Below are 144,179 nucleotides of genomic sequence, written 5' to 3'. Positions count from 1 at the left end.
GGACTTCAAAAAAGGGAGCCAGCACACAACAGGCCCTTGGAGATTCCTTCAAGTCAGGGGACAAAGCAACAACATAGTCCTTCACCTCTCCTAGGTAGCAAAGCAACTGCAGGTCAGTCCAGCATCATACAGCAGGGCAGTCCTTCTTCTTCAGTCTTCCAGCTTTCTCCTTGGCAGAGGTTCCTTCTTGTTTCCAGGATGATCTAATTTTCTGTAGTCAGGGGTACTGTACTTATACCCCTAAAAGTATTTGTTCCCTTTGTGCAGGAGGGCTCTGAGCCCGGTCTGAACCAGTTCTGGGTGTTCCTTGAGCACTATGTTTTCCGGGCTTCTTCTTTCCTTTCAGAGAGAGGGGCAGGGTCGTCAGCTGCCCAGCAGGAGGTGGAGCTAACATTGTTGAAGGCAGACACAGCCCTATTCAGGCCCAGGTGCTATCTCCTCCCACCACTCAAGATGCAGATGCAGTCATTCAGCCTAGGGCTGACTCAGCCAGCCTCCTGGGGGCTCCCCAGCCCCTGTCACTCTCAAACCAGACAGTCAATTCACAAATAGGCCCAGGCACACAGAAAGGTCAGACAAAAGAACAACTTTCTTAAAGTGCTGTTCTCAAACACAGGATTTAAAAACCACCTTTCCTAAAAGATGTGTTATTAAATTCTGAGTTCAAGGATACCAGACTTTTATGTCCTATCTTGCTCCTATGGGAAGATATCCTGGTAGCCACTGTAGCCAGCATTCCCCAGGATAGCCTATGGGACAAGATAGCCTTACAATAGTGAAACACGAAAATGGCTTTATTCACTACCAGAGCATGTCACCTGCACTAGTACATTCTCTACCTTTCCCATGCACAGCACCCTGCCCAAGGGGTGACCGTGGGCCTTAGATAGGAGTGACCAATTTGTACAAAAAGGGAAGGGTTAGGCCTGGCCAGTGGGGACACTGACCAGGAGGACATGGCAGTTCACAGACTTCACACAGGCACTGCAGTGGCAGGCATGAGACACCATTTTAAGGCTACTCATGCGGATGGCACAATCAGTGCTGCAGGCCCACTAGTAGCATTTGAATCACTGCCCTGGGACACCCAGTGCACTTTACTAGGGACTTCTTGGTGATACAAATATGCCAATCATGGATAACCAATTATAATCACAATTTGTACAGAGAGCATATGCACTTTAGCACTGATCAGCAGTGGTAAAGTGCCCAGAGTCCTATTGCCACCCACCACAGGTCAGGGAAAAAAAGGGAGGAAGAAGCAAAAAGTTTGGGGATAACCCTGCAAAAAGGGCCATTTCCAACAGTGGCCTGCTCACAAACTGCATTGTGTAGTACATTTAGTAGTACTACTTACTACAAAATACTACTCACAAGCCTGAAAGTGCAATATCTCCTCTCCTACCTTTTCTAAGGGGAGAACCTCATATGTAATGTTACTGTTTAGGGCCCGATTCCAATGTCGGACGGACCGGAGTCTATCCATCGGTTTGGAACTGGATCCAAAAAACCTCCTGCCTTCGGTTTCAGCCCAGGAAGTAGGATACGACTAAACCCTGTTCAGCTGCATGCCTATTCTTTACAATGGGAGAATGCATTCCGAACAGAATTCATGCTCTCATTGCAAAGAGCAGAGATGCAGTCCTTCCCTGCACTCTGTGGCAGGCACCTCAATGTGCCTGCCACCGGGTGCAGAGATTAACAGGGGGGCGCTATAGGTGCCCCCTAGGCGACAATTGGGCAGCCTTGCACCCATTGGTGCCCTGCTAATGGCCCCCAAAGACAGAATCCCACTGCCTTTCTGTGTCGGAAAGGCTGGCACAGAAAGGCAGTGGGAAGCTCTCATGCTATTCCCTTGGCAGCAAAGAGCTGAGGGATTACTGCAGGCTTTCAGAATGGTGGACGGGCTCTCTGAGCCCGTCGGAGACCATTCAGAAAACCAATTCAGATTCCCTTCCGACCGAGCCCTTTGAAATGGTTGGAAAGGAATTCCGATGAGGTCAGAAAGGCTCTGATGGTCGGTCGGAGACGTTTCCAACCACATCCGAATCAGGCCCTAACAAGTAAATATGCCAGAAATCAGAGTGATTGACTGGAAAAAGAGCATTCTTACTACAAAGCGTAGGGGATTAGGAAGGAGGAAGGAGAAGTTTAGGAAGGTTCAGGGAGGGGCTCAGGGAGGGATATGCACCCATCTACAACAGAGTAAGCCCATTGCTATTCACTGCACTTCTAAAGAAACTGTAGCCAACAAGTAGGGGCATATTTGTCATTGTGTCACGTCACCCTAGCACTACACAAGGGGTTCAAGGGCAAAGCAACAACTAAGTCAGATTTATCAGGCCATGTAAATCTTGAGTAAGGCAAGGCAGTGCAAATCGCTGCCTGCGTTACTTTGCCCTGAGGAAGCGTTCCATGGGTGGAGAGTGGGTGTTCCCACTCCACCCAGGGATTTTTTCACTTTCCCAGATTTAAATACTTAGCAAGTGCCACTATACTTTGATACCTGACCACAGAGCACTAAAATTCATTGAACAATCTCAAAAATATTTTGTATTGTACAATATTTTCAAATAATCAAGATAAAGGTCATAATTATACTTTGTTTATTGAAGTAGAGATTATTCCATATGTGTTACTCTCTCTTAATCAGGCAACAGATACAAATACATTCTTGTATAAAGCAACAGAAAGTTCTTTCTCAGGACAATATAAACAAAATATCTTGCTTGTGCACTGTGAAGAAATTCCTTGAACATTCCATTGAGGATACCCAATGCATTTCGGGATTAAAAGTCTCTTCTTCAGGGACCACTATAAGTGCAAAATCCTAAACATCCTATTGAAAGTTATCCTATGAACATGCAGGGAGGAATAAGACCAACAAAATTCCTAACCTTAGATAATTCTCAAAATCAACGGAATTGTTATCAAATATTATGAAAGAACATAAAAGTTCACTGAAAGGCACTTGTGACTATAAACCCAAACGCGACCCGTGACCTATACCGAAAACAAAAGTTTTTTAAAATAAATTCCTTTATTGCCATTTTCATAGAAATATATTACATATCGTGAACAACAACAAACCAACTCGGGTGTATGGCTTCCATTATATAACAATGGTGAGCGTGTATTCTTCACATATGTCCGCAGGTGTCCATCCAAGCGATATGTCTTTTGTACATGCTACGAGCATATATGGAAAAATATATCAATAAACATAAGAATATTAAAATTCGACAGCATTACACTTTAATTGATTCGCATTTCCCCAATCAGATATCCTTCCATTTACACATATTGAGGAGTTTACACATCTCCAGTTTTGGCCGCCTCATCCCCGGCATCCGCTAATACAGTTGTTCTTTTCTGAACCCAGGCAATGAATGGTTCCCAAATCTCTCTCGACCTGGAGATGGGTGGCATTAATTCCCAGAATGTAGCAAGCTGGACGTGGCGATAGGTAACCTCCCTTATCCATTCCGTAATCCTAGGTTTCCTCTTCCTCCTCCAATGGATAGCTATTTGGTATTTTGCAAACAGTAACAATAGGGCATGCAGTTCGTGCTTTTTTACATCTGTATCCTTGACATATCCTAACAATCCCACTATTGGAGAGGGTAAGAGTTGTAAACTTAGGATCTGATTAATGGACGTAAAAATTGTAGTCCAATAAACAGTAAGTGCCCAACACTCCTACGCCATATGCAAGAAGGAGGCTGAGTGCCGTCCACAGCGCCAATAGCGGTCATCATCTCTAAGCCCCATACGATGTAGACTTAAGGGCGTTCTGTAATACCTGTGCAAAAACTTGAAGTGAATCAGGCGGAGTCTGTAATTGGGGGATAATTCAGTCAGTTGGGTACAACAGTATGACCATTGTTCCTCAGTCAGGGGGGCAATAATTCTGTATTCCATTTATGTCGAGCACTTGGCTCCGTCACTGGGGCGTCAGATTGCATGCGTGTGTAAAGTCTAGTGATAAGCTTACGCGGCGATGGCGTACAGAGCAAATTCTCCAGGGCCGCCAAGGGGGGTGGCTGGGTGGGGAATTCTCCATGCAATGAGCGACAGGCGGCACGTATCTTATGATAAAGAAAAGTCTCCCCAAAGGAAACCCTCTGTCTGTCCTCCGCTGTCGGAGGTTCCCTAAACACCCCTCCTGGGTAGAGATCCTCAAAGGTATGAAGTGTCATCGTCTCAGCAACTTTTTTGTTGATTTCATCCCTTATGTTAGGCAACATTGGATTTTGCACCAGTGGAATGGAGGGTCGTATAAATACCTGCGCGCCTTCCCGCCCCCACAGCCCTTCCCAAGCCCATCTCAGAGTTTCAGAGGTGTCAATGCCACCTGTGGGTCGCCTATAGGTCTGATACACCGCCACCTGTAGAGGAACCGGTGCCACTGCATCCTTCTCCACTGCCACGTGTGGCTGAAACGGCATTGGGTGAACTCAATAGTGTAAGAATTGTGCCTGTGCACATAATGCATATAACTTCATATCAGGGGCACCTAATCCCCCTGCTTAGGCGGAAGAGTCAACAACTCCCATGATACTCGGCATGACTTCCTGCTCAAACCAAAGAGATCAGCAGGGAGCATAAAGGTTTAAAGAAAGACTGTGTAAGTATAATCAGCAGATTTACAAAGAGATATAAAAATGTAGGTAGCACAACCATCTTTATCAATGCTATCCTTCCTGCTAAGGACAGTGGAAGTTTAGCCCACACTGCAATTTTCTCTTCCAACCAAATAATGGCCCTGCCATAATTCAGGTTCCACAGGTCTTGTACCTCCCTGCTAATCCAAATACTTAGATATTTCACCTTCTCATCTTCCCAGTGCAGTGGGAACTCAGAAATCACTTTCGCAGTGTTATCTGTTAAGGGGAACACTACTGATTTATCCCAATTTATGAATATGCCAGCCAGACCACCAACTTTGACAAATTCTCATAATACTGTGTCTAGATTCTGAGCTGGGGTTAAGATATAAAGGGTGACGTCATATGCGGTCATTGATATTAGGAGGCTCCTAGCACTAAACCCTATCCCTTTGTCAGTATGGTGTTGTCGTATGCGTGCGGCCAGCGGTTCCATTGCAATAGCCAACAAAAGGAGGGACAGCGGGCATCTCTGCCTTGTGCCCCGCGTAATCTGGATTGGACTGGATATCAGACCGTTCACGCGTATCCTAGCTGACTGGCCTTTGTATAACAGTTTTATCCATTTGACAAAAAGGGGACGGAGCCCCATTCGTTCTAGAATTTTAAACAAATAGGGCCACTCAAGCGAATCAAATGCTTCCATCGCATCTAAAAACACCGCTGCCACCTGCACATCTGGATGCAAATAGTACAAGGTGGAGAAAACAGTTCTTAAGTTGTGGGATGTGGATCTCCCGGGTATGAAATCCAATGTGTCTGGCAAGGCTATGCTGGTAAGTAAAGGCTGCAGTCTGTTGCCTATTAATTTTGCAAGGATTTTGACATCCACGTTTATAAGTGACAGAGGCAGATATGAATCTAGGTCAGTGTCATATTTCCCTGGCTTCAGCAAAGTTATAATTATAACTTCACGCATTGTTTGTGGTAGTATACCCAGCTCATGAGCTTCCTCATAAACCGCCAGGAGTCTGGGCGAAAACTCCTCCGCATAGGCTTTGTAAAAGTCTGTTGTGAACCCATCCGACCCAGGGGTCTTACCTAGTGGTGAGCTTTTAATAACTGCAGCCACATCCTGCACCGTAAATGTTAGATGTATATATTTCCTGTGACGATCGTTAAACCAGACTAATGCCACGGAGTCCAAAAATGCCTGCACTCCCGACGTACATTCGGTTTGTGTGGCCTACCAAAAACAAAAGTTGACAAAAGGAAAACAAAAATATCCAAATTGTGCACAAGTTATTTAACGTTAAGAAATAAGCACCTTGGTGCTGTTACGCTAACCACTGCAAAACTCAAATGAGTGTGTAATGCAAATCTCCATTCTGTGATGTATACGACAACCACACTTACTAAAGGTCAAAAGAACTCCTATTGCAAATTGTAGTACACTTCACTTGGTAAATAAGCGCGATCATAATCTAAAAGGCAAACAGTGAGAGCTCCAAATTCATAATCCATGTATAATAAACTAATCAAATCTCATGTACCACGCATCAACAAGTATAAATTACCTTGTGTTTTTTCCATGTGGCAACCACAGAGAATCCCAAGACGAATGCACAAAAACCAATATCGAGGCACATAATATTCTGAAATGTAAAATATGGGTAGTTGTAAACCGGGAAACACTAGGCTTAAAAATCTGTCACCAAATCACTAACATGATGCCGTTACGTACATTAAATTAAAGCTACACATAAAGCTCTCGAAACTGGTCCGCATAATGAAACGCTGCGCTGGTTAATCTCAGTTTTAACTGACCTAAAAGAAGGAAGAAGGACTAATTTCCTATGCATCTGCCTGTAAGAAGAACTCATTAAAGGTTGCCATCTTGAAATATATCCCGGACAATTAAACAAATGCAGAAAAATAAAAAATAGGCTGAAAATGCTTGTCATTAGACCAAACTAGCACCTTATTTTTAAGTATGTCATCACTCAGGTGCCAAAAGGCAAATATCAAACAGTGGTCATACTGATAAAACTCAATCAATGAAAACAAACTGAGAAACACTATATGTGAAATACAGTGGAAATGCTCTTGGGGTGTTTGTAGAGGGTGAAAGTGGTGCTCAATAAACAAATTTGAAGACAGAGTGCACGAAGACAGGTGAAAGTTATAAGTGATCATGTATCTCACAGTCACCATACTTAAGAGCAGTGGAAAATGGGAATTAGACACAAAGTAACAGCCTCAAGACGAATCTTGTGAACCAATGTATTCAGTAACCACAGATAACAGGAACGTTTTTTTACAAGTGCCTTCCAACAATGCATTGTACAGTGGTGTCTCACTAGTTACTATATTCAAATATGCTACAATTGACATGTCACATTATGAACTAAATGAATAAAAAAAATTCCAGACAGTTCCACTCAAGATCTTGAACAACAGTTACATAAAACAGATCATGTCCATTTTATCATTCAACCCATTTGGAGTGATTGGGCCCGATTCACAGAATGAACTTAAGACTCAATCCTAAACTTACTACTATTTTGGTATTCACAGAATGCACTTACTACTTTTGGCATTCACAGAGTGAACTTACTACTTTTGGTATTCACAGAAGATAGGATTTTGTCTTAAGTTTGTCTTAAGACGAACATAAGACAGACTTAAAATAGACTTAAGACAGACTTAAGACAAAATTAAGACAGACTTAAGACAAAATCCTAACTTAAGTCTGTCTTAAGCCTGTCTTAAGTCTGTCTTAAGTATGTCTTAAGACAAACTCTAAGACAGAATCCTAACTTCTGTGAATACCAAAAGTAGTAAGTGCATTCTTTTAATACCAAAATAGTAGTACATTTAGGACTTAGTCATAAGTTCATTCTGTGAATGCCAAAAGTAGTAAGTGCATTCTGTGAATACCAAAATAGTAGTAAATTTAGGATTGAGTCTTAAATTCATTCTGTGAATCGGGCCCAAAGTATTGAACTTCTTTATCCACCAGATCTACCTCTGTGATAATAATTTGGAATTGTCTCTGTCTAGACTAGTTTATAAAATCTCCAAAATGAGTAATCTTAATAGAGCTACATTGTGTTGGTGTTCTAACCAATGTGCAACTAAATTGGAAACAATGTTCTTATTTCGTATCATGCTTTTGTGCTCTGGTATTCTAATCTTGATTTTATGTTCTGTTTTTCCTATATACATCAGACTGCATGTATACCAGGAATATTGAATTACAATGTCCTGAATACCATAATTTATTCAATTTACCCATCTGTGGATGGGTGATGGTGTTCCCAAGTATTATGTTATTGCAATGTATGCAATTATAACATTTCAGTGTGCCGTTTTCAGTGATGCTGCATATTGGTTTCAATTGGGTTAGCATTTCTTTAAGGTTTCGACTTCTTGTGAATGCAAATAATGGGTGTTCTGAGAACAGATTGTTAAAATCCGACTAATACTGGAGTAGTTCCTACCATTTCTTAATAATCCTTTTTATAGCTGCCGATTTGGTGGAATATTTAGATACAAATACCATGCAATTCTGAGGTGTTTTCTCCCTAGTTACTAGCATATCTGGAAAGGGGCGACCACTCGGTCCCCCCGAACGTATGGTGGAGTACCCCGATCCCCCCGGGAGGCCATCTTGGGCGGGAGGCGAGTCTCGGCTGGTATGCCCGAAGCGGCGTAGCCGGGGCGCGCCTTTTCCCGCCCTGGAGTGGGTTGTCCTAGACGCTGACGCCGCCGGCCACGCCCCCGGGGGGCAGGCGGAGGCGGGTTTACGCCCGCCCGAAGATGGATAAAAGGAGCAACAAGCCAAGGAAGCATCCTCTTGTTCCTGTGCTCTGAAGCTGCACCTCCCCGCTGCACGTGAGCTCGAGACGGAACGAAGAGCCAAGTTTGAGCGTTGTAATTTTGTTCTTGTTTTACAGATATCTGCATTGGAGAATGCCGGGCAAGAAGGTCGGAAAGCGGGTCGGTACCGATCAGATGCTCCGCATGCTCATAAAGGAGGTTGCTGATTTGAAGAAACAGATGGCGGAAAAGAACGGGGAGGGAGGCCCGAAGCGAATCGTCGGACCAGCTTTGCCGGGAGTAGTCCCTAGCGGGAGAGGCAAGAGGTCCAAGAGGGGGGCACCTGGGGGGGAAACCCCGGTTCCCGATACACCGATAGAGGAGCCAATCCTGGTTCCGAAGGAGGGGCACCCGATCCCCGTGGTAGTCACCCCCGTGAACGGAGACAATATGCCTCCAGAGTTGGCTGCACAACTGGCAGCATGGTTGGGAAAGGATAGCGAGGGCGTGATGAGGCAATTGCAGGAATCTAGACAGGCTGCGAAGGCACCATCTTTTGTTCCCCCGCAGGCTCCGGTGGCTGAGAGCGCGGCAGACGCAAGTTCGGCAGCAAGTACAGCACCTAATTCAGGTAAGCGGCTACTGCCGATTGCGGGGGAGGGGTCTGTACCCTCGCGAAGGGAGAAAGTGGCCCAGCATGTTCCACTCGAAATTAAAGAAAAGATTTGGGCTAATAAGTATGTGAACATGTTTTCTTTGCTTACTGACCATTACGAGATTGAGCATGTGAAGGCCCAAAAAGAGCTGATGCATCCGAGTGTTTGGCGCGCAAAAATGGCCGCCTTTAAAGTCGATGAGAACATAGGTACTTGGGGCAGAGCATTTGGCATTTTCACCTCCATTATGGGTGAGCGAAGGCCTGAGTTGTTGACAGAATTGCCTATTTATCAGACACGTATTATGGAGTTTTCTCAGGCTTATGAGGGCAATCATTGGTTTTGTTATGACAATATTTTTAGGAAGGCTAAGGAGCACGATCCAGCTCTAACCTGGGATTGTTATGACTCCATTTCTTGGCAAAAAATGGAGAACTCGGGCATGTTAAAGGTACCATTGTCGGGGGGTAGTGGGGGGGAGTCTTCCCGCCAAACCTCTGGGACACCCTTTCGGACGGGTGCAGGTAACGAGCACCACTCGAAGTCGAGTGGCAACACAGGGAAAAAGGGGATTTGTTGGAATTTTAACAGGGGAAAATGTACGAGGCCTCAGGGGTCATGCAAATTTAGACACGAGTGTGGTGGTTGTGGACAGTCCTCTCATCCCGAGACCATGTGCAGAGCCAAAACGGGTGATAACGGAGGTAGGGGAAGCGCCAAACAGGTCTGAAATAGTCCGAGGGGCGCCTTTACCTACCCCGGTTGATACCATGGCAATGATTCCTTGGCTCAATGAATACCCGGATCATGTCTCCGCAGGGGTGTTGCGGGATGGGTTTTCGTATGGTTTCCGCATTCCGGTGGGGGACTTTCAGGGTAAAACAAGTAGTAAGAACCAACTGTCGGTCCTGCAGCATACGGCGGTGGTACAGGTAAAGATTGGGAAAGAGGTGACTCGTGGGCGGGTTGCCGGTCCATTCGATCTACCACCAGTTGCTAACTTTGTTTGTTCCCCTTTAGGGGTGGTCCCCAAGAAGGACCCGGGTGAGTTTAGGCTAATACATAATTTGTCAGCTCCACGAGGTCTTTCCGTGAATGATGCGATAGACCCGGAAGTGTGTTCGGTGCGGTATGCATCCTTCGATGAAGCCGTCGCCATGTTGAATCGCCTGGGGCCCGGAGTGCTGATGGCAAAATCAGACATCGAGTCAGCGTTCCGGTTGCTCCCGGTACACCCAGACGATCAGCGTCTCCTTGGTTTCACGTTTCAGGGTCGCTATTACATGGATAAATGTATGCCAATGGGTTGCTCCATATCTTGTGCCTATTTTGAGAAGTTCAGTTGTTTTCTGCAATGGGTATTCACAAGAAAGACGGGTTTTCAGCATATGATGCATTATCTCGATGACTTTCTGTTCCTGGGGGCAGCCGGGGATCCAGAATGTGGGCAGGCTTTATCAGAGTTTTGTGTCTTAATGAATCACTTCGGCGTGCCATTGGCACCAGGTAAGACTGTGGGTCCCTCGACTTCACTTGAGTTCCTCGGGATCGAGCTCGACTCGGAGGAAGGTTGTTTTCGGTTGCCCAAAGAGAAGGTGTTGAAATTCAGGGCATCCCTTGAAACATGTATTCGTGAGACTAAGTTGAACCTGCATCAATTGCAACAAACGGTGGGCCAGTTGAATTTTGCCCTTAGAGTAATCCCGATGGCCCGCCCCTTTTCCCGCTCGATTGCACAAGCCATGGTCGGCCTTAGAGAGGGACATCACCGCACAAGGCTCTCGGCAGAGATTCGCCAGGACATGCGCATTTGGTTGGCATTTCTGGCGGATTTCAATGGTCGAATTGTCTGGAACAAGCCGGCGGTGTCATCCGAGGAGCTGGGGCTGTGGACTGATTCGGCTAGGAGTATAGGTTTTGGCGCCATATTTGGTAATCAATGGTCGGCTCAAAAATGGCCGTCATCGTGGCACGAGAGGGGGCTGACGAGTAACATTGCTTTTCTCGAACTTTTCCCTATTTTGGTGGCCTTGAAAACATGGCCCGAGGGGTTCCGAGATCACTCTGTCGTGTTCTGGTCTGATAACATGACTGTGGTAGAGTGTATCAATAGTCAGGCAGCACGTTGCAAATGGATTCTGAGACTGCTTAAAGAAATTGTATTGTTGTGTATGCAGTTGAATGTGATCTTTAGGGCGCGACATGTCCCAGGGGTGCTGAACCAAGCGGCTGATGCGCTTTCTCGTTTCCGTATGCAGGCCTTTTGGGGTTTTCTGCCCACAGCGGACCCGGTGGCGGCACCCTTTCCCGAAGCTCTCTGGTCTCTCGGTGCCCCGAACTACGAAACCTCGTGGGAGAGAGTTTAGCACCCAGGACAAGGAAGGCATATGAAGGGGCGTTCCGTTCCTATTGGTCCTTTTTGGGTTCAGCTAAGGGGGAGCTTTGGGGTCAGGAAGAGCTTGTTGTAAAATTCTTGCTGTCTTTACATCAGGCAGGCAAGTCAGTAGCTACGGCCCAGAGGCATCGGGCCGCCATTTCCTTTATGGCAAGGGCTCATGGGATCCAGGACCCAACAGCGTCCTTTGCGGTACGGTGGCAACGCCTGGAGGGTCGCAGAGTAGATGAGAGGCACCCGATAGGTCTGGATAGGTTGGCCCTGTTATTATCCGTACTCCCTGCGACATGTTCATCCCAGTATGAAACAGTGTTATTCCGGGCCGCCTTTGCGTTAGCATTCCATGGGGCAATGCGGGTAAGCGAACTGGTGGCGAGGAACAAACGGGATACGGCGGGGGGACTGTGCCAAGAGCACATTCAGGTAAAGAGGGAGACGATGACTGTCTCGTTTGTCAGGTCCAAGGCCGATCAGGGTGCGATAGGGGATTGTGTAGTTATACATCGGATTCCCGGATCTCCCATGTGCCCTGTTGTTTGCTTAGAGGAATATTTAGCGCAGAGGGCGTCATCATGGGGGGGGACCTTGTTGAGGCACGCTGATGCCACCCCACTGACGAGGTTTCAGTTCCAGCGGGTGCTTGCAATGGCGCTTTCGGCCGCGGGCTTGAACCCCGGCGAGTTTGGGACCCATTCCTTTCGGATAGGGGCTGCTACTGAGGCTACAGCCAGGGGTCTGAGTGTAGAAAAAGTGAAACGTTTGGGGCGTTGGTCCTCGAATTGTTACAAAAGGTATGTGCGGTTGCACATGTTGTGAAGCTGCTATCATGTACTCACGCTTCTTGTTTTTGTTTGGTTTACAGTTTCGCAAGCTTACGAGGCGGGGCGGGCTGTGCAGTCGACCCGACACCTGGGAACCAGCGGTCAAACATCGCCGGCTGCGGAAAAAGTGGTGTGGGTCGTGGGCCACTCATACGTGAGGCGCGCCGCGGACGTATTCAAAGCAGGTGACATGATTCACGTGGCTGGGGAATACGGGTACAGGGTGACCTTCTACGGAAGGGGCGGGCTCTGTATTGACCAGTTTCAAAATTTTATGGAGGGTTTGTTAGGGCGGACAAGGTCACCGCCATCTATAATCATAGTCCATCTTGGGGGTAATGATTTGGTCACCACTGGTAGACGACTGCTTCTCGAGGCAATGCTTTCCACTGTAAGTTGGTTGGCGAGAAGAGTTCCAGGGTGCACAATTGCATGGTCCCATATGATTCCACGAAAAGTGTGGCGGGGGGCGATTTCGGTTTCTGCTCTGAATCACTCAGTGAAGAAAATAAATAACAAGTTGGGTAGATTGTTTCGTTCAAGTACACTGCATTCTATCCCGCATGGTGGTATCAAAGGGGACAGTATGTATTTGGAAGATGGGATCCATTTGTCCCGTGTGGGGAATGAGTTACTCATAGGAGACCTCATAGCTTGGCTAAGGAGTTTAAAACATGACCTTTAGGCAGGAGTTGTTGTGGGGGGTCCGGATAGCCGGTCAACTATCCGGCCTGTGGCGGTAAGGTCATGATCGGTGAGCAGTAATTGGAAGATCCCTATGGGGGGGCGTCACCCATTACGGATGGGAGCGCCCGGGGGAGGTGGCCATTGGCCCCTCAACGGGGAGGCGGTCCCGTCTAAGGACGGGCCGCCGAAAGTAAAGGAAAGGCGGTCAAGGCCCCTTCCTTGATAGGAGGGGCTACGGGCCCCTCCTGGGGAATTTCCCGGGGCCAGGACACCTGCGACGGCAGATGTGGTAAGTTGTGTGGGGTGGGGAGGGGGTTTACGCTACCTTCTAGACACCTCACACGAGTCCTCGGACGACCTTTAAATGGCGTCGAGTTCATTTGGGGCCCCCGTCAAGTCAAGGGAAATTTGTAGATGCATTTGAGGTACAGCCTCTGTGCGGTCGCCCCTCCCAAGTGGGGGGGGGGTAATTCTGGTTTAGGGATCTGACACCGGTTACGACCTTGCCGTTGGCCCTTAACGTTAGGATGTACAATTTCAAGTTAAATGTTTTGTAGGATGTTAGTTCGGCTAGGAGAACCTTTGTATTAGAAATATGTTAAGGTTAGCCAAACATCGTAATGTGGAAATGAAATTGTACATAATATGAAACTGTTATTTTAATGTTTTGATTTTGTTTCATATTTTAATAAATACGGCCGGGAGGGTCACTCCCTCCCGCCTTCCAAAAGTTCAGAACCGTTTCCGTTTTCCCATCCTTGGGGATTGCGTCGAGAGGGGGTGGCGGGTATCTCAGCCATATGGAAAGGGGCGACCACTCGGTCCCCCCGAACGTATGGTGGAGTACCCCGATCCCCCCGGGAGGCCATCTTGGGCGAGAGGCGAGTCTCGGCTGGTATGCCCGAAGCGGCGTAGCCGGGGCGCGCCTTTTCCCGCCCTGGAGTGGGTTGTCCTAGACGCTGACGCCGCCGGCCACGCCCCCGGGGGGCAGGCAGAGGCGGGTTTACGCCCGCCCGAAGATGGATAAAAGGAGCAACAAGCCAAGGAAGCATCCTCTTGTTCCTGTGCTCTGAAGCTGCACCTCCCCGCTGCACGTGAGCTCGAGACGGAACGAAGAGCCAAGTTTGACCCACCCACCAGCCCCTGAGGACAGCAAGTAGTTTTGTAAATAAAGTTTTGATGTGGTAACTCTATTTCTTACAGGTTGTGATGATGGACGTGTTTTTTGTGTATGCAATAAAGAGAATGATCGTCTAGAGTATGTTTTTTCGAATAAAGTTTTGCAATAGTGTTGATCAGTAATCATACGTGAAGTAGTTATGGTTGTCTTTTAATTTAGTAATTTAGTTAATTGTCGTATTTATTTTGGTCGGGCGGTAAGGTCATGATCGGTGAGCAGTAATTGGAAGATCCCTATGGGGGGGCGTCACCCATTACGGATGGGAGCGCCCGGGGGAGGTGGCCATTGGCCCCTCAACGTGGAGGCGGTCCCGTCTAAGGATGGGCCGCCGAAAGTAAAGGAAAGGCGGTCAAGGCCCCTTCCTTGATAGGAGGGGCTACGGGCCTCTCCTGGGGAATTTCCCGGGGCCAGGACACCTGCGACGGCAGATGTGGTAAGTTGTGTGGGGTGGGGAGGGGGTTTACGCTACCTTCTAGACACCTCACACGAGTCCTCGGACGACCTTTAAATGGCGTCGAGTTCATTTGGGGCCCCCGTCAAGTCAAGGGAAATTTGTAGATGCATTTGAGGTACAGCCTCTGTGCGGTCGCCCCTCCCAAGTGGGGGGGGTAATTCTGGTTTAGGGATCTGACACCGGTTACGACCTTGCCGTTGGCCCTTAAAGTTAGGATGTACAATTTCAAGTTAAATGTTTTGTAGGATGTCAGTTCGGCTAGGAGAACCTTTGTATTAGAAATATGTTAAGGTTAGCCAAACATCGTAATGTGGAAATGAAATTGTACATAATATGAAACTGTTATTTTAATGTTTTGATTTTGTTTCATATTTTAATAAATACGGCCGGGAGGGTCACTCCCTCCCGCCTTCTAAAAGTTCAGAACCGTTTCCGTTTTCCCATCCTTGGGGATTGCGTCGAGAGGGGGTGGCAGGTATCTCAGCCATAATGTCTTTGAACGGAGGATGTTCTTGCTTCAGCTTTAGTTAATATGAAATGACGATATCCCCTTTGCTTTAAATTATGTTTGGTTGGTCTTATTCCTCCCTGTATATTCATGAGAAAACTTACAATATGATGTTTATGATATAGTATTAATAGTGGCCCTTGAAGAAGGGAAATTTAATCCAGAAAAGCATTGGGCATCTTCAATGGAATGTTCGGGGAATTTCTTCACAGTGCACAAACAAGATATTTTGTTTATATTGTCCTGAGAAAGAACTTTATGTTGCGGTAAACCAGAATGTATTTGTATCTGTTGTCTGACTAAGGGAGAGTAACACATATGGAATAATCTCTACTTCAATAAACAAAGTAGAATTATGACCTTTATCTTGATTATTTGAAAATATTGTACAATGCAAAATATGTTTGAAATTGTTCAATAAATTTGAGTGCTGTGCGGACAGGTATCAAGTGTTGTGACACTTGTTAAGTGTTTGGATTGTTAGTAAAGGGAGGCAGTCTCTTCCCTGACCAGCACGCGAATAAGTGATAACTTTGGCAAAAAGCACAGATTTTGCTATTTTAAATCATATTCAATGTATATGTAACAAAGGATGTGCACAACACATTTAATTTATTCAATACTTTCCCAGATTTGCCACTAGTGGTAGACTTGGGAATGTGTCAAAATGCTACACCTCCCCAGGTGAGGCTTAACACGGAGAAATGTTTTTATTTCTCCTCATTTGTTCCTCTTTCTATGTGTGCTGAAAGAGGACAGCACACATAGAAAAAGGAAAATTCCTCAGATTATATTTTTTGTGCAGGAAGGTATCCCTTCCTGCACAAAAACTATACTGCTTACAACGCAGGCACCCTTGTGCAAGGGTGACCGCATTGGAGCTAGGCAGCACTTTGTGTGCCAGCGCAAGGAAAGGACAGGAATGAGCTGTATAAGGTAAATATGGCACATTCCTTCCATTTCCTTTAAACACAGCGTAGCAAGGTGACTTGCTGCGTTACGCTACGTGAAAGTTTGTTAAATGTGCTCCCTAATGTTAAAAAAAATTGAAAAATAGAACATGTTAGTTATTTAAGCATAAAATATTGCTTTGAATGTTTAAATTACTGTAACATTAATTTAATTACTACTTTTACTTAATTCCACACATCTATTTTAATAATTATTAATGCATAATGTTGTTTCACTTTAGATGGGAATGCATTTTATAATTTGAACTTCAGAAATGTTTTTAATCTATTTTAATATATTTTGTTCAATTAAAAATGTTATTCATAATTAAGTTACTAATGTTGTTGCATGTTTTATTGTGTTCTACATGTAAAATAAATATGTGAAATTAATGTACATTATTTAAAGTATAAATATTTTTACTATTTTTGAGTCTTTTTTTATTCCTTGCTTATTTACGTTTGCCTATTCTTTACCATGGGGAGACTCCATAGACAAGTATTGTAAAAGGTTGTATCAAAATAAATAACAAAAAGATATTATATTCTGAATATGTGTTTACAGAATGTGTGCATTATGACAACGTTTCAATTTTTTGTTCAGGACCAAACTACTTTATTTGGTTTACAGGCTCAAGTTAGGGCACATTGTAATTGGACAATTGCTGGCACTTTTGACATGTGAAGTCCTCATCTCTCCTCTCCTCTTCTGCCCTTCCGTTCCGTTCCCTCCCTGCCCCTCCTCTCCACTTCCTTTCCCTTCTCTCCTCTCCTCTCCCCTCACCTCCCCTCACTTCTCCTCTTCTCTCCTCACCTCCCCTCCCATCCACACCCTTCCACTCTTTTCCTTTCCTTTCCTTTCCTTTCCTTTCCTTTCCTTTCCTTTCCTTTCCTTTCCTTTCCTTTCCTTTCCTTTCCTTTCCTTTCCTTTCCTTTCCTTTCCTTTCCTTTCCTTTCCTTCCCTTCCCTTCCCTCCCATCCCCTTCCTTTCCCTTCCCTTTCCTTCTCACCTCTTCTCTACCCTCACCTCACCTTCCCTCTCTTCTCCCCTCCCTTACCCTACCCTATGAATTCAGCCCTCTGGAAGCAGACAATCATGTGTTGGGAGGAAGAAATTGAAAGGATGTATTTTGTTCTTTGAACACGCATTCCCATCTCACAGAAATTGGGCACTTTAGGAAAAATAATATCTAAATGATAAAAAAAAAGCATGTTCAAATCCCGCAATTGGCAAGGAATGTGCTTTGTATGAGTGGTGTGTTCCTGGCCATAACCTGACTCCCATTGCAAGGACAACCTGCTGCCTGCATACAACGCTGACCTTTCGCGACACCCGCTTCGCGGGTGCCGCTCATCACCTGCCTGCCTCCGTTCTCCCTGGTGTGAGCGTCCACAGTCGGTGGAAAGCCATCTTCGCTCCCAGGTTGAGTACAGCGGAGGTCAAGAGAGCGGCAAGCCTACCGGGGGACTGCGAGTACCAGCAGCCTTAGCTCACCACAGCTGCTGCCCCTTCCCCCGGCGGCCACGCCCCCAGCCTTCTAGCGTAAAGGAAGAGGGGCCCATCCCGCAACGCGGGACGCACGCGGGACGCAGGCCGGGGCGAAGACCGGGCAAAGAGCGGGCCGTTTGAGGCCGTTCGAGATCGTGAGAGTCCGGTCCGGCCCATATCCCTAACCACTACATACTGGTCATCCCGACACAGATAACCATCATCTCTCTGACCTCTACAATAACCCTGTCAGACAGCTTAGAAAGATCTCCTAGCAACATATCACGGAAAAATGAATACGAGATCTAGCAAGCAGAAAAAATCTAAAAAGAACGGGATAGGAGAAAAACTGTTAGGTCCAATGGATGACTTTCTAGCTAAAGCAAATTCCTTCATAGACCAAAGCATAAGTCTAATGGAGGGAAGAGTTTCATCCGAACTTGCAATAGCACGCCGCTCCTCAATGGGGCTACTAGCAACCGCAAGAACCCCAGAACTACAGTCAGCGCCAAACCAAACCTCGGCGACCGCAAATAGACTCAGCCTTCCAAATAATGTAAACCTTTCAGCTTCTCAACTATCCATAACTTTTACAGAGAGCGACTTAGAGAAAACCCCTGACATCTTCCCTGACCCAACCCCAGAAGAAATAAGGCAAAAGAGAGGGAAGCGGGAGGGCGCCATAAAGAAAAGGAAAACTAGGAAAACTCCAGAGCACACCGAAAATCTCAAACCGTTCGAACACATAGTTTTGGTCGGTGATACAAACCCGGCAACTTTATCCCACCCCACGGTTCCCCAAAACAATAATATTGTAACAATCCATCATGTACCACAAGATTTCCAAGACTCCTTAATACCAGAACTCCTTATACCACACCAATCAGGTAGAGACAGGGAATCAGCGAGGCTAATTAAGGAGATAGCCTCCCTCCTAAATTCCTACATTCGCCCTTTGGAAACCAGACTCAGCAATATTGAGAGCCAATTAATAAAAATCTCTGGCTCCCTCAAACCTATACTCCCACAACCAGCCTAAACCAGCCCTAAATCCCACGATCACACTTCCCATACATAAGAAACCCGCAACTTTACCTCCACCACAGACCAAAAAACAAATTGCAGTAAAAGTTCCCACAGTAACAAACCCTCCCACTGCACAAAAAACAATCCCAAAGCCTCTGACCATTCCCTCACAAACCAATTCCCACCCAACACCAACAGTAAATACCCCAACAATAAATACAACTGTTCATAAAACTCCCGCTACAACAAATGCAAATGCTCCAAAAACAAAAGGTCAACAAGGGAGGATTACTGACCACAGACCTATTTTAAACTTGCCCCCTGAGGCATCCCCATTTGTGGTAGTTATGACGGGGGTCCCCGAACTTACAGGTGAGGGGACAGAACCTAACTGGTCGTTAAAGAACAAAGTCCAGTATTGGTTGAATACAAATCGCCCCGTCCCGCCACCCTGGAAAAGCAAAATAGCATCAGTATCCCGTACCTCGTGGGTAGGTCACAGGAAAAAAACCACCCGGGGGGATTGCATAGTTATCACGTTTGAGGACCCCAGCATAGCCGATTATATCTGCTCCAGGGAATACAATAACTCCTCAGGAGGGATTGCAACAAGATCTCTGTCGTATTTTTATCCAAAAAGGTTTAACAATAACAACTACCTACGTGATAATGATAACATCTGGCGGAAACCAATCCCACAGCCATGGGAGCTAGACTTTACTGGTCCCAAACTACCATCACAACTTAATGACCCGAATAACTCCTGGTGGCCAGTAAATCAGAACCATCAGCAGAGAGAGGCCCCATGGCAGCTCATCGGCCCACAAAATAGATTCAGAAACTGGGAACAATGGGAGAGACCACCCCACCAACCTTATGGACCCAGTTACAGAGATAACATCTACGGACAAAATTGGATGGGCATACCAACCTCGAACAGGTTTAGCGGCCTGGAAATGGTCGATTGACCAACAATTATACCCCCGGAGCCCCCACAAACAACTGTGACCTCCCCCGTCCTTATCACAGTCCCCCCACAAATGGAAAACACAGCTTCAGAAAATATGTCCACCCAGCTTTCTGTGATCTTCTGGAACGTGGCCGGCCTCCGAAACAAGATCGAGGATGGTACGGCCGCTGGCTTCCTAAAGGACACTCAAATCATTTGCCTACAAGAAACCTGGGCAACGGCGTCCCTCCACCTTGTAGGGTACAGGACCTTTACATCCCCCGCCCTTCCCAGCATTTCAGGCAGACCAAAAGGGGGCTTGGTAATCTACCTGGCAAACACAATCCCAGATATGAAGATTCTCAAGGTAGACTTACTATCGAATTTCCAGATCCTCACTGTCATGCTGGGGAAAAAACTCTCTATTTCTATAATCAACATATACAATAATTTGGAGGACGAAAACTTTTTGCGTATTCTTTCTATAATTCAGGAAAAAATAACTGAACACTGTCACTCTAAACAGAAAACGGAAAATGCCCACATATTATGGGGAGGAGATTTTAATCTACATCCGTGCCCCAACAACGATACCTGTGGTCTGGTGGACGAGCACGACAACCCCTTAGTCCACTTTATCCACTCAGGAGCAGGGACAGCCATGAATAAAATACTGTCTGATTTGGATTTGCAAATTTTAAATCCTATCCATCAGCCAAATAACACACTGGAACCAACGTATAGAGGAAGGGGCCATAAGACTACCGTGGACTATGTAATAGGCACAGAAGCTTTGAAAGCCCAAATTAACAATTTCAAAATGTTGGAAAATAACCTCAGCGACCATTCCGCCATAAGCCTAAACCTAGGAACAAACCAACCAATAACATTGATGACAACCATGGCATCCGCACTAACCCAGAATCGGCTTGAATTGGGCAAAAGGAACGGATTTACCATCAGATGGGAAAAAGTGGACCCTAATATCTTGACAAAGCAATTGATAACATCTGCATATGATAACATAATGATTTGTCTCGATCCCTGTGCGGAACCAAAACAAATATTGGAAAACTTCAACATTATAATAGAACAAATTAAAAACTTTTTAACTAAAACATCTAACCGAAATAGTTCCACAGGATGGTTTAACCAAGACTGTACCAAAGCGCATACTAATCTGAGGAAAGCTCTCGGAAAACCAAACAGAGACAAGTTAAATATCCAATCACTTCGACGGGAGTATAACTCCGTCAGAAAAACAAGGAAAAAAGAGCTTAAACAATCCTTGTGGAATGCTTTGCATCGGAGTGCACTCACGAAAGACAGCCAGGCATTCTGGAAAATAGTTAAAACCCCATTCCTAACCGATTCCAACGGCCCAAAAATCGACGTGGCTATTGATGAGGACACGTGGGTGAATTATTTCTCGAAAATCTAGCACTGAAGAATCCCAGTATACCACCACTGTAGTAACCTATCCTATACCACTGGAAGTGGATTTGCAGGACTTTGAACTGGCGCTATCCCTAAGCAAGAGCAAGAAAGCCCCCGGCCCTGATGGGGTCCCAGTCGATCTATTCAAACATCTTCCTGACCTCTGGGTACCAATAATTACAAGAGTTTGCATGGCAACAACCAAACTTGGTCTGTTAGATTCGTGGTCCTCCTCTACCATGGTACCAATTTTTAAGAAGGGGGACCGACAAGATCCTAAATGCTATCGACCAATATCGCTTCTTGACTCTTTGGGTCCTCCTTGAAAAACTACAAGACTGGGCAGAAGATAAAAAGATCCTCTCGGACCTGCAGTTCGGGTTCAGAGAGGGTTTTGGAACCATCGAACAGGCCTTAAATCTAAGCTTGTTAATATCAAAGTACACCCACGCCAAACCAGGTGCCATCTACATGGTTTACGTAGATTTGTCCTCCGCATTCGACTGTGTCTCGCATGCTAAGCTTTGGTCACTGCTGAGCGAAATGGGGGTAGATCCCCCTCTTCTGGACTTTTTAAGAGAGCTGTACAGTGAAGCCACGGGGAAAGTGAGGTTTGGGACAAGAGGCGAACTGACGAGGCCATTCAAAATAGGGAGTGAGGCAAGGCTGTGTTTTGGCCCCCTTCCTCTTCTCCTTGTACACCAATGGATTAGAAGAGACCATGTTGAGAGGAGGAAGGGACCTCCCTAGAACAAAAGACCGCCTGATCCCCGCCCTATTATACGCGGACGACGCTGTTATACTAGCGCGTACCCCCATTGAACTGCAGAAGTCCTTATCTAAATATGCAGATTTCATGGGTGCTCTGGACTTGCACATCAACATTAAAAAAACTTTTGTCATGGTGGTCGGTGGACCAAGAAAAGCTCCTAAATCCATTTACTTGAAAGAACAAAAAATAGAAAAGACCTCACAATATCCCTATCTAGGGGTTATGATTGATGACGCCCAAAATTGGAAAGCGGCGGTTGAGGCTAGGAGACATTTATTTAAACGTGCAATTATGGCATTAATGAAATTCTCAAACAAACTTGGGAAAAAACCCCAGGTAGAACTACTACAGATCTATGCTGCGAAATGCCAATCCATCGCACTATACGGCGCAGGGATCTGGGGTCATACTCCTACTGGCTCTATTCAAAAAGAGGAAAACACTTTCATAAGATTCCTTCTATCAACACCACGAGGCACCTCCACCTATGCCTCACACATAGAACTGGGAATATCATACATTGAGGATTTAATTAAAATCCAACCTCTCTTACTTTGGAGGCGAGTCTGGCTGTCGGAAAAGAATTCTCTGACCAAAAACATCGTACAGGACATTATGGAGTTGGACCACGCCTACTAAATAGCTTGGCTCTCCTATGTAAGACACTTCTTTTCCGACATGGGTCTACAACAATATTATCATAAACCAGAAGACCTAAAAGACATATCCAAAAAAGAACTGAAACAGACTGCATTGAGCCATTTGGAATCTTTGAGACTGTCTTCATTGATCTCAAAAAAATCTACCATGCATGCGATTTTAACACAGCAGTCTCCAAAAATCCAGCTCTATTTGACTTTAGAGATCACCGCATACGAAAAAATGCTTTTAACAAGGTTCAGAATGAACCTCTTCTTCAGACTTGTGACATTTCCGGAAAAAAATAACTGGAAAACTCAGCTGGACCTGTGTCCTTGCGATGATCTTTCTCAACAGTCCACCATGCATACAATATTGTTTTGCAAGTTCTTCCACACCCACCGAAAAATATGGATTATCCTCTTACTAAAAAAATGGGATTATAGACAATGTCGTCCAGCTATGCTAGCACTTCAATCTCTGGACTCTGAAACCATTGTGTATCATGTGTTGAACTTTTTAAAGTGCATTATGAGACACAGAAACAATCTTTAAACTAAAAAGATAATTCTATATGTCACGTAAACTCTAGGCACTTTCTCTTCTTTTAAATGTATATTCAACTGCAAATTTTTACTGTGAATGTTTGAATGTCATCTTTTATGGTTTTGCAAATGCTAAAAAACCGAATAAAGATTATTATTATTATTATTGTATGAGTGGAAATATTATAATGCACCTGCTAATGGGTAATAGCACGAAGAACTTGGCAGCCTTTGTAGGGGAACCATTCTGGTCAAGAAACTTGGCTCTTGTTACAAAATACATAATTGTGTACTTTACAAAACCTCCCACTGAATTATATTTTCATCTGCTAAATAGTAAGGTAGCCCACATAAAAATATCCAACCCCCTGTATCAGAATAGAGTGACTGATAGCGTTTCATATCAAAGCAGACAGTTTTTAGAAAGTAATAATTTGGGAATAACCCCATCACTGTATTTATAAATGCTACTCCTTCACCTGAAAGCATGCACAGTCCTGTGTTCGTTTTCAAACGGAGGAGGAAAGGATTATACCAAGGGAGGGGGTGAGAGGTCAAGAGGGTATAGAAAAAAAGGAGGAGGCAGCCGCTTGAAAGAGGAAGGTTATTGGAAACAATTGGGCAAAAGGAGGATATGGGGATGGAAGGGGGACAGGAGTAGGAAGATATAGGACATAGGAAGTGAATATAGAAGAAGTTGAACAAGCAATTGCAAAAACAATGAACTTGTGAAATGAACTATAGAAGAAGACAAACTAAGATAACACAGAGATGTAGAAAGCAGAGGTGAAGGAAAAAGATGAAAAGCAGTAAATGAAGGTGAAATATAAATGCAGATTTGCTTTGGTCTCTGGGGGCCTCATTTACAACATTTTGGCACAGGGCAGCACCACAAGGCTTCTTGCTGTGCTGCCGTGCATCACAGGAAAAGGGCAGGAATGTGCCGCATCTATGAGATACGGTGCATTCCTGTCCTATTTCACAGCATTGGTGCACAAATGGCTGCCATGTGCCAATGCAGTCACCCTTGCACCACGGTGCAAGCGTGACTGCAATGAAATCGTGTGTGTGCTGTAAGGGACACCTTCCTTTGCAAAAACAACCAGTGCACCTGCCCATGGCAGGTGCATGGTTTTGACGCATTCCCAGATTTACGCTATGTTGAAAATCTGGGAAAGTGTAAAAAATTATGGGCGTTGAGTGGGAAAATGCACTGCAAAGCCCATAGCACGCCTTCACCACACAGTGTGAGGCAATACTGAGACTTGCAATGCGTTGCCTTACAATAAGGTAATGAAAAAACATAAAGGGTGGCATTCAATGGCCTCAGATATGGGTAAGTCCAGTGTGTCGCTGGAACGTCAAGAAAAGTGACGTACCGGTGGAACACTGGGTAAGTGCCTGAGTTTCTAGTGGTAACTGTTCTGTTGTCCCTGTGCTATCATCGACTATATTGAGTCAGAGGCATCCATTTCTTATTACCTTTGGCATTCAGGGTGAAACTGGTCTTTGGTTACTTGTGTCCAAATTCAGGGAAGACCTGGTTTGGCAGATTGTGAGGGACTTTTACTACTGGAGCAGGGTCAAGACTGATTTTCATATGGCTGGGTCCAAACTGAGGTAGCATGGTGAGCATAAAAAGTGTTTGGACAAAATATCAGGGAAAATATTGTGATAAAAAAAATATTGTGCCAAGAAGATCTGGATGTCAGAAATATCATCGACAGGAATATCAAAGGTACATTTTTTAATTTTAAGCATTGTTTTTAATAGTGTTCCAACAAATATTGATTTAGAAAATATCATTTTATGTAATATTCTTTGTGTTATTTTGTAAGTAATTTATTGTAGTGTGTTTTATTCAATATGTTTATAATTTTTTAATTCTCTTTTTAGTAAAAGAATGTATTAGTTATGAAAATGTTGAAATGTGTGTCTTTTGTTGTATTAATGTATACAAATAATGGATTTATCATTTTTTACAGAAGCGGGATATTGGGTCTTTAGGAATCAGTTTGGGGAGATTTTTAAATGTGGTATTTTAAAGTCAATTTAATGTTAAATATTTAAATGATATGCAAATTAATATTGTAAAAATGTTCAAACATTTTGTTACAACCAATGAATGTATAATTAATGAAAATATACACTCATTCTAATAAAAGCAGAAATTATTATTTTATTTTAAATAAAAAATACATATTTCAATTATTTTTGTAATTTTAAAATATATGAAAATAAAAGTTGAATATATAAATTATTTTTAGGAATGTTTTAACACAGACTGCAACTTTCACATTTTGAAAGAAAATATTATAATTGAACATATTTTGGATGTTTTTGTGGAAAATAATAAGGTTATTGTAAATATACATTTTTAATATTTCCATTTTAAAACATTGTGTTATATTTCTTAATTGTTATGATTGGTAATGTTGGATTATTAGTTAAAAATGTTATTTTATGATTCTGAGTTTAGGAATGGCAGTTAATAATTAATACTTTATATTATTGTTAAAAACATTATTTTATTATTACATTTTTAAATATAAATATATGTGTTTGTAGTTTTGGTTAGTGTGTTTTCTAAGTGAATTTTACTTTATATTTTATATTCTAACTTTTGTGTGAGTATGGAGTAATGATTGTGTATAAAATATTTTTAGTCCGTAGCATTTTGCAGAAAATGTTTTAGATTGTAGTGAAAATGGCACATTTCACCCCTTTAGTTTGCAACTCCTTCCTCAACCCCTTCCATGCTGGGCCGTTTCCGCCGCTGTGCGGTAAACAAAAGAACAGGGCGGGGCCGTGACGAACCCCAGCCGTCATCAGCACACGAGCGCCGCAGAGCGTGACGGCTGGGGTTCGTCACCAGCATGGAGGGGGTTAAATTGACTTATATTGGATTGAGAAAACTAAATGTCACATCTTTCCCCAGTTGGGGTAGATTGGAGTGGGAATAGTAAATATAACTCCTTTAATGTCCAACACCTTCCTCAAATAAGTATAGATTTTGAAGGGAAAAGTAAATGTTACCCTTACGCTCTCATTAAGATGTCAGGCGAACTTGCACCTGCCCAAAACCGTTTTGGTGAGGGAACTGCTTGACCAGAGGTTGGCACTTCCGCTCACTGAATTAAGAGGCGGCCGCACATGGTGCAGTTGCAAACTCCCATTTCTGTAAGGAAACTGCCCACAGCACATGCTCACATTGAGAAATGGGATTTTGTGAAATTCCCTACATCATGCCAGATACCTCACAGTGCCTTCCATATGGTGCAGGAATTTTCATGGGGGCACCACAGGTGCCCCGCAGGGCCACAACCAAAGGGCTAGGAGGCCCTGCTAGGGGCCCCAAAGTCACTTTCTGACAGCCTTTCCACATCAGAAAGGATGGTATAGAAAGGCTGTAGGAAATCAACATCATAATCCCGGTGGCTGAAACACCATCCTTAATGGATTATGAGACCATTCCGACTGGCCGACGGGCTCCTTGAGCCAGTTTCCCCCAGCCGGTATACACTTCAACTGCCGTCATTGTAATACGGCGGCCGTAGTGTAAACCTACAAGGTCACTTGGAAAGGCTCCGAATAGTGGTCGGAGGCTTTCAACCGACATTGTAAGCAGGCCCTTAGTGTCCTACACCTTCCCGAAATTGGTAATAATTGAAGTGGGAATTGTAACTGTCACCCCTTTAGTGTCCAACAACTTACTCAAATTGTATTAGATTGGAGTGGGAATAGTAAATGTCACCCCCTTCAGTGTCCAACACCTTCCACAAATTGGTATAGATTGGAATGGGAATAGAAAATGTCATCACCTTATGGTCCAACACTTTCCCCATATTCTTTCAGATTGGAGTTGGAATAGGAAATGTTAACCTTTTATTGCCTGATTAAGACCTTGGCAGTCGGACCACCCGGCCAAACTTTGGAGGTCGGGAGAACGCTGCCAAGCCGCGGGGCATCCTGACCACAGCATTATGAGACTACCGTTGGTTGACCATGTGTCGGCGGTGGTGAAAGGGCAACAGCATGCTTTAGCTAATAAATAGAGCCTGAGGCACATGCCGCCACAGTGTAGCACCTCTTGCAAGTCGATACCATGCACCATGTCCTGCATGGAACACAGTGCACTCACAACAGTGCAAACTGTGCCCCCATGTACAGTCAACAATGTGGGAAAACACCAATGGGCCCTGTTTGGGGCCCGTTCCCAACCTTTCTGACTTCCTTTTTATGGCTGGGTCCCAACAAGAAAAGGGCAGTAGAAAGGCAGGTCATAATTGCCACCTCGGTGCCAGCATTGGAACTCATCCTTAGCCCACCGCTTTTCTGACTGCTGCGGGATCCAATATCCTGGCAGTTGCGATGGTCTTGTGGCAATCCTACAACCCTTCTTGTAATTGGGCAGTTGTACCACTGAGGAGGCGGCAGTCAACCCTCCACCAATGGTTTAGTGGTCTCAAGACCGCTGTGTGCATAATCAGGGTCTTCATGTCAAACACTTTTCCCAAATTGTTAAAGATTGGAGTGGGAATAGTAAATGTCAGCCCTTTAGTATCCAACACTTCCCCTTAATTAGTTTGAATGGGAGTAGGAATAGTAAATGCTACCCTTTTAGTATCCAACACCTTCCCCAAATTAGTATACATTGGAGTGGAGACGGTAAATGGCACTCCTTTAGTGAGCAACATTTTCTTTAAAATGGATTATGTTGGAGTGTGATTGCTTCATTTTATAAATGTAGTGAAAATAGTTTGTGTTATTTAAGAAGTAATGTGTCTATTTGGAAATATAGCAAAACAATAGTTTGTTGTATGTTTGTAATAAATACTATTATGTATTACATATTTGTTATATTATATAGACAAGTAACACAGTTTTTTTAAATGTTTTTATACATTCAAAGTTTATTTTATTTATATTGTTACATTTTTAAACCTATGTATTTCAAATTCAAAATAAACATTTATATAGAGATCAATAAAATATTGTAATACATTTTTATTATTAATAATATAAAAATATCAGTCACATTTATAGTGTATTCATGTTGTACATTTTCCACTTTTTTCCATTGTTTGAAATTTTTTAACTTTTCCTTCATGCTTTCTATACATATTTTCGACATACATTTTAACAATATATATTAAATAATTGTATATATATATTTTATACCAATTCATACTTTACAATTCTTTTAACCCTTTTGGTGTGTGTGTTGGTCAATGGCCGACACACGCATATCCTCCATGGTGTGGGGAATGACCATTGGCTGACACCAGGGAGGGTGGACCAAAATCCTGCTTTAACAAAAAAAAAGGGGAGAAGCGAAATTGCTACAATGACTCTCCCCAACCTCTCTCTCCCATTTGTGATCCCAGAGCACTGCCCTGCGTTCCAACGAACTGCTCGCAGTCAAGTTCACAGAAAGGCGTGATGTGTAAGTGCTCACTACAATTCATGATGAGAGTAATTCCCCCATCATGGTTAAGGGTCAGATGGTCACCTGTATACTTGATAACAACAAGAACATGGTCAGAGTGGACAAGGAGTACCAGGTTCTGCAGCTATACAATGCAAGTGGTAAAACACATACTTGGTATAAGAAACTGTCTACCCACCTGATCCAGATGGCAACGTACAATTTGTATGTTATCATCAGACAACCACAGGAAGACTCATGTCTTTTCTTGACTTTCAGTTGTCTGTAATTGAAAGTCTCACTGCAGCAGAAGCAGGAGCCTCCACTTCATATGTTCTGGAGGACGTGACAAGGCTGCATGAGCAACACTTTCCTGATAAAAGTTCTGCAAAACCCAAAATGGAGCGACCATGTCATTGTTGTAGGTGTGCTGGATGCAGAGAAAGAGGCAGGAGAATCATGTTCAGTGCCCATCTCAGTCAACCTTGTGTTTCCTACTTGCTTTATGTTGTATCATACTAAAGCAAAGTACTGGGAAATTGACTGAGGTGGAGCTGCTGTTTGGTAAACATTTCAATTGCTGTGAATGGACGCCTACCGTCTATGAGCCACTACTTCGCTGGGCAAGCAGATGCATAATTTTAGTTCCTCTTCTTCAGGAAATCATGGACTTCTCAACACCTTTATCTGCTCTCAGAATGTGGTATGTGTTCCATTCGCCGATCGACAAGTGCATTATAGTCCATACACTGCACATACTTGTGGACAGAAAATACGCCACACTGTCATGGAGTACCTTGTTTGGCAAAATGTTTAAGGATTGTCTGAATTTTGCAGTGTTTGTTATGGAATTTATGTATACTACACAAGTACCACCCTGATTGCCTTCGAGAACCAGAGTAAGGGCCTCATTATGATGGAGGATTTTCCGCCTCCCCCGGGCCGGGGGAAGCCACCTCCGGCCCGGAGGAGGCGGAAAATCCTCTGCGGACTCACCAAAGACCCACCGCCGCATTATGATGGCTGGTGGGTCTTGGTTACTGTCTGCTGCTTTTCCGCCGCGGTCAGATTACAACCGCGGCGGAAAAGCTCTCATTTGGCTGGCAGTGTCTATCAGACACCGCCAGCCAAATTAGGAAGCATTTGTAAACATGCTTTTCCGCTGCGGTTTTTCCGCCGTGGAAAAGCATGTGTACTTTTGATTTTGGGGGCCCGTTGTGGACCCACAGGGTATTGGCGGGTGGGGGGTGCACATGGGGGGTACCTATGGTACCCCCCAGCATTTACTTGCACAAAGCGGCAGGCACCGCGTGGTGCCTGCCGCTTTGTGCATGTAAATGTTAAACATGCACTTTTAACATTGCGGCGGGTGCTGCTTGAAGCAGCACCCGCCGCAATGTTAAATATCCAGGATGTGACCGCCAGGGTGGCGGTCACATCCTAATCGCACATGAGGGAACGCGCAGCCCATGCAGACATTCCCTCATCCTCTGGGGTCGCGGACGGACGCAAGTCCGTCTGCGATCCTAATGAGGCCCTAAGTGTTATAAGTCAAACAAATGTACAATGGGACTTTTTCACCAACATTTCTACTTGCTTTAAAAGTGTGCAAACTCAATCAGTAATTTTTATAATAGCCATTTTTTTTTAAAAAGGGTACAGAACACAATATCTGCTATGATGATTGTTTTCACATCTTTATTATAAGATGTGAAAACAATAATCATACAAGATATTGTGTCCCGTACCCTTTTTCAGTAACATTGGATATTATGCAAGCTAGTAATTGAGTTTTCACCCTGTCAAAGTAAAAGTGTTGGTGAGTGATTCACACAGGATATTTAATTGGCTTATTACCTTAGGGAATTTAGTCAATATCCTCCAGCATGTTTGCCTTATTTTCAAAGGTAGATATGCTCGCTCAGTTTGGGGAATTAGCCATGGGTAATACTCGGACACTCCCCAACTTGGATCTACAAACTGGTAGGAGTTGGATTTAGCACAGTGAGCACGCTTAAGGCACATGAAAGACATCACTTTGTGAGCCTCATGTGGCTGTCTGTCATGGGAGCCGTTAGTAAAGGTACCCTAGGCATGTGTTCAGTAATGGTCAGAAAGAAGAAGGCAGTTACTTGACAGGTTGTAAAATGTAGTCAAATTTATTACATCTTGTGGCATTTGAATGTGATGGGCCCTTGCATGGAGGCAGTAAATTGATTTGATGGAAATGATCTATTAGATTGGGTAGGAAAGTCTTGTGTGTGGTGTATGAATGGAGCGTGAATGGGCCATAATGCAGTTGGTGACGTGAGGTGGCGTTATGGTTCACCTTCAGAGGGCTTGGTTTCACTATTTAGATAATTTGATAAAGTATTTGTGCTTTAAAGCCAGCATTTCTGGAGGTACTAAAACAGTGGTGGATTAACTTTATCAAATTGGGACCAGATTTATATTTGTGGGGGTAAGATGACCTTTACTAAGAACTCTGTTTTTTCGTGTCATTATGGGTAGCTGTGGATTTTGGGCCCTGGCTCAGCCATCACCTTTGGCAAACCCTCACTTTTAAAAAAGTAGACAGTGAGGGAAGTACAGGTGTACATGACTTGTGTGGCTCTCAACAGTTTTTTTTACCCAGAATCCCCTGCAAACCTCAAATTTTGCTAAAAAAATATAATTCTGCTCACATTTAAGTGATGGAAAGAGCCACAATATGTGGGGACCCACCAACTTCTGTCCACCCAGCATTCCCTCAAGTCTCCAGATAAAAATGGTATTTCATTTGTGTGCGTGGCCCAACTGCCTGTGGCAGGGAAGGCCCCAAAACATATTGTGGAGACATCAAAATGATCGATCTCAAAACGAATCGTTTTTACGAGTGGGTTGTCTGCGTTTTTGGTCCTGAGCTTGGTAGCAATCTAGGGACACCTTTCCAAACCCAGACATTTATGAATACCAGACACTTTGGGGAGTCCATAGAGGTGTGACTTGCGTGGATCCCCCAACATGTTCTTACCCAGAATCCCCTGCAAACCACAAATTTAGCTAAAAAATAGACTTTTCTACATATTTAAGCGATGGAAAGTAATAGAATCTGTGGGGACCCACAAACGTCAATCCATCCAGCGTTCTCCCAGTTCTCCTGACAAAAATGGTACCTCACTTGTGTGGGTGGCCAAAGTGCCTGCAATAGGGAAGGGCCCAAAACATATTGAAAATAGACAAATGGATCTATCTCAAAACAGCCTATTTTTACAAGGGGATTACCTGCGTTTTTGGTCCTAGGTCCTGCAGAAAACTAGAGAAACGCACGAAATCCAGATGTTTCTGAAAACTAGACACTTGGCGGAGTCCATAGAGGTGTGGCTTGTGTGGCTTCCCCAATGTTTTCTTAAACAGAATCCTCTGCAAACCTTAAATATAGATAAAAAATAAAACTTGCCACACATTTAATTGCTAGAAAGTTGCGGAATCTGCAGGGATCCACAAACATTCATCCACCCAGAGTTTCCCTAAGTCTCCTGATAAAAATGGTACTTCACTTGTGTGGGTGGCCCAAGTGCCTGCGACAGGGAAGAAGGTAGGGTTTTGGCCCGTTTCCTGTCACAGCACTAAGCATCCCACACAAATGAGGTACCATTTATATCGGGAGACAAAGCAGAACACAGAACAGTAGAACAAGTATTACTACCCATTGGCTTTTAATGCATTTCTGTCTGGCAAATGTAAGACAGTGTGTAAAAAAGTAGTAATTTTAAAAAATTCCCTCTAATTCACATGCTAGTATGGGTACCCACAAATTTGGAGATGTGCAAATAACCAATGCTTCAAAACTCAATATGTTGCTCCCATTTTGGAAATACATAGTCTTCCTTGATACATATTTTCACTTTTTATATTTTACCAAATTAATTGCTGTAGTGTCTAGTACACAATGAAATTCCATTGCAAGGGGCAGCCCAGTTATTGGTTTTGGTTACCTCGGGTTATTGGTGAAGTTACAAATCCTATATATCCCCATAACCAGAAGGGTCCACACATGCAATAGTATATTGCTATCAAAATCTACAATACTTAGAAGAAGTTGCAAGTGAAAAGGTAGGCACAAATGGTTGGGTTTTTTCAACTTGATTTCAATATTATTTTTATTTTGTTACTTTCTATAGCAAAACCTTGAAAGATCTACACAAATGACCTCTTGCTGAATTAAAAATGTTGTCTTCTTTTCAGAACTGTCTAGCTTTCCAGTATCCATTATTGGTTTCACACCGATTTCTACCACTAACTGGAAGGAAGTTGAAAGCTCAAAAAGTAGAAAATAGTCTATGCCCCACTAAAATGCCAAACTATGTAGAAAATGTTGGTTTTCTGACAAAAGTGTGCCTGTTCATGAAATCTGGGCAGATGGTGATTTTAGCATCATAAGCCCGTTAATTGATACCATTTGCAGGTAAAAAACACAGATGCTGTCTCCTGCAGTACTTCTTTCCCATTTTTCTCCAAAAAAGCAAAATGCAGGTGTATTTTGACAAATTTATTGGTCCCCTCCAGGGAAATCTGGAAACCATGACTATCTTTTCAATCCTCAAGATATTGGGGGGAAAAGGACCCACATTTGGTGTAGATACCCTATGTGAAATAAAGGTTATGGAGCCCTACGCACAACCTACCCCAAAACACCAAAGATGGCTCAGCACGGGGAGCAGCAGTTAAGGGGTTAATTCTTAGACGGATGTAATAAAATATAATATTAATTATTTATATAAAAAATGATTTGTTATCTTGGTATAGATTTTGTGACAGGTTTTTGGGACTTGTGCAGAATACTATTTATTTTGTGCTGTGCTTTTGGGTATTATTTCTAAGTCATCTACTCTTTTGTTGTTTATGAACATATTGAATGTACATTGTAGCATGGCTTACAGTCTCCTGGTTTATTTTTCAAGTTTAGGTGCAATTTGGGCTACAGATTGCTCCATTCATAGTTTTTGGTAGCTTTGCTTTGTTTGTAATACTTCTATACATTTATAAAGTGCAGGTGGGTTCTGCCTAGTGTGGATTTGAAGGCATTGTGCCATCCTCCCACTGTTGTTTTTGTTTTGGCTTCCTGTGCCATGGTGCTCTTACAGACATTCTATCATGGTATTTGGGTTGCCATCTGTGTCGAGGGCAATGCAGTCTGTCAACCTAAGTGTCTTTGAAATAATCCATTAGAGGGCTTAGTTTGTCTTTGTTTGTTGGAGGAAAGGGCTTTCTATTAGTACAGTGAAGTGCGTAACTCCCTCTGTGACATGGACATAGGCTACTGCTATTGTGTTTTTATATCAAAGGTGAATTGGCTGTTTGTATCATATTCTACATTTAAGGCCTTATTAGGAGTTTTAGGGTCCGACGCCTGAAGAGCAGAGCCACAGGTGTGGCTGCAGTGGTGTTACAGTGATAGTGAGTACTTCTCCATATGTATCGATGCAGGTGTTGCGTTCTAATCTAGGACCCTGATCGATACTGTGACCTTATGCCCCTATACGGCTATAATCCCCTTATACCCCTATATTGTCATAACCGATCAAATGCAATATTCAGAAACTCGTCTCTGGCCTCACACGAACAGAGCCACATTTCAGAATCGCTTCCTCTGCAACTTCCTTTGCAGCTAATTAGTGCAATGACATAGCAGAAGTTACTATCTAAGATTCCTAGATTAACACTCCAAGTTCTTCAACAAGATACAAACTCAGCAACCAGGGAAAGCCCCGCTTGCTATGTTTTGATTAGTAATAGAACTCTAATGAGCACTGATAGACGATCACTTCCTGGTGACATCTTTATTGACGTCTTATGTCCAAAAACTTACGTCAAACAAGGCACCTTTCAGGTATAAATATTACCAACGTTGCCTTAAGCAAACGCTGAAGTTGCTGCTGTTATGCTGATGATACCATCGCTGCTATCGCTACTGCTATCGCTGCTAACGAGCGAACGATGGTGTGGTGAACTTAGGAGCTGAACAGTCGTCCCCTGCAAGAGACCAGCAGATGCAAGCTGCCCGCGGACGCTGCCCCTCCTCTTCCTCGACGCGCTGAGAGAGACGCTGTCTTTTCTCCTGCAGAGAAATCTAGCTCCAGCGTTTCCAGCCCACTCTTGCGAGTGACTGGGATATCGAGTTCCCTGAAGGAGATACCAGACCTCCATCATTCTATTCCAGAGGTATGGTGTTGACTAAACCCTTAGAGAGAATTCTTGAAGCAAACCTTGGCAAAACCAACTTAACTTAAAGCTACTTACTTACTCCCCTCCCAAGTATTAGGCTTAGGTCAGGTACACTGGGGTAGGCGTAGTTAGAAGCACCAGTTGAGTATTTTAGCCTAATGTATATATGAATGTATATATGTTTTATTCATTTTAAACCATTGTATGGCTAAGAAACCATATCAATGCTTTTACAGTATTATTTCGTAATACTCATTTTACTGCACATACTTTTTATAATAACAAGTCTTGCAATTGGGCAATTCATTTCTCTTGTACGAGAAGAAAGACTGTTCAATAAATGTTACCCTTTATTGACAACGCCTGTCTCTCTATTCTCTACATATTGTTAAAGTAATCTGCACAACAACTGACTGAGTAAAATAACTGTCTATTGTTTCACACGACCCTAGAGATTGACTCTTATCTGAGGAGCAAGGTTGTCATGTTGCACGGTTGTTGGAAAACTGAATCCCTTCTTGGCTGTGCCAGGGAAGCTGATCACTTCCTATTCAGTCAAGAAAGTTTCCAGTGACCTCTGAGCTAGTTGGTAACAAACCCAATTAAGTTTAGCATAGTCAGTGGAGGCCTGAAAGATCCGCACTTCTACGTCGATACTACTGTTTATGTTATTCCAATGCGCAGGGCCTATTGGGAAAATAGGAACTACACTACATGGCGCCCAAACGTTTGGTAAGGTGATAAACTAACGCAAGACGTTAGAGTAACTCAGTCGTGCATTTTTCACACAAACCCCTTTCTCCCGTAAATATTCCAATAGACGTCTGGAGTGGGTGAAAGGTTAAAATCCGCCCGACCTTAGTAGGAAGAGATTCTTATGTAAAGCTCTGGTTTATTCAACGTTGTAGGATACAGTGTTCCAAAATATTGTGCACCCAATCTTTGTCTCCTTGGAGACCTGCTCTGCAAAAACCTTTCTGACAATAAAATGTCAGACTTAGAAAACGGAACCACTGGGGGTGCAGCAGATGCGACTCAGCAGGGTCCCGACGGGACTGAACCGGGTGCAATAATCATCCCGGCACATTTAAGAAAATCTATAACGTTAAAACTTATAGAAAATGGACTGACCACACAAGGTGGCACAGTCGTCTTCGTGATAGAGGCACACGAATATCGGCAGACAGAGGTATTCTATTCATGGATAAAATTTCCAGCGGCAAACGCTGCAACACATGAGTTCCACTATTATAAAATAGAGGATCCACCGGAAGAGTACGCTCCTTTCGAGGAGACTGAAATCCCATTAAAATACCAAGAACATTTACTTTGGTTTAAAGGCGCCCTAAAACATAATGATCATATTACCAGGCTCGGTCCACTAGGTAGACCAGGAGCAACATGGCCAGTTCTAGCCAGCTACACACCACATCCGGACATTGAAAAAATGTCGAAAGAAGAGCTGTTCGTACAGCTAAAAACATTAATTAAAATACATAGGCAATTAGTCCAATATGTAATGCGGTCTGCTAAAGTCCAAACAGCTGTTAATACACCGCAGCTGACCCCTCATCAGGGGAACACTAATAAAATTACACCACAGAACATACAGTCATGTCTTGGTAAAACACCCGTAAAACGGGAACAAATTCCTTTCTGATTAGCGCAGAAAATCACTCAAATAGAGGCAGTATTTCCGAATACTACCCCTATTGAGAAACACAGGATCCTGACCATCTGCCTTCCTATGGGGGGGTCGCACCACACATAGAGGACTGTGACACTTGGGGTACGGTCTTTGCTTCCATTTACACAAAAACACATGGTGTTCCGTCTATGGTGGTAATACCGGAAGTGCTAAAACAGATTCAAAATGAATACGGTCCAGAACCTGCTTTAACTCTTGATATGAAATTAGTGAAAGACTTCAAGCAGGTCTCGGCTATATTATTAGCCAATATAAAAGGAGAAGCAGCATCTGTGGCGATCCGCCAGAAGTTGAGGGAAACAGATATAACAGATCAACCAATTGAGCTTGCCAGAATCATAGAGAGTTAGTTAAATTATTTATTAAAAATAATTCAAACACTCCTAAAAAGAGCTGGGAGGGAAATAAACAATCCACTCCCAAGGAAAAAGTTTTCCAGTCCAGAGGAAGGTCTCCTCTACGGAGGGAAAGAACTCCGACTCGAGAACACCAGTCTCCCCAGAGGGAGCCCTCTGAGAAAATATATAATCTTAGAAATAGGGATAATTTGAAGAAGCCTGATAGATATCAAAGTATTGATACACGCCCCTCTCGATCTTTTTCGCAGAAATCGGAAAGAAGAGGACGGTCAGACCCAGGAGAGCACACCAAGTCCAAAGACAAGGAACCTGCTCAGAGTAAAAAATCTCAATTTCCAAAAAAGAAGGTAGCCAGTATTAGAGTAATCAACCATGCCGAGAATACTGAGGACACAGTTGAAAAACGGGGAGTGGGCACAGACAATGCTAGACAGTGCAGCAGAAATCACTATAGCCCGCAAGATCTTGATGAGTCATCTGGAGACAGTGGACACGAATGAATACATTCAGGTTGAAACTGCCGACACCAGACTTAGCGAGCCCCATAAGATTTACGAAATAACATTGCGTATAGAAGGTGATAAGACTAGGAAAATAAAGGGTCTATTTTGGGATAAACTCTCAAAAGGCTATGATATTCTGTTAGCTGAAAAGGATTGGCCCCCAGAGTTTGTCAGGGAGTGTCCTCGTGGCGAAGAAATGATTATGCCTACCTTCTCGGATAACATTCCGATTTACAAAAAATATACGTATGCAAGGAAATGGGCAGTAGCCCAGGCACCAGCATTATATAAAAATCATGTAGGATGGGATGGGACTCTCCTCCTCACAAAATCCAGTTAAAAAATGAACCAACTGCCCAACGGCAGTATCCCATAAAGCAAGAAGCTAAAAAACAAGTCAGGGAGATCTTAGATCAACTTGAATACCAGGGGGTGATTGAAACATGCACCTCTCAAGTGAACAATCCTTTGTTTCCTGTCTCCAAGCCAGACAATTCATATCGTCTAGTTTTGGACTACAGACACCTTAATGCATGTTGCAAAACATTTGCAGTACAAAATTCGCATAGTGCTGCACTAATGAACAACATAGTTAGGAAAAAATATAAAACGACACTAGACATATCTAATGGTTTCTTTTGTCAAAACATTGCACCAGAAAGCAGATACTTGACCGCTTTCTCCGTAATGGGGTCTCAGAAAAATTTCTGTAGGCTCCCACAGGGGTTCAAGAACAGCCCAGGACTATTCTCAGCCAGAGTAACAGAGTTACTACAAATATATGATGATGAGGCATTATCTTACGTAGATGATATCTATCTCACAGACGACGACTTGGATACTCACTTGAAAAGAGTGAACACCATTATACTTGGGTTCGCAGCAGAGGGTTACAAATTCAACTTTAAAAAGTCTCGAATTGCCCATCTGACAGTATTATTTTTAGGATACGAATTATCAAGTGAAGGAAAAAGCCTAGCAGACAACTTCTTAGAGAAGTGCGCTGTACTCCAAGCTCCAAAAACGCTGAAGAGCTTACAATCGATTCTAGGCTTTCTGAATATCGGTAGAACTTACATTCTGAATTACGCAGAGAGGGTTAAACCTCTCTACGAACTGATTAAACCTGATTTTAAACAAATCAATTGGACTCAAAAACACACAGAAATTTTGAGATCACTGCAAACAGACATGTTAGCAAAAACAAAATTAGATACACGTGACAACACACGCGATCTTGTAATCCGAGTCATCCCAGGAAGATGCGGATTCACGTACCTGACCTCTAATGAGGGAGAAAAGGTACCAAATTCAATTAAATCTCACTTGTACACACAAGCAGAAAAAACATTTAGTCACACAGAAAATACTGTGAAAGCAGTGCAAATTGCATTAGCAAATGAACGAGAACTAGCACATGGTAAAAGGATTAATATCCTCACAGCGGAATCCGCCTTCGAGGCGCTATTCAGCCCAGTAAACCTGCCTACAGTATCACTGGATCCGAAATGGATACAGTGTGTAGATTCTCTTGGAGCGGAAGATGTGAAATACTCTTTCGCCCCGCAATTCAAAAAACTGAATGATTTAGATTATGAAGAAGAATATCCTCTGCCAATCAAACTTCTGCCTCTCCCACAGTACGCCTGTATAATCTATACAGATAGATTTGTACAGCATTTCAACGTAGAGAACAAATCCTACGATACAGCCTCTGCGATTGTTAAAGGTCGTTGGCTGTGCGGTAAATTCAGACCGAAAATAACAAAAACTGAATCAGTGAAGTACTGTTCGGCTCAGAGAGCTGAAATCAGATCTTTAAAGATGGTGCTTGAAAATACAGAACATGAATTCCCAACACTTATCGTGTGCGATTCTCATTTATGCGTCAACTCTTACAATAATAAGCTGCAGAGCTGGATTGAAAACGATTACAAAGATGACACAGGTGCCACAATAAAGCATAAATTGCTCTGGAAACAGGTAGCTCTTTTTCAGAAAGAACTACAAAAGTCTCACGTGATACACGCACAGAGTCTTCAACGTGATGGCGTTCACGTTGCAGGGAATTCATTGGCTAATACAGCCACAGCGGAAGCAACTAAACCGGCTTCCGTAGCCACAAAAAAGCATGCAGAAAAATACATAGACGGGGAAACCATGCTGGCAGTAAAAACGACCGTAAAAGGCGACTGTGCAGCACTACCCGTGAACTATCCACTCAATTATGCATACGTAATCGATGCAAACTCCGTTCCTTTTGCTCGAATCCCTGGAGTAGGGGATAGGGTAATTCCAAACATGAACAGGAGAATATTTTTAATAGCAGACGCAAACATGGGTTTGGGTCCTAGGCACAGAAAGATCAAGGAATCCCTGACTGAATTACAATCAGTATACTGGTGGCCGGGAATGAGTGTGCAACACCAAATATATGCAAATAACTGTGAAAACTGCAACAGGGATCGCAGTAGTGAACTATGCTACCGGCTACCAATCAGAACCAGCGTAACGCTGTCTACATCCCAACCTGCGTCCTATTAATCATTAAGGCTAAACACACTTAAAAAATGTGGCCCCCAGCGCTCGGCTGACGCCAGAACGGTTATAAAAGATCTGCGAGTTTTTATCGGCACATACGCAATTGCCATGTTCCATTCTGACCAGGTTCCTGCTTTCAGCTCTCGAGCTTATAAGGAGGCCATGGCCAGCATGGGAGTTAGGTTGCGGTATTCTTGTCCGTCACACCCCGAAGGGAACAGTGTGGTAGAAAGAAAAAACCGGGACATAAATCAATCTATAACAGCGAAAGTATTAGGTTTGGGTGCTGGGTGGGTCAAACATTTAATAAGTGTCCAAATCAGTCTTAATAATTTGCCAAGAAATTCTCTAAAAGGTTTCAGCCCATACGAACTATTGTTCGGAATTAGAATGCGAGTTCAGGACCTAGATAGTCAAGTATCAGTGGTACAGGATAAGAAAACAGACTTTGACATCAAAGATCGTTTGGCTGTTATACAGGACTTGAATGAAACAAAAAAAATCCTTAAGCAACATAAAGTTAAAGCAACAGCCAGCTACCACTGACGAGGCACCACCAACAACAGCCCCAGCAAGGCCTGTCTGGATTCCAAAGATTGGGGATCTAGTCAGAAAAAAATAGCGGTGAAGAAGGAATTTGGGCCTTCTTACAGAAAAGCAGTACCTGTCTTGGCAGTCACCGGAACAAGATCAGTAGTACAACCGCCCCTTGCTGGTAAAAAGGAGAACAGAGTTGTATCAATCGACCTGGTAAAACCACAAGCATGTGGCCTATAATCAACAGTAGGCCCAGTGGACTCCCGAGAAACAACAGAATACCCAAACTTGCAACAATCCAAGAGGTTCAAACTGAAAGACTGATCACATTCGATCAGCCTGCAGTACACAGAGAGGAACTATGCAATAATGCCATGGAACTCGTGCCTCTTGAGACACAGATTGAAACAGTTCGTCAAGAAACACCAGTCTACAATGATGTGGCATCAGAATGTGCTACCGAACGACAAATTGAAAGAACCATTTCAACAATTGACAAACTGCCTCTGGTTATTTCATCGACTTCGACAACTTTTCCGAGGATCAAAGCAACCCCGAAGTGATGCCAGAAACAAAAAAGACTTTTAAAGAAAAAGCAACAGAACTCTTTCAACAAATCAAAGAAGTATATCAGGATGCATCGTTGATTGAGCATTGGATTATTTCATGGGTATTCACACTCCTACTATGCCTAATTTTAGTCTTAATTTTAGCAAAGTTTATTACAATACAATGGACACAGCAAGTCAGAACATCAACTTAGTCCTCAAACCACACAGATCATCCCACGTGAAGAAAAGAGAACTGTCAACAGTAAATGTCACAGCAATTCCAATACCCGGTGGGGTAGTATGGGAGAAAACTGACTATGAGATCTATGGTCCGGTCGAGATCCTGAAGTATCCTCATCACATCAAGGTTTCCTTAAGTGACTTTGTAAAACCTAGTAAATTCTCTGATGATTGGGACTTTGACAGCATTAATAACATGATGTCTGATTTAGTAATGTCAGCCAGATTCACAGAACATGATTATTTACAAGGTTCGTCTAGTTATGAACAGATGTTCTGTTTTACACATTATGGCAATCATTATTTGCATAAATCTGCATAGCTGAGAAATGTTTTTAAGTATAATCAATGGGAACATTGTTCTACACCACCTAAAAGCAGTTCTAAAACATTCTTTGAGAAATTCAAGGACTTCTCATGGTTTAACACCAGTGATGCAGAAACGTTTTATTACAAACTGTTAGATAAAACAGGATTGAAAACAATGCTGACACACACTAAATTGATATATTCAGAAGCATTTTATGAAAAAATTATGACATTTGGTTTTGATTATTGGAAAAATAACATTGAAACGAAAACAATCTGGGGTACAAAAGAGTGGCAGGTACAAGGCCTAGAAGCATTATTCAGAACCTGCATGATACCAGAACAAATGATGTTTTTAAATGACACAATTCACCAAACATCCTGTCTTGGCCTAGCTAAGATTAAAGACCTTAACAAACCGTCTATTCCAAAGCCAATACCTGAAAATGCAACAACAGATATTGAGATAGACGTATCTAAAATTTTACATTTAAACAGAACACATCCTGATTGGAAAAAGTGGTTAATCTGGCCTACTGACACAAACAACTGTCAAGATAGATTCCTGAACAAAACACAACGGTTAAAAATGACCAGACAAGACCCTAGATACTCCCAGAGACAACATCCAGGGATAGTAACAACATACAGTGTAGGGAAACTCTGCCTTGAATGGCTAGGATCATCCACACTGGCTGAAATTAAGCAACACTTATCTTTACTTAAAGAGGGTGCTGATTTGCGCGATTTCATTCTTGGACCACGCAAACAGCGTCAAAAGCGTTTCATAGCGACCAGTATGTATGCGGCATACAACGAGGCTTGGAAAGTCACACAAATTGAAACAGCAGAAAAAATACGAGAAATTGATCGTATTAATTTGGAAAAATCACTTTCTGTAGTGGACAATGGGTTAATGACTCTGTCCTCCAGAATATATTCGTTGGACAATATTGTATCCTCTGCCTTTGATATAATAGACAGAGACTTGCTAATGTTACAGCATGGCCAGTGGCAATTACGTTCTAGTGTACAATTAGGCTGGACGCTGCAAAATCTTCGTTCAGGCTATGTGCCTTGGCGTTTAATCAACACAACGTCATTGTTTTCCGTTTTTAACCTTACTGATAAACAAATCAGCTTGGCACAGAAAGGAGCAGACTATACAATCCTGAGCATCGAAAAACTTGAGAGATTACCATTGACAATGTCAGAAAGTCCTGTCATTGAATGGATAATACACGGGATTATCACAATTCCGATAACAACTTTCCGATTTAAAAAGTGCCTTGAATACATACCTACTGGCCAGTATGAACGATTAGGTAAAGGATATGTTAAGTCAGCATGGAAATTACCATACACACATTCATGCTACAGTGACAGCGACAAAAATGTATTTCTTAGTGGTGAAAACTATAAACGTTCACTAAGCGGTATACTTTTGTGCCAGGGTATTAATTTACACGGAGCCTGTGAAGGTAATTCTAACAACCTCTCATGCCACCAGCTTGTCACACCTGCAACGCAGATAGAGCCTTTCTTTATGCAACTCGCGAATGGGAGTTACATTCTAAGAACGGATCACAGATGTTGTGGCCTTTTGCCAGGGAAAGCGTATCTCGTAAGCGTAACTTCCATGGTTAAATTCTGTATGCAAGCATTGTTTCAGAGCGGCCCTGGAGACATAGAGACTCCCATCTGGCCTAGTCAGCATTTCTCTTCTGTACGAATTGATACTTTAAGCAAAATGAAGTCTGTGCTTTTGCGGACAACAGTGCCCATCACGTCATCAAAAGAGACGTATGGTCTCCTAGTTGCAAGGACAGCTAGGGAGGTTCATGACCTTTTATCAACAAATTGCCCTGCGCATTTCGTAAAAATGCTTAGCCAACTCCTTAACATGTCTAGTGCCACAGGCATCCCAGGCATATTTAAGACGATTTTTACGGGACTGCTAACACCATTTCAAGCAATTCTGGGAATCGTTCCTAATTTTGTCCATTCAGTCTTTGGCGGCATACTCCTATTTTTGGGACTTGTAGCAGGGATTTTATTTTTGACCCTCCTGCTCCGATATGGCAAGCCACAGCTCAGACATGACTCCTATGGGAATGGAAGAAACAATCCTAGCAGTGCGCTACCGGGACAGAATAACTAGAGTCCTTGGATTGACCTGGCTGAGAGATCTAAACATGACCTGGTTCCTTTCATTCAGACCTATATGGCAAAACTGCATCTTACCTGTACTACGATGTATGCTATGCGGTAATGAGTGCGTGTTGGACACCTGTCTTGCACTTCCATCAGCAGTACCAATGGATATCTATACTTTGCTCAGTCCGATAACGGCTCACGCATTGTGTTGTCCCCAGGGGCTACCAATCCTGATGACGGCATTCGTTGAGACTCCTGTACTACGACTAGGTGGTAACAGTGGAGCGAGTGACAAAAGCAACATCACCCAGGTACGACCTTCTGTGAACATTGCTGATCCAGCCTTTGATGACAGCAATCATTCTCACACCTGCCAAGTTACAGCACTATCGAATTTGGTCGAACTGTCACCTGATTTTGTAGACCAATTCTTTGAGAGCCTGTCTGATATGATGTTCTCACCTGAACAGAAACAATAACTTTAGAGAAGCATTCCGACACACAGCGTTCCCATGAACTCTGAATTCAGCCTTCAGTTTTGAACAACAAAAACTGCTAAAAGCGTTGTAACTCTATTTTCCCCGTTCAGCAAGAATTCTTTTGAATTGAACACTTTTTAATATTCACCCTTTTTTTTGGCACGGAAATTCTTTGCTTAAGGTAGAACTATTCATAGAGAACAGAAGTTTCTACTTCTATTTTTAGATAAATCTAGAGACATGATAACTTTACGCCAGCCTCTAGCACACTTTACTGCAATGCATTTATATGTGATGAAATTATCTCGCCCTTCTTTTCTGTATCCAGAGATATTTCATGTGTAATTTTTTTTGCAAAATCGTTCATTGATTGCATATGCTATAATTTGAATGATTTCTATGCTTCAAAAACGTACAGTACCTGTATTTTCACGTATTACAAATACGCCTATTTCAAATGCAGATATGTATTTTGGGGTGGGCAATGTTACACATGCATCTTATTGCTCTAGTTTTAGTAATTTGATGGACATGAATGGAGTGGGTGTTGCATTCTAATCTAGGACCCTGATCGATACTGTGACCTTATGCCCCTATACGGCTATAATCCCCTTATACCCCTATATTGGCATAACTGATCAAATGCAATATTCAGAAACTCGTCTCTGGCCTCACACGAACAGAGCCACATTTCAGAATCGCTTCCTCTGCAACTTCCTTTGCAGCTAATTAGTGCAATGACATAGCAGAAGTTACTATCTAAGATTCCTAGATTAACACTCCGAGTTCTTCAACAAGATAAAAACTCAGCAACCTGGGAAAGCACTGCTTGCTATGTTTTGATTAGTAATAGAACTCAAATGAGCACTGATAGACGATCACTTCCTAGTGACATCTTTATTGACGTCTTATGTCCAAAACTTACGTCAAACAAGGCACCTTTCAGGTATAAATATTACCAACGTTGCCTTAAGCAAACGCTGAAGTTGCTGCTGTTATGCTGATGATACCATCGCTGCTATCGCTACTGCTATCGCTGCTAACGAGCGAACGATGGTGTGGTGAACTTAGGAGCTGAACAGCCGTACCCTGCAAGAGCCCAGCAGATGCAAGCTGCCCGCGGACGCTGCCCCTCCTCTTCCTCGACGCGCTGAGAGAGACGCTGTCTTTTCTCCTGCAGAGAAATCCAGCTCCAGCGTTTCCAGCCCACTCTTGCGAGTGACTGGGATATCGAGTTCCCTGAAGGAGATACCAGACCTCCATCATTCTATTCCAGAGGTATGGTGTTGACTAAACCCTTAGAGAGAATTCTTGAAGCAAACCTTGGCAAAACCAACTTAACTTAAAGCTACTTACTTACTCCCCTCCCAAGTATTAGGCTTAGGTCAGGTACACTGGGGTAGGCGTAGTTAGAAGCACCAGTTGAGTATTTTAGCCTAATGTATATATGAATGTATATATGTTTTATTCATTTTAAACCATTGTATGGCTAAGAAACCATATCAATGCTTTTACAGTATTATTTCATAATACTCATTTTACTGTACGTACTTTTTATAATAACAAGTCTTGCAATTGTGGCAATTCATTTCTCTTGTACAAGAAGAAAGACTGTTCAATAACTGTTACCCTTTATTGACAACGCCCGTCTCTCTATTCTCTACATATTGTGAAAGTAATCTGCACAACAACTGCCTGAGTAAAATAACTGTCTATTGTTTCACACGACCCTAGAGATTGACTCTTTTCTGAGGAGCAAAGTTGTCATGTTGCACGGTTGTTGGAAAACTGAATCCCTTCTTGGCTGTGCCAGGGAAGCTGATCACTTCCTATTCAGTCAAGAAAGTTTCCAGTGATCTCTGTGCTAGTTGGTAACAAACCCAATTAAGTTTAGCATAGTCAGTGGAGGCCTGGAGGATCCGCACTTCTACGTCGATACTACTGTTTATGTTATTCCAATGCGCAGCGCCTATTGGGAAAATAGGAACTACGCAACACAGGTGTATTTCAACTGCATATGTGTTGAATGCACATTAATGCATGATACATATGGAAACTACCACCTACCCATTGCTGGATTCTGGCCCATACGTGGGCAATCCTGGCAATGGGTATATGGTAAAAAAAGGACTTACCAGTAATTCGCCTCAGACAGGGTCCTATACCTTGGGTTGAAGATGCTGTTGTGAAGGGGGAACTGGAGAAAGGGATCCATATCAACTGATGCTGGACAGTGCTTAATTTGTGCCGGTGCTTTCCGGTGCTTAGCACCGGCACTTACTTTGCAGGGTTGGGTCTACACGAGTCTGCTGCACGTTATGTCTCATATGATAGTATGTACCTCACTGACTCGGCGCACAGTGTTGTTCTCCTCTCCCGATTCCCTGTGAAGAACGTTGAGGTTGTGCGAGCCTGAGCCAACAAGATTCGATGGCATTACTCCTTTGGTGGCCCTTAGTTCAGTGTTGCCGCTGGGCGAGACACTGAATGGGCAATTTGGGCTGGATTTGGCCCAGAAGGTGTAGGATCTGTGCGGCAGCCAGGCAGCGCGCGCAGATTTTGTTCCAGATTGCCACGCCCCGGCAGGCCACGAGTCTTCAGAAGCACTCAAGTGAGCTCGGCGTTGAGAGCAGCAGAAGCACCACACCAGGCATATTTGAGTGAATTACGGCAGTGCCAGGGCCTACTACGTAACAGTGAGTAATAGCCGTTAGGCATGTCCGTTGCCAAACCAACGCTGTTTTTTTTATTTGTTTTTTAGCGCGGTGATGTGACGCTCGTGTTTTGATGATAATATTGTGCTGCGCCACAAGCCTGCGCTACTGCCTCTGCCTGGCCTACTGTAGCGGCGGCCATACACATTGAGATATATTTATGCATCATGATGAAGGGGCCGGGCCGGCCGGGGTTAAGTGAATGGCCCTGCCCAGCACCTGAAGTTTCCTCCAGGCTCCCGCTCCCCTAACAGTTAGCAGCTTCAGGGTTCTATTTATCAGTAGTTAGTTATGGCAGTGCACCTGCCCCCAGCCTACCACGTACCCGTAATAACCTTAAAGTACTGCTAGCAGTGCACTGACCGAGCCATGCTCAACCAATGCTGCATTTTTTTGGGGTGGGACGGTGATGATGATGCTGCCCCACTACCTCTGCCTCACCTAGTAGCCGACGCCGGCCACACACACAAATATCATTTAAGGATGAAGGGACCGGCCGGCCGGAGTTTAGTTAAAGTCCCCAGTCCTCTTCCAACAGGATGAACTGGAGTGTTGGTCCATTCGGGGGACGCAGGTCACTCCTAGGGGCTGTGAAGGAGCCTGTATGAGAGTGCTGGCTGAGCACAGCTTAGAATGAAAACAGTGCACTAGGGGTCCCCAGCTGCAGGAGTCGCTGAGTGAGCGAGAGGTAGCAAGGGGAAGCGCCTGCTCACTCAAGGCTCAGGAAGGCATGCAAAGGGTCAGCATATAAACAGATTTCTCAGAACTCTGGTAACTTTCCTGTCGTTTTTACACTGCCTGCTTACATACTCGTGCTTCAGGAGCAAACAGAAGTATGTTGACGGACTAAGGATGAGTAAAGGAGTCAACCCTGCGATGACACTGGAGATCAGAGGGGGTATGATTTTACTTTCGCTAACACTGACATGTTGGTTAATCAACTTCCATTGCTCCTGGGCCCCTCTACCTGCAATTGTCTAGTCTTGTGCTGATGTAGCCCCTGCCCGGCCCATGCCCTGGGCCTGAAGTATCCTCCAGGCTCCGGCTCCCTGAAACAGTTTACTGCTTCGAAATGGCTAAATCCCTGAAGTTTCAACCTTTGCAAATTAAAATACAATTGATTGCGTTCCGAAATTGTGCAGCGGTGCATCACAAGTTGCCACATGGATGTGTCTCCACCTGGGGTCAGGCCAGGGAAGCCGCATTTGAGGTGTTTTCTGATGGAGTCAGTAAGCAGAAACTTGAAACTTTGGAAACCTCGCTTTCTAATGGCAGATTTAGCACAGGGTGCATGATCTGGGGCCACTCCCCCTTATTCTAAATATTCGATTCTTTGGTGGCAAGCAGAATTTCTATTTTAATGATTTATCACTTCAAGAAGTTATTGGTAATCCATATATGGGATCTGGTCAGCAAATATATTTTTTGTCCTTTAGTTACCCTCCCGCACTCACTCTGTGCCTCACTGCATGACTCTCTCCATTCTCTTCATGTTTATATCTCTATTTATCTATACTTCCCTCTATTCCCCACCGGATTCCTCCCGCCTTCCTCTCTCACTCTTATTCATTGACTCTCTCTTTTCTCTACCTCTCTCGCTGTATATATTTATTTTTTTGTAGTTTTTTATACCGTGGACCAGTCCCCCAAAGTAACAAAATATGAAAATCTATAAAAGGTTCTCTTTCTTCTATTGTCCCTCTGTTTTACATTCGTCTTACACTGGTGCTCCTCTCATACTCCATACATGTGCTGTGATTGTGCACTGTATTCCCATCCGTGGTAGCTTACGTTTCCTTATATCTTTATTAGCTTGAATGGTTGGTTCTGGAAATTGTAGTGTCTCAAGGCAGACTCTTTCGTCTCGGGAAAACATGCTGAGCTAAAAATTGCTTGCGCACTTAGGTAGAGTTGGTATTTATTCCTAACTCTTGTCCAGTAAGGCTGGTGCAGCTCTCGATCTGAGTAACCAGCAGTTTCTTGCCAGGGAAGGATCCCTCCTCTCCCCCACAAAATTGGTTCCTCACCATGTCTGGCCTGCAAAGGGTTAATTTTCTGTGCTTCTTTCCTCACCTCAGTGCTCACTGGGACTCTGACTGTATGATGATAGTAGTGTACTTGAAGGGGATGGCTGCATAATTATTACAATTCAGGGCCTCTGAGTTTTCACTAGCCTTCTGTGTACCATTTGGATGTTTGCAGTTTCCGTGTGAAGTATACAAATAAATAAAGCTCATCACTCCCTTCGTGAATGGCATATTCTGAGTATCTGTTATGTTGTTATATGGAGAAATTATATATGTTAGTCTGTAAAAAGAACAAAAACATTAGCAAGGCTTGTGATTAGGTCATAATGCTTGAGAGTGCATTCCTCTGCTCTGCCTATTAGTGCAGATTAATCCACAGCCAGTAGTGGCTTTACATTGAAGCATCTTTTTGTTGTTTGGGATCTGGCATTAGTAGATGGATTTCAACAATCTTTAACACACAGCCATATGCAGTGTCTAGGTGCGTTCCGTTCACTTGTGATTGAGAAAGCAGCCAGGCGCTTTTATCTACCACTTTTAATATACCTGGAAGTGCAGCCATAGTGAGTTGCTGAACTCCCCTCTTTAATTTCAGACAGTGCAGCTACTCTTTCTAGTGCCTACAATTACTGCTATATCTACTGTATGGCAATGTTTGGCTTTTCACATGGTTCTCCATTTAACCAAAACCGACTTTTACGGAGTATGTGTTATGAGCGCTGTCACATTCTGGGTATATGTGAATATAAGTACTGGTGAGTGTGGACTAAACCTAGTTGGGAAGTTGGTGCCTGTGACCACGATGGAAAGGTAGATTATATATGCTTTCCCAGTGCTTAATTTGAACTGGCTGTTGCAGGTGGGGCTCACCAGCACTTATTTTGGGGACCGCTACCTATTTTTCTTAATCAGACTTTCACCCAAAGCAGAGAGACAAAAACGTAAAAAGGGGAAAGAAAGAGGGAGAACAATATGGACAACAGTGACACAGGAAGAAAGCAGTAATGAAAAAAAATGTGCACGATTTAAGGGAAAGGGTTGGCTGGAGCTGTTCAAAGGAGATCTACATGAAGTGCTGACATTCTGTGAAACAAAGAGATAGACCTTTTCAAGTGGGGATAGCATGTAATCCTGACCTAAAAAAGTTAAAAGGCATCTCCCTTTAAACATTGTCTCTCTTACATTCCTTTGAGATAGGGACTGTAGAGCACCCAATATTTGTAACTGTCATGCTGCTTCACTTCAGCCACCATTTTGCATGGAAGCTCCCATATTGCATCTATCCAAGGTCCACTAAATGAACCTTTGCCACCATGTGCTAGTTTTCTGAAACTTGAGAGTCAGAAGTGCCCGTTGAGGATGTGGGTGGGGCTTCTAGAGTAAGTGGGTGGAGTCGAGGGAAGTGGGTGGGCCTCCTAAAATAAATTTGAGCACCTGCACTTCATAGTTTACAAATTAAGCACTGATGCTGGAAGGACCAGGAAAGCAATGTGTATGCACCCAGAATCCTTTGTTTCTGCCTACCTTTAGGCCACGGTCAGCTTGTGAAAAAGCCATCTCATAATACAGACGGTGGCATAGCTCCTCTGTCCTGCCCTACAGCATTGCTTTCCCCCGACTGTGAGCCTGGCGGTCAGCGGTGTACTGGTACTGTCAACTGCTCTGCCGCTGTATTGCAAAGACAATCAAAACAACTCATAGTGCAGTGGTTGGACCGCCGAGCTCACTGCGTTTGGACCATGGGCTGCCGAAATGGTAATAAGGCCCTTAGTGCAGATTGTTGGAGGTGTCTCCATATGCTTTGACTGAATCCCCGGAAGCTTGTTTCCTTCCCAGTGTAAGAATTGGCTTGGTAGTTTGGTTTGCCCTGTTCCCATCATGCACTGGGACAGGAACAGACTAATTTGCATATAGCCAGGTTCTGAGCTGGGATGGTGCAGTGAGCTAAAAACCGGTGTTAGATCTAGCCCTGATCTCTTGACTGGGTTAGAGTATTCTGTCCATCATCACCCCTTGTTGTTAAATGAAATGATTTTATGGCAGTGTGAGGGTGATTTTTAAAAGAAGTCTGAATCATGACTTGTTCAAAGTAATGATACTTTTTGTGAGTAGCAGTTATTTGTTTTCATGTTTAATGTGGTTTAAGAGTTCATAGTAAGTAGTGTTTTGTTTATTTGGTAGTGGGCATTATATAAAATGATATTTGTGTTTTGATAGTCACTATGTATGGTTATCACTGAGTAAAGGATTTGGGGGACATTTTGTAGGTCCCATCCATCATCCAGGTTTAACTTTGGCTTAGGTAGTAAGCTATTTGCTGTAGAGAATATTAGGATTAATTTCTCATTGTTTAGGTTGTCATATAAAAGGAAAGATTCCTCATTATGTGTCATTAGTAAATGGTCAGGTATTTCTGTTTTGGTATATTTTAGGAGCAGGAAGAGTTTCGCTGGTGTTTTTTTTTGTTAGTGCATTTTAACATTTTAAAATTGCCATAGGTAGTAGTTGCCCTGTGATGTGCTCTGGGACTCTAAGCACTATATTAATAATGGGCTGAAAATTTGTTCGCTCGCGGAATTTGAGGATTTTCGGCGATTTCGCGATCCGCGAATCTCACGAAATCGCGGTAGACTCCGCGAATCTGCAGGGACGAATTTTCAGCCAAGCACTTACAGGGTTACAGCAGCACGTGCAAAAGTTGAAGCTAACTTTTTGTAACCTTTTACAAAAGGGTTACAAAGAAATTAACTTGAACTTGGGCACCTGCTGCTGTAAGCCTGTAAGTGCTTCCTGGCGCCTCGTTGCCTACTTGCAACTATTCTCTGACCCTGCTCTGACCCTTGAAGCAGGGTCAGAGAATAGTTACAAGTAGGCAATGATGTGCCTGTCACGAAAATTAAACCTCAATAGGAAGCACTGACAGATATAAAAACAAGGATTTGCAATGCAATAGGTCTCGCATTAGGAAAAGTTTGAGCTATTGGTCTTGTAAATGACAATTTTTTTTATTTATGTGTTGGTTTTGAAAATAGGTAAATTAATAGCTTTGTCATTTACAATGCCAATAGTTATAACTTTCGCAAATGTGACACCTATAGCATTTGTAATGCAACATGTTTTGTATTTACGTGACTTAGATGTATTGATATTACAAATTACAATGGCTTTTAATTTTTTTAAATAATTAATACTTAAATAAAAGTGATTTTAATTTATAATGGCAATAGCTTAAACTTTTGTAAATAACTTTTGTGAAGATTATGTTCAGTGTATTTTATTGTGACGAAAATCCAAGAATAGAAGTGAAATATTAACATCTTTTTGTGACATTTGTAATAAAGCTTGAAACATTGGGAGAACATATTTGAACCGGTTGTTGTTGAATGGTTGCGCAGATTGATGCTGGGGTGGCGCTGAGTGGTGCTGTGGTGGTGCTGAGTGGTGCTGTGGTGATGCTGAGTGGTGCTGTGGTGGTGCTGAGTGATACTGGGATGGTGCTGAGTGATGCTGGAGTGGTGGTGAGTGGTGCTGTGGTAGTGCTGAGTGATGCTGTGGTGGCGCTGAGTGATGCTGTGGTGGCACTGAGTGGTGCTGTGGTGCTGCTGAGTGATGCTGCGGTGGTGCTGAGTGGTGCTGTGGTGGTGCTGAGAGATGCTGTGGTGGTGCTTAGTGATGCTGTGGTGGTGCTGAGTGATAATGTGATGGTGCTGAGTGATACTGGGGTAGCGCTGAGTGATGATGTGGTGATGCAGTGGGCAGAAAGGCACAAAAAGCAGTCTAACAAAGGGCAGAAGGGCAGAAAAACAAGGGAAAAACGAGTCTATCAGAGGGCAGAAGGGCACAAAAAACAGTCTAACAGAGGACAGAATTCAGAAAAACAAGGGAAAAACAAGTCTAATAGAGGGCAGAAGGGCACAAAAACGAGTCTAACAGGGGGCAGAAAGGTACAAAAATGAGTCTAACAGAGAGCAGAAGGGCACAAAAAACGAGTCTAACAGAGGGCAGAAGGGCAGAAAAACAAGGGGAAAATGAGTTTAACAGAGGGGAGAAGGGCACAAAAAATGAGTATAACAGTGGGCAGAAGGGCACAAAAAACGAGCCTAACAGAGGGCAGAAGGGCAGAAAAACAAGAGAAAAACGAGTCTAACAGAGGTCAGAAGGGCAGAAAAACAAGGGAAAAACGAGTCTAACAGAGGACAGAAGGGCACAAAAAACGAGTCTAACAGGGGGCAGAATGAATCCCGCCCTGTGTGTTTGTCCACGAAGATGCCAACTTTTTGTGCAATACCTCTACTCAACTGGAGAACCTTCTACTGTCTAATCAGTAAGTGCTCCCTCATTGGCTAGATTTTACAATAACTGGTGCACCCCAGGGGTGCGCCAGTTATTGTGCGCCGCAGCTCAGCCACCCATGGTGCGCCACATTTGCAATGCGACGCACCATGTGGCAAAAACGGCACAGATGCGTCACACATCTGTGCTGTAAAAGCAGCGCATTGCTGGAGCTGTATCGCAAGCGCGACGCAGCTCCAGCAATGCTCTGGGGGGGCCCTATCTCCCCAATGCTGCGTCAAGCCTTGCGCAGGGTTTTGACGCAGCATTGGCCTAAAAGTGACTGAGTGAAATCTTGTAGATTTCACTCAGCCACTTTTAGGAGGCGTTCCTGCGCAGGAACGCCCTCCCCTGCGCCGGAACGCCTCCTGATGGCGCAGGGCTTTACAACGTGACGCATCTCTCAGATGCATCAAGTTGTTAATACCCAGCACCATGGCGCATCTTTTGTGCTGCCGCTGCATCACAAAAGTGACGCAACTGCGGCGCAAAAGAGGCGCAAACAGCCTGTAAATCTGCCCCACAGTGCTTTTACTACACTGTAGCTGCGTAAAGCGCCAGAAGATGTGTCTCCAGTGACCATGTGTGCCTGTGCCTGTGTTACAGGCACACATGGTCACTGGGGACACATCTTCTGGCCCTTCACGCAGCTGCAGTGTAGTAAAAGCACTATACATTTACCCAATGAGGGAGCACTTACTGGATTAGCCAGTAGAAAGTACTCCAGGGCAAATCGCAAAAAAATCTGCAATTTCGCTGGAAAATTCTCGAATTCGCAGATTTTTTTTTGCGATTTCCCACGGAAATCCGTGAATTCACAGAAAGCGAATTCGCAAATTTCGCCCATGCTTACACTATATCATTTAGTATTTTGGTTGTGGGTCCCTGAGAGGTAGTGCTTGCCTCTCTTTTATCCTGCAATGCCTCCCTTTCTTCTATTTCTGTCAAATTTGGAGGGTGGCCGTGCTCTCTTACATGAAGTACAACATCATCTTTTGTAGTGACGCTCTCAGCATGCATTAAAATATTATTTGGTACATTTCCAAGTCACATTTTCAGTTGATGCATTTTCTTGATCACAGGTGTAATCTATGTGACTTAGTAATTGCTTTCCTCTGTGGGATGTTATATATTTGGCTTGCTGTGTCATTGTATCTGAAAGTAGTATAATAGTATAAATAAATATAATTTTGTAATTTGTTATTTACATATAAAAGTTTCAGACTACTCTGTTTTTTAAACTTACAGCCTACTTTGCAGCTTTTCCGTTGAAGGGTGTTGCAATATAGAGCATTTGTTTCTCTTTCTCTTGGACGGGAAAAAAGTGATAGTTTAATATTAACGGGGTCATTAGGATGGAGGATTTTCCGCATCCTCCGGGCCGGCGGAAGCCACCGCCGGCCCGGAGGATGCGGAAAATCCTCTGCAGACCCACCAGGACCCACCGCCACATTAGGATGGCTGGTGGGTCATGGTTTAGGTCCGCAGCTTTTCCGCCGCGGCTGGCTTACAACCGTGGCGGAAAAGCACTAAAATGGTGAAGGTGTCTCTTAGACACCGTCAGCCAGATTAGGATGTGCTTGGGAACATGCTTTTCCGCGGCGGCTTTTCCGCCGTGGAAAAGCATGTGTAACTGCACTGCAGGGGCCCGTTGCTGGCCCCCTAGGTGTAGTGGGAGGTGGGGGGTGCACATGGGGGGTACCTATGGTACCCCCCTGCATTTGCGTGCACAATGCAGCAGGCACCGCGCGGTGCCTGCCGCTTTGTGCACGCAAATGCTGTGCATGCATTTTTAACATTGCTGCGGGTGCAGCTTGAAGCTCCACCCGCAGCAATGTTAAAAATAGAGGATGTGACCGCCACCCTGGCGGTCACATCCTAATCTGCACAGAGGGAACGCCGCAGCCCATGCGGACGTTCCCTCATGCTCTGGGGTCGCGGACGGACTCAAGTCCGTCCGCGATCCTAATGACCCCTTAAATATTTATTTGCTGGTAGTGTAGAGGCTGAGTTCATTTGTTTTATTTTTACTTGCTACTATACCGAGTTTATATCTCTAATAATTTCTTTATGCTTTTTGTGTTATTTTTTTGCTGGTTTGTGCTAGTTTTTTTTTTCTTGAGGCTTATCATTTTTTGAAGTTTTTTTACTTTCTTTTAGGAACTATATATAAAGAGATAGAGGTTGAGTGTTTTATTAATTAGTTTCTACTTTTCATATTTAAGTTTATTTATGAGTTAGTTTTAGTTTAAATATAATTGTACATACTTGGTTAGGTAATTGTCGAATTCTGTGTATTTCTTTCTTTATGGGTCTGGTTAGAGAATGCAGCAGAGTTTCCTCTTATTGCAGTGTTTGTCATTTTAGAAATATTGAGCTGGTAAAATTAGTGTACCTTTTATATTGAAGATACAATTGTTTGTCTAATTGTATGTGTTAAGGTTGTTTATAGTTCGATGTTATTGGCTTGATTAGTTGTAATTTGAATTTTCTTTTATCAGTTATGATCTATGTTAAATGCAAATTTAAATGGCATTTATTAATGTTCATTTATAGTTTGATAGTTCTGAATATAATGTTATTTTTATACAGAAATGTATTCATATTTAAGTTTATTTAAAATGTTCGTATTTATTGGAATTTGTTTTTATATTGTTATAAATTTAGTTTCTTGTGGTTAATTATAATTATTTTGGTGATATAATATGTTTCTTTTTAATATAAACATGTATAACTTGTTTATGTACATTTTAGGTAATTATTTTCTGTGACAAGTGTTCTAAAAAATATTTATTAATGATATCATAATAATTTTGGCAATATTATAGTAGCCGATATTGTGTAAATCGATATTTTTGTTATATTATATGTTTATTTAAAGATGAAGATAGTTTTGTTTCTGATACTAGTGTTTTCGAGATTTATAAAAATGAATATTTGTTTTCTGGCTTTGTGATTTTATTAGTTAAGTATAGGAATGCAATATTTTTCTTAATGATATTTATTTTAATATTTTTGTGATTCAATATTGTATCTATTGATATTATGTCAGTGCTTCAAAAGAACAATATGTTGGAATGCTACTTTGAGTGATTGCCAGTGGTTAGACTTTTGTGCATTCCATAAATGTGTTTTATAAAATGTACTAGGAGTATAGGAGGAGAGGGAGATAATCATATAATCATAAAAGAAGGTGTAATTAGAGGCAAGAAAAGTCTGAAAATTAAAATGGTGACATGAGAAGATGTGGAAGCAATGAAAAGGAAGGGTGTACCTATATATGAGTACAAATGTAGAGTAAATGGGGTTTGGTAAGAACAGTCATAATGAGAAGGGAATATGTAAGTAGCGAAAGGAGAAGTAAAAATTGGTTGGGAGATGGGAGGTGATAGAGGCAATCAGAATAAAGTGTTCAATGAGTCACAAGAGAACAAGAGGACAAGGGAACTGAAAATTACAATTATGTGGAGATGGAAAAAGCAATAAACAGCAACAAAAGAGCATATGATTTGGAATAAGAGAACCAAAGAAGAAAAACTAGAGGAACCAGGAAGTAGAGAAGATATTTGATATATTTTGCTATAGTAAAAGGAGGCAAGGGAGGAGACCATGGAAGCAAGAGGAAGAAAAGTGCATGATAAAAGAGAGGATAGACCATGGCAAGAGAAATGTTAAAACTGATCTTGAAAGAGGGAGAACAATGAAATTAGAATGTGTAATAGAGTGCTGATTGTCATGTTTGAGCCCTAAGAATTTTCAATATTTTTGGCAGTCCAAATGACCTACCATCCGTTCTAAGTAGTTGCATCTTAGGATGGTCATTAATAAGAGCTTTATCCTTGATTGACTTTTGCCTGAGGTGTTTTTAACCATGACCTGATGAGCCAGAGTCACTCTGATATATTATTCCAGTCTACTTGTGAATAGGATTGACCTGTCTGCACCTACCCAATTCTACTTCTACTTCTACTCCATCATCCAGTTGTTCTCATATCTGGTAATTTCGACATTACTGTCACTTCTGAAAGTGATTCTGTGTCCCTGTTTCCCAGGTTCTCATATCTCTCCTGTGGTGTTTCTATGTGAGTCCATAATCTTCACTGATTTTGCCTGCTAGTTTATTGGTCTTCTCTCCATTAGTATTCATGTCTTCTTGGCTCTTGTTTCATACTCCTTAATCTAGGATTTCAGGATCTTTCTCCACCTGGTTCTCTAAATCTGTCAATCATCAAATTCAAAAAGAGATGAGGACTACTATGTCCAGGAGTTACACGCCTAGCCAAACAACAGGGACCACTTAACCTGAGTGTAAGCTTGTATCCACTCTTATTTTCTTCTCCAGCTGCACTTCTATAACCCACCTCCTTTGGAGAATGCAATGGACTTTGCATCCAGGCACGCTCCACCTTGTACAATGTTGTATGGTATGATCTTGTGGTATAATTAGGGATGGATGAAACAGTTAATTTTTAAATTTAAAATACACTTAATTCCAGTGACAATAACACACAATAGGGGGTATATTTACAAGAAAAGGCGCTCTGCTCTTTTTCCGCAGCGGAGCGTAAAATGTTTTACCACTGCAGTACCACAGTTTCTAATGGCATGTTAGCATCTTATTTAAAAAATGGCACTTCATGGTGTTAGGAAGAGGCCAGCGTTGAAAAAACTGACACTGATCTCTGTGCCGAGTTGCTAAAAAAGTGACGTTTGACCTATTAGCGGCCTGAAAAATAGATACTAGCCGCCCTAGGGTCACTTTTATGTGCCTAGCAGGCAAAAAAAATACAAACACGACGCCAAGTGAAAAAAGAAAGTAACACTTACCTGATAGCAGCTGTGAAGCAACCAGAATTAAGCACAGCACAGGACAACAGCCCCCACCAGCTCCACTATCAGCCAGGATGAGCAGCCAGAGTCCCATGGAAAGAAGATGAAGAAGGGCAAGTTCATTCAGTAGGAGAATGAGAGCTTGATCACCGAGGTAACAAAGCACCAACACCAGCTGTTCTTCAAATCCAAAGTGTCACTGGAGAAGAAAGAGAACATATTGCAGTCCATAGTGGACAAGGTGAACAGTGTTGCTGAAGTCAAGAGGATAGTCACTGACTGTAAGAAGCGATGGCATGATGCTGAGCGCAAAACTAAGGAGAAACTGGCAACAAATCTCCAAGCAGCACTGCAGACCGGAGGTTATAGTCCAGTACCCCAGGAGGAGCTGGATCCCTTGGAGTAGTAGGTGTCTTCAGTCATCTCAGAAGTGTTGGGAGTTTGAGTTACCGAACATGTCAGTGCTGCCTATGATGAACTACATCAGCAAAAGTGTAAGTTCTAATAAGGGCCAAAGTGGGTAACATCGTAAAGTTGTGCAGTCCAGGCAGCTATGACCCAGCACTTTGCTGCACTGTCTTCAGGCCAAATGGTAGGCAACTAGCTCATCTCTGGTTAGACATGACTACAGGGGAAGGCTCATGGGCATTTTGATCATATGTTGGCATAGGGAAGCATCACAAGCCTTCTACCTGTGCTATCCTATGTCAAAATGAAAGTGCAGCAATGTGCTATTTCTACAAGATACGGCGCATTCCTGTCTTAACTGCATACGCTGACACACAAACTGCGGATTTTCATCAAAGCAGGCACCATTGTGAAGGGTACATGCATTGGTGCTAGCCAGTTGAATGTACACCAGTGTAAAGGAAAGCACTGGTATGTGATGCATTGTCATAAACACAGCGCAAGCCTGCTCTTTCCTATTCACACAGCTTGGTGCAGTGAGATGGTTTCTTGCACTGCACCACATTTCTATGAAATATGCCCATCTGTCTCACCTGGATCAATGCACATTAACCCAGCTGCCACATCCCTAGCACACAATTGGTATCTCCCTCGAGAGAAACAACATACCTGAGAGGTAGAGGATATGTGGGCCTAGGGCAGTATCCACAGATAGGGACATTTCAAGAGTCACGTCCATATTCCCCAAGATTGAACTACATAATAAGCAGATGTTCTGGTGTGCAGGCTCAGATCAAACAGGTATCAGTAGCCATGGTAGGGACCGCCTGACCTCTTCTCATCCTCCTATATATGACTCAGTGGGGGGTGAATGCGAGTTATGCACACCAGCGTGATATCACTGTGTGGCAGTCAGTTGGCTGCCAGGACCAAATTTGGAACAGCCAGAGGAGGCATGTAATCATACAAGTGCATCGCTCTGATTAAAATGATGTGTGACAACCTGCTGATAACCAACTCTGGGAGAGTCAGCAGCATCATGGGTGGCGGCAACAAACACCAACTTCCACCCCTCCCAGACCCTGGACTCAGGTGACCCACAGATTACCTTCCAGTTCCAAAATATTGCGGTACGAGTCCAGTGGGAGTTGGCAGAGCAGCTGTGGGCGGGGATGGAGACCTAGGTGGCCACCCTAGAGGGTGTCTGTGGGTGCCTCAGCCCCAATAGAGACAATACTGCTGCAAGTAGAGGCACCTACTCTCTGCTCCGTGGCCTCCATCAGTCCCTGACTGTCATCGCTGGTGTCATGAGGCTACGCATCAAGAACTACCCTGCCAAAGTGGCCCCAGCAAAGTGGCCAACCAGCTGGGGGCAATCAGAACCATCTTGGAGTCCATGGAGTGGAAGCAGGACTCCTACTTTGCTGTCATGGCCGCCTACCACCACACTGCTGCCGACTACAAAACCAGAAGATGCTCCTCGCTGCTTTGCTGTATCATGTGTTGGCACAGATGAATGCTGCTGCCGGCACGGGGTCCACATATTCTGCCCCTGATGTGTATGGTTTTCCCTCAACTGTTGCATCTACAACACAACACAACACCACAATCATGGGATACCCCACACACATCAAAGGAGGAAGATGCAGACGGTACCTCTTTCCATTAAAGAAGTCTGTAGTAGCACACATCTGTGCCACATACCTAGTTTGTCCTTAGCCCTGTTCTGATTAACATGCGAGGGGAAATCTGCTGTCACTGTCCTCATTTTGACGTCACCCTGTTCACCTTAACCAGTTGTGGACTGTAAATGTGGCCTATCCTCCCTATTCCCTAATGACATTGTGGTCATCCTCCTAACTGAAGCACTCTTGTCCTCAAACATGTACCATGACATGCTCCCCACATAGACTCTGTCTGGATATCTACTGGCTCTAAACATCCTTTGGGGTTGTTGTCCAATGAACTTTTCATGTGAACCCCAATAACATTTGCACATGTAAATACATGCATTTATGACTACATGTGTGTTTTCTGTCTCTAGGAGTCAGGACCAGGTTGACCATTGGCCATTCAGGGAGGCAACTACACCAACTACTTGACAAAGAGACATGTATTTTTAGGAGTCCGGGACAATGCTAGGCAGGGAGAGTTTAATATATTTTTTAATCACTAATTGCATGATGAATAGTAAGTGACTAATCAAGGTTGCATGCATTAAGTTCAACTGGTGTGATGCAGTCAATGTGAAAAATGAATTAAGTAACCCTAAAAGTGCTGGATCCACTCATGGTTACTAGCAAGCATAAGCTGACAAGTAAATGCTGCAAGTGTGAGTGGGTACAGGGCAGCCATTAGTGTATGAGTACAAATACCCAATAATTGGGGAAATGATTTTGATCACAAATTCTCTCCAAGGCATGTTGCATTAGCAACCCATGCATAGACATTGCATGTGAACACCTGATTAGCACTGTGTCATAATTCAATCATGATTTTCACATCCACTGCTCAACAATGTCTGGTGGAAGATGATGTAAAGTCATGGGTAGCCTGACAGATCCCTGTCCATAGGTGAGACACCTACTCACACATGTTGCCAAAAACTGTGAGCAAAGCCATATACATGTAAAATACTTTACCTGAGCACACATGCTAACTCCCACATAGTAAATCATGACGTAGACCTGCATGTAGCAAGCAATGACAATTAAGGTCAAAAGAAACGTTAAATAAGAAAAATGTACATACCCTACACTAACTACCTATCCTAACCTATCTTACAATATTTTAGCCAACTTACTATCTTAAACTCCCTTAACTTAACCCCTTCTATGCTGCGCGTATTTTGCCCCGGTGCTGAACGTTCCATTGGGCCTATGGAACCATGACCGAACGGTTCCGTCATAAGCACAAGCCACCTTACGCTCATGACGGAACCGTTCCGTCATGAGCATGGAAGGGGTTAACTTATTCTTCACATTTAGCACAACATGATATTCCCATGCCCCCTTAAGACACGTCTGCACACATGGACAACAGAAACTACACCTAAACGTCAACTACCTACACATAGAAACCTAAACAAATATATTTTTTGTATGCTATTTAAAAATTACAATGTATTTTGTTTTTTTAATACATATAAGCACATCAGCTCCCCACCCCCAAATACCCCAAAGTACCCTGAACCACTAATAACCTAACCCATCCCTAACCCCTAAAACCACTATCCCTACACTATCACTACATTAAGGTAAAACAAGTAATGAAAACCTTATATAAAGCATTGAACATGATATACGGGGGAAGGGCAGAAAGGGTCCCCCGTGGCTATTTGTACTTTGGTCTGGCACCTGCAGGCTTTAGATCATGCAGCATGGATAACGCCTGGTTCATTTTGTTTTCCAGGACTGCCACACATAATTTGAGGTTGGATATGTCCTTTCCTAAGTCCTTTTCAAAAGTGATGGGCCCTCCTGTCACCTGAGGTGTGGGTCCAGGTGTTAACGATGGCCCGCTGGTGGAGGTACTGGGTACGGGTGGGCTGGAGTTACCTTTCCCAGAATGACCATTCTCCCAGCGTTTTACTTGTCAATGGTTGGTGGTTCTATGGAAAGCTACACCACTTACCCTGGGCCTTATTGTCCTCATACCTGATTTTCATATCTATGTGTGTCTTTGTCACACGTCTGAGGTGGTGGTAGCGCTCCTTGCATTTGTTGCGCTGGCTGAGCTGCTCTAGCGCCATGTTGTCTGTTGAAGCAATAAGGATAACTGTCAGTCAGAGGGTGACTAGGAAGAGGTAACAACATAATGAGACATCAGTGTATAAAGTAGCAAACACTACAGCCTTAATACTCCTTGCAGCTTAAAGTGACAATACACATGCCCTTTATCTACCATATCAGGCGTACTAAGTCCTAATTACAAAGGCTGGGCAATTGTTGCACAATAGAATTGCAAAACCATGGCACATCTAGGTATGACCATGTTAGTACTTGCTATGCTTGGAAACAATGTTCTTTTGTACCCATGGAATGGTACACACGTCACCTTCACTGTATATAACTGCATTTTCCTTCCTGCAATGCCCTTTGTATTGTTTCACAATGTAGTATAACTTAAATGGCAAGGACCCATTTCAGGACACATTGCAAACTATACTGGACACTCGGCTAGAATGACAGTTAGCAATGGAGGCTGGATAAGTACTTCAAATTACACAGAGGCGTATGACACCTCCCCTATCTGAACTGTTGTATGTCCGATGGTGGACCAAGCCACTGCTCATTACATGCTCACAATATCATAGGGCGTGCAACTGACATGCTTTTCGAAATCTTCACAACCACATCCAGGTTCTAATGTGTATCAACAAATATTTGCCTAGTCTACCACTGTGGTCATGGATCCCATGTCAAGCATCTATGATGTGGTCCATTCCAGATTGGCAATGTGTTCTCCGTGACAGAAGTCAAAGGATGATAGACATGCAACACATAACAGCAACTTTCCCTGACCTAGTAATCGTCTTATAAATGTTCATTTGTTATAGGCATGCACATAGCTTCTGTCAGGTCACACAGCATCTGACATCACACTCAATCCTTGCACTGTCCAATTAGCATTGATGAAGACACTCGCCAGTAAAGATTGGGTCCTTGAGGTATGTGTGTATGATGATGGTCCATCTACAGGATATAACAAGTAAAAAACATCAGTATACTTATCACACATAATTGATATGCAAATGAAGCTCAGAACATATGCAGACCTATTGGCTATATAACCTTCGGGTTATAAATTATTATAGGCACAGTCAACATGCTTTAATACATTGGTAAGGATGGCTGAAGTGCACATACATGTGAACAGCCAAAACATGCACCTATTGGCCAATGTGTGGAACCAGGTCATGAACCTCATCACTACCAATTCTCTCTATGGTAGCTCACTTTGAGGAATCTCTGCATCTACATTAATCACAAACCATACTCATAAAGCTACTGCAATGCCCAGGTCCTCTTAAATGCACCAGGAAATGGAAAGGGGCGACCACTCGGTCCCCCCGAACGTATGGTTGGGTGCCCCGACCCCCCCGGGAAACCATTTTGGGCGGGAGGCGTGTCTCGGCTGGTATGCCCGAAGTGGCGTAGCCGGGGCGCGCCTTTTCCCGCCCAAGAGGGGTTGTCCTAGACACCTACACCGTTGGACACGCCCCCGTAGGCAGTTGGAGGAGGGTCCACGCCCTCCCGAGGAAGAATAAAAGGAGCAACAATCCAAGGAAGCATCCTCTTGTTCCTGTGCTTGGAAGCTGCACCTCCTCATTGCACGTGAGCCCGAGACGGAACAAGGAGCCAATTTTGAGGACTTGTAATTTTTGTGTTTCTCTTTCAGTGAGTCCGAAGCTTTGGATCCAGGACTTCGAATCGAATAAACCGTGAACGATGCCTGGCAAGAAGGTCGGAAAGAAGGTTGGGACCGAACAAATGCTTCGCATGCTGGTGAAGGACATGGCAAACATGAAGAAGCAGATGGCGGCAATGAATGGCACGGGTAGACCGAAGAAAGTCATTGGACCAGCATTGCCAGGAATAGTCCCTGCCGGGAGAGGTAAAAGGGCCAGGAATAGGGCGGCAGGAGGGGAGGCCCCGGTTCCCGAGTCACCTCCAGCGAGCCCGGTCAGTCCGGTGGAGGCCCCAGTTCCGATCCCGAACGCGGGACAGCCGATCCCTGTGGTAGTTACACCTGTTAGCGAGGGGGATATGCCTCCCGAACTGGCCGCCCAGTTGGCGGCGTGGTTAGGCAAGAACAACGAGAGTACTGTGGCACCAGGAGACACGGCCGAAGAGGCCAGGTTAATAATGAAGCAGTTGCGGCAATCGAGAGATGCTGCAAAGGCACCTTGTCCTCTTGTTTCCCCGCAGGTTCCCTTGGAAAAGCCCGCGTCGAGCGTTGGAACAGCAGCAACAACAGATCCAGCTACTGGTTCGGGTAAGCAGCCGTTGCCAATAGCGGGGGAGGGATCGTTACCCTCGAGGAGGGAAAAGGTGGTTCAACATATCCCGATGGATGTGAAGGAAAGGATTTGGGCTGATAAATATGTGAACATGTTTTCACTGTTGACCGATCACTATGAGATAGAGCACGTTAAAAATCAGAAGGAGTTGTTGCATCCGAGTGTATGGCGTGCAAAAATGGCGGGTTTCAGAGTAGATGAAACGATCGCTAATTGGGCCAGGGCGTTCGGAATGTTCACAGCAATCATGGGGGAACGTAGGCCTGAAGTGTTGTCGGAATTAGCCTGTTACCAAACACGTATTATGGAATTTTATGAATCATATGAAGGCAATCAATGGATGGGTTATGATAAAAAAATTTCGTAAGGCCAAGGAGCACGACTCATCCCTGACGTGGGATTGTTTCGACTCCATTTCATGGCAGAAGCAGGTTATGCCGAACACAGCGAAATCGTCTTCTCTTGGCGGGAATGGGGCAGAGCCTTCCCGCCATTTTTTGGCGGCGCCCTTTCGGGCAGGCGCCAACGGGGATCAGCACACAAAGAATAATGGGAACTCGGGTAAAAAAGGGGTCTGCTGGAGCTTTAACAGAGGCAAGTGCACTAGGCCACTAGGGACATGTAAGTTCAGGCATGAGTGTGCAGGGTGCGGACAGTCTTCACACCCCGAGAGTTCGTGCAGAGCCAAGAAGGGTGATACAGGAAGTAGAGGAGGGGCCAAACAGGTCTAACATCGACCGAGGGGCACCGTTACCTACTCCCGTCGATATCATGGCAATGATCCCTTGGCTGAACGAATACCCTGATCATGTCTCCGCTGGGGTGTTGCGAGACGGTTTCTCATATGGTTTCCACATCCCGGCGGGGGATTTTCGGGGGGAAGCACAGTGTAAAAACCAACTATCTGTTCAACAAAATACGGCGGTGGTACAGGCAAAGATTGCAAAGGAGGTGACCCGAGGTCGGGTTGCGGGACCGTATGTGAACCCGCCTGTTGTTAACTTTGTTTGTTCACCGTTGGGAGTAGTCCCCAAGAAGGACCCAGGTGAGTTTCGGTTAATCCATAATTTGTCTGCTCCTAGGGGTCTTTCGGTGAACGATGCGATTGACCCGGGAGTTTGTTCGGTGCGGTACGCATCCTTTGATGAGGCCGTCGCCATGTTGAATCGCCTGGGGCCCGGGGCGCTGATGGCTAAATCAGATATCGAGTCAGCGTTCCGGTTGCTCCCGGTACACCCACAGGATCAGCGTCTCTTAGGTTTTGTGTTTCAAGGACGCTACTACATGGATAAATGTATGCCGATGGGCTGCTCCATCTCTTGTGCGTATTTTGAGAAGTTCAGTACTTTTTTGCAATGGGCGTTCACCAGAGCCACGGGCTTCGCACAGGTTATGCATTACCTTGATGATTTTCTGTTTTTGGGGGCAGCCGGGGGCACGGAATGTGAACAAGCTTTGATGGAATTCTGTAATCTCATGAAAAGATTTGGCGTGCCACTGGCACCAGGCAAGACAGTGGGGCCATCTACTTCACTCGAGTTTCTGGGAATTGAGCTCGATTCAGTGGAGGGGTGCTTCCGTTTGCCCAAGGAGAAGGTAATGAAATTTAAGGCCTCGCTTGAAATATGCCTTGGTGAGAAAAAAGTAACTCTCCATCAGTTGCAACAAACTGTGGGTCAGCTTAACTTTGCCCTTAGAGTGATACCGATGGCTCGCCCCTTTTCCCGCTCTATCGCACAAGCCATGGCTGGCCTCAAGGAAGGGCACCACTGCACAAGACTGTCAGCAGAGGTTCGCCAGGATATGCGCATTTGGCTGGCATTTCTGGCGGACTTCAGCGGTCGCGTCGTGTGGAACAAACCGTCAGCTTCCTCCGAAGAGCTGGGGTGGTGGACCGACTCAGCAGGAAGTGTGGGTTTTGGCGCCATCTTTGGTAATCGATGGTCGGCACGAACATGGCCGGCGTGGTGGCACGATAGTGAGCTCACAGGTAAATTGGGTTTCTTGAGCTGTTCCCAATTCTGGTGGCCTTGACAACATGGCCAGAGGGGGTTCGTGATCGCGCTGTGGTGTTCTGGTCTGATAATATGAGTGTTGTGGAATGTATCAATAATCAGGCAGCACGCTGCAAGTGGATTTTGAGATTGCTGAAAGAAATTGTCCTGCTATGTATGAGACTAAACGTCCACTTTAGGGCAAGACACGTGCCGGGGGTACTGAACCAGGCAGCTGATGCACTCTCTCGTTCCCATATGCAGGCCTTCCGGGGTTTTCTGCCCTCAGCGGACTGGGTGGCGGCACCATTTCCCGAAGCTCTCTGGTCTCTCGGTGCCCCGGATTACAAAACCTCGTGGGAGAGAGTCTAGCACCCAGGACAAGGAAGGCATATGAAGGAGCGTTCCGTTCCTATTGGTCATTTTTGAGTTCAGCTAGGGGGGAGCATTGGGGGCAGGAGGAGTATGTCCTGAAATTTCTGGTATCACTACATCGGACAGGCCGATCACTGGCAACAGCCAATAGGCACAGGGCCGCCATTGCCTTCATGGCACAGGCGCATGGCATCCAGGACCCCACATCGTCCTTTCTCGTAAAGAAGGCACTGCGTGGGTGGCAACGCCTTGAGGGCCGTAGAGTGGATGAGAGGCACCCGATAGGTCTAGCAAGGTTGTCCCTGTTAATGTCCATACTCCCTGCGACTTGTTCATCTCAATCAGAGACGGTGCTGTTCCGGGCCGCTTTTGCATTAGCATTCCATGGGGCTATGCGGGTAAGCGAGCTGGTAGCGAGGAATAAGCAGGATACGGGGGGAGGTCTGTGTCGAGAACACATTCAGATCAAGGGTGACACAATGGTAGTCACAATAGCCAGGTCCAAGACCGATCAGGGAGCGATCGGGGACAGTGTGGTAGTCCAGCGGATCCCGGGGTCTCCCATGTGCCCGGTAAAATGCGTGGAGGAGTATTTAGCGCAGAGGGCGGCATCATGGGGGGGGAGCTTGCTGAGGCACACCGACGCCACCCCACTGACTAGGTTTCAGTTTCAGCGGGTGTTAACAATGGCAATCGCGGCAGCGGGCTTGGACCCGAGCGATTTTGGGACCCATTCCTTCCGGATAGGGGCTGCTACAGAAGCTACAGCCAGGGGTCTGAGTGTTGAAAAGGTGAAACAGTTGGGGCGTTGGTCCTCGAATTGTTATAAAAGGTATGTGCGGTTGCACATGTTGTGAAGCTAATGTCATGCACTCACGCTTCTTGTTTTCTGTTTGGTTTTCAGTTTCGCGAGCAGGCTTTGCGGGGCGGACTGTGTAGTTGACCTGACACCTGGGGACCAGCGGTCAAAGATCACCGGCTGAGGGAAGAGTGGTGTGGGTCGTTCGCCACTCATACGTGAGGCGCGCCGCAGACGTATTCAAAGCAGGTGACATGATTCACGTGGCTGGGGAATACGGGTACAGGGTGACCTTCCACGCAAGGGGCGGGCTCTGTATTGACCAGTTTCAAGGTTTTATTCAGGGACTGTTAGGGCGGACAAGGTCACCGCCGTCTGTAATCATAGTGCATCTTGGGGGCAATGATTTGGTGACCATTGGTCGACGAGTACTTCTCGAGTTAATCTTATCTTCAGTAAGTTGGTTGGCGAGAAGGGTTCCGGGGTGCACGATTGCATGGTCACACATGATTCCTCGGATGGGGTGGCGGGGGGCCCTCTCTGTGTCAGCCTTGAATCAATCGGTAAAGAAGGTTAATAACAAACTGGGTAGGTTGTTTCGTACAGGAAAATTGCATTGTGTTCCACATGGATGTATCCGGGGGGACCATATGTATCTGGAAGATGGGGTCCATTTGTCCCGGGAGGGAAATGTCTTACTCATAGGGGACTTCATAGCTTGGTTAAAGAGTTTGTGTAGTCATGACCTTTAGTAGGAGTTTTGTGGGGGGTCCGGATAGCCGGTCAACTATCTGGCCTGTGGCGGTAAGGTCATGATCGGTGAGCAGTAATTGGAAGATCCCTAGAGGTGGGGCGCCACCCATTATGGATGGGAGCGCCCGGGGGGAGGCGGCCATTGGCCCCTCACACGGGGAGGCGGTACCCTCTAAGGATGGGGCCGCCGAAAGGGAAGGCGGTCATAGGCCCCTCCCTGGGGAGGAGGGGCTACGGGCCCCTCCTGGGAATTTCCCGGGGCCAGGACATCCGCGACGGCGGATGTGGTAAGCAGTGTGGGGTGGGAGGGGGGTCTACGCTACCTTCTAGACACCTCACACGAGTCCTCGGACGACCACCAAGATGGCGTCGAGTAAATATGGGGCCCCCGTTAAGACAAGGGAAATTGGAAGTTGGCACAGAGGTACAGTCCTCTGTGCGCCCGCCCCTCACAAGTAAGGGGGGGAGTTCTGGTATTAGGGATCTGACACCGGTTACGACCTTGCCGTTGGCCCGTAATGTTAGGATGTACAATTTGAATTTCGAGAAATGCATTTACAGGATGTTTTAGAATCGGCTAGGAGAACCTTTGTATTAGAGATATGTTAAGGTTAGCCAATAAACATCATAATGTGTAAATGAAATTGTACATGATATGAAACTGTTATTTTAATGTTTTAATTTTGTTTCATATTTTAATAAATACGGCCCGGAGGGTAACTCCCTCCCGCCTTCCAAAAGTTCAAGAACCGTTTCCGTCTTCCCATTCTTGGGGATTGTGTTGGGAGGGGGTGATGGGTATTCCGGCCATATGGAAAGGGGCAACCACTCGGTCCCCCAGAACGTATGGTTGGGTGCCCCGATCCCCCCGGGAAACCATTTTGGGCGGGAGGCGTGTCTCGGCTGGTATGCCCGAAGTGGCGTAGCCCGGGCGCGCCTTTTCCCGCCCAAGAGGGGTTGTCCTAGACACCTACACCGTTGGACACGCCCCCGTAGGCGGTTGGAGGAGGGTCCACGCCCTCCGGAGGAAGAATAAAAGGAGCAACAATCCAAGGAAGCATCCTCTTGTTCCTGTGCTTGGAAGCTGCACTTCCTCGTTGCACGTGAGCCCGAGACGGAACAAGGAGCCAATTTTGACCCACCCACCAGCCCCTGATGGCAGCGATTTGTATTGCAATAAAGTCGATTAATGAGGATATTATCTCTTTTCAGGTTGTTTTGAATAAAGTTTGGATTGTTTTGATGTGACAATTAAATGGTTGTTCTGCTTAGGCGAAGTATCGCAGCTGAGTTGAAAGAGGTGTTAGCGCATAGGTTAGAAGTTTATGTTTTAAAATGCCCAGTATAACTGTTATTCCGTCCTCATTAGGTTAAAAAATGTCGTATTTATTTTTTGGTCGGGCGGTAAGGTCATGATCGGTGAGCAGTAATTGGAAGATCCCTAGAGGTGGGGCGCCACACATTATGGATGGGAGCGCCGGGGGGAGGCGGCCATTGGCCCCTCACACAGGGAGGCGGTACCCTCTAAGGATGGGGCCGCCGAAAGGGAAGGCGGTCATAGGCCCCTCCCTGGGGAGGAGGGGCTACGGGCCCCTCCTGGGAATTTCCCGGGGCCAGGACATCCGCGACGGCGGATGTGGTAAGCAGTGTGGGGTGGGAGGGGGGTCTACGCTACCTTCTAGACACCTCACACGAGTCCTCGGACGACCACCAAGATGGCGTCGAGTAAATATGGGGCCCCCGTTAAGACAAGGGAAATTGGAAGTTGGCACAGAGGTACAGTCCTCTGTGCGCCCGCCCCTCACAAGTAAGGGGGGGAGTTCTGGTATTAGGGATCTGACACCGGTAACGACCTTGCCGTTGGCCCGTAATGTTAGGATGTACAATTTGAATTTCGAGAAATGCATTTACAGGATGTTTTAGAATCGGCTAGGAGAACCTTTGTATTAGAGATATGTTAAGGTTAGCCAATAAACATCGTAATGTGTAAATGAAATTGTACATGATATGAAACTGTTATTTTAATGTTTTAATTTTGTTTCATATTTTAATAAATACGGCCGGGAGGGTAACTCCCTCCCGCCTTCCAAAAGTTCAAGAACCGTTTCCGTCTTCCCATTCTTGGGGATTGTGTTGGGAGGGGGTGATGGGTATCCCGGCCATATGAGTATGCTACATACATCCCACATCATGCATACTTGTTCTCTACTTTAGGTGAGTTCTGTACCTGTCAGTGTTGCTCAGTGCAAGATATTGTTCACACTTGTTCCATGCATCCCTAAGTTTGAACTAGCATATTTGAACAATGGCAGGTTTGGGATAGGCTGAGCTGTGTCATATCAGGCTACCATGCCCTTGGAAATAGTACGATGTGAGTGAGCTCCCATCTGACATACATTGGATCTTACATACTAGAGGCATGAACTATGAGAGGCTCATATGTAAGGACAGCTCCACTGGCTGTGGCCTCTAAACCATCTCCACGAGGCCATGCAAAGGCATCATGTGGGATCAGCTATTCATTCAGAGGCATGTAGTCAGGCTAGCCAGTATAGAGCATAGCATATCTATAGGGGACATCAAGAAGCCATAACTTTGACATTATAAATGCTGTTCAAGACCAGTGATATGTGTTTTTGCCACACTTAGAGTGTAGCTAAGCAATGTAAGCCATGTCAGGTATCATACATTCTTGGCAACCCAGGGGAGGTGTGCCAAGGAGGCACACCAGCACATCACAATGGGCATCATTGACAAGGCCCTTGTGCAGTGGGTGCCTCACTATCGACAATGTAAGAAGTGACATCCCACTCTGTCACGAGCCCTTCACTCAGCATGCAGTACAGACTTTGCTTTGTTTCACTGCTGCAGCCTTGCTGCCGATATCACTACTTTAGCAGGACTGAGGGGCATATTACCAACGTTTAGCGATATTTACTGCTAACGATGCTTAGCAACTAATTTTTTAACGCTAAGCATCGCCGGAAATTATCGCAGAGATAACTTGCTATTAGCAAGGTTTATCTCAGTAGTGATAAAAATCCTCAGGCTAACTGCAAATTGAGAGATTATCTCTGGAAAACCAACGATAATCTCTCGAACTTTGGCGTTAGCTTGATAATAGGGGCTCACAAACTTAGCCATGATATCCACCTTCCATAGGATATCATGGCTAAGTCAGGAAAATACCAGGTGTAAAAAAAAGCAGTGCTAACCGCGGTTAGCTCTGCTTTTTTTTTATCACTAACAGGGTTAGCGAAATCCTTGATAATAGGAGAAATGTCGCTTAAGAACATTTCTCCTATTATTTTTCTCTGGAACGCCCCCTTTGCATCTCATTAGAGATGCAAGGGGAAGCTTAGAGAAAAAGGGTGCTAACATGCGAAGTTGCGTGTTAGCACCCTGTTGCTAATAGGGAGATAATTTTATCTCCACTTTCTTGACTTTTAAAGCCAAAAAAGCGGAGATAAATCCCTTGATAATATGCCCCTGAGTTTTTTCCCATCAGCCATGTAGACCCCTATCCAAATAATCCTTTTTAGCATTATTTTCAGATAAATAGCGCCTTTTGTTGTTTAGTGCATGGTCAAACTAAGGGGTAGTTTTCAGTCATTAAGATTGTGGTTTGATTCCAAGCTGTGCGCTCAACATTTTTTTAAAATCCATTATTTTATTAAAAATCATTTCTCTGCAGCTCACCTTAAGCATGGAGCAGCGAGCAGTTAACACATTAATGTTAATGTTGTACCAGTTTTCAGAAGCAAAAAACCAGATGTAAATACGTGCCAGGCTCCCAAAACTACTCACTTTGGCTGTATTTTTACATTGTGAACTATACACTAGCATGGAGGCTCATCATATGTATGTTTGCTGTCTATGAGGGGCACACTTCAGTCTCACTCTGCTTACTTGTTTTGCTCAATTTTTTTCAACAAACTTAGTCAATAGATCAATTTGAAAACGGGACCAGGTCAGTCGTGTAACATTTTATGCGAAGGAGGTTGTTGTTGACTTCATATAGCAGCTTACTGTGAGCACAAATAACAAGCAGTGCACTTCCTGTTTAAGCTTACAACCAGGAACATATACCCAGGGCCACTGAAATTATGCAATTCTGAGGCGACTGTATTATTTGCATTTGCATTATTGTGGCTTAGCCACACTTGCCACATAGTTCATCATCTACTGGAGAATTTGTAGATTTCAGCAGCAGATTTTGTTAAAATGACAACATAATGAACAAATACGGCTAGAGAGTGTTCTATAATATGCTTCGTAATTTGTCTAATCTTGCTGTAAAGTTAAGGGAATCCTGCTGCATAATTTGTCCCTTCTGTGCCGCACAATTCAAGTCACGCTGTGAACAAACAGAGCCTGATTACAAGTTGGCGGTGTGGGAGTGGGCCGCCATGCCAGCACCGCTTTTTCACATTGCCAAACTCGAATGCCTGTCAGAATAAGAGTTTTCTCCTGGTCTGGGGAACAGTGCTTTGGCGGTCCAACAATGGTGCCGTGCTAAGGCTCATATGTGAGCCTTAGCACAGCATCCCTGTGTGACTCCCAAAGCAAGCTCCGGCAGGGCATGGACTGATGCAGTCCATTTTGTGCAGAACCAGGGGTGTATACAGACAGGGGGTCACATCATCTACCCCTCTGCATGCACCCCCGTGCACATGGGCAACAGGGGGCCCTGTAGGGCTCCCTTAGTTTCCTGACTGCCACACTTTTCATGGAAGCCCCACCACCATGAAAAGTGTGGAGGTCTGGAAACTCAGAATAAGCTTGGCGGAGCAGCACCAGCACCACCTGAATATTGCTGCCCCAGACCGCTGCACCACCACAAATGTATCACAGATCCCTGGCGGTTGCGGTGGTCCTATGGTGATCCGACCGCCATACTCGTAATACAACAGTTGGACTGACGCTGCGGTGATGCACCCACCACCACCAAACTCATAATTTGGCCCATAATCTTTACAATGACCTTTCTCATTCAGAATAGAAAAGGCACCTTTCAACTATGATGAACCCTTCTGGTGCATAGTGTTTCCTACTACAGGTTTTGACATTTTGTGCTGTTGGTAATTATGGTTCTGTGTTTATGGTGCACCATTGTTCTAAGATCAACAAAGAATATTTATTCCAGGTAGTTATTAATAAGGGTTCTATATATTTTATAGTGCATTTCTAAATGAATACTTTTAGATAGTGTACCAATGCATGATGTAATGATGCAAAGAAAAAATCCTGAACCTGCCAAGGACAGACCTATTGGATTTTTCAAAGCTTTTTTTTACATCCAGCTGGCCCTTTTTCTTTCTGTGGCCCTCCACCCACCCTTCCTAACCCTTTTTCTATTCCTCTGACAGCTACTGACTGTTGGCATTTCTGTTCCGTAAAATGTCATTCTTATTTTTCTTTTCTATGTTGTTCATTGTTTTTGTTTTGTTTTTAATTTTCAAATTGCAATTTTTACTAAGTTTAATTTTAGTATTTGTTTCCCAGCAGGTGGCTGGAAAAGGAAGTACTGCTTATCTAATACTTGTTCTGTTGAGTTATATATATACTGCCCTGTTGTTACTGCAGGGGCTAAAGGCAGTCCTGGTATATAGTGCTTAAAAAACCTACATCCGATGTCCAACCATAAAACTCCATCCTGCAGGAATATGGTTCAGGAATGGGTGCCACAAACGATATAGCCTTGGCTGTAGACGATTAGGAACTGTTACATCTAAAGTAGATTGGGAATTTGGCAGTTCTGTAAACACCATTTAAGGCATAAAAAAAATAATTTGCGGCTTGACCTATAAATTGAGGAACTGAGGGCCAAATTACCCGTTTGGCAGTCTATAAGACTGCCAAACTTGCGGTGGAGGTGAGGTGGCAGGGGGGAGCACTGCACCAGTGTTTTGGATGCTGTATTACTAGTACGGTGGTCGTAATGTGGGAGGACCACTGCAACCACCAGGGATACGCAATCCCTGGTGCTGGCATGGCAGTCTTGAGGCCACAATATGCTTGCGGTGCCGCTGTGGCAATGACAAGCATATTACACGTTTTCTCACTGCACCCTAACCACGGTGGTGATACCGCATTAGAAAGGGCAGTGGTGAGGAAACAAAGAGGGCCTGACAGGGCCCCCTGGTGCCTCAGGACCATTGGATGCATTTGACCCCTATGTGCATGCACCTCCGTCCTTCACAGCATGGACTTCACAGTCTATGCCATGCAGGAACTGGCATTGATGGACCTCACTGTCCATGCCGTGCAGGAATGTGCTTTGAGGTTCCCATTGCAGTACCTTTTTGAAAGGCAGTACGGCGGGAACACCAAAGGACCTGCCGCCAGACTCCAGGGAAACACGTAGCCTGGCGGGCACCCGATGGTCATGTTTTGCGGTTCAGGAGCAGGGCCATGGCATGCTGCACTGCTCCTGCACCGCCATACTCCTAATCAGGCACTTATTAAGGTCCCAATGTTCACCAGGGGCTAGATTTAGCGATAATCCATGCAACACAATGCAGCAAGACAACTTGGTGTTCTGCATTAAAGTAAGAGGGCAGGTATGCACCATATTTACCAATATTTGGTACATTCCTGGTCTCTGCCTGCACTGGCACACAATCTGCTGCCACACAAGTAATACCGTCATCTTAAGGTTCAAAGATGGCAACAAAGAAGGAATTCAAGGTTTGAATGCCTCATCCAGCATATGATATCCATTCAACTGACTGTTAATTATGGTAAAGTCTATGTTCTATCTAAACATTGGTTCAGTGTGTCTTTGTTTATTTCCAGACCAAAATGACTGCGTCCTTGTTTTTGCAGTTTTCAATAGCGTGAAAGTGGTCCTAAGGAATTAGGGTACTTTACATGGGAGCACAAAGCTACACATTTCTTTTCTTTCAGGCACAGAGAAGTCAACTGTAATGCCTAGACCCTCTGCTGTGAGCTGATGCGGGAACGCCGGTTACTACTTAGACCAATTTTCAACAAAAAACAAATACGGTCGTGCAGACAAGCGGTGCTTGCAAGCTTCTCTGGCGAAGACACTCAACTAAGCTGCTGCCTGGTAAAAAATGTAACTACAGCTGATCTTCGATTAAAACAACGCATACAACCGTAACATTGTTTTAAGCACATAATTTCAAGCATTTTTGCACTTGTAAGCCTCAAAGGAAAGCATCAATAGGCCAACTATATGATATTTTTTGCACAAATCAACGGATGTTGAGGCGGCACTAGGCTCTTTAAATTAGCACTCTTCAGCATGTCATCAGTCTGTAACCAAGACTCTGATAAGGGGGGTGATCTTATCTCACGAACTGCTGCTAATCTCTACTAACAAAAATGAAGAACCAAGACTATGGGTCACCAAGGCCGGGGGAGTGGATCTGTTCCGCAATCTTAACATGTCTTACTAACTGTGGTTATCAGACTTTTTAAACTGAGGTTTTATTGCTTATAAGAGATGGTCAATTTTTGTAATGGTTTTAATTAACTGCACAATAAACAAATGACTTACTAGACCCACTGGATGTTGAGCGAAAGATTGGATTTGAAACTGGTTCCCCAATTCCAAAGTCGGGAGCACTAGCCCCAGGCCCTGTCCCCTTCCATCTGTCCTTGATCAGACTCTGTGTGCCCTGCACGATCAGCAAAGTAGCCAATTTTAGATTCACAAGGGAACACTTGATTGAATGCCATATTATACAAGAAGTCCAGTTTAGTTAAAGAGGTGTTTTCGCTTGCCGTTATTTTTTACAGCTGCCATTGTGTTAGTGTGCAAGGTATGTTTTATCTTCTTCATAGGCTCTTACTAAAGGATCAGGGAAAGTGAGTAGGAATGCACTGCTTGCATGTAACAGCACCAAAACCCCACAGCATCTTCGTAGTTGTAGTTCAGTTTTTCACACAAAGGTCATATTATTTTTCAGCTAATGTCGTCTTTTGAAATCGTATCTCTAGACATCAGTGTTTCGGGATTCCCTCCCTCACAAGTAGAGAATATTTATATGTTGCTGGACATGCTGCCAATTTTCTCATTTATAATCCCACTCATAGCGTGCAGGTGTTCCAAAGCTTGTCAGCTTAGGGGTGGCTCAGGAGAGCCTTTTATCAGTGAACGTGGGTAGGAACACAGTGCTTGGATGTAACACCATCATTACCCCACAGTGTCTTGGTAGTTGTAGTTGTTTCTGCCTTACAAAACAACACTCTCTCTTTCCCTGTTTCTGGTTCAACTTCATAATCTTTAGGGATGTAATTCTTGTTCATTCAGCTCTTTGATACTCTCCACATAATTTTAGGAGACAGACTGTTTCTTCTGACAGCAACAGTTGCTCCAGCCTCACTGCAAATATGTTCAAGGGATACACGAGCTGCAGAACACAAAAGTTACTTTATTGCCAGTGGCTGAGCTCAGCCATGATTCCATCTTCCCTTGCCACAATGTAATTTTTGCCAGAGTAGTGTCATGTAAATCCAGAAACATGTCAATTCCAACCAAATAATTTTTGTATTGATGCTGCTGATACTGATTTTGAGCAGTGTGGTGGAACATGTAAAGTTGACTTTTATAACCAATTCGCAAATAACCTGCTGTTGTGATATTACTGTGATGCTGCTGGACCCATCATCAGGATCTGGAGAGCTCAATGAAAAAATGAAGTTAGTTCCTCTTCACGTTGCAGTCTTCCATCTTCATGTTTAGACGCTATCCTAGTGATACAGTGCCATCTTGCAAGGAAAAGGGAATAAAGCAGTCAGCCCATGTTTTTCCTGTGTATCCAATACAGTTGCACAGATGCACTCTTGTGAGACTATCATCACTTGTTGCAGCATGTTATTCGTCTCAAGACAAAAGATTAGATGCTGACGAAACCAGCAGCTTCATCATCCTGTTTATCTAAAAGCATGTTCTACTTTATGGACCCAGGGCCTCATTTACAAGCCCATTGCGCTGCTGGTGCATCACTTTTTTTGAAGACCTGGCGGCACAGTGTGCCTGCCCATATTTACAAGGATACGTAAAGTCATCCTTCGTGACTTTTCATGGCCTTGTAAATATGGGCCCCTTTCATGCATTTCTCTGTGTGTAAGGGGCGTTCCATGGATTCTGCTGTGGGTGTTCAAACGCAAAATACATGGAACCTGGGACATTCCCGGATTTACAAAGTTTTGTAAAGCTGGGAATGCGTCAGAATCCCACGGCTTCCCTGGGGAGCTGTTGGAGTGGCGCAACGAGAAGAAAAACTTTTATTTCTCCTCCTTTTTTCCTCTTTCTATGCAGGCTGCATTCTACAGCTGGCATAGAAAGAGGAAAACACCATCAATGTTAGATTTTGTGCAGGAAAGTGTCCCTTCCTGCACAATACCATCATCCCCACACTGCAGGCACTCTTTCAACTTGACGCAAGGGTGCCTGCGATGGCGCGTGGCAGCCTATTGTGCGCCAGTGCAGGGGAAAGCACACAGATACAACCCATCCCTGTGCTTTAAAAATGACGTCGCTCAGTACAGCAAAATGACTTGCGGTGCTGCCCTGCGTCATTTTTCTTTGCAAATGAGGCTCTCTATCTACAGCAATTTCAGCAATGTGGTGGATGGGTTGATAGTACAATCTTTCCAAATGCAATATAAGATGCATTGTATTAGCCCCTGTTGCATACCAACATATAACACAGCTCTGGCAGATGCGTTGTCTTTCATTTGTATAGCATATTTGAGAATCTTATACTGCTCGGATGGGCGTTACAGCATGTAGAAGGTGGAGTTCAAAATGAATGAAATTAATTTAATAAATTAAATAAAAAAGAGATTTATAAAGCGCTGCATAGTTACCCGAGGGTGTCAAGGCGCTAGCTCATCAGTTGAAAAAGGTGAGAAATGCCGGACGGTCTTAATACAATATCAGAGATGGAAAAGCCGCGTCTTTAACGCCTTCGACCTCAACTACATGGGCATGAATGGGATCTTTGATAGCTCACTGATGGGTCACCAACTGCTCCGGAGCTCTAAATGAATGACTTAAATGTGTTCCAGTCCTGTAACAGACGATCAGTATGTCATGGAGTGTTTACAGTCAGGTAAATTGAAAGCACTCTGAAGTATTTGCTACCTGATGTGGCATGGGCATTGCACTGCAAGTGACCCAGCATACAATGATTCACATATAGTCTATACCTTCTCCACTAAACCCCATAGCTTGTTGTGAACTGTGTAGTATAAGGAGCGCTATGCATTGCTTCAGCAGCCAATCCTAGCTTTTTGCTGTTCAGCTACCACACACTTGGAGTTTATAAAAAAAAAGTCCAGTTCAAATCTTCAATTTTAGGTAAATGATGTCTACAATTTCCAGGAATCCTGATCGTTCCACCAAGGAAGGGGTGGTGATGCCAAGCCCCAACATTTTGGCCAGCTTCCCATTGTAAAATTCTACCTTTTGATGATACTGTGTTCATTTCTGAAGAAAAGAGTCGTATTGCTTTGCATTTTTTATGACAGTCCTACCTGAAATGACTTACCTGAAAGTCTTGTGCTTGGGCACTTGATATGACTGAAATATCTTATTCCATGTGCCAGCAAGCTGAATCTCTGACAGAATTTAGGAAACAAAAATATTGTGTGGACAGAATATTGTGTCATAAATATATAGATTTACTATTCTTAACTCCACATCTACGTACCTTGAAGATATATATATGTGATCAAGGCTGCCTTGCTGCAGCCGAAACGCGTCATGCTGGGGACAGAAGAACAATAAACCACCCTTGAATTGAAATTAAGCGCAGTGTTTGTGGTCTGTACCTACATTGAGGAGTCGGTACCTTTGCCGAGGAGTAGGAGTTGGAACGGATATATATATATATATATATATATATATATATATATTTATATATATATATATATATATATATATATATATATATATATATATGTATATATATATATCCTCCGCTTGGCTCCCTTTCCCCTCGTAAGGCGCTGCTTTTCCTGATCGCGTTTCTCCTGCGGTTGAGCCAACCGCTGACAATTATATATATATATTATTGGGGGAGTTATATGTAGTAAAACTTTGCTCAGCTATAGAAACTTACCTTCACAATATGGTTGTCCTTGATATACTTGACACAATATTTTGTCCCACTATATTTTTGTTGCTGATATTCTGTCTAAATATCAGCTTGGGACTACTGTTGTATCAGAGGGTTGGCGTTCTGGAGTTAGACAGCTGTGTGCACCACCAGTTTCATCATCACCAACATCTCCTTCGGACACCTCAGTTTCTGAACCTGGATTAGCAACCAACAGAAAAGCACCAAATTCAGAACTGCTGGTGGCAACATAATTGGTGCGTTTAAGTTGGCTGGGACTAAGGTGTGGGTATTCCTGCTTTTTGGTTTGTTTTCATGGTCATGGATGCTAGTGTAGAATCTGCCGAAGTCCTTGTAGAGGTGGTTAGCACTTCTCAGTGCCACTCTCAACCAGTAAAATTACAGGTTTATCTTGTTCATTGCAATGACTGCTAACTGCGCTTTTTGGAAGCTTCCTTTTGCTGTGTCTGCTGTGGAGGTGTATGGGGGTACACTCCGGACCTTCTAAGGGAGGACTTAGGGCAGCTTCGGGCCTTGTCTTGTTATTCTTGGATGGGTGATGCTGCAAAGGATGGAATTGATAATGCAGCAATCACAAACTTCTCCAACGCCCCCTACCTCAGGTAGGTTGGGCTGACCTACCTGTTTGGATAACTGGAAAGATCCTGTCTCTCACCATGATTTTGGTGGTGGCACAGTAGATCCAGGAGTGCTTTCAATGCCTTGTTGTCCGGAAGAGGGTTCCCCAGGCACATTGCTTTGTGCACGTTGACCGAAGGAGGAAGAGGCGTTGACACCAGATTTTGCAGGGATGCTGACCTTTCCACTGGGGTCAGATTCTCCCTTTCTGCTTTCTTTGCAGGAACCAGTGTCTTGGGTGCCATCTTGATTTCTTTATGTTTAGCTCAGTGGTCCAGAGACAGGAAAGTCTTGATGAAGGGAGGATAGACTGACTCTGAGCACCACCTGGTCTCTATAAAGGCAAGGAGAAATAAGAAACCAGACAGTCAGACATGACATTTCTAGTGAATGCAAAACATGAAATAACACCAATTCGTCATAATATACTCTCTGTAGTTCTGAGAGATGAACCATATCTGACAAGTGGATCTAGCACACATATTTATGTTTTCTCAGTAAAGCAAAATACGTTGTTTGTAACTAATGAGTTTCACCTACCTCACCAAAGCCACAAAGACCTATGGCAAAAATAGATAGGATAGATGTCTTAATGTTAGCACTGTGTACACTGAATTAAGACTGAGGATAGTAATTAGAACAGAAGTTTAAATGGTTTCACTGACACTAGACTCAACGCTAAACTTCAATACACACTGGCAAGCAAAGTGTCTGTTACTTGCAAGTGTGTTCCTATTCTTTTTTGTTTTGTTTACTGAATTTGTACTCTTTTACTATGGTGCTGTTCTTGTCTTAACATCCTTATTCGCCATTTTCCCTTTCATTAGTGTCTTTGATTAATGTTTAGGTCCTTGTTCATTCGTTCTTTGTGCACTTGTTTTCTCAAAAATATTTTGTTCTAATCTTTTTGTCTTTTCCAAAAAAGAATAATAGCTCCGAATTCATATATGAATCACTACTAATACTTAAAAATACGTTAGTTCTATGTTGCTGTATTGTAGCACACGATTCAGAAAAGGGGGTGGTGATGGACAGAGTATCTGAATTAAGCAGAACACTCCTACCCAGTCAACAGATCGGGGCTTGATCCATCACCGTTTTTTAGCTCACTGCACAACCCCAGCTCAGAACCCAGCTACATGCAAATTAGTCAGTCCCTGGCCCAGTGCATCATGGGAACAGGGCAGACCAAACTACCAAGCCAATTATTTTACTCGAAAGGAAACAAGCTTCCGGGGACCGGTTTCTGGCATTACAGCCGTCTTCAGCCCGGCTTGCTTGAATCCTGATGGTGCAGTGAGCAAGGAACTCACATCTGAGCATACCCTTCCACGCTTATGGTGGACAAAACGATTCAGAAAAGGGGGTGGTGATGGACAGAGTATCTGAATTAAGCAGAACACTCCTACCCAGTCAACAGATCAGGGCTTGATCCATCACCGTTTTTTAGCTCACTGCACCATCCCATCTCAGAACCCGGCTACATGCAAATTAGTCTGTCCCTGGCCCAGTGCATCATGGGAACAGGGCAGACCAAACTACCAAGCCAATTCTTTTACTGGAAAGGAAACAAGCTACCGGGGCACACAACACAAAGGTACTGCCTAAGCACTAATGTGTTTCTTCTCTTTTTTCGTTTTGCATGGGTGACCAGTTTAAAAGGTGGTGGCTGCCTGAGGTCAGAGATGCCTAATAAAGGAGTAAAATTATGGAAAAAGTGGTTCAATGGATCTCAATCAAAGTGACCCATGAGGTTAAAGCACATGCAGATCTTAATTATAAATCAAGTATATTATTTTTTCAAGAAGGTGCTAGACAACAATTCAATAAAGTGCACATGGTGCAGTGCTCATAAGTGCAATAGTGAAACAATTAAAATATGATACGTATATGCAACGTTGGTGTCCATGATTCCAACCATTCAATTTAGCATAAATACTGATTTAATTTTTGGATAATCCCCTCTCTAATGTTGAGGTTTTGACCCAAAAGCTAATTCCAATGGGTCTCTTCAGAATAGAATTCCATCTGACAAAGCTCTTCTCTGTGATATTTATCCTGCACTTTTTGAGGTCTCAATCAAGTCCAACACTGTACCCTGCTCTTGGACGGGGGGCTTTGTGCCTTGCTGTAACTGCTAAACTAATAAGCCCAGGTATGAAGACCGTCTTGAGCCTGCTCATATAAACAAACCATGTAGGGCATCGCATAGATGGCGTATTGCTTTTCTCACCTCTTCGGGGTGTGTGCCTCGCCGTAGCAGCTAAACTGATTAGCCAGACTACAAGACCAACTCACACTCGCTTGTATGACCAATAAGAGTCAGACGTCCACTTGTTCTATAACTACAGGATACAAAGGCTCTGTCATTTGGGCTGATTGAGTTTCAGTCCTGTATATTTGTTCTATATGAGAGACTGGGACCGCTGCAGTTACAGAGGTCTTCTTAAGATCAGCAACCACATTACAAAGCAAATTCACCCATGTATGCAAGGTTTAAAATTCTTGCAAGACTTGCAAGTATGCAAAATTGCACTATCAGTGAGATATGTGTGCCTTTGTTCAAACCTAACTAATTTGTTTATTGCACTCTTTGGGGTCTGGTATATACTTGACCAAAGTATTGGATAAGTAGAGTAGATCAGAAGAGTGGGGGAGTAGGAGGAAGTGGGATGAGATGAAGCGAGTGATGTGTTAGGTAAGTAGGAGGATAGTTCATCGGAGTGGCAGGATGGAGAATGGATGGAAAGAAGTTGTTTGTGGTTTTGGTGGAAATGGGTAGAACTGGCATGTGAAGGAGAGTGCAGTGAGAGATGTAAGTGATGAGGTGAGGGTGTGGGAGTGGGCTTCAGGTGAGCTATGGGATGAGGTAATAAGCAGTAGTAGAGTTGTGAGAAGTGAAGAGGGCTGAGAGAGGAGAGTGGTAAGAAGTGAACCAGAACTAGGCTGTGAGTGGAGGGGTGTGAATGTTGTGATAAGGATAGGGGTATATTTGGTTATGAAAAGAGAGAACATTGGAATGTTACATGTGTTTAGGGAGGTAGCAGAGAGATGTGATGTAAGTGGAGGGTCAAAACAAGGTAGCATGTGAATGAGCAGAGCATGTAATGATCGAAGCTCTAGGGAACTTAAATCAGTGAGAAGATGAAAATAACTCTTATACCATACTTTTAGTGATAACACAAAGCTAGAGGTCCTAGAATGCAATGTACTCATTGTTTGTTTCAGTTCAGTGTTTGTTTGCTCTTTTGATGTTTGGTTTTGGAAATTATTCTGGCTGGGGTAATTAAATTTTTTTATCGAATTGTGGTAATGAAATTGAAAAGTCTGGTCATTGCATCTTTTTATGGAACTGATTTTTGTATCCAGAACAACTGTATTTTATTTTTGCTAGGGGGCCGTGGTCTCTAGATTTACTCAAGTACCCTTGGTCCCTTACAATCTTTCGGTTTCCCTTGTGTACATATACGTAATAAAAAAAACAGCTTAAGCTGTAACATGTGGTGTAGCACCATTGGCAGTCTTTGGCCTTCCAGCTACTCTTTCTGTAACCAACTGTGTGTTGCCATTTTAGCGTTTGAAGCATCATGATGGTTTTTTCATTGTGGTTTGTCTCCTCCTGGGAGTGGGTTAGAGTTTTGATCTTTGGTGTTCTTCTTTACAGGGAATGATTTCTTACTTATGCATGAGTTTCTCTATTTAATTCCTACAAATGAATGATAAGGAACCATTGTGGCCTGATCAGCCCTATTTTGCAGTCTGTCTTGCTTATCATTTGACTGCTCTATAGCTATGTCACTGGAGTCGTGGAGGCATGGCGTAAAGGAGGTGGTCAATATTAAGCATGGGCAAATTTTGCGAATTCGCGATCCGCAAATTTGCGGATTTGCGAATTCGCAATCCGCAAAATTCGCGAATTTGTGCGAATTTTTGTTTTTTTTGCGTGTTCGCGGGGTTTTTTGCGTGTTTGCGGGGATTTTTGCGTCTTCGCGAGCCGCTTGCATAGCGAAGTTACCCATGCAGTCGTTTATGGGAGAGGGAGAGAGAGATAGATAGATAGATAGATAGATAGATAGATAGATAGATAGATAGATAGATAGATAGAAAGAGAGAGAAAGAGAGGAAAAGAGAGAGGGAGAGAGAGAACGAGAGAAAGAAAGAGAGGCCGGATCCCTGAAGGGCCAGATTCCTGAGTTGCCCCTACAGAACATACAGCTTAATATTTTTAGCAAAATGCATATGAAAATTGTGCTGTAAAGGTCTCTTTTAGTTTAACCCCTCCTGACAACTCAAAATGGGTGTATTTGCCATCCTCTCCCTTCTTCCTGTTTTTTATATCTGTAAGTGCTTCCTGATGAGGTTTAATTCCTTGGACAGGTGCCTCGTTGCCTACTTGTAACTATTCTCTGACCCTGCTTCAATGGTCAGAGCAGGGTCAGAGAATAGTTGCAAGTAGGCAACGAGGCGCCAGGAAGCAATTAGCAGCAGGTGTCCAAGTTGAAGTTAATTTGTTTGTAACCCTTTTGTAAAAGGTTACAAAGAAATTAGGTTCAACTTTTGCACCTGCTGCTGTAACCCTTGCTTGGCTGAAAATTCGTCCCCGCTGATTCGCGGATTTTACCGCGATTTCGCGATATTCGCGGATCGCGAAATCGGTGAAAATCCGCAAATTCGCCCGCGAAACGGATTTTACGCCCACCCTTAGTCAATATCAAAGGGCATAATCAAGAAACTTGAGACTTTTTAATGGATATCTGTTTTTACTTTCCACCCAATAGTTTTAGACAATACGTTTAATTGTGGCTGCCACCATAATTTAGGATGCATCATACTGCAAGTGGGGATAGTAACAATGGAAGAGAATTTGTTCTATGCTGTTGTCTGAATTCAATGCCTTCTGTATAGTTAGGAATTGGAATAATGTTTGTGGGTAATAGCATCTCCGTTTCAGTACTCTGAAACTCTGATATTTCCTGACATCCTGGAAGCCTAGAAGTTACCACGGGGAGCTACTCCAAAACGTACAACAATTTGTGAGTTTCAAAATTTTTAACTACTGGCGGAATGGGACTACCCACTCAAGGCTATCCACCAACGGCAAAGCTTTGGCAGTGAAAATCAGGTTAGTCCCGCTCAGAGAATTCTGCTGCCAGAAAGTAGGCTTCAGTGGACAGTTGCAGCTGATATATCCAACTTTGGCATGACCAGCACTGCTACAGCTTTCAGGCTGGTCCAACTGTAAATTTCAACTCCATAAAAGAGACAAGGGGCCTGATTATGAGTTTGACTGACTGTACCATCCATTAGCATAGTACAGAAATGAAATGAAATGAAATGAAAATAAATTTATTAAGCGCGATTGCTGCCCAGGGGCGTCCAAGCGCTGAGTTGTACTGAGGCGGAGAAACCAGGAACGGGAGAGTTAAGACACGAAGGATTCAGCAAACAGTAGCGTCTTCAAGTTTTTCCGGAATGAAAGCAGATTAGAGTTCGATCGGAGTGAGAGGGGAAGGGCGTTCCAGCGTTTTGCCGCGTTTAGAGAGAACAGCCTGCCACCCGACCTTGCTCTCTTCACTCTGGGTACAACGGCAAGGAAGGCTTCCGTCGACCTAAGATTCCTGTTTGGGTGATAGGGGGTTACGAGGTCGTTGTTGATGGATGGGCCTGTTTTCCAGAAGGCATTATGTGCCAAGCATAACGCCTTGAATGCTACTCTCTGCCTCAGTGGCAGCCAGTGGAGACTCTTCAGAGCAGGTCTGGCTGACTGGGAGCGAGGAATCTGTAGCAGGGTACGGGCTGCGCAGTTTTGCACGATCTGTAGTTTCCGAAAGGTCATTTCGGGAGCCCCAACATACAGGGCATTATTTGAGTCTAGGCGAGACTGAATGAGGCCCTGTACCGCCACCTTTCTAGCTTCTAGCGGTAGAAGTGGAAGGATCTTTCTAAGAATTCTTAGTAGGCCGAAACATGTGGCGGACAACTTCGTGGCCTGGGTGGTAAACGAGAGTTTGTTATCCAGCCACACTCCTAGGCTCTTAACACTTTCCTTGGGGGTGGGGGGGGGACCCAGAGTGCAGGGCCATAGAGAGGTGAAGGGTACTGGGGGGGTTGGGCCTAGGAGCATTAGCTCCGTCTTATCCCCATTTAGTTTTAGGGAGGAGGAGGTCATCCAACCCTTGACATCCTCTAAGCATTTTAACAGATCTGCCGGGCATTGCCTGTTGTTGCTAGCGGCCAATGAGACCACTAGTTGAGTGTCGTCGGCGTATGACACAATTTTGATGCCATACGGTTCGACGACATCCGCCAGCGGCCTCATGTAAACGTTGAACAGCACAGGGCTCAGGGAAGAGCCCTGTGGTACTCCACAGCTGAGGGTTTTCCTGGAGGACCTTGTCTCGCCATCAAAGATCCGAAAGGATCTGTCAGACAGGAAGGACTCAAACCATCTTAGTGCGTCGCCAGATACTCCGATGTCATGGAGACGGTTCAGCAAGATGTTGTGGCTGACCGTATCGAATGCGGCACTTAGATCAAGGAGGATCACCGCCACTGATCCCCCCTGATCCAGTACCCTTCGCGATTCTTCCGTGACTGCTAACAAGGCGGTTTCCGTCCCGTGCTTCGGTCTGAAACCTGTCTGCGATGTGTGTAGCAGAGAGTGGTTTTCCAGGAACTGAACGAGTTGGGTGTTTATAAACTTCTCCAAAACCTTGCTGACCCAGGGGAGAAGTGAGATGGGGCGGTAGCTAGCGTTATCATCGGGATCTAGGCTAGGTTTCTTCAGCAGCGCCCGCACCATGGCTTGCTTCCATGTCGTGGGGACAGTGCATGCAGAGATGGACGAGTTGAGAAGTTCCAGTATTATTGGCAGGGTGGTTTTAGAGGCCTGCAGCAAGACATCTGGGGGGGCAGGGTCACATGGGGAGCCTGATTTAACTTGGCGTGCCACCTTATCTAAGGTGTCGAGATCCAAAAGAGGGAAGTGCTCAAGGGAGGGCTGCTCGGGAGGAAGGTGCGATCTCGGAAGGGGTGAGGCAGTCGCATCCCGGTTTGTGGCTACTGAAGGAAATGTTGAATAGATTTTTACAACTTTGTCATGAAAAAAGTTTGCCAGCTCGTTACATTGGTCCTGGGTTTTATTAGGCGGGGTTGCCGTATTGGGGCTGGTGCATCGCTTTATTATACTGAAGATTTCCTTCGGCTTAGATTTAGCTTCAAGTATTTTATCTGAGTAGAAGGTGGCTTGGGCGAGCCTGATTCCTGTTTTATAAGCTTTAATCGCCTCTTTGTAGGCGGCCTTTTTATCCGGAAGGAAATCTAGTCGCCAGGCTCTCTCTTGTTGCCTGCAACGGCGTTTTAGTTCCCTCAGGGAGTCGGAGAACCAGGGCGCAGTACGCAGTACAGGTCAGATAATACCTCCACTATCTTGATGGACTAATGTCCATCAAATTTAGAAATTTCCCTTGCTCAGATGAGCAGGCACTTGAAGAAGCCATTGCGGGAAGAAAGTCAGTTATCTTTATTGAAAATCTCAGGACTGGTTTTCACCAAGTCAGATTTCATAGAATGGGCTTTACGAAAAGTGAAGTTGGGCTTATTAGCATAAATATCTTTCAGGATACCATCAGTCATCACTATTGGCTATTCTTTGTTCACAATCTTTCTAATGACCTTAGACTGCCTACTGTAGGTTGATATGAATCTACATATTTTGTTGGACCTGTCTTTCTCTTCACATGTGTTCAATGTAAGGGAAGTTCCTTGAAAGTTGCTGTCTGCCCTAGATTGTAAAACGGTTTCTCTTTTAATTAAGGCGACTTTTCGCAGGATAGCTGCCAGATTTTTATATGGTGTGTGAATTCCAAATTACATAAGTTGGTATTAATGACATCCATGAATTCAATTGCCTCCACCTCCGTACCTTTCCAGATAATGAATATGTTGTCTATAAATCTCCACAGACGTACAATATGACGGTCATACAGGGTTTTATGTTCCCCCCTGAGGACATGCTCCTCCCACCAGCCCACATGTAAACATGCGTAACTGGGGGAGAAGCATGCCCCCATAGCCACTCCTTGTTTTTTGCCTGTATATTGTGCCATCATATAAGAACCTGTTATTGTGGAGGCACCAGTGTATCATGTTAAGCAACATCTTATTATATGACCATAATATTCAATGTTGCGTAGATTCAAATAATGCTCTACTGCTAACAGGCCATGAGTGTGTTTGATGCACGTGTAAAGTGATTTAAAGTCCAGAGTTATTAAGAAGTATTCATCTTCCCACTTTATTTCATTTAGTTTGGCTAGAAAGTCTCTAGAATCTTGTATAAAGGAGGGGAATGTCCTGACAAATTCCTGTAAAAAGAAGTCCACGTACTTAGACATATTTTCAAAAGTACTGTTCTGGGCAGAGATAATGGGTCTTCCTTGTAGCGGATTGATTCCCTTATGAACTTTTGGGATAAGGTAAAAGGTGGGCAGCTTAGGATGATTGTTCAATAAAAATTTGTTTTCATCTTTGGTAATCAAGCCTTCTCGTGTCCATTTGTTAGGATCTTTTTTATATTGTTCATTTGCTTTATGGACCGCTGCTCCATTGGAAATTTCATAACATTCCGCTTCATTGAGGTGCCTACATGCTTCTTCTCTATTCATTTTTTTGTCCCACAGGACAATATTGCCCCCTTTATCTGCCCGATTTATCACTACCGAGTCATTATTCTTTAGTTTGGCCATAAGTTGAAAATATTGTTTGTCTTTATTTACAGTTCTTGATTTTCTTATGCACGTTTTTTTATAGAGAGATTTTAATTCATCCACCACCCTGTCATGGAAGACATCTACTGCGTCCCTCGGCATTACCGGGACAAACGTTGACGGTGCTATATATATTTATATACATATATATATATATATATATATATATATATATATATATATATATATATATATATATATATATATATATATATATATATATATATATATATATATATATATATATATATATATATATATATATATATATATATATATATATGTATATATATATATATATATATATGTATATATATATATATATATATAGGTAATGTGCATATCTGAGGACAGTCTGCAATGTGCTCATACTAACAATACTAACATAGGGAAAACGACAATGGGCCTGCATCGGACTTATGACAACTTTTTATATTTCTTGTTTTTAGAAACAAAGTCAAAGCGAGAATTTTATCCCTGAATGTGGGGGGTCATTATTTTTGTTTTGCCCTTCACATCCTGGTGGTGATAGACAAAAAAAAAGACTTTCCAAAGTCCAACCTCCGCCGCGTCCCCGGGGCTCCCTCTCGTCATCCCGCGATTCGCGCCGCCGTCTTGAACAGTAATGCGCATGCGCGGGCGGCCGCGCATGCCGTCTTGAACAGTAATGCGCATGTGCGGCCGCCCGCGCATGTGCATTACTATCAAAGACGGCGGCGCGAATCGCGGGATGACGAGAGGGAGCCCCGGGGACGCGGCGGACAAGGTAAGCGGTTTTTAATCATTTTCTAAAATATAATTTAAGTATTTGGGGAGGGTGGGAGGGAGGCAGGTGGCGGGCAACTTCGCTACGCCCGCGGGGTGGGCGTAGTGTTGCCTGCTACGCCTACTTCCCAAATGGCGAAGTAGGCAACACTACGTCCACTCCGTGGGCGTAGCGAAGTGCTACGCCCAGCGTTAGTATGAGGGTGGGGATACCTCATAGATCTAATAAGGACACAGGTAAAGAAAGAAAAAAAGTAAAATTGGAGAAATGGAAACATTACTACAAGATAGTGAGAACAGGGACAGAATAGAAGGGCATGTGGAAGAGGAGAAGGAAGGGTATGAAAAATAAGTGAGCTAAGCATCAGTGGTGGAGATAGAAACCACAAATATATCATTTAAAATGAAAGAAATAAACAAGAAGTGGCCTGGTGAACATCCGAAGAAACTGATTCTCAGAGGAAACAAATACAATTCATCTGTAGGATAGCCAGAAGCCAATTTCCATGTATTACCATTTAAGAAACATCTCTGAATTTGACTCTACAATTCAACAATTTGAATATGCGATGAGCACAGATGGCCACTGTTAACTGTAGAAGCTGGAACAATGCAATCACTGCCTTTCAGGCACCAGGCCTTTCCAAGACTGTGATTGTTAATGAATGCACTTGTCAGCTTTCTTCTCTTTATCACAGGTGTTTGTGGCAAAAGAAACCTTATGCTTTTCCTTTCATGGATAGTTACTGTTCTGTTGGAAAGTCTTCCTTTGGCTGTGGTGATAGAGCAGGGTTGAGAGTGAGGGTGCGAGCCAGAAACATCAACTCACAAAAGGCAGATGGGGCTTATTTACCAGCCCTTTGCGCTGCCGTGCATGAAATTGCGTGACGCACCGGCACGCAACCTGCAGCATAATATTTACAAGCACCCATAAAGGCACCCTGCATGCTTGTAAATGTTGCTTCTTCTCGTGCAACCCTTTGTGTGTTAGGGGCTTAACATGGGTGTTGCTGTGGGTGTTCCCAAGCAACAGCCATGTCCACTGATGCATTTCCAGATTTACGAGCAATAGTAAACCAGGAAATGCATCAGAATGATAGCCCACCCCTGGGGTGGCGTATCGAAGTGCAATGAGGAGAAATGTTTTCATTTCTCCTTTTTTTTATAACTCTTTCAATGTGTGCTGCATTCTACAGCACACATTGGAAGAGGAAATCACCTCAATTGCTTGTTTTTGTGTAATAAACAATCTCACCACGACACAGGCATCCTTGAACCATTGTACAAGCGTGCCTGCACTGGCACATGGCAGCAATTTGTGCGCCAGCGCAGGGAAAAGCACAGAGATACGACATATTGTTGAAAATAAGGTGCATTCCTGTGCTTCGAAACTAACGCAGCGCGGCGCACCACAATGACTTGCGGCACCGCGCTGTGTTAGTTTCCCGTAAAAAGGGACCATAGGGTTGTAAAATCCAAATGCTTCTTAAAGTTCAAGTGTACTTTATCAGGGATCCTAATTTAGTGTAAAGGCGAGTTGTGTGATTTCCAGCAATGCAGTTTGGAGAGCATATTTACAAATGTGTGGCTAAATTGTGTTATGGAACGAAAGGTTTTACCATGATATTTGACTTGGAACAAGATTACATCTTGTGCAATAATGCCTCATATTTGCCCAGCACTGACAGAATTTGTATCAAGAAATATCACAATATACTGACTGTCGCAGCTCCAAATAGGTGGAAACATGATATTATCATGTTATCCCTAATTACATGATGTTGGGAACGTGTCCATAATAGCAAACATAGTAAATGCCTCACACAGCTGAATTCACTGGGTGCGGTATTACCTCCTCACTTACTGTGGATCTCATAACGAGCACCACTCTGTTTCAATGTGTGGTATTTTTTTAATACTTGAAAATTGTATTTTGCAAGTCACGTCATTTTTTATTTACATGTGTGCTGTTCACATTTATATACTGCAGTCTTCTCCTGTCATGCCCCAGCGCGAGTGTCACCGGGATCAAGTTATGAAAGCCATACCTTTGAGGCAGAGAAAGAAACATAAACTCTATGTTAAAGGAAGACAGTGAACTGCCTCCCTTACAGTACAATATTTACAACAAGGGGTGGTGAGGGACAGAGTCTCTGAATTAAACAGAATACTCTCACCCAGTCAAGAGATCAGGGCTAGATCCAACACCGTTTTTTAGCTCACTGCACCATCCCAGTTTCAGAACCTGGCTGTATGCAAATTAGTCTGTTCCTGTCCCAGTGCATGATGGGAACAGGGCAAACCAAACTACAAAAGCCAATTCTTACACTGGGAAGGAAACAAGCTACCGGGGACCGGTTTCTGGCATTTCAGCCGTCTTCGGCCCGGCTTGCTTGAATCCTGATGGTGCAATGAGCAAGGGACTCACATCTGAGTATACCCTTCCACGCTTAGGGTGGACAAAAATATTTACAACAAGGGGTGGTGAGGGACAGAGTCTCTGAATTAAACAGAATACTCTCACCCAGTCAAGAGATCAGGGCTAGATCCAACACCGTTTTTTAGCTCACTGCACCATCCCAGTTTCAGAACCTGGCTGTATGCAAATTAGTCTGTTCCTGTCCCAGTGCATGATGGGAACAGGGCAAACCAAACTACAAAAGCCAATTCTTACACTGGGAAGGAAACAAGCTACCGGGGACCGGTTTCTGGCATTTCAGCCGTCTTCGGCCCGGCTTGCTTGAATCCTGATGGTGCAATGAGCAAGGGACTCACATCTGAGTATACCCTTCCACGCTTAGGGTGGACAAAAATATTTACAACAAGGGGTGGTGAGGGACAGAGTCTCTGAATTAAACAGAATACTCTCACCCAGTCAAGAGATCAGGGCTAGATCCAACACCGTTTTTTAGCTCACTGCACCATCCCAGTTTCAGAACCTGGCTGTATGCAAATTAGTCTGTTCCTGTCCCAGTGCATGATGGGAACAGGGCAAACCAAACTACAAAAGCCAATTCTTACACTGGGAAGGAAACAAGCTACCGGGGACCGGTTTCTGGCATTTCAGCCGTCTTCGGCCCGGCTTGCTTGAATCCTGATGGTGCAATGAGCAAGGGACTCACATCTGAGTATACCCTTCCACGCTTAGGGTGGACAAAAATATTTACAACAAGGGGTGGTGAGGGACAGAGTCTCTGAATTAAACAGAATACTCTCACCCAGTCAAGAGATCAGGGCTAGATCCAACACCGTTTTTTAGCTCACTGCACCATCCCAGTTTCAGAACCTGGCTGTATGCAAATTAGTCTGTTCCTGTCCCAGTGCATGATGGGAACAGGGCAAACCAAACTACAAAAGCCAATTCTTACACTGGGAAGGAAACAAGCTACCGGGGACCGGTTTCTGGCATTTCAGCCGTCTTCGGCCCGGCTTGCTTGAATCCTGATGGTGCAATGAGCAAGGGACTCACATCTGAGTATACCCTTCCACGCTTAGGGTGGACAAAAATATTTACAACAAGGGGTGGTGAGGGACAGAGTCTCTGAATTAAACAGAATACTCTCACCCAGTCAAGAGATCAGGGCTAGATCCAACACCGTTTTTTAGCTCACTGCACCATCCCAGTTTCAGAACCTGGCTGTATGCAAATTAGTCTGTTCCTGTCCCAGTGCATGATGGGAACAGGGCAAACCAAACTACAAAAGCCAATTCTTACACTGGGAAGGAAACAAGCTACCGGGGACCGGTTTCTGGCATTTCAGCCGTCTTCGGCCCGGCTTGCTTGAATCCTGATGGTGCAATGAGCAAGGGACTCACATCTGAGTATACCCTTCCACGCTTAGGGTGGACAAAAATATTTACAACAAGGGGTGGTGAGGGACAGAGTCTCTGAATTAAACAGAATACTCTCACCCAGTCAAGAGATCAGGGCTAGATCCAACACCGTTTTTTAGCTCACTGCACCATCCCAGTTTCAGAACCTGGCTGTATGCAAATTAGTCTGTTCCTGTCCCAGTGCATGATGGGAACAGGGCAAACCAAACTACAAAAGCCAATTCTTACACTGGGAAGGAAACAAGCTACCGGGGACCGGTTTCTGGCATTTCAGCCGTCTTCGGCCCGGCTTGCTTGAATCCTGATGGTGCAATGAGCAAGGGACTCACATCTGAGTATACCCTTCCACGCTTAGGGTGGACAAAAATATTTACAACAAGGGGTGGTGAGGGACAGAGTCTCTGAATTAAACAGAATACTCTCACCCAGTCAAGAGATCAGGGCTAGATCCAACACCGTTTTTTAGCTCACTGCACCATCCCAGTTTCAGAACCTGGCTGTATGCAAATTAGTCTGTTCCTGTCCCAGTGCATGATGGGAACAGGGCAAACCAAACTACAAAAGCCAATTCTTACACTGGGAAGGAAACAAGCTACCGGGGACCGGTTTCTGGCATTTCAGCCGTCTTCGGCCCGGCTTGCTTGAATCCTGATGGTGCAATGAGCAAGGGACTCACATCTGAGTATACCCTTCCACGCTTAGGGTGGACAAAAATATTTACAACAAGGGGTGGTGAGGGACAGAGTCTCTGAATTAAACAGAATACTCTCACCCAGTCAAGAGATCAGGGCTAGATCCAACACCGTTTTTTAGCTCACTGCACCATCCCAGTTTCAGAACCTGGCTGTATGCAAATTAGTCTGTTCCTGTCCCAGTGCATGATGGGAACAGGGCAAACCAAACTACAAAAGCCAATTCTTACACTGGGAAGGAAACAAGCTACCGGGGACCGGTTTCTGGCATTTCAGCCGTCTTCGGCCCGGCTTGCTTGAATCCTGATGGTGCAATGAGCAAGGGACTCACATCTGAGTATACCCTTCCACGCTTAGGGTGGACAAAAATATTTACAACAAGGGGTGGTGAGGGACAGAGTCTCTGAATTAAACAGAATACTCTCACCCAGTCAAGAGATCAGGGCTAGATCCAACACCGTTTTTTAGCTCACTGCACCATCCCAGTTTCAGAACCTGGCTGTATGCAAATTAGTCTGTTCCTGTCCCAGTGCATGATGGGAACAGGGCAAACCAAACTACAAAAGCCAATTCTTACACTGGGAAGGAAACAAGCTACCGGGGACCGGTTTCTGGCATTTCAGCCGTCTTCGGCCCGGCTTGCTTGAATCCTGATGGTGCAATGAGCAAGGGACTCACATCTGAGTATACCCTTCCACGCTTAGGGTGGACAAAAATATTTACAACAAGGGGTGGTGAGGGACAGAGTCTCTGAATTAAACAGAATACTCTCACCCAGTCAAGAGATCAGGGCTAGATCCAACACCGTTTTTTAGCTCACTGCACCATCCCAGTTTCAGAACCTGGCTGTATGCAAATTAGTCTGTTCCTGTCCCAGTGCATGATGGGAACAGGGCAAACCAAACTACAAAAGCCAATTCTTACACTGGGAAGGAAACAAGCTACCGGGGACCGGTTTCTGGCATTTCAGCCGTCTTCGGCCCGGCTTGCTTGAATCCTGATGGTGCAATGAGCAAGGGACTCACATCTGAGTATACCCTTCCACGCTTAGGGTGGACAAAAATATTTACAACAAGGGGTGGTGAGGGACAGAGTCTCTGAATTAAACAGAATACTCTCACCCAGTCAAGAGATCAGGGCTAGATCCAACACCGTTTTTTAGCTCACTGCACCATCCCAGTTTCAGAACCTGGCTGTATGCAAATTAGTCTGTTCCTGTCCCAGTGCATGATGGGAACAGGGCAAACCAAACTACAAAAGCCAATTCTTACACTGGGAAGGAAACAAGCTACCGGGGACCGGTTTCTGGCATTTCAGCCGTCTTCGGCCCGGCTTGCTTGAATCCTGATGGTGCAATGAGCAAGGGACTCACATCTGAGTATACCCTTCCACGCTTAGGGTGGACAAAAATATTTACAACAAGGGGTGGTGAGGGACAGAGTCTCTGAATTAAACAGAATACTCTCACCCAGTCAAGAGATCAGGGCTAGATCCAACACCGTTTTTTAGCTCACTGCACCATCCCAGTTTCAGAACCTGGCTGTATGCAAATTAGTCTGTTCCTGTCCCAGTGCATGATGGGAACAGGGCAAACCAAACTACAAAAGCCAATTCTTACACTGGGAAGGAAACAAGCTACCGGGGACCGGTTTCTGGCATTTCAGCCGTCTTCGGCCCGGCTTGCTTGAATCCTGATGGTGCAATGAGCAAGGGACTCACATCTGAGTATACCCTTCCACGCTTAGGGTGGACAAAAATATTTACAACAAGGGGTGGTGAGGGACAGAGTCTCTGAATTAAACAGAATACTCTCACCCAGTCAAGAGATCAGGGCTAGATCCAACACCGTTTTTTAGCTCACTGCACCATCCCAGTTTCAGAACCTGGCTGTATGCAAATTAGTCTGTTCCTGTCCCAGTGCATGATGGGAACAGGGCAAACCAAACTACAAAAGCCAATTCTTACACTGGGAAGGAAACAAGCTACCGGGGACCGGTTTCTGGCATTTCAGCCGTCTTCGGCCCGGCTTGCTTGAATCCTGATGGTGCAATGAGCAAGGGACTCACATCTGAGTATACCCTTCCACGCTTAGGGTGGACAAAAATATTTACAACAAGGGGTGGTGAGGGACAGAGTCTCTGAATTAAACAGAATACTCTCACCCAGTCAAGAGATCAGGGCTAGATCCAACACCGTTTTTTAGCTCACTGCACCATCCCAGTTTCAGAACCTGGCTGTATGCAAATTAGTCTGTTCCTGTCCCAGTGCATGATGGGAACAGGGCAAACCAAACTACAAAAGCCAATTCTTACACTGGGAAGGAAACAAGCTACCGGGGACCGGTTTCTGGCATTTCAGCCGTCTTCGGCCCGGCTTGCTTGAATCCTGATGGTGCAATGAGCAAGGGACTCACATCTGAGTATACCCTTCCACGCTTAGGGTGGACAAAAATATTTACAACAAGGGGTGGTGAGGGACAGAGTCTCTGAATTAAACAGAATACTCTCACCCAGTCAAGAGATCAGGGCTAGATCCAACACCGTTTTTTAGCTCACTGCACCATCCCAGTTTCAGAACCTGGCTGTATGCAAATTAGTCTGTTCCTGTCCCAGTGCATGATGGGAACAGGGCAAACCAAACTACAAAAGCCAATTCTTACACTGGGAAGGAAACAAGCTACCGGGGACCGGTTTCTGGCATTTCAGCCGTCTTCGGCCCGGCTTGCTTGAATCCTGATGGTGCAATGAGCAAGGGACTCACATCTGAGTATACCCTTCCACGCTTAGGGTGGACAAAAATATTTACAACAAGGGGTGGTGAGGGACAGAGTCTCTGAATTAAACAGAATACTCTCACCCAGTCAAGAGATCAGGGCTAGATCCAACACAGTTTTTTAGCTCACTGCACCATCCCAGTTTCAGAACCTGGCTGTATGCAAATTAGTCTGTTCCTGTCCCAGTGCATGATGGGAACAGGGCAAACCAAACTACAAAAGCCAATTCTTACACTGGGAAGGAAACAAGCTACCGGGGACCGGTTTCTGGCATTTCAGCCGTCTTCGGCCCGGCTTGCTTGAATCCTGATGGTGCAATGAGCAAGGGACTCACATCTGAGTATACCCTTCCACGCTTAGGGTGGACAAAAATATTTACAACAAGGGGTGGTGAGGGACAGAGTCTCTGAATTAAACAGAATACTCTCACCCAGTCAAGAGATCAGGGCTAGATCCAACACCGTTTTTTAGCTCACTGCACCATCCCAGTTTCAGAACCTGGCTGTATGCAAATTAGTCTGTTCCTGTCCCAGTGCATGATGGGAACAGGGCAAACCAAACTACAAAAGCCAATTCTTACACTGGGAAGGAAACAAGCTACCGGGGACCGGTTTCTGGCATTTCAGCCGTCTTCGGCCCGGCTTGCTTGAATCCTGATGGTGCAATGAGCAAGGGACTCACATCTGAGTATACCCTTCCACGCTTAGGGTGGACAAAAATATTTACAACAAGGGGTGGTGAGGGACAGAGTCTCTGAATTAAACAGAATACTCTCACCCAGTCAAGAGATCAGGGCTAGATCCAACACCGTTTTTTAGCTCACTGCACCATCCCAGTTTCAGAACCTGGCTGTATGCAAATTAGTCTGTTCCTGTCCCAGTGCATGATGGGAACAGGGCAAACCAAACTACAAAAGCCAATTCTTACACTGGGAAGGAAACAAGCTACCGGGGACCGGTTTCTGGCATTTCAGCCGTCTTCGGCCCGGCTTGCTTGAATCCTGATGGTGCAATGAGCAAGGGACTCACATCTGAGTATACCCTTCCACGCTTAGGGTGGACAAAAATATTTACAACAAGGGGTGGTGAGGGACAGAGTCTCTGAATTAAACAGAATACTCTCACCCAGTCAAGAGATCAGGGCTAGATCCAACACCGTTTTTTAGCTCACTGCACCATCCCAGTTTCAGAACCTGGCTGTATGCAAATTAGTCTGTTCCTGTCCCAGTGCATGATGGGAACAGGGCAAACCAAACTACAAAAGCCAATTCTTACACTGGGAAGGAAACAAGCTACCGGGGACCGGTTTCTGGCATTTCAGCCGTCTTCGGCCCGGCTTGCTTGAATCCTGATGGTGCAATGAGCAAGGGACTCACATCTGAGTATACCCTTCCACGCTTAGGGTGGACAAAAATATTTACAACAAGGGGTGGTGAGGGACAGAGTCTCTGAATTAAACAGAATACTCTCACCCAGTCAAGAGATCAGGGCTAGATCCAACACCGTTTTTTAGCTCACTGCACCATCCCAGTTTCAGAACCTGGCTGTATGCAAATTAGTCTGTTCCTGTCCCAGTGCATGATGGGAACAGGGCAAACCAAACTACAAAAGCCAATTCTTACACTGGGAAGGAAACAAGCTACCGGGGACCGGTTTCTGGCATTTCAGCCGTCTTCGGCCCGGCTTGCTTGAATCCTGATGGTGCAATGAGCAAGGGACTCACATCTGAGTATACCCTTCCACGCTTAGGGTGGACAAAAATATTTACAACAAGGGGTGGTGAGGGACAGAGTCTCTGAATTAAACAGAATACTCTCACCCAGTCAAGAGATCAGGGCTAGATCCAACACAGTTTTTTAGCTCACTGCACCATCCCAGTTTCAGAACCTGGCTGTATGCAAATTAGTCTGTTCCTGTCCCAGTGCATGATGGGAACAGGGCAAACCAAACTACAAAAGCCAATTCTTACACTGGGAAGGAAACAAGCTACCGGGGACCGGTTTCTGGCATTTCAGCCGTCTTCGGCCCGGCTTGCTTGAATCCTGATGGTGCAATGAGCAAGGGACTCACATCTGAGTATACCCTTCCACGCTTAGGGTGGACAAAAATATTTACAACAAGGGGTGGTGAGGGACAGAGTCTCTGAATTAAACAGAATACTCTCACCCAGTCAAGAGATCAGGGCTAGATCCAACACCGTTTTTTAGCTCACTGCACCATCCCAGTTTCAGAACCTGGCTGTATGCAAATTAGTCTGTTCCTGTCCCAGTGCATGATGGGAACAGGGCAAACCAAACTACAAAAGCCAATTCTTACACTGGGAAGGAAACAAGCTACCGGGGACCGGTTTCTGGCATTTCAGCCGTCTTCGGCCCGGCTTGCTTGAATCCTGATGGTGCAATGAGCAAGGGACTCACATCTGAGTATACCCTTCCACGCTTAGGGTGGACAAAAATATTTACAACAAGGGGTGGTGAGGGACAGAGTCTCTGAATTAAACAGAATACTCTCACCCAGTCAAGAGATCAGGGCTAGATCCAACACCGTTTTTTAGCTCACTGCACCATCCCAGTTTCAGAACCTGGCTGTATGCAAATTAGTCTGTTCCTGTCCCAGTGCATGATGGGAACAGGGCAAACCAAACTACAAAAGCCAATTCTTACACTGGGAAGGAAACAAGCTACCGGGGACCGGTTTCTGGCATTTCAGCCGTCTTCGGCCCGGCTTGCTTGAATCCTGATGGTGCAATGAGCAAGGGACTCACATCTGAGTATACCCTTCCACGCTTAGGGTGGACAAAAATATTTACAACAAGGGGTGGTGAGGGACAGAGTCTCTGAATTAAACAGAATACTCTCACCCAGTCAAGAGATCAGGGCTAGATCCAACACCGTTTTTTAGCTCACTGCACCATCCCAGTTTCAGAACCTGGCTGTATGCAAATTAGTCTGTTCCTGTCCCAGTGCATGATGGGAACAGGGCAAACCAAACTACAAAAGCCAATTCTTACACTGGGAAGGAAACAAGCTACCGGGGACCGGTTTCTGGCATTTCAGCCGTCTTCGGCCCGGCTTGCTTGAATCCTGATGGTGCAATGAGCAAGGGACTCACATCTGAGTATACCCTTCCACGCTTATAGGTGTGGCAGGGTATACTCAGACATGAGTCCCTTTCTCACTGCTCCATCAGGATTCAAGCAAGCCGGGCCGAAGAAGGCTGAAATGCCAGAAACCGGTCCCCGGTAGCTTGTCTCCTTTCTGGTGAAGAATTGGCTTGGTAGTTTAGTCTGCCCTGTTCCCATGATGCACTGGGCCAGGGACAGACTGATTTGCATATAGCCAGGTTCTGAGCTGGGATGGGGCAGTGAGATAAATAACGGTGATGGATCAAGCCCTGATCTTTGGACTGGGTAAGAGTGGTCTGTTTAACTCAGACACTCTGTTCATCACCACCCCCTTTTCTAAATCGTTTTTGGCCACTATAGGTGTGGCAGGGTATACTCAGACATGAGTCCCTTTCTCACTGCTCCATCAGGATTCAAGCAAGCCGGGACGAAGAAGGCTGAAATGCCAGAAACCGGTCCCCGGTAGCTTGTCTCCATTCTGGTGAAGAATTGGCTTGGTAGTTTAGTCTGCCCTGTTCCCATGATGCACTGGGCCAGGGACAGACTGATTTGCATATAGCCAGGTTCTGAGCTGGGATGGGGCAGTGAGATAAATAACGGTGATGGATCAAGCCCTGATCTTTGGACTGGGTAAGAGTGGTCTGTTTAACTCAGACACTCTGTTCATCACCACCCCCTTTTCTAAATCGTTTTTGGCCACTATAGGTGTGGCAGGGTATACTCAGACATGAGTCCCTTTCTCACTGCTCCATCAGGATTCAAGCAAGCCGGGCCGAAGAAGGCTGAAATGCCAGAAACCGGTCCCCGGTAGCTTGTCTCCTTTCTGGTGAAGAATTGGCTTGGTAGTTTAGTCTGCCCTGTTCCCATGATGCACTGGGCCAGGGACAGACTGATTTGCATATAGCCAGGTTCTGAGCTGGGATGGGGCAGTGAGATAAATAACGGTGATGGATCAAGCCCTGATCTTTGGACTGGGTAAGAGTGGTCTGTTTAACTCAGACACTCTGTTCATCACCACCCCCTTTTCTAAATCGTTTTTGGCCACTATAGGTGTGGCAGGGTATACTCAGACATGAGTCCCTTTCTCACTGCTCCATCAGGATTCAAGCAAGCCGGGCCGAAGAAGGCTGAAATGCCAGAAACCGGTCCCCGGTAGCTTGGCTCCTTTCTGGTGAAGAATTGGCTTGGTAGTTTAGTCTGCCCTGTTCCCATGATGCACTGGGCCAGGGACAGACTGATTTGCATATAGCCAGGTTCTGAGCTGGGATGGGGCAGTGAGATAAATAACGGTGATGGATCAAGCCCTGATCTTTGGACTGGGTAAGAGTGGTCTGTTTAACTCAGACACTCTGTTCATCACCACCCCCTTTTCTAAATCGTTTTTGGCCACTATAGGTGTGGCAGGGTATACTCAGACATGAGTCCCTTTCTCACTGCTCCATCAGGATTCAAGCAAGCCGGGCCGAAGAAGGCTGAAATGCCAGAAACCGGTCCCCGGTAGCTTGTCTCCTTTCTGGTGAAGAATTGGCTTGGTAGTTTAGTCTGCCCTGTTCCCATGATGCACTGGGCCAGGGACAGACTGATTTGCATATAGCCAGGTTCTGAGCTGGGATGGGGCAGTGAGATAAATAACGGTGATGGATCAAGCCCTGATCTTTGGACTGGGTAAGAGTGGTCTGTTTAACTCAGACACTCTGTTCATCACCACCCCCTTTTCTAAATCGTTTTTGGCCACTATAGGTGTGGCAGGGTATACTCAGACATGAGTCCCTTTCTCACTGCTCCATCAGGATTCAAGCAAGCCGGGCCGAAGAAGGCTGAAATGCCAGAAACCGGTCCCCGGTAGCTTGTCTCCTTTCTGGTGAAGAATTGGCTTGGTAGTTTAGTCTGCCCTGTTCCCATGATGCACTGGGCCAGGGACAGACTGATTTGCATATAGCCAGGTTCTGAGCTGGGATGGGGCAGTGAGATAAATAACGGTGATGGATCAAGCCCTGATCTTTGGACTGGGTAAGAGTGGTCTGTTTAACTCAGACACTCTGTTCATCACCACCCCCTTTTCTAAATCGTTTTTGGCCACTATAGGTGTGGCAGGGTATACTCAGACATGAGTCCCTTTCTCACTGCTCCATCAGGATTCAAGCAAGCCGGGCCGAAGAAGGCTGAAATGCCAGAAACCGGTCCCCGGTAGCTTGTCTCCTTTCTGGTGAAGAATTGGCTTGGTAGTTTAGTCTGCCCTGTTCCCATGATGCACTGGGCCAGGGACAGACTGATTTGCATATAGCCAGGTTCTGAGCTGGGATGGGGCAGTGAGATAAATAACGGTGATGGATCAAGCCCTGATCTTTGGACTGGGTAAGAGTGGTCTGTTTAACTCAGACACTCTGTTCATCACCACCCCCTTTTCTAAATCGTTTTTGGCCACTATAGGTGTGGCAGGGTATACTCAGACATGAGTCCCTTTCTCACTGCTCCATCAGGATTCAAGCAAGCCGGGCCGAAGAAGGCTGAAATGCCAGAAACCGGTCCCCGGTAGCTTGTCTCCTTTCTGGTGAAGAATTGGCTTGGTAGTTTAGTCTGCCCTGTTCCCATGATGCACTGGGCCAGGGACAGACTGATTTGCATATAGCCAGGTTCTGAGCTGGGATGGGGCAGTGAGATAAATAACGGTGATGGATCAAGCCCTGATCTTTGGACTTGGTAAGAGTGGTCTGTTTAACTCAGACACTCTGTTCATCACCACCCCCTTTTCTAAATCGTTTTTGGCCACTACAGGTGTGGCAGGGTATACTCAGACATGAGTCCCTTTCTCACTGCTCCATCAGGATTCAAGCAAGCCGGGCCGAAGAAGGCTGAAATGCCAGAAACCGGTCCCCGGTAGCTTGTCTCCTTTCTGGTGAAGAATTGGCTTGGTAGTTTAGTCTGCCCTGTTCCCATGATGCACTGGGCCAGGGACAGACTGATTTGCATATAGCCAGGTTCTGAGCTGGGATGGGGCAGTGAGATAAATAATGGTGATGGATCAAGCCCTGATCTTTGGACTGGGTAAGAGTGGTCTGTTTAACTCAGACACTCTGTTCATCACCACCCCCTTTTCTAAATCGTTTTTGGCCACTATAGGTGTGGCAGGGTATACTCAGACATGAGTCCCTTTCTCACTGCTCCATCAGGATTCAAGCAAGCCGGGCCGAAGAAGGCTGAAATGCCAGAAACCGGTCCCCGGTAGCTTGTCTCCTTTCTGGTGAAGAATTGGCTTGGTAGTTTAGTCTGCCCTGTTCCCATGATGCACTGGGCCAGGGACAGACTGATTTGCATATAGCCAGGTTCTGAGCTGGGATGGGGCAGTGAGATAAATAACGGTGATGGATCAAGCCCTGATCTTTGGACTGGGTAAGAGTGGTCTGTTTAACTCAGACACTCTGTTCATCACCACCCCCTTTTCTAAATCGTTTTTGGCCACTATAGGTGTGGCAGGGTATACTCAGACATGAGTCCCTTTCTCACTGCTCCATCAGGATTCAAGCAAGCCGGGCCGAAGAAGGCTGAAATGCCAGAAACCGGTCCCCGGTAGCTTGTCTCCTTTCTGGTGAAGAATTGGCTTGGTAGTTTAGTCTGCCCTGTTCCCATGATGCACTGGGCCAGGGACAGACTGATTTGCATATAGCCAGGTTCTGAGCTGGGATGGGGCAGTGAGATAAATAACGGTGATGGATCAAGCCCTGATCTTTGGACTGGGTAAGAGTGGTCTGTTTAACTCAGACACTCTGTTCATCACCACCCCCTTTTCTAAATCGTTTTTGGCCACTATAGGTGTGGCAGGGTATACTCAGACATGAGTCCCTTTCTCACTGCTCCATCAGGATTCAAGCAAGCCGGGCCGAAGAAGGCTGAAATGCCAGAAACCGGTCCCCGGTAGCTTGTCTCCTTTCTGGTGAAGAATTGGCTTGGTAGTTTAGTCTGCCCTGTTCCCATGATGCACTGGGCCAGGGACAGACTGATTTGCATATAGCCAGGTTCTGAGCTGGGATGGGGCAGTGAGATAAATAACGGTGATGGATCAAGCCCTGATCTTTGGACTGGGTAAGAGTGGTCTGTTTAACTCAGACACTCTGTTCATCACCACCCCCTTTTCTAAATCGTTTTTGGCCACTATAGGTGTGGCAGGGTATACTCAGACATGAGTCCCTTTCTCACTGCTCCATCAGGATTCAAGCAAGCCGGGCCGAAGAAGGCTGAAATGCCAGAAACCGGTCCCCGGTAGCTTGTCTCCTTTCTGGTGAAGAATTGGCTTGGTAGTTTAGTCTGCCCTGTTCCCATGATGCACTGGGCCAGGGACAGACTGATTTGCATATAGCCAGGTTCTGAGCTGGGATGGGGCAGTGAGATAAATAACGGTGATGGATCAAGCCCTGATCTTTGGACTGGGTAAGAGTGGTCTGTTTAACTCAGACACTCTGTTCATCACCACCCCCTTTTCTAAATCGTTTTTGGCCACTTTAGGTGTGGCAGGGTATACTCAGACATGAGTCCCTTTCTCACTGCTCCATCAGGATTCAAGCAAGCCGGGCCGAAGAAGGCTGAAATGCCAGAAACCGGTCCCCGGTAGCTTGTCTCCTTTCTGGTGAAGAATTGGCTTGGTAGTTTAGTCTGCCCTGTTCCCATGATGCACTGGGCCAGGGACAGACTGATTTGCATATGGCCAGGTTCTGAGCTGGGATGGGGCAGTGAGATAAATAACGGTGATGGATCAAGCCCTGATCTTTGGACTGGGTAAGAGTGGTCTGTTTAACTCAGACACTCTGTTCATCACCACCCCCTTTTCTAAATCGTTTTTGGCCACTATAGGTGTGGCAGGGTATACTCAGACATGAGTCCCTTTCTCACTGCTCCATCAGGATTCAAGCAAGCCGGGCCGAAGAAGGCTGAAATGCCAGAAACCGGTCCCCGGTAGCTTGTCTCCTTTCTGGTGAAGAATTGGCTTGGTAGTTTAGTCTGCCCTGTTCCCATGATGCACTGGGCCAGGGACAGACTGATTTGCATATAGCCAGGTTCTGAGCTGGGATGGGGCAGTGAGATAAATAACGGTGATGGATCAAGCCCTGATCTTTGGACTGGGTAAGAGTGGTCTGTTTAACTCAGACACTCTGTTCATCACCACCCCCTTTTCTAAATCGTTTTTGGCCACTATAGGTGTGGCAGGGTATACTCAGACATGAGTCCCTTTCTCACTGCTCCATCAGGATTCAAGCAAGCCGGGCCGAAGAAGGCTGAAATGCCAGAAACCGGTCCCCGGTAGCTTGTCTCCTTTCTGGTGAAGAATTGGCTTGGTAGTTTAGTCTGCCCTGTTCCCATGATGCACTGGGCCAGGGACAGACTGATTTGCATATAGCCAGGTTCTGAGCTGGGATGGGGCAGTGAGATAAATAACGGTGATGGATCAAGCCCTGATCTTTGGACTGGGTAAGAGTGGTCTGTTTAACTCAGACACTCTGTTCATCACCACCCCCTTTTCTAAATCGTTTTTGGCCACTATAGGTGTGGCAGGGTATACTCAGACATGAGTCCCTTTCTCACTGCTCCATCAGGATTCAAGCAAGCCGGGCCGAAGAAGGCTGAAATGCCAGAAACCGGTCCCCGGTAGCTTGTCTCCTTTCTGGTGAAGAATTGGCTTGGTAGTTTAGTCTGCCCTGTTCCCATGATGCACTGGGCCAGGGACAGACTGATTTGCATATAGCCAGGTTCTGAGCTGGGATGGGGCAGTGAGATAAATAACGGTGATGGATCAAGCCCTGATCTTTGGACTGGGTAAGAGTGGTCTGTTTAACTCAGACACTCTGTTCATCACGACCCCCTTTTCTAAATCGTTTTTGGCCACTATAGGTGTGGCAGGGTATACTCAGACATGAGTCCCTTTCTCACTGCTCCATCAGGATTCAAGCAAGCCGGGCCGAAGAAGGCTGAAATGCCAGAAACCGGTCCCCGGTAGCTTGTCTCCTTTCTGGTGAAGAATTGGCTTGGTAGTTTAGTCTGCCCTGTTCCCATGATGCACTGGGCCAGGGACAGACTGATTTGCATATAGCCAGGTTCTGAGCTGGGATGGGGCAGTGAGATAAATAACGGTGATGGATCAAGCCCTGATCTTTGGACTGGGTAAGAGTGGTCTGTTTAACTCAGACACTCTGTTCATCACCACCCCCTTTTCTAAATCGTTTTTGGCCACTATAGGTGTGGCAGGGTATACTCAGACATGAGTCCCTTTCTCACTGCTCCATCAGGATTCAAGCAAGCCGGGCCGAAGAAGGCTGAAATGCCAGAAACCGGTCCCCGGTAGCTTGTCTCCTTTCTGGTGAAGAATTGGCTTGGTAGTTTAGTCTGCCCTGTTCCCATGATGCACTGGGCCAGGGACAGACTGATATGCATATAGCCAGGTTCTGAGCTGGGATGGGGCAGTGAGATAAATAACGGTGATGGATCAAGCCCTGATCTTTGGACTGGGTAAGAGTGGTCTGTTTAACTCAGACACTCTGTTCATCACCACCCCCTTTTCTAAATCGTTTTTGGCCACTATAGGTGTGGCAGGGTATACTCAGACATGAGTCCCTTTCTCACTGCTCCATCAGGATTCAAGCAAGCCGGGCCGAAGAAGGCTGAAATGCCAGAAACCGGTCCCCGGTAGCTTGTCTCCTTTCTGGTGAAGAATTGGCTTGGTAGTTTAGTCTGCCCTGTTCCCATGATGCACTGGGCCAGGGACAGACTGATTTGCATATAGCCAGGTTCTGAACTGGGATGGGGCAGTGAGATAAATAACGGTGATGGATCAAGCCCTGATCTTTGGACTGGGTAAGAGTGGTCTGTTTAACTCAGACACTCTGTTCATCACCACCCCCTTTTCTAAATCGTTTTTGGCCACTATAGGTGTGGCAGGGTATACTCAGACATGAGTCCCTTTCTCACTGCTCCATCAGGATTCAAGCAAGCCGGGCCGAAGAAGGCTGAAATGCCAGAAACCGGTCCCCGGTAGCTTGTCTCCTTTCTGGTGAAGAATTGGCTTGGTAGTTTAGTCTGCCCTGTTCCCATGATGCACTGGGCCAGGGACAGACTGATTTGCATATAGCCAGGTTCTGAGCTGGGATGGGGCAGTGAGATAAATAACGGTGATGGATCAAGCCCTGATCTTTGGACTGGGTAAGAGTGGTCTGTTTAACTCAGACACTCTGTTCATCACCACCCCCTTTTCTAAATCGTTTTTGGCCACTATAGGTGTGGCAGGGTATACTCAGACATGAGTCCCTTTCTCACTGCTCCATCAGGATTCAAGCAAGCCGGGCCGAAGAAGGCTGAAATGCCAGAAACCGGTCCCCGGTAGCTTGTCTCCTTTCTGGTGAAGAATTGGCTTGGTAGTTTAGTCTGCCCTGTTCCCATGATGCACTGGGCCAGGGACAGACTGATTTGCATATAGCCAGGTTCTGAGCTGGGATGGGGCAGTGAGATAAATAACGGTGATGGATCAAGCCCTGATCTTTGGACTGGGTAAGAGTGGTCTGTTTAACTCAGACACTCTGTTCATCACCACCCCCTTTTCTAAATCGTTTTTGGCCACTATAGGTGTGGCAGGGTATACTCAGACATGAGTCCCTTTCTCACTGCTCCATCAGGATTCAAGCAAGCCGGGCCGAAGAAGGCTGAAATGCCAGAAACCGGTCCCCGGTAGCTTGTCTCCTTTCTGGTGAAGAATTGGCTTGGTAGTTTAGTCTGCCCTGTTCCCATGATGCACTGGGCCAGGGACAGACTGATTTGCATATAGCCAGGTTCTGAGCTGGGATGGGGCAGTGAGATAAATAACGGTGATGGATCAAGCCCTGATCTTTGGACTGGGTAAGAGTGGTCTGTTTAACTCAGACACTCTGTTCATCACCACCCCCTTTTCTAAATCGTTTTTGGCCACTATAGGTGTGGCAGGGTATACTCAGACATGAGTCCCTTTCTCACTGCTCCATCAGGATTCAAGCAAGCCGGGCCGAAGAAGGCTGAAATGCCAGAAACCGGTCCCCGGTAGCTTGTCTCCTTTCTGGTGAAGAATTGGCTTGGTAGTTTAGTCTGCCCTGTTCCCATGATGCACTGGGCCAGGGACAGACTGATTTGCATATAGCCAGGTTCTGAGCTGGGATGGGGCAGTGAGATAAATAACGGTGATGGATCAAGCCCTGATCTTTGGACTGGGTAAGAGTGGTCTGTTTAACTCAGACACTCTGTTCATCACCACCCCCTTTTCTAAATCGTTTTTGGCCACTATAGGTGTGGCAGGGTATACTCAGACATGAGTCCCTTTCTCACTGCTCCATCAGGATTCAAGCAAGCCGGGCCGAAGAAGGCTGAAATGCCAGAAACCGGTCCCCGGTAGCTTGTCTCCTTTCTGGTGAAGAATTGGCTTGGTAGTTTAGTCTGCCCTGTTCCCATGATGCACTGGGCCAGGGACAGACTGATTTGCATATAGCCAGGTTCTGAGCTGGGATGGGGCAGTGAGATAAATAACGGTGATGGATCAAGCCCTGATCTTTGGACTGGGTAAGAGTGGTCTGTTTAACTCAGACACTCTGTTCATCACCACCCCCTTTTCTAAATCGTTTTTGGCCACTATAGGTGTGGCAGGGTATACTCAGACATGAGTCCCTTTCTCACTGCTCCATCAGGATTCAAGCAAGCCGGGCCGAAGAAGGCTGAAATGCCAGAAACCGGTCCCCGGTAGCTTGTCTCCTTTCTGGTGAAGAATTGGCTTGGTAGTTTAGTCTGCCCTGTTCCCATGATGCACTGGGCCAGGGACAGACTGATTTGCATATAGCCAGGTTCTGAGCTGGGATGGGGCAGTGAGATAAATAACGGTGATGGATCAAGCCCTGATCTTTGGACTGGGTAAGAGTGGTCTGTTTAACTCAGACACTCTGTTCATCACCACCCCCTTTTCTAAATCGTTTTTGGCCACTATAGGTGTGGCAGGGTATACTCAGACATGAGTCCCTTTCTCACTGCTCCATCAGGATTCAAGCAAGCCGGGCCGAAGAAGGCTGAAATGCCAGAAACCGGTCCCCGGTAGCTTGTCTCCTTTCTGGTGAAGAATTGGCTTGGTAGTTTAGTCTGCCCTGTTCCCATGATGCACTGGGCCAGGGACAGACTGATTTGCATATAGCCAGGTTCTGAGCTGGGATGGGGCAGTGAGATAAATAACGGTGATGGATCAAGCCCTGATCTTTGGACTGGGTAAGAGTGGTCTGTTTAACTCAGACACTCTGTTCATCACCACCCCCTTTTCTAAATCGTTTTTGGCCACTATAGGTGTGGCAGGGTATACTCAGACATGAGTCCCTTTCTCACTGCTCTATCAGGATTCAAGCAAGCCGGGCCGAAGAAGGCTGAAATGCCAGAAACCGGTCCCCGGTAGCTTGTCTCCTTTCTGGTGAAGAATTGGCTTGGTAGTTTAGTCTGCCCTGTTCCCATGATGCACTGGGCCAGGGACAGACTGATTTGCATATAGCCAGGTTCTGAGCTGGGATGGGGCAGTGAGATAAATAACGGTGATGGATCAAGCCCTGATCTTTGGACTGGGTAAGAGTGGTCTGTTTAACTCAGACACTCTGTTCATCACCACCCCCTTTTCTAAATCGTTTTTGGCCACTATAGGTGTGGCAGGGTATACTCAGACATGAGTCCCTTTCTCACTGCTCCATCAGGATTCAAGCAAGCCGGGCCGAAGAAGGCTGAAATGCCAGAAACCGGTCCCCGGTAGCTTGTCTCCTTTCTGGTGAAGAATTGGCTTGGTAGTTTAGTCTGCCCTGTTCCCATGATGCACTGGGCCAGGGACAGACTGATTTGCATATAGCCAGGTTCTGAGCTGGGATGGGGCAGTGAGATAAATAACGGTGATGGATCAAGCCCTGATCTTTGGACTGGGTAAGAGTGGTCTGTTTAACTCAGACACTCTGTTCATCACCACCCCCTTTTCTAAATCCCTTACAGTACAGCCCTGCCTAGAGCCTTGCGGGCCCGAGTCAGAGGCCCTCCTCCACCCGCAGGCACCTACCCTCGCCTCATCCCTGGTGGTCCAGTGGGGAGATTCTCTGCTCTGCTGCTCCTCTGCCCTCTGTCTCTCTGCCTTCTGATCTCTTTTTTCCTCCTTTCATTTTTCTTTGTTTTTTTTATTTTTTCTCCTCTTTTGCCTCTTTCCTCATTTTGTGCCTTTTCCATCTGAGTCACTCCCGCTGCTTGTCCTCTGCGGCCCCACCCCCTCCAGAGCTGCTTCCCGATTTCCCACCACCAGCTGTCCAGCGATCCCCTCCCACTACTTATGGCAGCCACTGCCAAGTGAAGGGAGCCATCTAATTGACCTTGTCAGTGAACTGCTTCCCTTCCAGCACAGTTCCACCTTGGTAGCTTCTGCCCCTGACCCTTGCTGGTCCGAGTTCAGTTTTCTCCTCTTTTGCCTCTTTCCTTTTTTTGCACCTTTCCCCTCCATGTCCTGTTGCTGCTCACCCTCCGCAGCCCTGCCCCTCTCCATCGCTGCTTCCCACTTTCCCACCTCCCAGCTGTACAGCCCTCCCCCTCACACTTAAGATGGTGGCTGCTGTGTGACCGCACTGCTGGCCCACCAAACGCAAGCCCATCTGTGCCTGGACCGCACCCTGTGCCACATACCTTGGTTCTCAGGCCATCCACCACTAGAACGCCAGCACCCTTCATGCCCTCCACACCGGACGCCATACCACCTGTGCCAGGCATCACTGCCGAACACATAGGGCCCTTTTTCCTGCTGGAACTGCAGCTGCGCCTTTGCCTGCCACCACACACCAGCCCTACACACTGCACGACTGACAATTACCAGACCCGACCGCCTCAAGTGCATCCTGCTCAACACATATTCCCTCTACAAACAAGCTGTCCAGATCGGGGACCCACTTGACTCTATCGACCCCAACATCGCCTTTATCACAGAAACTTGGTTGAACCCCACCTCCACCAAAGACATCGCCACCACCATCCCGTACGGCAACAAGATCATTCACGAAGGCCGCATCAACAAACCAGGGGGAGACATCACCATCATACACAAAAGCACCCTCCGCCTCACCACCCATGTGGTGACCACTGGACCAACATGGAACACCTCCACTCCCACATCTAGACCAGCTCGCACACCATCCTCTGTGGCATCCTCATCTACAGGCCCCCTGGGCCCCGCCCACCATTCAGCATTTCCATCATTGACTTCATTGCACCGCATGCTCCCGCCTCCACAGACTACATCCTTCTCTGTGACCTCAACTTTCACCTGGATAACTCCAACAACAAAAACACCTCATCCCTGCTGGAGAACCTCACCACCGTCAGACTCAAACAATGGGTCATATTCCCAACCCACTCAGCAGGACACATACTTGACCCATCCTCTCCGACAGAAACAACAACACCTCCAGTCATGCCACCGAGCTCCTGTGGACCGGCTACCGCTGCATCCACTTCTCCTTCACCAAACCCACCATACGCCATAACGCCCACCACTACCCTTTCAGAAGTTGGAACAAGGTCACAGAAGAACAGCTCACCACCTCCCTCAGTAAACTCCCCCCTTAACATCCACAGATGCTAATACTTCAGAACGCAACTCCACCGATGGATCTCCAACTGCACCAACACTCTGGCTCCCCTAAAGAAAGCCCCAAGTAAGCAACACTCCAAGACAGCTAGCTAGTTCTCTTCTGCCCTTCATGAGACCAGAGCCCATATGCACTGGTAGATGGTTCGAGAAGAGATGGAGGAGAAGCAAGACACTTGAAGAGCACAAAGCCTTCAAGACCGCTGTCACCGCACACCACCACCTCATTTGAACAACAACGAAAGTGGACCTACAAGAAAGGATCAGTGCCAACGCACTCAATAGCAAAAACCGTTTGGCCATGTTCAAAGAATTCATCAGACCCAGTACAGAGACAGCATACATTCCACCCTCCCGAAAGCCTCAGCAACAACGTCAGCACCTTCTGCAACAACAAGATTAGGGTGATATACAACAGCTTCCACAGCCTCGATACCTAAGACCCTCCAGCCCCACCCAAAACCACTGCACCCATCGACACCGTACCCCAGCTGACCCTACTCAGCTTGACTCCCATCACCACTGATGACACCCTCGGTGGGCATGAAAAGTATCCACTGCAGAGCACCCTTGGACCCCTGTCTGCACCACATATTCAACAGAGCTGGTACCACCATCGACCCCAAACTATGTCACACAATCAATAGCTCCATCAACTCAGCCACCTTCCAGGAAGACTGAAAACATGCAGATATCAGCCCTTTGCTGAAGAAACCTTCTGCTGACCCAACAGACCTCAAGAACTTCAGACCCATTTCTCTTCTACCCTTCCCATTCAAGGTCATCAAGAAGGCCATCGACGCTCAACTTTCCGAGTTCATTGAAGCAAACCACTGGACCTTTCCCAATCTGGCTTCCAAAGCAACCACAGACCCAATACCATCCTCCATGAGGCTTCAGACGTCTACACCCTCCTCGACAGAGGTGAAACTGCAGCCATCATCCTCTTGGACCGCTTGGCTGCTGTCAATAGCGTTTCTTACCTCGCCCTATGTACCAGACTCCATGACGGTGGCATCCGCGACAATGCCCTGGAATGGATCCACTCCTTCCTCACTTACCAAACACATAGAGTTAGACTACCACTGTTCCACTCTGAACACACAGAGATCAGTTGCCGAGTGCCTCAGGGCTCCTCCCTGAGCCCCACTCTCTTCACCATCTACATGGCCCCGCTCGCAGCCATCAAAAGGAACCACAGACTCAACATTGTCTTCTATTCCAGTGACACCCAGCTGATTCTCTCCCTCACCAACAAACCCACAGTCACCAAGAACAACTTTCATGATGGGTTGAAGGCTGTCGCCCCATGGATGATGAACAGCTGCCTCAATCTCAACTCAGAGAAGACCAAAGTTCTCATCATGGGCTCCTCTCCCTCTACCTGGGATGACTCCTGGTGGCCCACAGCACTTGGAACCTTCCTCACCCACAGACCACGCACGGAACCTCAGCATAATCCTGGACTCCTCACTCACTATGAGTCACCAGATCAATGCAGTCTCATCATCCTGCTTCCACAAGCTGCACCTGCTCCGAAAGATCTTCAAGTGGATCCCATTGAGTCCTGAAGGACAGTCCCCCACACACTCATCAGCAGCATAATCGACTACGGCAGTGCACTCAATGCCCGCATCACCCAGAAACTCAAGAAATTTCGGATCATTCATAACTCCTCTGCTGGACTCATCCTCAACATACGCCGCCACAGCCACATAACCGGCCACCTGAGAGATCTCCACCTGCTCCCAGTCAACAAAACAATCCCCTTGAAGCTCCTCATATATGCCTACAAAGCCCTACACGACACAATACCTGTGTAACTTAACCACAGCTTCGCATTCCACGAACCCACCAAAGCCATCCGCTCCACCCACCTGGCTCTGGCTACCAAGGATGGAGTATAATCCTTCTCCTACCTTGCAGCAAAGACCTGGAACACCCTGCCTCTCCACCTCAGGCAATCACCATCACTGCCTCAATTCAGGAAGGACCTCAAGACCTGGCTCTTTGACTGAACTACAGTGCCTTGGACGGACCAGATGTTCCCGCTCCTTTCACCCCTCCCCCACCACAGCGTCTTGAGAACCTTACGGGTGAGTAGCCATGCTCCCTAAGTCACCTGTTTGATTGATTGATTAATTGACTGACATTCGACCATTTGTATTTGAGAAAACATTACAAGTTGCAAGGCAAATATTGAAAGGATTTTAATATTAATTTTCAAAGCAATATTTTTTTTTTTTAGAGTTATCTGGGGGTCCTGCTGGACCTACCTCACCCATTGTTCAAGCGCTACTGATTGGGAGCTCCTTCACATGTGTTACCAACCTTTGCATTTTAGGTCTGGCTTGACAGCTTAACTAACTGTTTAGCTTACCCTTTGTTACCAATTCTTTAAATAGATACAGTAAACTTTGGCTTCATCTAGTGGTCATCTAGTGGAGTACAGTGCTTCATTTGCAATAAATGAAGTGCTAGAGTCCTTCTTGGAAGACGACTGCAGGCTGCACCATGCAATGCCCCAGTCAGTGCTGCCAATGACAGTACCAACATAACACCTAACCATCACATGCCTACAAGTGTGACAATTCAAACTATTTCAGGCCACACAAAGATGCAATAATGTTGTGAGAGGCTGGTATTATTCATTTTCAACACCATTTGACTTAATAAACAAGCCACTAGTGCTCACCTCAGACAGCACCAGCATGTGGTGGACTGTCACTAGAGCTGGTGCTGAAAATTAAGTACCGGTGCTGAGCACATAAAACCACAGGCTCAAATTAAGCACTGGTAGAGTAATACGTTCACCTCATTCTATTGGCATTTTTGGTACATCATTCCATTTTTTGTGGAGTGTTTGCCCTGAAATGCATGAGGGGACATTTTACATCTTAAAGGTGAAATGAATCATCACAAATAATATGTTTTATCTAATTTCTACTGAATACAGAAGACAATATATATTTTTATCACAATGGGCTTTTATAAAAAGGTCTTAGTCTTTGTGTGCAGGTCTCACTCATACACAGATGCACATATATGTTTACACACACAGACACACGTGTCACCTGGGGAAATATTCTATCTGCTTGAAAAAAAACAAGCATTAACATAGAAAATATGTCTGGCTTTAATGTGGTAACTCACGGAAACACAGGCATGCTCAAATGCAGCCTGCATGCATTAGGACATTAATTTCAGACTTATTTGCTTAGCCAATGATTTTCTCATTTGCTTGTCTGTATCCTTCTTTGAACCCGTACTCTTGGCCCTGCTAGCATCATGCCCCAGTAGCACAAAAGTTGAACCTCTTAACCCCTTCCCTGTGCCGTGAATTCCACCGTGGCACAGGAGGGGCTAGGGGATGGGTGTGGCACTCCCGTACTTATGACGGCTCCACGCCGTCATGCGTCATGGGCGGCGCGTTGTCATGACAGCGTGGAGCCGTCATGACCCCGCCCACTCATTAATTTGCCCGCACAGGCGAGGAATTAGTGCCGCATGGGTGGGGCGGCAGCAGCATGAAGGCTTCACGCCGTCATGAGCACATGCCGCCCGTGACTCATGACGGCGTACAACCGTCATGAGCACGCAACGGGTTAAAGCAAAATTATCCTATCCAGCTTCTCGAAATCCTAGCTAGTAACATACTGTATGCTTTTATTTTTACTGTGCTGAGCACTCCATTTCTGACTGCTGATACAGCACTAAGAGGATCATTTAGCTCTCAGTGGGTGATCAAGCATGATGAAGTGGCAACTCTCCACTGGCAAATAATTTTCAGAGTGGGGGTGCTGTCATCAGTGTTGTGTCACTGAAGTCATAGCAATTGTGAAAATTTCCAGCACACGAGCAACACCCATTCATCAGGAGAGTGGTAAGGGTGTGGTATGAAGCATGTGGTCCATTTTGGAGCATCCTGTTGCAAAAACATTATGGTGCGGTGGCAAACTGACATTTACAGACAGAGCATTTCCCATTTAAAAGGCCACTAAATTTACACTGTTATGTTTTACTGATATATTGCACCAATGTAGTGCACAATTCATTATCAGGTAGATTCATCAAAGACCCGTTTTGCGAGTCTGTAAAAGCGATTCATAAGGAATCGCTATTACAGACTCGCAAAACGGGATTCATGTAGGAATCGCAAAATAAATTGCGATTCCTACACATTCCTTATTTGCGATTAGCAAATTGCTAATCGCAAATAAGGAATACTCCCCATTCATTCCTATGGGCCTAAAGGTCCATAGGAATGAATGGGGAGTATTCCTTATTTGCGATTAGCAATTAGCTAATCACAAATAAGATAGCGATTTCAAGGGTGACAGGTGTGTCCAAAGGACACTCTGTAGCACCCCTGAAATGCGACTTTACACAGGTGTTGCTCACACACATGTCCAAAGGACATGTGTGTGTGTAACATGCAACAGAGAAAAATGCACTCAAGTGCTTTTTTCTACTTTTTCGCTATTTACCACGAAGTCAGACTTCGTGGTAAATAGCGACCAAAAATTGTGAATTCGCAATTTAAAATTGGTTCATGAATTGCATTTAAGGAATCTCTAATAGAGATTCCTTAAATCCAATTCCTCGCAAATATGCGATTTCGCAAATAGCGATTTTTGCATTTGGGATGATGACTCCCAAATGCAAAAATCGCACTCGCAAAGGGCCAGATTCTCAGAATCTGGCCCTTTGCGAGCGCAATTTCGTTTCATGAATCGGGCTGCATATGTTTTGTGATTATCTGATTTTAATTAATATTTATTATTTGCAAATCACTAAGTAAAGTGTATTTAATTGTTTTGATCCAATTTAAATATTTGTTTGCATAATACTTTGGAATTACAAATGAAAATGCTTAATTTGTGATTTCCCAGCTGCTACTATATTTTGAAATATTTGTGAAGTTCACATTTAGTGGTGTGTTGGAGAAAAGTATAATTTCACAGTCTTTCCTTTTACACTCAGCAATATTGTTACATAGTTCTCATTAGAAAATCCTCTCACTTTGTGGTCAGAAAAGAAATTAAACACCAATTTAAATGCGAAAAGAAGAAGCAGCAATTTGTAAGAAGGCAAAGCCTAAAAGTTACCTCATGGACAAGATCAAAACAAAAAATAAAGGCATCTTTATTGCTTAATCACCTTCTGAACTCCAGCATGGTTATTTCTGGGGCTGCTGCACACCTCGCACCCCTACTTTCAGCACCTCTGGGTGGACTGGGTGTGCCTCTCCCCTGAGTACAAGGTAAAGAGTATCTCCATTTCAATGCCTTGCCTACACTTTCCTTAATATACGTATGCTGATGCATCTCCTAACAATCACACAGTGTTACTGTTGTCACTTTGTGACCACACTGATTTCCCCATGGATCCAGATCTCCTGGTTCATGTTCCCAGTCTACACTCTTCTGTGAGCAGTGTGTATTGATTGTGGCTTTCCAAAGGATGTAAAAATTCCAATCAGTATTTGGTGGCCTATTCTCAGTGGCGGTCGGTGACATACAAAATGGTGAGGCGGTGCATACATTAAAACAAACACATACATCATGAAGGCACGTTACATTAAAAGTAATAGAGAAAGAAAAAATAAAACTTTCACTTATCCTATCCTGCAGCACGTCCTCGATGCTCTCAGTCCCTGACTCGAGACACCTCCAAACGTGACGTGATGTCACACGGCCAACTACTTTAGCCAATCGAGATGCTACCCTCATGCTGTGAAGGAGCATGGGTGAAAAGCATCTAGATTGGATGGAATAGCCAGCCTCGGTGCTCCAAAGGGCACTGGAGGCCTTTGCCTACTCTCCAACCCAGCTGTCATGAAGAAGTTTGAATTGCGCCTGTCAGGTTGGCCATAGTCAGATAGAGGCCAAACCTACATATGGATTTAAATCAAGGGGCCACTCCTCATTGCTGCCAATCAACGGCAATTATGCGCTGGCCCCGCCCACACACTCCGTTCGGCAGAGAGTGGAAAATAAAATGGTAATAAAATTATTTATTAACATTTTATTTTCCACTTTTTCTACAGCAGGGTGGGGGGAACGGCACTCCTCCACTCCCATGGAGGAACAGCTCCTGCCTATTCTTCTCAGTATCTGATAAAGGCAAGTTCCTTCTCAGGAGACATTGTTATAGTGACATTGAATCATGGTTATCCTCATGAGTTTGTGAACACCCAAGAATACATCAGTTTGTTAGCATTTACAAACTCTTGTCCGACCATTTCTCGATCTAGAAATGGTCAGAGACGTACTCCAACTAAGGACTGGAGTAGGTACATTTACAGTGATGGAAAGGGGAATGGAGTTTATCTTGGTTTCTTGGGTGTGGGGGATTTCTCCACAGATAATATATTTGCCTATGAAATTATTGGATTTTTTGTTTTTAATAAAAAGTGTAATCCCATATATTTTCAGTCTTTTTCCCCAGTGTACAAGTATCCTAACATAAACTGTCCTTTCATTATTCTATTTATGCCATATGTGTGGTATATCTTTCACAATTAAACAATCCTTCATGTTTTTACTTATGCAGTAAAATGTTAAAGATAAGATGATGTGTACTATGAATATTTTCAATATTGTGTTGGCAAAGAGGAACACTACTTATAAAAACAATGCATTTTTAATGTACACTTCCTCAACTAGTTTCTCTCAAATTTTTGAAATCATGATTAATTCAGACATCTGCTTCTAAAAATATGTTTCCTAGTATTCAGAGCTGCACATGCTTTAAATAGACATTTTGGCGATCTAATAATGCCTAATTATAAGATAATATAAAATGTGGTTTAGTCTATGTATGTTCCTTTGGAGAATGATACCACAATTATCCCACCACCTCCTCATCACTGAAGTATTTATGAAGTGGCAGCCTGAGCAAAAGAGGTATAGAAAACAGTGATGGATGGAATGCTTGAATTAATGTCAGTCATTGCTAAACACTCGGGGCAACATACCCCTCCATCATCATTTTGCCCACTATGCCCCCTCAGTGTGGACCCAGCTATGTGCAAACTAGTCTTGATCCTACTCCAATAGAAACAGCCCAGCCTGACCCCGCAAAGCCAGGTCCTCCCTAAACTGGAACACAAGCAATCCAGGACCAATTTTGCCCGTGTTATGGGCTCATCATCCTAAAACAGATTGGTTCCAGTGCCACAGTGTTCATAGGACCCACGTCTGGGCAGACCCGTCCCAACCAGGACAACACATGGGGAGCAGGGTCAACACTGATTTGCACATCGTTAGGTCCAAACTGAAATGGCGTGGTGAACAAACTAATGACATATTTAGGTCCAGGTCTCTGTACTGAGGGTGAGTGTTTGACATTGTTCAGCATTCAGACCAACATTTGTTCTTTTTGCAATTGTTGCCCTAAGTGGGACAGGTATGCCCAGACGTGTGTCCCATGCGCACCGTGCCACTTAGGTCAAGCTATCCTGGCTGAAGAGGGTGATATTCTGATCCTATTCCTAGGATGCTTGTTTCCAGTCCATGACGACGCGTCCTGGTAGTTTGGGCTGGAAAGTTCCGATGGGGAGCAGGGTCAAGACTGATTTGCATATGGTTGGGTCCAAATTGGAATTGGAATATCATGGTGAGCAAAGCAATGATGGCTTTAGGTCCAGATCTCTTTACTGGGATGAGAGTTTGACATTGTTCAGCATTCTCTCCATCATTTGTTCTTTTTGCGTTTGTCGTCCTAAGTGGGATGGGTATGCCCAGACTTTGGTTCCTGTGCTCGCCATGTCACTGGAGTAAAGGTATCCTGGTCGATAAATTGTGATACCAGAAAAATGGTCCTAGGATGCTTGTTTCCTGTCCAGGGTGAGCCCAGCCTGGCAGTTTGGGATGGACTGGTCTCATGGGGAGCAGGGTCAAGACGGATTTGCATATGGCTAGGTCCAAACTGGAAAGGTGTGGTGATCAACGAAATGATGGATTTAGACCTAGATCACTGGGGGTGAGCGAATGACATTCTTCAGCATTCCATCTGTCACTTATTCTTTTAGCATTTGTCAGCCAGAGCAAAAGGGCATTGCGAGAAATGAAGTTTCTGGGTGGCTATGGTATGCACCTAAGCCAGGCAGAACCCACCACTTAAGTCAGGGTAAGGGAGTTACACACCCAAGACAACCCCTGCTCAACCCCATGGTAGCTTGGCAGAGCGGTCAGGCTTATCCCAGAGGCAATGTGTAAAGCACTTGTGCAACACACACACACTGTGACACACTAGGCATAGCACAAAAGAAACTCCAAGTTTATATAACATCTCACCTGTATTATATATAAAACGCATAGACCACAATCACATAAATCACTTTGCCAAAAAGGCAATTGTCATATTTAACACACAGATCATAAATCACGTTGCCAACTAGGCAATTATCATAACCTCACATGCAGTGTACTAAAGTAAATACTCATAAGTTGATCACGTTTGACAGCATCATGAAAACATTAGGCCTAACAACACTTTACACCATCACATACATATTATATGCATTTTCTGGCGATAACAGTACTTGTTATCCTGGCTTTGGGAGCAAAACAATATACCTATCGCATCAGGGAATAAAATACAGTTCAGGTTAGGTTTCACTAAAATCGCCATGAACATGTGGGGTGCAGCTTCCCTGCACTCCTACACTACTTTATATGGTAACACCATATGAACACCTTGGGCACTGAAAGCCCTGCATACCTTTATCAGAGTTATGCTAATTTTTGAGGATCAGTAAAATGGGGACCTCCATCGAGGGTTTACCCCATCCTGCGAGCGAAGATCACAGTAAACAGGTGCCCCCAAAACACCGAGGGGTTCCTTGTCAGGTCCCTCCTAGTGGGCGATGGGGAGAACACCAAGCATATGGGAACTGTGGAGGAGACCACACCCGGCCCTATATTCACAATCCGGAAATTGAGGCAGCTGCCGGCCTTTGTGGGGTTCGGCAGTAAACAAGCCCCCAATATGTCTGATGACTGTCCAGCGCAGGCACACTCGTACCGCCATGGTTTTACAGGAAGACCTCACTTGTTCCTCCCTCAGAGGAACCGGACCCAGGGCAGCTTCCCGCTTCCACGCAGTGCAGCTGCGAGTTCCCCGATACCCTCCAAGGGATATCTTGAATCATTGGAGTTGGGCAACTTGGTGCGGCGGTCTGTTGACTTTCCCTTGCTAGCGAGACGTGGACAGCCCTCTAGCGGCTGATGTGGGCACACTCAGCGTGTCGGTCAGCACCTCCCGCCAGAGTCCTGGTTGTTACTGCAATGAGCTGGGAAACCGCACTGGATGGAGACTTTGGTGCAGCGGGATGGCCGCAACAGAGAGGCACTCCTTACTTTGTACCATCCGGCAGTCTCAAGCCGGGATCCTTCACACAGCAGCCACCAGGGACAGAGAGGGTGCTTTCTCCACAACCATCTCTCCCCTCCCTTCTTCTCAATGCACCCGGGCCACTGCGGCATTAACACGCGCTGGAAAAAAGGACCCTTAAGCAGAACGCTCCATATGCTGGGCTTCCAACAAAGTGCTTCTCATTTGCATTCACATTCTTTTGCAAATAAAAAGGTACAAGGACAGTCCAGTCCTTTTCCTGCTCCTGGCAGGAGCAGACACTACAGGATATCCTACCCTACACACATAAGGGGAAGTGCACCTCACACAGCTTCTCCAGTTCTCCTCCCAGGCAGGTCCTTTTGAGATCCATCAAGGGTCTTCCTCTGAAGTCTTTTATCTCCCTGAGACTTCAAACAGGAGGCAAGCACACGTAAGGCTTTGGAGGTTCTTCACAAGCAGGATACCACAGGAGGGCAAAAAGAGTCCGTTGTGTAAATCCACCACAGACAGATGCAGCAACTGCAGGCCAACCCACCTCTCACACAGAAAAGGTAGCGCTCCTCACACAGTCCTTCCACTCTTCTTCTTGGCAGGGTCGTCTTGCTTATTGAAGTAATCTAAAATCCTGGGGTTTCATGTACATTACTTATACCCCGTTTTGCCATTGCTCTCTTTGTTTCTGAGTCGCTGAGCTACGTCCAAACCAGTTCTGTACTCCCTGGCCCAGCATGAACACAGGGGGTGGAGACAGCTTTAAGCAAAAGACACACAGCTTATTCAGGTGCCAGCAAATCTCCTCCTACCACTCCAAATGCAGACCAGGTCTATTCTGCCTAGCTATGAGTCACCCAGGAAAAACAGGACACACCTTAACCCCCTCAGTGACTGTCTAGATTAAATGCACATCCCCAGCTCCTGTCACTACAAAAAGCAGATGTTGAATACACAAACTGTCAAAGATACTTAGAAATGTCAAGTCAGAAAATGTTGACTTTTTAAAAGGGGCATTTTCAAACACACAATTTAAAAAAACTTTAGGAAAGGTGTGTAATTAGATTCTGAGTTCAGAGAGCCAAAACTTAATTTCTCAATCTTGTCCCAATTAAAAATTACACTTGTGAAAAAGTTATAGTGCACCTCCAATGATATCCTATGGGACAAACAGTCTTTCAACTGTGAAAAATGAAATACACAGTATTTCACAATCAGAACATGTCACAAACGCCAGTACTTGTCGTATCTTTCGATACACTGCACCCTGCCCTTGGGGGTACCTTTGGCCTACCTGAGGGGTACCATACATGTAAATAAAAAAGGGAAGGTTTGGGTCTGGCAAGTGGATGCCCTTGCCAGGTCAACATGGCAGTTTGAAACTGCATGCGCAGACACTACATGTGGGTGGCACAATCAGGGCTGCAGGCCCACTAGTAGCATTTGATTTACAGGACATGGTGCACACCATTTACTTTACTAGAGACTTACCAGTGAATCAAATATGCCAATCATGAATAACCAATCATTATCACAATTTACACAGACAGCGTATGCACTTTAGCACTGATCAGCAGCATTAAAGTGCCCAGAATCCTATAACCAACGAAAACAGGGTCAGAAAAATAGTAGGCAAAAGGCAAAATGTTTGAGGATAAACCTGCAAAATGGGCCAGGCCTAGCATGCACTAACAATCGGTTTTCTTTACTGGCTTTAAATACTTGAGGTCAGAGTCTGCAACAACATGGGCTTGATTAATAAGCAATCTGAAATGTATTCTGGTAGGTTAATCACTGTTTAGAGTAAACTCATTTTTTTTTGGGGGGGGGGGAATACACAATAAAATTCTGGAGCATGCTTAAAATGCTGCAACTGCATTTTTTCCCAGTGAAGAAAACTCTTGCCCTAGAACCCCTTTAATTTTGAGGGTGTTCATGTCATTACGTCAGTTATCTCAAAGCATTATCTAATGGCCTATTATTTAACATTTGTATATGTCATGTCTTGGCTATCCCTCTACAACCTCACAGGGAAACCCGTGCTAAAGTAAACTGAGCACCAGCCACAGAGCTAACCAGGTCATGAATATCTACAAAAGATCGCCTTCTACTACACACTAGATACGACTCTGAGACCGCTGTACCTTGTACCTTCATGCTAAACCATACAAAGACAGATGCTGGAGCTCGTAGAGTCCTGCACTCCAGAAAGTAAATACTCAAAGTATAACTAAAATAGTTCCCTTGCAATAAAAATGTGAAAATCAGTATTGCAAGCCACTGATGTGGATAAGCACAGTGGTGTAGTTGCACTGCGGCCCTTATTATGAGTGATTTCTTAATTCCAATGGGTCTAGTAGCAGCAGTTACTACCCAAATTGAAATTTAGAAATCTGTCGGAATACTGCAGATTTCTCAACTTTCACCCACAAATTTCAGATAGATGAAGGTCTTGCCCAAAATGAGGAATTACTGGTAGAATCAAACCCAGATTTACAGATTCTGCTGGGGTAATTCTTCATTTCTAAGTGGACCCTCAGGACCCAACTCATAAGAAGCCTGAGTTCCCCAGCCTTGGAGTCACCAGTATTCCAGCATCTATAACTGGGTGAGGCAATGTATTGGGCCACTCATAATGAGAGTCTTAAAAGAGATAAACAAGCTCAAGTATAACTCCATAGCCAAGTCTCAAAACATATATGGTGACCACATCTTTTTTTTTTCTACAGAGTTTTACATAGCGCGAACTTGACCCGAATCGGGTATCAGAGCACTTTACATAGCACCAGGTGCATTACATGAGGGCACTTTCATTATTTTGTTAGGCGTTGTGAGATTAAGTGATTTGCCCAGAATCACAGGATGTTCAGCATCAGACTTGAACCCAGTTCCCCAGATTCGAGGTTGACCACCCTAGCCATTTGGCCAACTCCTCTTGTTTCACTCTGTTGGTTTTGTTAACAGTGAATACATGCTGCTAAGTGTTTTTGAACTTCACAGACAGAGACAATCAGTAGACAGTAGGTCACCCCATCCTTGGAAATATGCACACTAACAATAAATTCACACCTACATACCTAAGACCAGAGGAATCCAGCTCACTGCCTATGGCAGTTCATTGAGAGCTCACCTCACTTCCTGAATTGAACCCTTTCTGCTCATGCATTCCATTTTTCCACACAATCAGTCCCTCTGTTAGTAGCATCAGCGTACAGTGACATCTTTTTCATAAATTAGGTCTGGCAACAACATATTGATTATGTACATGTGAGAATCAAGACACACCTTTATATAGGTCAGAAGATCAAATCAAAGTTTAGCTTAAGAATGAAAATATTACTCTCTGTACCCATAACGTAAAAACACAATGTTTTGTGCCCACGATAATCCTCTTCTCTCTGTCTCCAAGCTCTAAGTCAGCTGAAAAAGACACATTTTGGTCAATCGACAGTAAAGAACCAAATGCTAGTCTTTGCCTGCTCCAATCAATGAACAAAACCAGACCCTCAAAGCCTGGACATACCTGGGAAACCTGATAAATCTTAGGAGAGGAAGAAGGCTCATCTTGTACAACTACCACCCTTAGAGGTCCACCAAACCATTACTAATGAGCATCACCCAAGGAACCACTGAGAGACAAGACTGTGCCTATTCTAAGGGCATCCCAAGTAGGAAAGAAGACATGGAATGACTCAGCTGTTTGGATGGGGGGGCAGTATTTCACTACTCTGTAACTGCTTCCCACCAATCAAAGCCAGAAGAGATCAAAGCTCATTGATGCTGGCCCCTGGGACACTGGCGTGTTGGAAACAAGACGATGGCCCATCCCTTTCTCTACTTCACCAATGTTCAAGTTATAAAACTTACCATTATAATTGGCATTTATGGGAGCTGTCGGCAGATTTATCAGAGAAGTCACCCACCCTATTACATGTGGCATTTCCAGGGTGAAAGAGAGCAATGGAAGGGGGAGTGTCTGTGTTGTACTGTAAGCAATGAGTCTCCAGCCCAAGAGATCCCTTGATGGTTACTATTTGAAATCACCAGAACTCACAGAAGTAGGTGTACTCACACCAAGAGGGATGTTTTCCAACTAAAAGCAAACCCACAAACTGCTGGCGATCTCATGAAAAGTTCTAATCCCAAAATGAAATTTTTAGCCAAGTCTCAAAAATGCAATCTGGTAGACTGTCATGCAGTTTATGCCGATCCTGATTTAAAAATGTAGAACACTGGTCCAACTTATGGTTTGCCAAAAAATGTGTACATTTCTGTGATTCATTGAACAAAAAGAAAACAATTGAAGCTACATTTATGGAGGGGCCCATTGCCAGCTGTAACCAGGGATTGGCCGATTTTGAAAATTACATTTTTTTTAATGCAAGATGACTTGTAATATCCTTACCATGTATCGAAAAGGGTATTTTATTCCTTATAATACATGGTTACACTGTCACTTATTCCACAAGCCACTTAAATGCTTGATGTGCAGATCTTTCATATAAAAGAGAGACCATGTTTGCAAACATGAAGAATACAAATAGAATATCTAGTGTAAATTGAACACATCATATAAGCTGCTGGATATCTGTAACAAAAATGTATTTGAATCTTTGTAATACACGTCAGTTTTAAAAAAAAAGGCACAGTAGCTCAAAATGTGTAGAACCATGCAGAAAGATTCTAACGTTTCTATAAAAATCTGCGGAATGAAAAAATAAACATGTTGCCATAAATACCTCCTTTCTGCTTATCACTGTACAGCCAAAAAAACAGACCAGAAGAACGAAAAGCCATATTTTATTTTCCTTCCTTAAACTGCTTCTTTAATTAGTCTCCATGACCTGACCTGACTTTGCCATTGGCTGCTGGCAGCCGACATTGCATGTCAGAACGCAAGTGTAATAACTAAGTTATTACAGTTGGGCGGCTACATAATTTCTTTATAAAAGGCAACTGGGTGTACCTCATGTCCCCTATTATAAAGAAATTAGAGACAGGTTTGTATACAGGGATTTCAGAAACCCATGTAATACATATGTATTAAAGCACCTTGGGGAGCGGTAGAACAACTACAAAATTCCCTTTTATGGCAGTCAATAGGTAATAGCAGCTTATGAGACCAATTACAAGTCAGGAGGAATGATATCCCTGGATGGGATAATGCTGCACCCATTCACAACTGGCCAAGTGTCAGCAAAGGGGATTACAAGATGTGGGAACATCAGGCCAGCTTTTAACTGGTGCAGATGTTCACCCAGTACAATCGCATGTCCTCCGGCCAAAAAATTCTTGCTGGTTTCCATAGGATTGATGCTGTATTCAGTGCTCCCAGTCACAATTCACTCCCTGTGCTCTTGTACCCACCACTAGGGGGCCGCATAGTGGGACTTTCCAGTCTTCTATTAAGCTTCCAGACCCTCCCCTGCATGCATATCCTGACTTCTAACCATTTGGACACTTAATGGGAATTGACATCCATTCCCAATCCATGCCGGGTTTTGTGAAAGCCAGCCTGCTTATACTTGAAGCCAGCCTACTCATGCCTGAAACTCCAATACCCTGAATTCCCTGCTCACTGCTTTGTCTCCACTCCTGCAGGCCAAGGATGGGTGGAGGACTTCAGCCCACCTGTTGCTGGCCGCTGCTAGCCTGCTCTTACCTGCTGCATGTGATTACTGTGCGCTCTTTTAAGCTTTAGCTCCCTGCAGCCCAGTGTTGGTCATTGTAGCTGTTTACCGGTGAGACCGTCCTTGTTTCCAGTGTTCCTGAGCTTTTGCTATTCTTGTTTCCTGAGCTTCAATTATGTCTTGTTCCTGACCTGCTGCAGTTTTCCTTGTTCCTGAATTAGCACTGCCTGCGGTGCTTGAATTAGCACTGGCTGCAGTGCCTGCAGTGCTAGCTTGTCTCCTGAGACTTAGTAATCCTTGTTCCTGACCTGCAGCAAATTTTACTTGTCCCTGAATTAGCTATTCCTTGTACCTGAATTAGCACTGCCTGCAGTGCTACCTTGTTTCCTGAGTTCCTGCGCTTTAGTTATTCTTTGTTCCTGTTCTTGGGCTTCAGCTATTTCTTGTTCCTGATTTGCATTGCTTGCAGTGCTCTCTTGACTCCTGGGCTGTAGCTATGTCCTGTTTCTTGAACTAGCACTGCCTGTAGTGCTACCTTGTCTCCTGAGCTAAAGTAATTTCCCTGTTTCCTGAACTAGCACTGCCTGCAGTGCTACCTTGACTCCTGAAGCTTTGGTAATTCCCTGTTCCTGAACCAGCACTGCCTGTAGTGCTGCCTTGACTCCTGACCCTTAGCTCACTTCTTGTTCCTGCCCCAATACTGCCTTCTATGCTTCTTTGTTTTCTTGATTCCTTAACCTGTATTATTCCAGTATACCCTTGTAGAATCCCCTTCTGTATATCTGTTTCCAGTCCCTGACTTTCTTCCCATTTCCATGGTTCCAGTTCTAGTTTCCTGTCTTTCTATTCTGCTGTCTTACTTCTGTTACCTTGTATGTTTGTTACTTGCTTTCTGCCAAGTGTGCCCTGTCATTTCCTTCCTTTCCTGTTAAGCACTCCTCCTTGCTAGCTCCTTGTGCATTTTGCTTGTGTTTAGTTCCACCCCTTTGCTGTTACTGCCTTGTGTGTTCCTGTTTGATCACCAGGATCCGTCTGCACAGCTGACTACCTAGGTGGTGTTTCTTGTTCACTGTCAGTTTTGTCTTTGAGTTAAATTTATAACATCACTATAGGTATAAGCTCCACAGACCCTTCCTTTGCATTCATATCCTACATGTGGGTATTTGCAGTCAGTATCTGTAACAGCAATTGTGGGTAAGAAACTTACTGAGCTTCAGTCTTACCGTGTTGAGCTCCTGAGTGCTTTACTCCACCCCCCCCTTTATCGTTAATTTTGTTTCATATGTATGTCTTGCACATTCGTCCTGGGTATAGTTATTCTGAATGCTAAATTGCCTTGTGAGTGCCCTTCCTTTTTGAGTCTTACCCATCTTGCTCACTTGTACAGGCTTCCCCTTTGGGTCCCTTTTTCTTCTCTAACTCCCTGTATGATCCTGGGCAGCGCTGTACTCCTCTTCCTGTGTAAGTTTTCTACCCAGTTCTCAGTCCTTGTCCAAGTCCCTGATTGTGTTCCCCACATAGTCCCGAACAGTCCCTGACACTCCCACCATAACGACCACAACCTGCCTCGCCCTCCCCTGAAACCCTCTCTACCCTGACTCCTGTCTCACAACCCACTTCGAGCTCTGCTTCCATTTACCACCTGCTCAGAGCAGGTGATAAAAAGGAACAGAATTGGTCCAGGAATCCATACGGATATGAACCCAGTGATTCTGGGTTCTCATGTTATTCTGAGGACAAACCTCATAAATCTAGGATGCAGAGATGCAACCACAATCCAGAATCATTGATTCTTAACTTTATGTTGTTCTTTATCAAACTATTTGAATCAGTCAGGCCAAACCCTTGATTGTTGTGATGTAATGAAACATTACCTCTACTGTACATGGATTGCAGGCCCCTCAGCACCACACCACCAAATTCACTTGCATGTTTTTTATTTGATGATTTCCTTCCTCTTCTGGTGGTCGTTCCTTCCCCAGAGCATAGCTTTATTACCATCCCTTTGATTGCACGACTTGTATCCTCCCACTGCTTACATTCAGGAAATCACTTTCTTTCTTTTGCATAAGCACTCATTAGAGCGCATGTGTTTTCCTACTCTCTCCCCCGTGGACTCCTTCCCCATCGCTTTCCTGCCCACCCCCTCCACCCCACACACCAACTCTCTGTGTTCCTCTTCCACCCACTAGCTCGTTTGTTGCCTCCCTCACCCCTCCTCATTTCACTCCTATTTTTTTGTCAACCCCCTCCGGTGCTTCTTTGCCCGTCATAATCCATTTATTTTTATGTTTTTAGAACTCTTTAGGAGGAGGCTAGTAGCTTCACTGAGCAACTATTCTGTTCCTCTCTGTAAATGCACTTTCGCAACAGCTTGTGTTTAATGTATTGCTCCAAAATGGGCATCCGCCATATTCGAAAGGTTTATTTAAATGAAGCCAAAATAGCCTCCCTGTCGTGACTCAAGCACGCTTGTATGTCTTCATGCTGGGCCTGCAGTAGCATCATGACGTATGTCTATGCATCATGATGCATGCATGCTTAGACTTCATTTTGCTGGGTTTTTTTTTCTCTTTTTGTTCATCATCGGCAAATAGCATTGTTAAAGCCAAAACGCAAGACCTGCTGACTTTGCAATTGTTTGTTCTTTGGTGTGCTTCTATGGATAAGTAATATTATTGAATGTAAAACAAGTTCTTGACAATAAAGATCAGTCAAGGAGACTTGGGATAGAGTTACCTTTACCTTTGCACACCTTTAAATGAATCCTTTACATCAAAATATTTCACTAACAAATATGACCCACAGTCAAAATATCAAATCTTTAATTTCGACTAACCCTGGGCGAAGAACTACGCTCCATTCGCGGAGTTTGCGGAGTTTCGGCAACTCCGCGCTCCGCGGAGAACGCGAAGTTGTCGAATACTCCACAAACTGCTGCGTAGCGTAGTTCTCGCGCGCTCAATAGCATTTTCGCGTGCGCGAGGATGCTTGTCGGTAAGATCGAGTTGCCGAACACGCAGAAACTGCAATCTGGCACAGAATAACTCGCGAACACGTTAGTAGTGACCGGAAATAAGGGGACGCGAGCGGGCGGGACAAACCTCATGGGTAACTTCGCACGCTACACACCCCGAGCATGCAGGCAATCAATCAATCAATCAATCAATCAATCAATCAATCAGGATATTTGTATAGCGCGCTACTCACCCAGAGGGTCTCAAGGCACTTGGGGGAGGGGGGTCCGCTACTGCTCGAACAGCCATGTCTTGAGTTGCTTCCTGAAGTAGAGGTGGTCTTGGGTCAGGCGGAGGTGGATGGGGAGGGAGTTCCAAGTCTTGGCTGCCAGGTAGGAGAAGGATCTTCCTCCCATGGTGGATCTTCGGATGCGTGGCACGGCGGCGAGGGCGTGGCTGGTTGATCGTAGCTGGCGGGTGGGAGTGTAGAAGGTCAGGCGGTTGTTGAGGCACCTAGGGCCCAGGTCGTGGAGGGCCTTGTGTGCGTGGGTGAGGAGTTGGAACGTGATTCTCTTGCTGATGGGGAGCCAGTGAAGGTCTCTCAGGTGTCCGGAAATGTGGCTGTGTCGGGGGATGTCCAAGATGAGTCGTGCGGAGGCGTTCTGGATGTGTTAGAGTCTTTTCTGGAGTTTGGCTGTGGTTCCGGTATAGAGGGTGTTTCCGTAGTCCAGTCGGCTGGTGACGAGTGCCTGTGTGAACGTCTTCCTGGTTTCGGTGGCGAGCCATGGGAAGATCTTTCGGAGCATGCGTAGGATGTTGAAGCATGATGATGAGACGGCGTTGACTTGTCTGGTCATCGAGAGGGAGGAGTCCAGGATGAAGCCCAGGTTGCGTGCGTGGTTCGTTGGTTTGGGTGCGCTGCCCAGGGCAGGGGGCCACCAGGAGTCGTCCCAGGCGGAGGGTGATGATCCAAGGATGAGGACTTCCGTCTTGTCTGAGTTCAGTTTCAGGCGGCTGTTCCTCATCCACTCGACTACGTCTTTCATCCCTTCGTGTACGTTGGTTCTGGCGGTTCCTGGGCCGTTGGTGAGGGAGAGGATCAGCTGGGTGTCGTCGGCGTAGGAGATGATGTTGAGGTTGTGTTGGCGTACGATGGCTGCGAGGGGGCTCATGTAGACGTTGAAGAGGGTGGGGCTGAGTGATGATCCTTGTGGTATGCCGCATATGACTTCGGTGGCCTTGGATCTGTACGGGGGGAGGCGGACTCTCTGGGTTCTTCCGGTGAGGAACGAGATGATCCACTCCAGTGCCTTCTCTTGGATTCCGATGTTGCTGAGGCGCTGCACTAGGGTGCGGTGGCAGACCGTATCGAATGCTGCGGAGAGGTCCAGGAGGATGAGGGCCGCTGTTTCCCAGTTGTCGAGCAGGGCTCGGATGTCGTCAGTGGCTGCGATGAGGGCGGTCTCGGTGCTGTGGTTGGCGCGGAAGCCGGACTGCAAGTGGTCGAGGCTGGTTGGGCGAGCGCAATTGGTGATCCACTGTGTGAGGTTGTTGGCTGCTTGGTTGGGGTCCGTTGAGCTGGCGGGCGGGTTCTGGCTCAGTGAAGTGGTGAGCTGGTCGGTGGTGATCTTGTTCCAGTTCCTGCGGGGAACCTGTTGCGGGTGGTGGTGAGTCGTGGTCTTTCTGAAGCTGAAGTGGATGCAGCTGTGGTCTGTCCAGTGGAGTCCGGTGGAGTGGCTGAAGGAGATGTACTTGCTGGAGGAGAAGACTGGGTCAAGCGTGTGTCCGGCGTAGTGGGTGGGGGTGTTCACCAGTTGCATGAGTCCGAGGTTGGCGAGGTTGTCCAGCAGGGTGGTGGTGGTGTTGTCGTTGTTGTTCTCCAGGTGGAAGTTGAGGTCCCCTAGGAGGATGTAGTCAGCGGAGGCGAGGGCGTGCGGGCTGATGAAGTCTGCGATGTCTTCGCTGAATTGTGTGCGAGGTCCTGGGGGTCTGTAGATGAGGGTGCCTCTGAGTGTGGTCTTGGGGTCGGTGTGTATCTGGAAGTGAAGATGTTAAGCGGCTGTGAGGGTGTCGTCTGAGTTGGTCGTGATGCGGATGGTGTTCTTGTGGACGATGGCGATGCCTCCTCCTGTCTCGTTGACGCGGTCTCTCCGGGTGATCTTGTATCCGTCCGGGATGGCGACGGCGATGTCGGGCGCTGAGGAGGCATTCATCCATGTTTCCGTGAGGAAGGCGACGTCTGGAGATGTGGTGTCGAGCAGGTTCCAGAGTTCCATGGCGCTCCCGAATATGAAAAATGGCTTGCAAACGGGTCAAGCAAGCTACTACGCATGCTCGCGGAGCTATGCGTAGTTCGCGGAGTGCAAGTACATCTTCGCGTAGCTCGCGGAGTGCGGCTACGCGAACTACGCCCAGGCTTAATTTCGACTTACACTAATATCGAGTTGCTAATATCGAAGGGACAGAATATCGATGTCCAGAATATCGATGGCCAGAATATCGACCCTAAGGTAAGTAATATCGAAATTACTTATATCGATAGCATATATATCGATGTAAGTAATTTCGATTTACTAATGTGTTAGAAATTTTAGTTAAGTATTTAAATTAATTGTTATAATATGTGTTTAATATGTTTTTATAAATAAAAAATATATAAAAGTAAATTATATGTTTTACTACCAGAGCGGGTTGTGGGTTTTTAGGGGAATAGGGTGGGAAGTAATTTATTTGTAATTAAATAATTATTTTTTAATGATTAATTTATTTTGCAATTAAATATTAATTGGCAATGAATTATTTTAATTGATTAATTGATTAATTAATTGATAATTTCTGTATATTTTTAAGTAAATTATATGTTTTACTACTGGAGCGGGTTGTGGGTTTATAGGGGAATAGGGTGGGAAGTAATTTATTTGTAATTAAATAATTATTTTTTAATGATTAATTTATTTTGCAATTAAATATTAATTGGCAATTATTTATTTTAATTGAATAATTGAATAATTAATTGATAATTTATGTATATTTTTAACTAAATTATATGTTTTACTACTGGAGCGGGTTGTGGGTTTATATGGGAATAGGGTGGGAAGTAATTTAATTGTAATATTAATTAATTTTGGGTAAAGGAGTATTTTTAGGGTTCAGGGTCAGTTTGGGGTTTTTGGGTAAAGGGGTATTTTTAGGGTTCAGGGTCAGTTTTGGTTTTTTGGGTAAAGGGGTATTTTTAGGGTTCAGGGTCAGTTTTCAGTTTTTGGGTAAAGGGGTATTTTTAGGGTTCAGGGTCAGTTTTCAGTTTTTGGGTAAAGGGGTATTTTTAGGGTTCAGGGTCAGTATTCAGTTCTTGGGTAAAGGGGTATTTTTTGGGTTCAGGGTCAGTTTTCAGTTTTTGGGTAAAGGGGTATTTTTAGGGTTCAGGGTCAGTTTTGGGTTTTTGGGTAAAGGGGTATTTTTAGGGTTCAGGGTCAGTTTTCAGTTCTTGGGTAAAGGGATATTTTTTGGGTTCAGGGTCAGTTTTCCCTACTGTTGCACCCTCTGGAGTGGGAATAGTAATTTTTACCCCTACGCTATCCAACACTTTCTCTACTGTTGCACCCTCTGGAGTGGGAATAGTAATTATTGTTAAGTAAGTATATATTATATATGATTTGTTAATATTATTTTTTTATTAAATATGTATTATTATTTTTTTTTACCATTATTAAATATATTTAAATATGTTTAAGTAATTTATAAGTATTATTTACAGTATTTTTCATGTTATTTTAAACCAAAAAAAACCCGATATATTTGACAACGATATTTTTAACATCGATATTATTTTTTCGATATTTTGGTACTTACCATGTTGTACATAGGGCGTCGATATTCTTGCAATCGATATAATTACGCCGATATTTGTGTAGGTCGAAATTCTGTCTGTCGAAATTCTGTCATAGATCCATGACCCAGGAGTAGGTCTGCTTCATATGTAGTCCCTGCATCCCCCACTGTGACAAATGTATACAATGCAAACGTTGCATCTTGAAACACTGTAGCTGCCAAAGCCTTGACTTGCTATTTGATTGTTCAGATTGTGTGCCATCTGTAAATCAATTAAAATAAATGCAAATGAAAATGATTGCCCATGTTTCCAGTAAATCTTGATTAAAAGTTATAATCAGTAACATAATACTACTAAACAAAAGACAAACAGCGGAACAAAGTGAGATATAAGAGGCAGAAAGGGAAATTTAATTAACGGGCGAATCTTTCATTTGGTGGACGGGCCATCAAACTGATGGAACAACAGAGATCCCACTGCCAGAACAGTGATGACCGAACCCCCTAATTTAGAGATCCCTTCTCCATCTGTGTGGAAATTTTGAACAAATGTGCCTCCAGCCAACTGTTGGAAATTGTCAGTCCACCAGCAGTTTTAAGTATGGAGAGGATGTGGCCTAATGGCTAGAATGGTTGACTCAAAGCTGGGGAACCGATTTTGAGTCGCGGCAACAATGCTCAACATCCTGTGATTATGGGCAAATCACCTAATATCCCCATGCCTAACAAAATGAAGGTGTCTGTCTGTAATGCAACTGATGCTCATGTAAAGCGCTCTGATACCTGATACCTTCGGGTCGAGTTTGCGCTATATAAAACTCCTTAAAAATTATACATTTCCTAGACCTACTCTTGATAACAATGCAGCAGGAAACAAAATGTATTCTTGCTGCAAGCTGCAATCACCATTGCCAGCTTTCTTGCAAGTATCAGCCATCTTCTGAACTGTGATCAGTTCATATAGTGCAAATCTACTGCCACAGACATAAATATAATGTTTTCTCATAGTCCAGATTATCGACAACGTTTCAATATGTTTATGTTCATGTTTATAGGAACTTATAAAGCACAACATGTTACCCATGTAGGGCTATCCTGTCACCAAACCCTTCATATCATAAACAGAGGATAACATTTTAAAACCTAAAAAAAATCAAATATGCAAATTTTGAGATTAAACGGGCAGTGGAGTAGTAAGGGGGTGGTGGAGAGGGCAGTCCACCCCAGGCAGCACTGGTTTTGGGGTCAGCAGAGGTGAGAAAGTCATGTGTGGAGACTACCGCCTTCCCCCTGCCCCCTGAGAACAAGACGTCCATCGGCCACCAGACCCCTCTCGCCCCCGGAACAAGCTGTCTGTCTGCCTCCCCCCCACCACCCCCTGCTCTTACCTGCACCGGGTGGCAAACTTAGGGTCTGACTCCGGTGGCTGTAGGTCTAGCTATGCCTCTGTAATCAGGACATGCCTATTGGGTTTTGGTAAAGAGCCAGGTCTCCAAACCTTCCTTAAACCTAAGAAGGGTGACCTCTTTTCTCTTTCCTATTCTTGTTTCCAAGGAACAGTAACTGAGATGCACTCTGAAAACAAGAGACCACTAATAACAACTTTTCATTGGACCTCAGAGCACGTATCGGACGGTACCTTTCAAATCGGTCTTCAAGCACAGTCAGACTTTCAGATTAATAAGTGCCATATGTACATAGATTCAGGTTTTCGTTTGCCTAATAGCGATATTTAGCGATTCGCTATTAGGTAATGATAAACAGCTATGTAATTTGCAACCCACTGAGTCGCAGTGGTTTGCAAATTGGCCTACCTCATTAACATTCATGAGGTTGGTCACAATTTGCGGCCTATCGGGAATCACTGAAACCACAAGGATGGTGGCCTGCTGGGGCCAGCAGACCACCATGTCTGTGTTTGCTTTAAATAAAGCATCATTTTTGTTTTTTATGCATCCTGTTTTCCTTAAAGAAAAACTGGATACATTTCAAAAACTAAAATGAAAAGTGGGACCACTTCCTGCTCTTAGAAAAGTTTTCACATATATTTCCAAAAGCGAAGTGGTTTTGGGAACCCCTTCCCATTTGTGAATGGGCTATCACCTACTTGAAGCATTTAGGTTACAAAACCTTCACAAATACTACTACGAGACGCTATTACAAAAGGACGCCCAAACCACGCCTCTTCCTAATACCGAATCACAAGATAGGGTTTAGTACATGGGAAAATGCTTTTTTCCGGTCACAAAGGGCCCTAGTCTGAGAATCGGACAATTTGCAGGATGAAAAAAGCATCCTACATCTAGCCCTGAGTTTTCTGCACCAATTACAGAGATTTAGGAATGCATGTGCTTTGTGTTTAATTTCATTCAGGTCAGAAGTCAAAAGAATAATTAGGTATGTTCTTTACCTTAAATGGCAAGACATTGTAGAATATGCAGAAATGTGTGTTGATGCCACTATGTAGCAACACTTCCATGTGGTGGAATAGGTACTTTGTTGTATGTAATGCTTGATATTGTCCATTGGGTAATGAAACAAAGTATCTAGCCCTGGATGAGTAGGAAGCTCTACGACTTAGAAGCCCGATTCAGAGCATTGTTGAAACATATTTTGGGGTGGTAAACAGGCACCAGGGCTATGGTCAGAGATGTATTTTTGTTACACCTTTTGTTTATAGATGGGACGTTGATGAACCCCAGAGAAAACCTTCTTTTACATAATTCATAGCTGTTCATTACCAATACAGATGAACCTCTAATGGTGAATGTCTATATTCTTAGACTTTAGGAGACAATGTTTCGCATAACTTAGGAGTGCAAGTAGGCGAAAAAGATCAAAGGAATCCCCCTGTTTTAATCATGCTGCTAAAAGACAGCCTGCCTCCTCACCTTGCTCATAGTGGCTGCCTCTCAGTTGACCAATGGTGCGGGTTGCCTTTGATGTAAATAGTAACAAACAAAAAGGTGCTGGATGGAGTGCTTGAATTAATCTCAGCCACTGGCAATCACTCAGGGCGCATCCTAATCCTTTGTTTTTTGCCCACTAGGTCACCTCAGTTTGGACCCCACCATATGCAAATCAGTGATGATCTCACTCCAATGGGAACAGTCCAGCACCAATTGCCAAGCCAGATGCTCCCTGAACCAAATACAAGCAAACTTGGACCAGTTTCTCCCTGATAAGTGTTCATTAACAAGGTATAGCTTGATTCTAGTGGCACAGTGAGGAGAGGACCCACAACTGGGCATACCTATCGCACTTAGGGCATCAACTGTAACAACAACGTGTTGATGGATGGAATGCTTGTATCAATCTCAGACACTGACAATCGCTCGGGCCTCATTCCAATCCATAATTTTTCACCCATCATGTCACCTTAGCGGAACTGATTCAACTCCTCATTGGATCCGATGCAGCGTGACGCAACTCGACACGGGTCTCGCAACAAAGCCCATGCAGCTCCTCATTGTAACTGACGCAGTGTGATGCAACTTGATGCAGGACCCTGAATTGTTCATCACTAACAACTTTTATTCTCTTTCAATAACTACACCCCTCTCAATGCCCTGGTCAGCCATGAATTTTAGAAAGAGATGGGGCCCCTGAATCTAGGATGAACTTACCCTGAGAGGGAATTACAAATATGGGGAAAACAAAAACTTGGGCATTGTAGATTATAAAATTTATGTTTTGAAACCATACCATTATTATGATGGATGGTTTCAAAACATTGATTATATGATCATTTGTTTAACAAGATGCCAGTCTTCTTATATTATTAATTTGATGGACGGTTTCAAATATTGATTATATGATCAAAGATATTATGTAAATGTTTTTGAGAGTAACAATGAATAGAGAAATATGACAACTATGAGTTTTTGGAAATTGATTCCCAGAATGTAAAGAAAATGTGTATATCAATTTAAACAAAAAGATAAATACATTCTGTGTGTTTCTCAAAACTATTTTTAACATTTGGATATATATTTTTGTAATTTAAAAAATAGATTATACATTCCTATTAAAAAAAAGTGAAAAAATAAATTAAGTATATACAATACCAGGTTGTATTTGGTTTTCAAAGTTATGTTATCTTGATGAATGTTTGGAATTGATGTGCCTGCTTTTTGTCTAGTCCACCGTGCCCACATGTTTGTTTTCCCCACATCTGGTCAGCTATGAATCCAAGGGAATTTCACTTCAGCATGGTAGTGACTGAAAGTTCCTTTTCTGTCTCTCTGTCACAGTGCTTCATGCCATAATGGCCGGGGGTACTCAGTCTCTGTTATATTTTTGCACAACTGTAAGCACTTCTATTCACCATGCTTTTCAAGCAGGGACACCATTAGGGTTGGTAGAGCCCAGTGCAAAAATCTTTTTTGGAGCTTCCCCTTGGCCTCCTTCTCCGCAAATTCCCTCACTGCCTCCCACCAATGTTAGTCATCATCTCTCTATAGCCCACCCTCTCACATGCATTTCATTTGTTTTATAGCGCTACTCATATCAATGTAGGGTGTCAGAGCACTTTACATCACACACGCATTATACACCGACAATGAATCATACGTGTTTAAATCATTCTATCAGAAATGTTACATAAGACAACAAGGACTATAAGTTGTAGCAGTCATGTGTCATCTATACTAGTAGGCAGTATATTTTAGGAGAGATTGGTCTGGGGGAGCACGAACTCAAGATTTGAAATGTACTACAGTGTTTGTGGGTTGTCTTTACTAATAAGAATATATTTCTACCCATTCAAACCCTTTTTAGCAACATTGGATAATGAAAGACAGGAAACAAACAAAATGTCCTAACCTTTACCATGAAGTCTGCATGCAGCTCTTTGATGACAGTTCATAAGTCTCTGTGCTATTTTAGGGTTATAACTTATGAACTACAAGTAACAAAAGCATATCTGTTAGAAATGTCGTAACCCACTCAGCTATCCACATGAAATACAGTTCTGTGATCTGCCTTGTACACATTCTGTGCAGCAGGCATATTAACCCTTTTTGCTACTTTATGATGAGTCAAAACTGCCCTAGCAAAAACTCTGGATGTATGACGTTACAACACATTTTTTACAACGCAAGTACCTTTACAACGCATGACTTTACAACGCATACCATTACAACGCGAAATAGTAAAAGTATTGGAAAAGTACCATTACAACGAAAACACATATTACGCGTACCCTTACAACGCATAAAAGAAACATTTTTTTTTTTTTTTGTAAAATAAAACCTGCCACGGGATGCAGGGAAAATAGGGGTTTTGGACGGGGAAGTGTATTAAAATGTGGTAATAAACTGTACGTAAATTTAACGAAAAGCAAAGCATTTTTAATAAATTAATACTTGAGTATTAAATTAATACTCGAGTATTAAAAAAGTACTTGAATATTCTAAAATATATTATTTTTCGCAAAATAAGCACAACTTAAAAATAAAAATTTTAAAACAAGAACGAGAATTAAAAATAACTATCCGAAATAACCACCAAATAACAAACACATACCAGCCATTTTAAGTAGTGCCGATAAAAAATTAGTCCTACAACTCTTTTCATGAACGTAACACCAAAACAATGAAAACAAAATGGATGCCAAAACGGAATTAGAAACTTAAACCGACACTTTTTAAATCAATTTTTTAAATTGCATGTTTACACAGCAAATAAAAGGATTTTTAAAGCTTTTTAAAACGCATATTTTCTCCAAAATTAAGAACACACTGACACAAACCTATAAATACGAGCAAGACACCAACAGTTGATTATCAACTACCAGAGAGAGCAGATGCCAAAAACTGACCCTCTGACCTTTTCACACAGCGATGACCCCTAGTCATTGAAAAACAAATATTTTGACACATACAAGTAAGTTTAAAAAGAAATAGAAGTATAACAAGAATTTATCCATAAAAACTAAGTATTAATACTAAATTATATAATTAATTAAATTACAGATTTACCATAATTTGATGATTTGAAAAAGCAATTTTTTCAAGATAATGCGAATTTTGACAGATATGTAAGTACCTATAAAGATTAATCATAAGTTTGCCAAATAAGTAAAATAGCAGCATAAGTCAATTTGTTTAAATGTGGTAACATATAAAAAAAAATTGATAACAAGTTTGCTAAAAGTCAAAGGACACAGTGTTAGACATTTTTTGCAGTATTAGAAATGTATGTAAATAGAAGTTTTTTTTAAAGAATAAGAGATAATCGATTTACTTATATTTAAAAATAAACAAATGTCAAATGTAATTTTTCGACAGCAAACAAATTATATTTGAGAAAGCCAAAAAATTCAAAAAAACAGCGTTTTCAAAAAGGAGCCAAACTCCCTATCAACAATATCAAAAAGGTACTTATTTTCAAATATTTCTTTAAAAAAAAGTTAATTTGTAAAACGTAAAAAACCTTTTCTGATACAAAGAAAATTATTAACATTTTCACACAGATAAATAACGAAAGACAAGAACGAGAACTTGCTTAATCGAAAATACCAAGGACGATATTTAAAAAGGTAAAATTTACTAATAAAGTGTAGGGGTAGCACTTACTATTCTAACTCTAGGAAGGTGTAGCAGTAGGGAAAGTGTGGAATAGTATAGGGGTACCATTTACTATTATAACTCCAGCAAGGTGCAGCATTAGGGTAAGTGAGGGATAGTGTAGGGGTACTATTTACTATTCTAACTCCAGGAAGGTAAAGGATGGTCCCAGCAAATGGGAAAGTGAGGGATACTGTAGGGGTGTAATTTACTATTCTAACTCCAGGAAATTGCAGCAGAAGGGAAAGTAAGGGATACTGTAGGGGTGTAAGTTACTATTCTAACTCCAGGAAGGTGTAGCAGTAGTGAAAGTGTTGAATAGTGTTGGGGTGTAATTTACTATTCTAACTCCAACAAGGTGTATCAGTAGGGAAAGTGTAGGATAGTGTAGGGGTACCATTTAGTATTCTAACTCCAGGAAGGTGCTGCAGTAAGGAAAGTGAGGGATACTGTAGGGGTGTAGTTTACTATTCTACCTCCAGGAAGGTGCAGCAGTAGGGAAAGTTAGGGATAGTGTAGGAGTGTAATTTACTATTCTAACTCCAGGAAGGAGTAGCAGTAGGGAAAGTGAGGGATACTGCAGGGTTGTGATTTAATATTCTAACTCCAGGAAGGTGTAGCAGTAGTGAAAGTGTGGGATAGTGTAGGGGTACCATTTACTATTCTAACTCCAACGAGGTGCAACTGTAGTGAAAGTGTTGGATAATGCAGGGGTACCATTTACTATTCTAACTCCAGGAAGGTGCTGCAGTAGAGTAAGTGAGGGATAGTGTAGGGGTACGATTTACTATTCTAACTCCAGGAAGGTGCAGCAGTAGGGAAAGTGAGGGTTAGTGTAGGAGTGTAATATACTATTCTAAATCCAGGAAGGTGTAGCAGTAGGGAAAGTGTGGGATAGTGTAGGTTTACCATTTACTATTCTAACTCCAACAAGGTGCAACTGAAGTGAAAGTGTGGGATATTGTAGGGTTACCATTTACTATTCTAACTACAGGAAGGTGCTGCAGTAGAGTAAGTGAGGGATAGTGTAGGGGTGTAATTGACTATTCCAACTCAAGGAAGGTGCAGCAGTAGGGTGAGTGAGGGATAGTGTAGGGGTGTAATTGACTATTCTAACTCCAGGAAGGTGCAGCAGTAGCATAAGTGTGGAATAGTGTAGGGGTACCATTTAGTATTCTAACTCCAGGAAGGTACAGCAGTAGGGTAAGTGCGGGATAATGTAGAGGTGTAATTTACTATTCTAACTCCAGAAAGATGTAGCAGTAGGAAAAGTGATTGAAATTGAGGGGTGTAATGTACTATTCTAACTTCAGAAAAGTGAAGCAGTAGGGAAAATGAGGGATAGTGTAGAGGTATATTTAGTATTCTAACTCCAAGTAGGTGCAGCAGCAGGGAAAGTGAGGGATAGTGTAGAGGTGTAAAATACTAATCTAACTTCATGAAAATGCAGCAGTAGGAAAAGTGAGGCATAGTGTAGTGTTTTGTAATTTACTATTCTAACTCCAGAAACGTTCAGCAGTAGGGAAAGTGTGTGATAGTGTATTTTAAGATTAACATGTAAAAAATCACATAATAAAATCTTTTTTTTCTATTTTTTTAACAGATAATGTCAACTCAAGAAACTGCATCCTACATAAAATCGAAAAAGGGAAACCGTTTGTTAAAACATGCTGGATATATGTATTGTAAAGAAAGGATAAGTGAACCACGTAGACATTGGAGGTGTGTGCAATATTTCTCATCCCATTGCAGTAGCAGAGCGGTTACTCTTGGTGAAACTATTATTAAAACCACAGATCATAACCACTCTGCCTCTGCAATGGAGATTGAAGTTCGGGAAACAATAAATGAAATGAAAGAAATTGCATGCACCTCCAATGACACTACTGGATCTATTTTAAGAGAGGTTGCACTGCATGTCCCCAGTCATGTTGCTAGTAGTATGCCTATTATTCCTAATTTGCGAAGAATTATTCAAAGACAAAAGCAGGCAAGTAATAAACATACTACAACTCCTCATACCTTTTCTGACATTAAAATTCCTAATGAACTCACTATTTCTTTTTCTAATGAACCTTTCCTCCTGCATGACAACCAAAACCCTCATAAACGTATTCTTATCTTTAGTACACCCCGCAACCTTGTTAAGTTAGAGAACAGTGAAATTTGGATGATGGATGCGACGTTTAATAGTTCACCCCATCCTTTCACCCAAATTTACACTATTCACGCAAAGATTAACCACAATGTAATTCCCTTAGTTTATAGTTTGCTACCTGATAAGCAATCTGCAACCTACACTGAGCTTTTATCAGTGATTAAAAGCAAAACATCCAATAAAAGTCCGAGGAAGATAATTGTTGATTTTGAATTGGCTATGATCAATGTGATCACTAAAACGTACACGGATACCCAAATTCAGTGATGTTTTTTTCATTTTTCCCAGGCATTCTGGCGTAAACTACAGAAAACATCCCTGGTTGCAGATTACTAAACTGATAGCAAACTACAGTTCGAATTTAAAAAACTTACATCTCTTTGCTTTGTCCCTCCTGAAAGTGTAGACGAGTACTACACTGCAATTACAGAATCAGAATTTTTTAACGAAAATGAAGATAAATAGGCACCCTTACTAAATTATTTTGAGGACACATGGATTGGGCATCTAAGCAGATCGGGTCGCAGGAGGAAACCACGTTTCCATGTGGAGTGGTGGAACTGCTACAAGAGCTGTTTAGAAGGAGAAGGCAAAACAAACAATGCCATAGAGGTATGGCATAACTCCTTCAACCATACAATTGGCAAACCCTAACTTCTATACATTTTTGGAAACTTTAAGGAAGGAGCAAAGTTTTCAAGAAATGAGAATCTCTCAAACATTAACTGGTAGCCTAAACCCACGCATTTCCAAAAAATCAAAGGAAATGTCTGAGAGACTATTGGCTATTCTACAACAGTTTTCGTTGTGTGTGGCTTTAGACTACCTTGATTATGTTGCTAACATTCTACATTTCTAAATATAATTTACAACTTACTTTCCTGCTTTTACCTAAATTATATAAACGTTTCAATTCAATTGGCATTCACATTTTTCTAAATTATTTTTAATAAATTAACGTCGGGTCAGCTTACCTTTAGTTGTCTTCTTTCTTTTTCTTCATCTTGTTTCCCCAAAATAAATCCATTTGTTTGCAAAATCAAATAACCCAAGCAATCCAAGGAAGTTAACATTTTTTTCAAAAAATGCATTTGTTTTCTTTTAAAAAATATCTTCTTGAATCGAATACAACAAACACCAGAAAATGCTTCTTTTGGAGTCCTCTTATTTTTCTTCTTGTTTCAAAGTAAAAAACGAAACTCATGTGTTACTCAATATCTTCAAAAATATTCGTTTTTCAAGCAAATCCATCTTCCTTTTTTCAAAATTTGTATTTTTTAATCCAATGTGCAGGAATCCTTTTACTTTCAAAGTGCATCCTAAAAGTAATCCAAAGTCCACGAAATCCAAGATCTTTCAAAATAAATTCTGAAAATAATTCAAAGTCCACGAAATCCATGTCCTTCCCAAGTCCATTTGGTAAGGTTTCAAAGGTTATATGCATCCTGAAAGTAATCGAAACTCCACGAAATCCATGTTTTTTCCAAGTCCATCTGGAAAAGATTCCAAAGTCCATGTGCATCCTGATAATAATCCAAAGTCCACGAAATCCAAAATCTTTTCAACTCCAACCTGAAAAAAAGTAAAAGTCCACGAAATCTATGTTCTTTTCAAGACCATTTTGAAAGGTTTCCAAAGTCCATATGCATCCTGAAAGTAATCCAAACTCCACGGAATCCATGTTTTTTCCAAATCCAGCTTGAAAAGTTTTCAAAGTACATGTGCATCCTGATAGTAATCCAAAGTCCACAAAATCCATATTCTTACAAAATCATTCTTGAAAGGTTTCCAAATTCCATGTGCATCCTGAAAGTAAAACAATGTGCACAAAATCAAAAACTTCCTAACTCCATCCTAATAATAATACTAAGTCCTAGAAATCCATGTTCTTACTATGTCCGTCTTGCAAGGTTTCAAAAGTTCCCGAAAGCCCATATTTTCAACATTTGAAAACGCCATAAAAACCACAATTCCAGAAAACAAAGTTGATTCCAACTAGATCACCTAAATAATGCAAAAACCACTAAACCAACTGTCTTTCAATCTCGAGCTCCAAATTATTTCTAAATACATGTATTCGAAGTACTTTTAGATATTTTTTATAAATGCATTTAAAATTCTAACTTTCCTTAAAGCAAT

This window comes from Lissotriton vulgaris, chromosome 5 (assembly GCF_964263255.1).
Source record: "Lissotriton vulgaris chromosome 5, aLisVul1.2, whole genome shotgun sequence".
Classification (NCBI taxonomy): domain Eukaryota; kingdom Metazoa; phylum Chordata; class Amphibia; order Caudata; family Salamandridae; genus Lissotriton; species Lissotriton vulgaris.
This window is presented reverse-complemented; position numbering follows the sequence as displayed.